The following is a 142552-nucleotide window of genomic DNA, read 5'->3' as shown; positions in this document are numbered from 1 at the left end:
AGACAGACCAACCCCGGAGCGGAAAATCTTGTTTTTGCCATAATTCGGAGAGATTACTTTTTATCAAGTTTTAACCACATAATTTCCTCTGCTTTTACTGCCCTTGGGTCATATCCTCCCTCTGGAACTCACTCCCACAACCCATCAGAGACTGCACTGACCTCACCACCTTCAAAACACTTACAAAAGCTCACCTCTTCAATCTGGCTTTTAATGTGATTGTTTTTGTATTATTTGACTTTAACTATATATATTTATTTGTTGTTCTTTTCTTTTCACTATATCTGTAAAGCATCTTTGAACACCTGTAAAAGCACTAACAAAATTAATATATTATAATTATTATTATATCAGTAGAGTTTGTATACAAAGCAATCACATTAACAGTGTTGTACCATTAAATAATATCCTTTATGTAGAAGAAGCACATGACTTCTACTGTGGGTATTTATAGAGCAACCAGATACCAGCATCCTGACTTTAAAACAAGAGCAGAGTCATAAACATGAGCACTGTCGGAACAAAACAAGAGCGTAAAGCATACAAAATCATACTGTATTTTTATTAGGTTGTGCGACTAGGTTAGGAACTATGTCTGGTTTGGTATCTTACCCTCCTGCCAACGTGGACAGACATGAGGTACAGAGGCCAGGACTGCAGCCATAGTCCCTGCTCTCTCACCACAGATCTCTGAGAAAACAGCTATAAAACAGAAAATATCCCCAACACAGATGCTGACATTCCTCACCACCACCAACAAACCCCCCTGGAAAAAAGCCTCTATTATGTTCACTGCCATACCACCGATTCATGTGCGTCTGCAAGTTTCCTTAATTCAGCAGGCCTCGGTTTTAGTAAGGAAAAAATGTGACGCTTTCTGTTTTGCCCCAGTAAGGTTTTACAACTGAAAGCAATCATCAGCTCTAAACACATCAAGCTGGGGGGACTCAGAAGATTTTGACGGCTTATATAACTGACTTTAAGGGCTTTGACTTCTCGGTACCATTGTGCTGTAATGCCTGTTTGCTTTTCAGTTTCACCTCATTCATATGAGAGAGCGGAGGGAAAACAATTCATCATTTTATTAGCGGGTGCAACACAATAGGAACAATCTGACATTTGCTCAGCTTGTAGATAAGTCATTTAGATTTGGATAACGTTAGGTGTTATATTGTAACACTCAGTTATATAAGGTTACGAGGTGGGAACTTTAAAGCAAACGCCTGTTTATTCCCAATCTTGCTTCTGTTCACTTCCTGCTCCCTGCATGACATTTCAGGTTGCTTCTAACCTTGACCTGGCCGCAGAAGCTGCTCTCCTCTATACAAAAAGAGAAACACAGGCTCTGTGATATACTGTGACATCTGCCCTCAGAGTCAGGTCCTACCCATGATTCAGCTGGAGCCCTTGTCCTGCCTTGTTTATCGCAAGTAGTGAAGGATAACGTTCAGGAAGCTGTGACCCCAGATGAAGTCACTGCTGAGGTCACCGCTGGGGACTTGTGTCCACTTGACCGTAAAATCTATCAGGATTTATCATCTGAGTCTGCCTCTGGTTGTTATAAAAGTCATCTTGCTTTAAAGCTCAAGGTGAGCTCACCTGCAGGGAATCATAAGGACACATTTGAACATCCGCTAGGCTTCTGGTTTTCCTTACAGTAAGTTATGCTAAGATCAACGTTATAAAAAGGTATAAACTGACAGAGAAGTCGATTATACAACATGTTTGAGAAATTCCTGTGTCTGTTTTTTTCCCCACTATGAAAGCTCATGTCACCCTTGGAATCCATTTTAACAGAATGAATTCAAGCTGCTGGAGAGGAAAACATTTAACAGGCACCTTTCGAGCCAACAGGGGGTGAGCGTTTGATACTCCAAAGACAGATTTCACAGCCTTATATGGTGTGCTTTTGGCACATGTTTACTGTTCCATTTTTCTCTCCCTGCTTATACAGTGTTTGTGTGATTTACTCACTAACATCTCTGAAGTAATGTCCTCTGACTGTCAGGCTGCCAAAATTAAGATGAGTGAAGAGGGGGTTGAATAATATGCTAATGAATATGCTTATCACGTCACCAAGCTGTAAAATGATAACTATGAACCAAGTGATGATTAATTGAGTGAACCTTTTGGGGCTAAAGATAATGGTTTTAGTGATGTCACACTGAATATTTATGTATTTATTATGGTATTTATGAGTCTCTGTGTGTATTATGTTATACCTGGCTGCAAGACAAATGTCCCCCTTGGCACAATTGAGTTATAGTTGAAGTTTAGTTTTCACAGCAATAAGCTTTATTAGCAACATTGTGATTTATGGACTCTTTTACCCCCAAGGAAGCCAAGACTCAGTACTAGGAAATGTGCTACCACCATCTACATGTTTTCAAATATGTCTTACTGCATTTCCTTATAATATAGGCTAGCATAGAACATCAATCAGAGGCAGCAAAGGATATAGTGCTCTCTCTAGTAAATATGTATCAGGTCTCTTTTGGGGGGAACTAAATGTGATTTTAAGAAGGGTGATTGCATCAAAAATAAAATTAATTTATATAGTTTTTTGTTGCAGTTTGTATGGTAAGCACCACAACATGTTGTTTCATAGTGTATGTAGATGATGGCACTCTCATCCTCTCATCCTCCAACCCTATTTTTGTTAATGATTTAAGACCCTCTGATGGCACCCCCTTTCACTTCTCAAACCAAATCCACATCCTTGTGTATCCTCTGCATACAAATATTCATAACAGTTCCATTTTTTAAATGTTAATTCTGGAAGCCATTGTGTTCAGTAATTGCACGCAGCCTTAAAAATCTACTTTTGGAAATATAAAACGTACTTACATTACTTAATCCATCACCCTATCTTGGTTGCCAGATAGGGAATTATTCACAAGCTATGTGGACAGAAAACCAAAAGGAGACAAACAATAAGCTGTTATGGATCTGGTGAAACTATCACGTAAATAATGTATTTCCATAACAACCGTTACAGTTCAGCAGCAAAAGGTCTAAAAACACTTAATGCTTTTACTCTGAAGATGATGCATTAGACAAAACAATAAAAAACACTTCATACTGTGCTGCTTAGATGTGCTTTAACTCTTCATTAGTGAGCTGTAAGGGCGTCTTTAACTCTTGTCTTGGTTCTGCAGCTGGCTCCCATCGCTCCTTTGGGTCAGAAGGGTTTCAGTGCTCTTTAACACTGCCGTGCCTCTCTGAACGTGACACACCACAGCCCCATACGTCAACACATCACAGATGGACACAGAGTTATCCTGGGAGAGGGATCAAAATCTGTGGCATGCACTCTTTGCACTGCATATTCCTTAGAAGTCTTCAAACAGGAGGGCGGATGGCTAATGAATGAGCTAATGTAAACTAGACTGCCCATTCTGGCTGAGATAGGCTCTCCCTCAGGGCCTCTGCATCTCTCTCTGTCTTTCTCCCCTTCCTTTGCTTTTATCCACCCTGTCTTTTCATGCCTGGCCTCCTCTTTTTGCTCACTTTGTTCCAATCCTGTACCCTTCCCCTGTCTTATCATTACTTCCTTAACCTCCCAATTTACTTCCTTTTCTTACCCACCCAAAGCCCGGTGCCCCCTCAAAGTTGGGAGATTTTAAGACTCACGTGAGCCTGTGGAATTTCTTCTTTGGTTAGCCTGACAGGCACTGCTCGCCTGCTGAGGAGCATCCCACAGACACGTGTGCTTCAATGTATAGATCGGGGAAGAGATAGAGGCTTAAACACCTGTAAGGACAGAAAAACGGTTTGAGGGGGGAAAAGGTTTGACAAATGATGACAGAAAAACTCTCATGCAGCTACAGTACACCAGGCAACAGGATTAACTTTTATTGGAACTGCTTGACTTCCACACATGACAGGCCCAGCCGAGTACTGCATACACACACCAACAAACACTGAGCCAGATACACAAACAACATAATGCTGGATCTGGGAAGCTCTAAACACTCATTCACTAAAGCAAATACATAGAATAGCTTGGGAAATGACAAAGCAGCATTTCCTCTGTTTTTAATGTGGAAAATGTATTTTGGACTTGAGTTGTTGAACAGCTGTCAGGGCAAAGAAATATGACTAAATCCACATTAGACGCACAATCAAAGCTGTTTCTGGCTAAAACAGTTTGAGCTCTCATCTGTGTTTTTAACAACGTCCATTACACATGCAGCTATGTATGAGGAAGTGCAGACATTTGTTAATTCACCACAGAGTACAAGCAACACAGATCCAAACTGGCATCTGGAACCAGGCACATTAAATTCCCGAAATCACGAATCTATGTAAAGCCCACAAACAAACATAGACAAGGACATTCAAATATTTGATAGATTTTCACTTCACCTCCTCGCAAAATTCCAATCAATTTATCTCTGCTAAGCCCTCAAATCTGTTTATTTTATCTCCTGCAAGGACATCACAGCCCAAATTAGTTTGAGAATAAACACTGTCACTGATGGTCTTAATTAAATTGATGAGCCAGCATGGTAATAAAGTGACAGTGTTAGCTTTTCTTTATCTAATCAGCAGCTATCGGAGTCCATACTGTGAGACAAATGAGACAAACTGAACAGTTTGCAAATGATCACCGCTATAAAATAAAGTTCCATTTTTCATACACAGGAAGCAGAATGAACCATGCATGAAGAAGAATCTTAGCAAAGACAGTGTTGATCCTCTCACCATGGTGATCTCTACAGTGATGTGCCTCCCCCAGAGCGTCAAATAAACAGTAATAACTGACGTTCCCCTTTAAGAAAGAAGGGTGACCCGGGTCAGATCAGCGTTTGGGCATCGCTGCCATTCCACGTGTACTCCCTCCTGAGTCAGTGCCTAAAGTGTGTGTATCCAACTGTGCATGCCAGGCATATCTGGGTGCACACATGTGAACTCTATGTGAATGTTTCTCAGAAAATATGCTGTTTAAATCCTTGCTCTGAAAATAAACCGCAGGGTCAACAAACTAGACAGACGGAACGAGGGAGTCGGTCCATGTGTGGGAGAGCAGGGGTTGTGGGGGTAAAAAAAATGTGCTTTCCCCTCTGTTTTCCTGTCTACAGCAGGAACAGAACTCTCTGACTTCTTGGTGAACTATCCACTGTGTATCATGACACAACATTTGGTTTGGTAGAAGCTCAGCTCAGGAAGGAAGTTTGTCCTCGGGGGGGGGGGGGGGGGGGGAGTCGCCCTTGGGAGTCAAGGATCTGGAGGTCACTCAAGACAAGCTTGTTAAATTCAACACCCACCAATGGAGAGCCTATGTGCAGGAATGAGCAGCATCTAAAAGCAAACAGGCTTTCTGGAAGAATGTGTAGACGTTTGTTACTTGAAGTCATTAATCATATTAAAAACAAAAATAAGGTTGTCAGTGTTAGCTGCAAAACAATAAATCACTCCCAACAACTACTGTGACAGGTGTAATCTTCCAAAAGGAGAATAACAAGAAAACGGGGCTTAGAGACTGAGGTTCTGTGAGCTAACTGCTCACGACAAGAATGCTAACATCCTCCTCACAGTGACAGTGCATGGTGAGGTCTGAATCTACATTAAATGCTCCCTATTCTTATTCAACATGCTAACATTTACTTAGCATTAAACAAAAAATAGGAGCTACAGCTGACACCTATGTGAATGTTGGTGTTTTGGAGGTATTAAGTCTCATACCAAATTATTTGACATAGTTTTGACCTGAAGTGGAAAAGTTTGGGGGTCACCATATTCAGAACACATTAGGCCTGTGCAATATCCTTGAATGTCAACTAGATGTTGAAATATTATAATGGATAAACAAACACTTAAATGCTGGTCGCACTTGATTAAAAGTCAGAGGATTCCCAACATTATAAGAATTTGAAGTATTTGAAGCAGATATCATGGAATATAAGCCAGTATTTGTCAAGATGTAGACCAAAGTGATGGACCATTCAACATTACTATCCCTAGAGAGCTACAAATGTAGCCTGGTCATGGCTTGTTTATGTGCTGCCACCTAGTGTTAGTTTACAAGAGTAACACACAAGTCAAATGTATGCCTTAACTCGACTACAGAATGGATAAATCCTTAAATGTTATCTTTAAAAGAGGAAAAGTTGCCTACTTAACATATACATGTGACTTTTGTAAGTTTAATGTATCATGCTTTGGAACGTTTTAGCAGGAATCCTGCAGCAAAAACGTTTAGTGAAAATATGCTATTCTTTGCATTATGGGAAATGTAGTTTCCCCAGGTTGCCCTTTCAGAGCTTGACAATCGACCCTTGAAACTGAAAACCCGGATATCTCATCTCTTGTAAACCCCCCAGCTTTATTAAAGAACACTAGTATTAGTCCACAGTTTTAACACTACAAAGGTTTGGTTGTCAGAAAACAAGAACAAAATCATGTAGGCAATTTTTCAAAGATATTCTTTAATGACAAAAATGCATGACTGGTGCAAAAATGAACAAAGACAATGTGTTGTGTGCTTCTGCTGGCTTACACTAGATAATGTTGTTTTTTCGTGACACAGAAAGTGTTACGAAAAAACAACATTATCTAGTGAAAACATTATCTAATGAAAAAGTGAATTCACAGGCTGCTGGGATGGATTTCGTACGGCCGGCAGCTCAGTATTGTTTTGCGGTTATCTTAAGGCCACTGATATGAATAAGGAGGTCAGAGCAGACCTGTAGACTACACACAGACACACACATGCACACAAGGACGTCCACAATTCCGATCAAATGTCTTTCGAGGACATCAAGTCCCTGAAGGGGAAGCTAGTTCACAAAACATCATATTACAAAAACACGTATCCTCATTATTTCACATTTGCAGCGTGTGGCCTCGTCCTGGATCTATAACATTTAAATGATGCCTTAACGGATATACATTACTCAAAAATAATCATCTATATTAAACAGACATTTTACAAATAAGTTGACTAAAATATCTTTGTTTTCTTTAATGTAGTTGATTTGAACTCAAACCAACTGGAAGCTTGTGATGTATTTGGTGAAAACTAAATGTACCACTGAAGTGAAACTGAAATGGAACTTAAATAAGTAACTCAAGTAATATAACTCGTGATCCCTGGATTACTTAATTACTTATTAAGGATTGAGGAGAGACCTGACTGACATGCTGGCATTGACAGATTCTGAAGTCAGGAAGTAAGCAACTGGTCCAACATGATGTTGTAAAATCCAGAACATGGCAGCTTGCAATTATTAGAGAAGTGTGACTGGATCCACTTGCATTTAATAAGCCTTGTGACAAAAGTTTGCAGATCAAGATAAAAAAAAAAGTATTAGTTTGTTCTGGTCCCATGCTGCTCAGCTGAGTCTTTGTGTCTTACAGCGAGGTTTCCTTGGACTCTGGCATTACTGGCTTGAAGGTCAAGATCTCTGTGAAGGTATGACCTAAAGAAAGAAGCACAGTGCTGATCATTAAAACATACACCTCTTATCTCATAGCTCCTTTCTCTTTCAGCCTCCATTTCTTTTGCTCCCTTGCACCATTATCAGTCCCTGCCTCCCCGCCATCCTTACGTTTCCACTGGTCCAGGGGCTGGTCTGTGTTGTCTAGCGAGTGGTCGTATGGCTGTGCTTCTGTCTCCTCCTCTGGTTCTCTGAACTCAGTAAAGTAAGGCAGCATGAGTGCCTCAGCAGCCGTTGCCCTGCTCTCCGGATCCAGCAATAACATGCGCTCCAGCACTGACACGGCTGAGGAGAGAGTGGAAACTGGAGGTCAAATCACAGTTTGACTGTCGAACTGAAGATGGATCAGATGAAAAAAGGCTGAGCCTACCTTGTGGATTATTTGTGGAAAACGCTTTCTGAGGGTCTTTCTTTTCCAGTTTTGGGAGGCTTTGGATGTAGCATTTGGCCTAAGAAAAGAAATTAATGCATTTAATGCAACATAATCCCACTGATTTAACACCATTTTGCTTTTAATTCCCTTTGCGGATTCGGGGGCATGATTGGGGGCTATAACACAATCAGGGAGTTTATCTTTAAAAAGGACAGTTCATCTCTCAATAAAAAATAAACTATACCCACCAACCATATCGCTGAGCAAAAGGAAGGGCTACTCATAGACAAGAAGCTCTCTTAAACTCGTCTAAACTGCAATGTTACAGCTCAGCCGAGGAGGACGCCATTAATGTTAACATCTCACACTGTAAGGAGCATGAACCTCTTTCTACCAAACTTCCTTTTGAGGCGCAGTTTGGTAGAAAGAAAATAGTTTCTATGAAAATTCATTCATCATTTCCAGAAAGAGACAGCGCTGTTTTTGTGTTGTATTTTTTTGGCACTTTGAGTACAACAAGCCAAGTGCCCTTTAGTTCCATCATAGTCAAGAGGAGGAAGATGTATCTGCGGGGGATATCCTTAAGTCTGAAAATGTTGCCAAAACTATTTACATTGTTAAAAAAGCACCACAGGTGAGAGGAAAAATATGTGGTCCCTTTAAGTTCCTGTGTGTTGCATAATGTGTACTCACATCCTCAGATTGTAGTTTTGATATAAATTCCTGAGTTGGTGTTCCTGTGAGCTTCATGATCTCACTCAGCTGATCCAGATCTGAGGACCAGGGGTCAAGGGGTCAAATAGGATTAGTCACACACACATTTTTTAAATAATTCAAGATTTATGTTGAGTCTGCAAAAATATAAACTGAAAAGGTTCAGTGTGGTTAAAGGATACGGTCGCTGCCTTTAAACAGAGGTTTTCCTTGCAGCATCTCTGCCATGATGCAGCCCACAGACCAAATGTCCACTGGGAAAGAAGGAGAAAAAAAAAACACATTTTAGAATTTCTGATGCCTTCTTAAGGGATTTCAAATAACAGTGCATTGTGGGCCAGGGATCAGCAGCAATGGGTGCATGCAGTACCTACAGAAAGCAGCAATAAAAGGTAATGTGTTAAGAGATCACCACCTAGTGGGTTGTATTTACTATTACCATTTGACTTTAACTAACAAAGATGTTTTTTAACACACGTACCAAAGAAAATGTAACATTTTGTAGCTTCTAGGAGGGATTTCAGAGAAAAGTCATGAAAGAGGAATGCACTGAAGGCCTCAATAGACCAGAATGCACGGCAATCATAGTCTTTAGCAAGGAATCAAAGTAACTGAGAACAAGACTCAGCCTGTTGACGGCAGGTGGTAAAGCTCATTCTGGGATATGTAGTAAATCACTTGCTAAGGCAGACCGCTTTGCCTGAGGACAAGTGCGAACACTTCAACAACTAAGTCATGTAGCATCTTCTAACAGAACATGATTCAGCGCTAATTGGCACCATGGAAGATGACACATCGTTGAAAGATGAAAGAGAGAGGGAGAGAGTTTTCTCTTTAATTAGCTCTTCATTACCCGTCTGAGTGTAGTGCATCCAGCTCAGGATGACCTCTGGGGCTCTGTACCAGCGAGTCACCACGTACCCCGTCATCTCGCTGTCCGCCTGCCGCGCCAAACCAAAGTCCAGGATCTGACAGGACACGCAGTGAAACACAGCAGCATTTACATATTGCTTATAATGAGCTAACACGTCTGGTCATAAGACTGTAGGAACTTGTCAAAACATTAAGAGTGCGCAATGACATTCTGGGCAATGCAATTAGGATTTTTATAGTTATGAATATTCCCTTGTATGTAACTCCGTCAAATGAACATCTTAAAATGAAGACACAAGTTGTTTGTTAGGGTTATCACAGTGTGTTACTGTACCTTGAGCTCACAGTCTTGGTTGATGGCGAGATTTCCTGGTTTAAGATCCTGCAAAAATGAATGTGAACAAAATGTGACTGAGTGTGAAGAGAAAAGCAAGAGGAAACTTAAATACTGTAAATGAGTAGGGCATAAGATCATACGGGAAGCAACTATTACCAATAAGATAATGTGTGAACGGGCTGTCATAGATTTTCACTACAAATGATTGTGGACAAAAATAAGTACCTGAAAATGACATTATTTTAGAGAATTTAAAGGTCCCATGTCATGGCCATTTCTACTGATCATAATTCCATTGTTGAGGTCTACTAGAATAGATTTATATTGTGCAATTTTCCAAACTCACATTGGTTTCTCAAACAGCATCTCTGTATAGTATGTGTATTCACTCTCTGTCCTAAACGGTTTGTTGGAGCTCCTGCCCCCCCCCCCTCCCTGTGAGCCCACTGTGCTCTGATTGGTCAGCTCGCCCACTCTGTTCTGATGAGTCCACCACCGTTACAGCGGAACATCAGTGATTATGTGTTACAATGGCGTTTGTTAGCAACCAGAAAATGACACCAGTAATGACAAGCAGATGAGAATGCTGCGTGGGGTCTGGGTGCCGTGTTGGCAGGACGTTGCGAGGAGCAGACAGTGTGAGCTAGCTTACTGGTGTGGTTTCCTGGTTGCTGCGTGGGCTCGGCGAGACAGCGAGACACAGCGAAACCCAGCCCGAAACCAGCCTGAGCACACACACACACACACACACCCGCAGCCTGGCGGGACGCGGCGAGGCTGTGAGTCTGTGTGTGTGCTCACACACAGACTCACAGCCTTGCCGCGTCCCGCCGTCCCACTGAGAAATCCCCGGAGCTGCAGCTGAGAAAAGATTGAGTGCGTGTGTGTGAGGAAGTCCGCGGATTGGTCCAAACGGCTCCGCGGACGTAACGTAACGGCTCCACGCAATTGGTCCATTTGGGTCGTCGTTACGTCACTTAGTACCAGGTAGAAAAAGAGAAATCTCCAACGAGGCGTTCTGGGGCAGCATAGACAGGTCTTTTCTGTGTTAGAGTTTTACTCGCTACAGGGTGTACTTTGAGGGTTTGTGACTTTGCAGACCGTTTACATGCATAAAAAGCTACATAACACACAAGGGGACGGGTAATAACCGGAAAAGCATGACATGGGACCTTTAAGGCAATAATAATAATGCTATTGGTCAAATGTATCTTTAAGTCTGTTTATTGTGCATTTAATCTCTTTTATGGAACATTTTTTATAAAAAAGTGAACAAAACGAACCATAACACAAAAGGACAGGGACATTTGATGAAACTGAATTGCATATTATTGATGTATATTGTAGCCCTATTGTAAAAGCAACCATTATCTCACACAAATATAATGGATGTATATGAAATAATAAAATACTTACCCTGTGAATTATACCAGCAGAATGAATATACTGTAATAAAAGAATAAAACAGGGATTTAAGCAACAGAAAAAATAAACTCAAGTTTTAAAGGAATAAATAGTTCCCAATGTACGATCAAAGTAGAGCTCTCCACCTTCAGCCCTTTGAGCATCTGATACACCAGATACTGAATCTTCTCTTCTGACAGCTTCTGCAGCTTCATCAGCTTCCCCAGGTCTGTCCCCATGAACGGCATCACCAGGTAACTTGAGGAAGAAGGAAACATGATCAACAGGATGCAACTTTGAAATATCTTCTACAAAAAGCTTTACACAGGCTGAAGTAAATGGAGTCCCATTTATTTACAGTAAAATACACCACAACATCTATTAACAGACTGTCATAATAATAATAATAATAATAATTCATTTATTTTATATAGGCGCCTTTCAAGGCTCTCAAGGTCGCCGTACAAATACAGTCAACACCTCCAAATCACATGCATTTTTGCTAAAGAGCTACTATTTAAAACACTTCCACATAAACAGTGTCGCACGTGTTCGAAGCGTGCCTTCACAAGCGTTAGACTGTTTATGCCATTAGTGTTTTTTTTTAAAAACACTTTATTTATTGTTTTTTCCCACACATAACACAATAACAGGAGATGATACATGCCATTAGTGTTTTAAGAGATTTAAATAAAAATGCATGTATTTGGGAAGTAGTGAGTATACAACTGGATAATATGACTTGGATTTTTCTTCAAATGTTCTTCTCAAGGGAACATAGGGTGAGTTATTGATGATAATGGATCATTTCAGGGGTCATTTTGGCGTGTGAAGTATTGATTTAATAGCTAGCTGCTGTGCTACAGTGCCAGAAGCATAAAGAAGACTTACAAATCATGAAACCTGTCCAGAGAGAGGTCAGCAGTAAACACATCCAATAGTCCGATCACCTGCAACAGACAGAAATACACAATTTATTACACCAGTCTTTAGTACAAACTGTAAAACTACAATATTAAAAAAAAGCCTGATTATGCTGACTCACATTTTCATGTTTCATGTGTTTGAGGAGCCTCAGCTCCCTGTATGCCCGCTTGGCAAAGAGCTCCGACTGGAAAGGTCTGTACAGCTTCTTGATCGCCACTTTGGTTCCTGTTCTGGAGTCCACTGCTGAGCTGAGGGTGACAATAAATCAGAGGGTGTGACACAGCACATTTAATATCTTACACAGAACTGACCGATGAGGAAATAAATAATAATCCAATTTGAATATTCTGTCACTGTGGAAACACCTTTGCTCTGATATGAATCTGAAGAAGGTACACAGTATCTTTCTTGTCTTACATGTAAACAGAGGTGGGAGAAGTACTCAGATATTGTACTTGAGTAAAAGTAGAAGTACCACAGTGTAGGAATACTCTGTTCCAAGTAAAAGTCCTGAATTCAAAATGTTACTCAAGTAGAAGTACAAGAGTATTAGCATCAAAATATACTTAAAGTACCAAAAGCAAAAGTAGGCCTACTCATTATGCAGATTGGTCCATTTCAGAATAATACATATTATATGTTTTGATTATAATTATTGATGCATTAAAGTGTTATCAAAGCTGGTAAAGTTGCAGCTATTTTTAATGACTTAGTATACTGCAGGGTAGCTTGTGAATTTACTCCAGGTGTAACTAAAGTCTGATTTAAGTGTTGATTGTATTTCACATCATTAATACAAATCTGACAAGTAACTAAATGTATTAAATTAATACAGTGTAGTAAAAGTACACAATTTACCTCTGAATTGTAGTGGTGCAAAGGAACAAAGTAGCATACATTAGAAATACTCAAGTAACGTACAAATATCTCAACATTTCCTTAGTTCCTTCCCCCTTCTGCATGTAAATAGTATACTTCCTTCATTTTACATGCACCCTTGTCACTTACACTTTTTTTTAATTTCTTAAAGTATATTGTAGGTTGACTCGCGAAAGGAGTTTTAATTGCCAACAAATACTCTGTAACTGACAATAACACCTTAGAATCTTCTGATCAGGCGCGCGCACGCACACGCACACACAAGCTTGTTTCATATACCAACAATATCTCGGAGTTGTTCATGTGTTATTAAGTTGTATTGAGTCCTCGGGGCAGTAAGACCCGCCCCCAGAGTTAATCATTGATAACAAAGGGGCCGCATGCTGCGAGACGCACAAAGGTGCAAACAAAGCTGCTTTTCATTGTTGTGTATCCCTAAACTCGGGTTGTGAGCGCACCTATTTCACCCGGAACCATGCACACATGTGCTCTTCATAATTAAAAAACCTTTCAGAGGTGGCTAAAGATGACAGGAAGTCAACGATAAAGCGAAAGGTATCATGTGCAAGTGCAAGTGTCTCCATCATATAAGGAAGTGAAGCAGCGTGTGTTCAGCGGAGCGCAGATACTTTTCTTTTGTTTGGCTGTGGCAGAGCTTCTGCCTGCATGGCACCATCTGTTCCGTCCCTTTCTTTGTTACACTGCTCCCCACTCACCCCGCAGTACGATCAGTTTAAATCGTCTCCCTGTAACGCAGAATTCACTCACCATACTGTCCCGTAAGCGCCGGTCCCCACCTGCCTCAGCTCCCGGTACCGATCCGGTACTTCCCATGACGTTTTGTTGACTTCTTGGCGGTAATAGCCGGGTCTAACTCGCTTAGACATGCTATATATAAAAAGTAAACAAAAAAAGTCTAGTAGAGGCTCTTCCTTGGTTATTTTGTCTACTGCGACGCTACACACCCAAGTCCCAGATCCCACCTATGCGCTCACCCTAGATCAGTGCGCAGCTCTGCGTGTCAGCCGCTAAGGGCGCACCCTGAGGTCACCCATAGCCACTCCCGAGTCTTGCGGGGAGGCCTGGAATTAAAGGTGAACGGGAGAATGGAATGTGTGAGTAATACGAGACTCGACTGACAACATTACCTTGAAACCGTTTTGTAAGTGCGCACAGTTTGGAGAGCAGCGTTTGGCACATGCGCTGGGTTTGAGTGGCAGCGATTACTATGTTCCACGTTGTTTGAGCATGAGTAAAATGAGAAGATTTTTGAGACTTGCTGGGACATGAGTGTTTCTGACGCCCTGGGCTGTAAACACTGATAGGTGGTTACATAAATACTAGGCTACTCTGTGACAGGCTTCCAGGAAACAGAACAAGGAAACTGTGGCGTAATGTACAAACTTGTAAATGTCACATTGTGTAAGCTTAGTCCATGTGACATTTACACACAGAAGACACGTTTCAGTATGTTTTTGTGTGCAGTAATCCAATTATAATGTTATGTAACACAGAAACGTAAAAAGTTCTTTGAATGAATAAAAAAGCTATGTGAGGTCTGTATTTGTATTAAGGCTATTGTTAAGGAAGAGATTAAACATATTTCATAATTTTGTAGGAAAAATAAAACTCTGGAACTAAACCTCATTGGGTTTCAATTTGTCAGTCCAGCTTTAATTTTGACTTATAAAATCATTTTTATTGACAAACTAACACAATGACCCTCTTTCAGATATGGCAAGCTATTATTAGTGCTGAGGCATCACGGTTAAAACAAATTCATGAATTAGGGTCACATTTATGCCACATGCTGCAATAAACTTCACCTTAGAACGTTTTATTTTCAAAACCCGATTTCTACTTTGCTCGACAGTCGTCTCTAGGTTAACTGCTCACTGAACATGTTCGGTGACACTGTGTTGTTTGTGGCTCTGTGCCTATACAGTGGTGCTGTGACAATGGAAAAGGCAAATGTTTCTACAACAGGAGAATATTGTGCGTGTTTATCAACTGCGGCTTGTTTGATCATAATCATTCACCCAAATACATTCTTAAAATCATCATATCTTTCTCTCTCACACACATGTTGTTTTTTGGTTTCTTTTGAGGTGACACCCCACAGTTTTTCAGAGTCAGACAGGTCACTGAAGGACTTGTTGCCCGAGTCGTCATTAATACCTTAACAAATCCCAAGCAGGCAGGGAACGATCTGATTGGCTTCTTAGTGTAGTCACAGTTTTTCTTCAAAAATGCGTTTTGATTCATTTTCAAACTATTATTATTTTGTGCCATTCATGTTTAATGGTCATGTTTTTGCCCCCATTAATGCGTCTTGTATTCAAGGGGATCAGCAAAAACACTCATCGACCAAATTCCTTATATTAGATCACTTTTGATGTTAAAGCCAATCATATATAAGAAGGACTTTAAATCCATTGTCCTGCAATCTTCAGTTACAGAGACAAGCTTTTCATATAACCTAGCATATATCATATTTGTATTTGCTTTTGTGCACCAAATTAGTCTCACTCCCTGTCTGCCTTGTACGAGTTGGGTAACCTGTGGGGTGTCGCGCCTCATGCTAACTTCCAAGACGCTGCCTGCCCAAGTAATAAAGAGTTGTACAGACATAAACATATTTAAAACACCTTATACCTCTCATTATTTTAGGCAGGAAACAATCAAGGAAGTTATTACGAAGATCATGTGACACAGATTTCATTGGCCCAGGTTGGGGGCTTGCTGTCGTAGGGAACAGGAGTTCTGGCTGTTGATGAAGATGAAGATGCCGCCGCCGCCTCCTGCTGCTCCTCCTCCTCTTCTTCATCCCTCTCCCCCTGGTCGGTGGTCTGGCCTCGGCCCACCCAGGCAGGACTCTCCAGACCGGGCTGTGAAGAGAAAGGCTTCTGCAGAACTTTGAGGACCCGCTGGACCTGTAGCACAGAGAGGAAGTGAGAGCAGGTGAACACCCTGAAAGTGAAACACTGAAGGGAGCGGAGGAACTGAGGGTAACTTAAAGGTCACCTATCATGCTATTTTTAGGCAATAGCATAGGTCTCAGATATATACAAATATATAAAAAACATGTCTATGAAGTGTTTTGCTCAAAATACCGGGGACACATATTTATGTATAAAAGACATCAAAAAGTGCATTTTGCATGATAGGTCCCCTTTAAAGGGATAGTCTGAATGTTTGTGAGTAGGGTCAAATTAGGTAGTCAAGTTAGATGGCGGTCAACATGCTTGGTGAACACACAAAAGCTGACCATATTGGACTGTTGCTGCTGTGGTCAGGGGAAGCAGCAAAATGTATTTGATCCACCTAAAACAATCTTTATCAGTGTTAGTGTACACTATATTTAGAATATTTATAGTGCTTTATCTTGCCTGGAGACAACTTTACAATCCATGTTTCTGAAGGGGAACTGAAGCTGTTGTATCCATCTATGCTCTTGTCAAAGCAACCCATTTTACTTTGCAGAACAAAGGGATTAGTGGCTTTCAGCATAGATGAATACAAGTGCTTTAGTTCCTCATCAGAAGTAGCAGTCTGACAGCAAGGTAAAGCAGTGAGAATACTCTAAATATAGCGTACACTTTACAGATTATTTTGGTGAGCTTTTTTTAGCTGGTGAAAATACGTTTCTGATGCTCACATCCAAAGGAGAACATGGCCTGTGCAGTGAGTCCTGTCTTAAAGCTACTCTAGGTAATATATTGAATACGTTTAAGTACCAAATACAAAATCACTTAAAAACAACCAAACTATCCCTTTAAGTGTCAAAAAGAAGAAAGCCCCAAGCCACTCTTATGGCAAAATGGTAGTAAAATGTAATTCATATGGCTATTTCATATTTATTCATGCTATGATTGAGCTGTGTTAACAACCAATATGTAGCAGCAGAAACAATCTTCTCCAGACTGTTCACAAAGCATTAATAACTTAATAGTCGTCTACGTTTTACTATATGAAAGAATAGTGTCCTGGAACTTTCTTCTTTCCCACCAAAGAGCTTTTTGTGTCCAGTGCTACGGATGTTTTTATTTTTTTGAATATCTCCTTAAATGTATTGTAATCTTTGCTTTACTACCCTGAAACTACTAGCAATTCAAAAATGGAGGTCCTGTATAAAAACGTTTTTTCCAGTAACATATTAATAGTTATTCTAAACTCTAATGCAGAAAAGTTTAAACTCAAACAAAGACAAGTTCATTTGACATTCAGGGTTTCAAGTTTTTCACCAAAAGGTCCAAAGCATCACAGCGGATCTAAGCCTGACCTCAGAGAAGTCTCCATTTTCAGCAGCCTCAATTGCATTCTGGGCGATGTAGTTCCTGAGCACCACGCGAGGGTTGGTACTGTCCATCACCCTCACCCTCTCCTCCTGCAGCGCTCTCACATCGCTCTGGCCCTCCAGCTCCCGCGCCAGACGCTTCCTGCGGGGGTGATAACACAGAACAGTCAGAGGGTGGAGCCATGTCGGACTCAACAGCCCGTTTCCTCTTCTTTCTGTCTGTCCGCCCCCCCTATCAGTCACACTTCCACCCATCACCACCCACCCACCAAGAAATCTCTTATCCTCTTCCTCCACCTTCTACCCCTTGTTTCACATGCCAGCTGTTGTTCTTACTCATCATTTCCTTCACATATCTCACCTTTTCCCCCTCTCTCTGCATAGTAATGTTCCCCCTCACCTATAGCGTGTGATCCAGCCGCTCCAGTCCTCCGCATGTTTGCTTTGCAGCTCTTCCTGGCTGGTCTCCATCAGGTCTTTCAGTTTGCTGAGCATCTCCAACTGCCTCGCAATTGTCGCCCTGTCTGAGATCATCTGGAACAGCGCTGGGTTGCTCTGAGCCATGGAGAGCAGCATGGCCAGCTCACTGTCAACAACAGGCAGAAATCACAACGGTTAGAATCTTTGTTGGCCTGTTGGAGAAAGCAGAGGAGCGGTGCAGCCAGCACAGGCAATCAAGGTTTTAACTGTGGTTAGAAACGTTATGGAACGTGACGTAATCTGAGGCAACAAGGTGAGCTGAACAAAGACACGATTATTTCACTGACTAGACCAACATGTATAAAATAAAGATTTGGTAAGGCAGGAAATCAGATTAAAAGTCTAACTAATTTCTCTAAATCTGATGTTTACAATTTTCCCTTAATGGCGGCTAATAATACCAGGCATAATTAAGAGCCTTCCACACATTAATGTGAACCACTGATGCCGGCAAAGTGGTGGGCCTCAGGACGCAACCTAGTGAGCCACACTGGTACTGCAAAATGTAAAATCAAACTTATGTTTTCCATCATCTAGCTTTTAGTCATTTATATTTTAATTAACAATGTCAAATGCATTATTTTAATGACCAGTTACCAGAAAATGATTAAAACTCATCAGGTAGAGAAATCTTTTTTTGTCACTGATAGCTTAAGTTTCCATGGATGCAGTGACACAAGATTCTATTTTTGTAACTAAAATATGATTATGAAGAAAACCATTCGCCAGTCAAAGTTTCAAAGCATGTGGTGAGAAAACATGACCCTAAATACATAAAACTTAAATTCATAATGGCAGCCTGTGGCAGGTGTGGGTAAGCAGCATATGTATTTATGTAATTAAAGCTGACAGTGGTATATGGTAACACATATGTGACCTGCTCCATCGAAATCAGTCGCATTGACCCGAAGATACATTTTGAGTTGTATACACTGTTGGAAAGAGGAGATTCCTAGCTTTCTAATGATATCAGGATTGTTTTTGTACTCCAAATATTAAGCAAAATATGTCACATTATATAATGACTGTTACCGAGTCATCATTTTGAGAAAAAGGCCTTCAAAGTTTCCTCTTCTCTGGAAGCCATCGATCTGATTGATTATTAGCGGAGCAAATTATCAAAATACTACGGAGGAAAGATATTTTCGTTTGGATTACTGGTCTGGAGGAAGCTCGCGAGAGTGTGTGCGTGTGTATACGTGTGTGTGTGTTTGTGTAATTTTGCGTTTGTGTGCACAATAACGCAAAATTACACAAACACTCCCGAGAAACACCGACTGTTGTTATGCCTGCTGTGACGTCAAGTTACTCCGTTCTCCGCTTGTAATTATGCCGTTACAAGCTTCATAGTTGTATTTATCTTCTGAATTTACCGAAACAAGTTTAATATTCTGAAAGCCAAGACTTTGTTTAATTGAAGGCAGATAAACAAACTGTAACGGACCCTGCCGTGTTATCTATGATTACTATACGCCTTACATTCATAATTTCAGCCGGAGGGAGGGGGAGCGGCGCTGCGGAAGAGCAGGGTGCGAGTGAGAGGTGCCTGTCATCTTCCCTTTACAAGCTTCAAAAATGTATTTATCGTGTGATTTTGGAAATAAAAGTTTCATATTCTGAAAGCCAAGACTTTGTTTATTTAAAATCAAACAAAACACCCGAACCCCGAAAAACTATTTCTTTACGCAAATCCACGTTTATTTTTAAATGAGCCGTTGGGACTTCCGACTGATTTCGATAGAGCGGGTCACATTTTTACAGCCCAGTTCATTTTTTTTCTCCTTTATTTGGTAGGTTGTGAACCTCTGCTGTACACAACAGCTAATGACATGTTTGTATTTATCTAACAAAAGAAACCGATCTAGAAGGTAATATTTAAAGAAGAATGAACATTGACCAGGGACAAAACTTCATATTAATGCTAAATGCTTTATGGAAAATGAATCTTAAAGCTGTGAAATGTTAGTGTTGGCAATGTTTTGATTTAAGCTGTCCTGAACTGACCAACTAAATCAATCAACCCAAACTGATGCACTGTGATGCATACATTTAGCTCATACCTGTACACAAGACCAATAGTCTAAAGCCCTATTAGTGGCACTCATAGGTTGCAATGTGCAGAACAAAAGTTTTGGATAGTCTGAAGATATTACTAATCTTTTTGTATTCTTATACTGTAACATGAAGGTGATTAAAGATAAATAAATATTACATTCTATTACTTATCACCCTTAAAATCTCAGCTGCGTTTTATTTCCATTCTGTGATGTAACGATATAGACAACACAGAGTGTGGTTGTAAAATATGTCTTGCTCACCGTGTATCCATAGTGGGTTTGTTGGCAGCCTTGAGCTCCTCTAAGGAGGCGCACTGCTGCAGCAGGAGCTCTGTGGCCATCCTCACCAGCTCCTCTTCCTCTTCACCCTCAGTGGGACAGGAAATCTGACTCAAGCTACGGAAGGTGTTGGTGAAGTCAGCTCCTGCAGCACGGGGACAGAAAAGCTTAAAACAATGATTCAATATATCATGTTGATAAAGTGATTGATGGAATATGTTTCATTGCAGCAATATGTGTATACATTACATCCTCAAACCTTTTGCCTCTAAAATAAAGAAAGCTCTCTCATCTGACTCTATTACTGTGTAATTAGCTTGTAGAAATAAAGCGGTTGTTAAGATAACAGTTATATTTGGAAATTAAATATTTGTATCATATCACTGAAAACTCATCTCTTTCGACTCCACTTTGAGCAATAAAATGAAAAAAAAGCACCAAAAAAAAGCACTTGGATACTAACAAAGCACTTATATACTAACAAAGCACTTACATACTAACAAAGGACTGGCTTATCTAAAGCCAGTTGAGTAGCACTTAAAATGGTTTGGCTCTATGAAACCTGATGTACTTATATGATTCTGTTTTCTTCAAGTTTGTATCTTCTTGGTCGAATGCACTTATTGTAAGTCGCTTTGGATAAAAGCGTCAGCTAAATGAAATGTAATGTAATATCAATAAAACATATATTATATAATGAAACTAATCTAGTGCCTCTTAAATCCACAATCAAATTACTTTTTGCTTTTGCTCCAGACTGTTTCCTCCCCCGTCTACACTAGTATTTTGAGGGTTTCTTTCTTTAGATATATGGTTATTCTTCATTCTTTTGGTCACAGTAAATGTGCAGTGAAAATGTGATATTGTGGCAGCCCTACTAGCAGATATATAGTGATTATCCACCAATATCCCACCTGTGTTGTGCATGGTCTGCAGCAGCTCTGTGATCAGGATCTCATCCTCCGGCTCGTCCTTCTTCAATAAGCCCAGCTTCTTCCTCATGGTCTCCAGGTAGAAGCCGTTGTACAGATCGAGGTACTCATCCACAACTTCCTCAGCCCGGTCCGGTGGCAGCTCTGGAGCGAGAGCCTCCGCCAGCTTCACCAGGTTCCACCTGCAGATAGCTGGCTGCGCCTGGTAGGAGTATCGGCCGGAGTTGTCAGAAGCGTTGCAAATGAAATTTGGATCAAACCTGAGAAGAAAAGGAAAGTAGAGTTTTATAATTAGTCATGGAGACTGTAAACATCCAAAAATATGTGTATTATGATGTCCTGATTCCGAACTACTTCTACAGTCCCCTCAAAAAATATTGGAACAGCGAGGCCAACTCCTTTATGTCCAAAACGGTTCCAATAGTTTTGGAGGGGACTGTATATGCTAAAATAGGTTGTCGCAGAAAAGATAAACAGGTCCTTTGACTCAAATATGAAATAACCATACAGGACCAACAGAATTTGACTAATTGGACAAAGCAACTCGCTAACCTGTCCATGAATCCATATGGACCGTAGTCCAGTGTGAGTCCCAGGATGCTCATGTTGTCCGTGTTCAGGACTCCATGGCAGAAACCCACACACTGCCACTGAGCCACGAGTCGAGCCGTGCGCAGCATCACCTGCAAACAGGGAGGGAAGAGTAATCTAACATAAGAGGGGTGAACAGAATATCCAGAACCATCTGAATACAACCCCTGGGAAGTATGCATGATGTGATTCATTACTAATTAAATAAGGAAAATGTCATCCAGAGTTTAATGCCTTGTTATTGTCCTAATCTCATATTGAGCATAGGTCACAGTGACTCAGCAGATTCTGTTATTGAACCACCCACAGCAGCTTAACAGGATAAGAGGATCCAAGCTTTCTTGGCTCCAAACTGTAACGTGAAGCTGGCAACCTGCTGATTTGATTAAACCTTTGGAAACATTTCATTCTTTATTCAAGTGCCATTTTCCTGGCTGGAATGTGTATGCTGTCAGTTGAGAGTGTGTGCCCTGACCTCTCTGAAGAAAGCCACGTTCCTCTCCACCCTATCTGGGTGATTCCGCTGGATCTCAGGGTAAAACATCTCAATGACATAATCCATCATCTGACTTCGGATCTCATGACGTCCATAGCTGGGGCCCTGACGACCCGTAGATTCATCGGCCTGCTTGAAGATCTCAAAGGATCCAAACCTGCTCAGAGAACGCACATTTTAAATAAACAACTAGTGTGTGTGCATCTAAAGAAACTATGATAGATGAAAGGGGGACAACATGGCCTCACCTGAGGAAGGTGGGGGCAATGCGGAGGACCACAGAGCATCTCTCGTTACGAGGGTTCCCGCTGTAGTACACATCTCGTACAACCCTGCTGTCAGAGGTGACTACGGAGCCTGCTCTGGTGGTGGGGACACCCAGGAAGAACATCACCTCGCTGCACAGGAACTCTCTTATACTGGAGCGCAGGACCTTACGTCCGTCAGCTTGTCTATGGAGCACAGAAAAGACATAGAAAAAAACAATGTTCCTGATTATACAGATAGTAATATAGGTCGTTTGACCATTTTCAATATACTCATTAGGATTATATTATATTTAATTTAGCTGACACTCTAATCTTAAATTAGTCACATTTAGTGCAATTAACTAGGGATACGTATCAGACCAGCAAGAATCTTAGCTTCCAATAACTTGTTTGGTGCTGTCGAAAAAGGTTATTTGTATAGAAAAAAGGGAAAGTCTCAGCATTTTTTTTTTGTAATCTGTGCGGTGTATTTCATTAAAATGGTAAAGGAAAAAATAATTCTGCCAACACAAAACAAACTGACACAGTAACACTTCCCGGTGTACCTGGAAAAAGGAGTCTTTCCAGCTCCTTTCACCTGAATCTCCCACCGGCCGCTCGGGTTTTCCCGGAGCAGGTCGGAGTCTTGGCCGGGAGGGACCTTCACCTCGCCCAGGTAGATGGCCGCCCCGTCGCCCAGCTGCCCGGCGAACTGGCCGAACTGGTGTCCGCAGTAGCAGTGAGCGGCGGTCTCGGAGCCCGGCATGACACTGGACCCGCTGAGGTACTCCGGCCCGAGCGGGTCGGTCATGACCTCCTCTCCGTTCAGCCCCAGCAGTGCGAGAGCTTCGTGAGACACCGCCACGAAGCGAGGCTTGGTCACCGGTTGCGGCTTCACCCGGGAGAAACACGCGCCATTCACCTGCCGCACCCCCGGCTCCTCGGACGAGTCCAGGGGAAGTTTCTTGAGCGCGACGTTGTCGAAGTCGAGCTTCTCCAGCGGGGACCGACTCAGCGCCAGACCCATGTCGGCCATCCCGGCCGTGCCGAGCAGCTTGCACGCGGACACACTGTGGTTAAAGATGCGAAAGTGTCCAAGCCGAGGAGCTAAATAAGCCATCCAAACAAGGCCATCTGTCTGGGTATGTTGTTCACTGGCAGTGTTACGAAGTGGTGGTCACCTGTCCGGCTTTCATAATAGCTGCAATAAACTACAGCGGATGTTTGCTAATCGGACTGTGTTACATCAATAGTTGTCCGGAAACAGGAAAGAAGGAAATATGTTTGCCGAAATGAAAACCAAATTACTATTATAACCCAGATGATGGCGCTGTTGAACTGATTACTATCATAATTGTATATGGATTATTATATTAAAAAACAGAAACCTCTACCTACGTTTCACCTTTGCGACATTTCTTTGTCTGTGTATAGTAACTCATTTTTAAATGTATTTTCACCACAAAGCTGTACAGCTAGATATGTTATTTTAATAAATCAAAATGACTGGTCCATAGGAAACGTAATCATTACTGAGTTCATTACAATTTTTGGGGCTAACATAATGAAACAGGGTTTTAAAAAAAAAATGAATATTTACTTAAATTCTTTAATAATTAATTGCAGAAGTTATGTTGTAATGTTTGGTTTAACAATGACAACACCACATTAGGACTTGGGGAAGTACGTTTTACGGAAAAGCCTGGCACTCATAGTTTTCCCTTGACAATTCTGAAACATTAAACCTTTGGAAATGATGAGACATGTTTAAGTTTGACTGTTTTATGCTGCTAAGGGACCGAGAGGCATGACATCATCTGTTCCCTATATCCTCCTCTCTAACTTGAGCAAAGTACTTGATTTATATATTGGAAGATAGGTTTTATATGAGTTAGTTTAATTTGAGGAGGTCCCAATAATGTTTGTGGCACTACTTAATTTAAGTCCAATATTAGTCCACTGGACCCTTTCACACATTAAAGACAGCCAATACATTCCTTTCATGTCTCTTATAAATACATCTAAACAATTCCAGTACTGTACATAAAATCACTTAACATTAAGATTGGAAATACCTTAAAAATCTATGTTGGTTTATTGCACTGCAACCATGTACAGTATATCGTCTTGGATTTATTGGGACATTTCTTACATAACAAAGCTCCCGGCATGTAATTTAGTTCATTTGTACACATGCAATAAGCAGGTCAATGTTGGAAATATACTGTAAAGCCTCAGCAGATGAGGCCATCTGAGGGTCAAAGGCAGCAGTGATAGCAGTGTAAGGCTTTACCTCCCAACTCTGACCAATCTGAACGGTCCGTTTCCTTCATAGTAGTCAAAACATGTCCATAACAAATCATCACAGTCAGTCCTCACCTTGAGCGAAAACAAAATACTTGTGTTTCTTCTATCATCTCAATACCCATTGCTAATTTACAATCACACAGGCAAGTCATAATGCATAATTATACCATAAAAAGTACAAACAGCTGGTGTGCTGAATGACGTTCTCGTGGAGTTTTTGAGAAAGGTCTTTCTGTAAAAGCATATTTTTGTGTCAAGTATGAACCCTTACTCACAGGTGGAGCCAGTTAGAACCAACACATGAGGATACCTCATATTGGAGGTACAATCAATTATATAAATGTTATCAAGTGCGTTGCTCATCCTGAGGCACATTTATGCCTGTCCTGCGTCAGGTCCTAATGCATGTAAAAGTCATGCGTGTCATATCTGAAGCCAAGACAACACAAGTCGATTTGGGGCAACGGTATTTATAAAATAGGCCTTATATAGAATTATATAAAGACAGAATATTAGAAAAATTGCATTGACCTGTGGTTGTTGTCTGTATAAGATGCATTTAACACATTTTTGCCAGTCCATTCAGTACACCCTTAGCCCTTAGTGCTGAACCATGAGGCACTTATCTGTGCACATGGGAAACAAGTGTGTGTTATGTGTGTTTAAAGAATGGTGGACTTTAAAATATTTAAGAAAATGATGGTCAGCCATGCAATTTAGAGATTTTCTTCATTTACCTCACACCATGAGGGTCACTTGCTGCTCCAGTCTTAGATTATATTGAGTAAAAGGAACGTTTTGACTGACTTGATATTTGACACTCTTTTCCTCTCCATATGCTTCATGTACCATAACAATCTCGTATAAAGTGCTGGCCTTGAAATTGGACTACTAACAAATATGCTGGCTGGCACCATAAAAGAGGAAGGAATAAGACAAATAAAAAGTGTGTCTGTGAGAAAATGTCTAATCCGGGCACCTGACTGATGATAAATCTGTTGATATTTTTCAAATAAAAACTCTATGTATGTAAAGTAAATATATTCAGAGGGAATTATTGGCCTTTGTAAACCTTACAAAATGCGGGGTTTGCACAAAATATGAAAGAAAACAGAGTACCGTCATGGTTTCTTTGGCAGTACGGCCCTGCTGCGTGTACAGGGACATCAATACGAGGTGGGGGGTGTTAACCCCCTGAGGTCCTTGTTAGTTCATATCGTGGGCTGATGAAACCTTTCCCCCAGCCCAAACTCCTGTTTTTAAGGCCATTGGTGAAAAATGCATACTGTTAATAGGTCAAAGGTCATGTGGGCTAAGAGGGGGTGGCCGTATAGTCTCCAGTAAAGATTCGACTGCAGGTAAAGACAGCACGGTTCGGCCCAGACTCCCTCCAGCACGGTAGCAGGCATATCCCAGCATCCCCATCACCACGCCCTTTATGACCGTACGCAGCACCCAGCCGAAACGTGAGGGCGGCGCCACACTGAGGAGGAGACATACGGACACATTCAGCAACTGTGAGTGTTTTTATTACAGTCTACATCTGATATGTAACACACTCACCTCATGATTTCAGTTATGTTGAGCTGCTTCTCCCAGTTTCGTTCGATGCCAGGGACGTGACCCATCCCTACGACTCCCACCACCACTGCAGGCACTTCTGTGAAAAAAAGAAAAAGAAGTATAAAATATTTTGTTACATAGAAAATCAACACTTCTTTAAACTTCTACAAAACCAAAGGTTATTTGACAACTGAGAAATGTTTCATCAAATCCACCAGGGATACATTTCAGTATAAATGCCCTGAATGTCTGGATACTGCCCTTTTTTGACAATGCATTAATTAATGAGGAACATTGCTAAGATTATTCACAAAGTATCAATTCCTGTGGTATTTTTAAGCTAAGTAAAGTTAACAGTTCCACCCTCTTTATAGACAATATGACTCAGCATGTTGGTCAACAGCGTCTGTAGCATTCGGTCGGCTGTTTACGCAACTATTTAGAAACACACATTTCACAAGATACACTACACAGTAGGTTGACACGTCTTGTTACGGAAAATCTATATCAAGCACAGTTACGCAATTCTGACGCACTATTTAAGAATTACAATAAAATTACATTTGTTTTTCAAGACTAATGAGCAATGTATATGTAAAACAACCAAAATGAATAGCAGTATTTTATGATGTGAATAAAACCATAATGTACACAAGGTGAAAACATAAAGAACAGGATTAGGGAGCTAAAAACTTGAAAGAAAAATAAATAATTATGTTTTTGAAAGGTGAAATGATACGCACTCTGGGCATTACTGGGGGTCTCCACACAGCGTGTAGCCTGGCGGAGTGTGTGTGTGAGGTAGATGTCTCGCTCGGCCACGATGGTCTGGTGGAGAGCAGGAAACTCTCCGATCATCTCTGACATGGTCTGCTCCAGCAGGTCCTTCTGTTTGCACTTCTCCACGTCCTCTTTACTAAACACATAACAACAGTAGAGAGTAAAGGATAAGGAACAAACAGTCAAAAAGGATTGGGTCAGATGAAGTTTGCAGGATTTTTTTCCAAATCATGTTCAATTTAATATTTTTTTAAACATTTATTAATGCCTTCTTTTAAAAAGTCTGCATACAAGATGTAAAAAAGGTGAAATAAACCTCTTGAAAGGCAAAATAATAATAATACATGATATTTATATAGCGCTTGTCAAAGTACTCAGAGGCATTAATAAGTCATTTTCAATTGCACTTTTTTGCAAAATGATGCAATCAACTGCACTTGGAGAAGCCTTTTACAGTGTGGCCAACCCGTTGTGTTTTCAGTCTAGAAATTTAAAAAAGTCGGAGGCTCAATGGGTGGACAGCTTAAATTTGTGGGGATTGAACATACGGTACTTCAAAGCATATTTTCTGGTTGGGTCTTTCTTGCCTGGCAGAGAATATAGCAAGCTCAAGAAATCTCGAAAGATGGATTCACAAACACTTTATGCAGCTAGCTTCCAGTCAGATCTCACAGACATAGGCAGTAGGAGGAAGAATTGGCAGAGTTGCATGTAAGATATGTGTGAGCGCACATTCCCTAATCCTACAGAGAAGTCAGTTAGCTGTAGCTGCATTTTATTCCAGGGCAAAGCATTGACTATTTAGTGGTCATCTCCCTCTCGATCATCTCAGGACGTCTAAATACAGCACTTCTCTATTCTCTCTTGGAAAGCAGTATCGAGTAATAGATATTGAGAAAGTCTCACAAAATGGTGTGGTACGACAAAATAAACATGAAGCTACCTGATTGGGTCAGAGAGAAAGCAAAGACCCCACGCCAGACGGGCTTTCTGCCACAGACTGAGAGCTGCGATGGCTCTCTTGAACGTCACGGGGATCGGCCTGTCGCCAAGGTGAAATTTACAGAACGGTACCTGTCCAGCCTGTGAGGGAAGAACAACTTCAAGAATAAAACATTACAAAATAAACACAAAATATATACAGCCACTGTCCACCTTTTTTTAGATCTGCATATCTTTGGTGCATGTTTTACCTCTTTGAAGGCCTCTCTGAACTCTCCTCCGGGAGCCATACCCAGTTGCTCTGTGATGTGAGCTGAAACTTTAAGCAGGAGAATCTGCATGAGGCCGGACATCAGCCCATTCTGAAAAACACAGGACAAAAATAAACATTCAGAGAAACACAGCAATGCCTTCAGAGGTCATTCTTTAAAGATGAGTTCTGAAATACACAGATTTCAGGGCACACATTACCATAGTTAAAAAAAACTAGAAGAAGAAACTAAATAAAAAGCTCCAACACTTAATCCTGTTTGTGCATCAGAGACATTTATTTTACCATTAAGAATGAGTGCCTGAATGAGTCACTTTAAACAACATCCTTACTGCCTTATCCACAGTATTCGGTACTTTCTCGATTGCCATTGGTACTGTCAGTCCATCTTTCTGAGTCTAACCTGTTTGATGGCCTGCTGAACCTTATCCAGATTTATGTCTTTGGCTTCCCTCAGCAGTGTAGCCTCGTCCATCTTTAGCATAGACACCCTGTACTGGCACAGCTCCACCACCACCACGTCTGGCTGCACAGCGCGGATCGTCTGGGAGGCAGGGAAATGCAAAATTAAGAAACAGAGACATAGTGGGCAAGAAAGAGAAATAAATGGCAAATGAGCAGTGAGGGAGGAAGTAACAACTGAAAATCAACGAGGAAGAAACAAGACTTATGCTTGGCAAGAGAAGAATGCCAACCTAATTACAGTATTAACAGTCGGGCCAACTCATCTCCCAGGCGCTACTGTACAGCACATTCTCAGAGTTACTCCATTGTTTCACTGACAACTCATAGTCTATCACATTTTAAAAGGGTGTAAGCGGGAACGCGTACTGAACGAATCCTGTTGTAAATTCTCATTGGCTCACCATTGCCACATCCTGCTTGCTGCTGTCGCTGAAGTGGGCCGTGCCCACCAGGTAGAGGAGGCTGCCGTCCGGAGCCGTTAGAACGGAAACCGTCTCTGGGAGCTCAGGGGACGCCTGGCGGCGCTGGGACCGCAGCTGCCAAAGCAGCTCCATTGCTTCACCATCCGCTGGACAAAATAAAAGAGAGTTTTAAAAGGAGCTGAAATATACAAGGGGACAAATATAGTTTTGATGGCTTACAATAACTACTATATTGTTATAGGAAGAATATATTTTCATATTTAAACACATTTGAAAAGGTTTCTCTTTTAAAGTGCATAAGCTAAAGTTATAGTAATTTACATTATACACACAGTTCTTTTCACATAAGCAGTGTCTCTGCTATTGATGGAGTAGATTAACTCCACATAATCACACTTCACAATTGGGTTACAGATAGTAAGTCAATGTTGACAAATCTGGGTATCACTTGCACACCAGAAGAAAAGTCAGTTTTTTAACAGTATGTGGATGTGGGAAAAAAGTATATTAAGAGAACACTAACAAAACCATCAGCACATGCATTTGCGTGGGGTAAAACTGCGATCTTAAAGTATGAAGTGTGATTATGTGGAGTTAATCTACCATTGCTCAAGGAATTTAAGTAGTAAGTCCCTTTCTTGTACAGAGCAAAGAATGTATAAAATGTGTATTATTGTGTCACTATTTAAATTAGAAATAAATATCGAAAAGCCTGCTGAATTCACAGCCAGGTTGATAAACTACCCAAAACATGTTTAATATGATATTGAATTGAAAACAGACACATGACGTGGCAAACAGACACTTAAAAAACAGGTATTACGAAATCTTTCTGATGAAATACAGCATACACACTGTAATTTAAAAAAGCTTACAGAGTCCTGGAGGCAGAGAGGGTAGTTCATCTTCTGAAGGGTCCTCCGATGGGCCGACAGACTCATCCTGTTAGATGTCAAAACAGCAAACAATACGCCATTTAAAACACAGGGCATGCTATATCTGTACTAGATTAAGAGATTATTTATTTCCAAGTCTAGCCAGTTTGAGAAAGACAGACTGATTGCACATATTCAAGTACCTGCTTGGGGCAAATTCATATGACAATGTTTGAGAAACAAATTAAAGATAGCACCGTTAGCACCAGAATAAATACATGTGTTTTACATCATAATAAACACCCAACACGCTGTCCAGTGTGAGCATCCGGCAGAACACCAGTCAACGTATAGTCTTTCACTCACAGACCCACACAAACACAACGATTGGAAGTGTTACAAACCTCTGAATTGTTGTCTTGATCCATTTTTGGAGCACTGAAAGCTGACAGAGAGCAGGAGGAAGACATGCGTTACCACTCAGCAGTGAGACGTTCACTGACACAGCTGGCTACAGTGCAGCGTTAGTGACTGCTGACGTTGCTTTAAAACGCAGTGTAAACGCAGTTTACAAATGTCCAGCTGTGGCGTCAAAGGTAGTTTCAGGACTGTCACTGATTTATAAACATTGGACTAACTAAAAAATGTTTCGTTATCTCCAGATAGGTTATCACTACGAAGAAAATGTTAGCAACACAAGGCACAGTGCAGCTAAAGACGAAGTCACTTGAAGGGGGCAGGTTAAGCTAGCTTTACTTCCAGGTACGGAAGCATAGATATATATGTACGGAAGCACCCAGCAAGTACGGTGGCCGTTGAAGGCGATTTGTGTGAATGGCCGTAGTGGCCAAACGATGTTACTACAGCTTCCGTGACGTAATTTTGACCCAAAATACTTTTTCCCATCGACTTACATTGGGAAGAGACGCTGTAAATCAGTAAACTACCGAGCACGAGCATTGTTATAGTCCTCATTTAAATCATTAGGGCTATTAAAAGTTGTTAAATGCGCTAAAAGCCAAAACCAGAGTTATTTTTCTCTCTTCATTTGACTGAGCGGGAGACCGGAGGCGGGGCTTAAGGAAAACTCAACTGCGCATGCTCTATAAGCAAAAGCCCCCGGATGATCCGGGTACTTTCTGAATCTACAGTCGCTCCATTTTGAGCTTCATGCGAGCAAATGTCATAGGAATTAACGGGATGGATCCCTCCTCCAACGCTGTATCCAGTTCTCTTTATATATCCATGGTTTACTGAAGTCTCATGGCTAGCTACCGGATGCTAACTTAAGCTAATTTAAGGCTAGCAAGCCCCGTAAGTATGTCGTGAAAACGTAATCGTTGGAATAGATCAATTTCACAACAAATGCTGACATTATTAAGTACAATACATTTGCTATCATACACAATAGTTGTCTCAAAACAAATATAAAAAACTTACTGGTTAAGCCAGCCCGTATGTCGGTGTGCTCCTCGCCACTACAGCTGCATTACAGCAAGTGCTCGGCTGAATCTGACAGCCGCAGTGCTTCCTGGTACATGTAGTCATTCATTCAGTCGACCCACACATTTATTTTTTTAGTGAAAATGTATTTATTTACTTTCCATTATAACATTTCACACAGTACAATCAAAGTCTGGACTCTTTTCTCTGTCACAGATTTCCCTTCTTTATTGTCTCAATGTTAAAATCTACACAGAAAAAAAAAATCATTTATAAGCAGAGCTGTGTTTTAACATATACCATGCCCTCACATACTCGTGCTACAAGTCTTAAAGTGCTTTTGGATGCATTTGGTGTGCTTGATCAGTCTAACAAAGGGACTTTTAGCCAACATGAAAACAAAGTGGATTATTTTGTATTTCCACCAAAAGATCATTGGAAAAAAATGCTGTCTATCATCACAAATGTATGCTTCCTGAATGCCCCAGACAAATGTGAGTAATGAGTATAGTATGCATATGTCTACCGATATTGTAGGTAAACCCCAGATGAAAGCACTAATGTCTTCTACAGTAGATGTCATATTTGTGTGTAAGTCAGTGCAGGCAGTTCCTTTAGTGAAGTTCCTGTATTCATGTGGCTGAAAATGTGAGAGGTAGTGGTAGGCGCCCATCCCCTTGTCCACTCACTCGTTAATTGTGAAGAGTGCTAAGACACCCCATATGCATGGTTTCTACTTCACATCACAGACAGACCATTCTAACTATTAAGTTGTTCATAGCAGATGTTGACACAATGTGAGGCAGGGCAGAACTACTGAAGACATTTAGATTGTGTCTGAGACAGCAGATGGCATTCAATAACTTATTCAATCTAGTAATGAACCCTCCAGTGAGACATTAAATCTACTCATCACTTCGTTCACATCACATCACATCACAGCACTCCCACGAGAAGCCAGCTGAACACAACAGTCACATACTTTACCACTGGGTCCAACTCCATTCATTATATTTGATCTGCTTTAAAAGAAGAAAACAACCACATCATTGTAGTTCTGTCATAGATATCCGTTACCTATGTGACAGTTTCTCTGAGCAATATTGTAGTTGCACGTCACCTCACAACGGCACTCTTTCATTCTAGAGTCTGTTCTTTTGCTATTCCTGTATATAATATAACAATTGACCTATTATAAATGACGTGCAAATATAGTGGAGTCAAGATATCATACACGTTCCTAATCAGCGGTGAAATGGCAATAATAAAGCCATGAAACGTGTGTTATATTATCTACACAAAGTCTGAGTCATATACAGTGTCAATACATGTATACAGCATTCTGTGAGATATGATGCTGTAAGCGCATACATTATTGCCACAAATATATTGTGATCTTTTGCATATTAATTGTGCAGATCTCAACTGTATTGCGTAAGCTACCTTTCTACCTGGCTATTGGGATAAAGGGACTAAGCGCTATATCATATGTGTTTAAAATACATTTTAGTTTGAAGCTGTAATGCCGTCTTCTTTTCAGGTGTGTGTCTTTTTTAATTTATTTTTTGAAAGCTCACTCACCTCTCATTGCTGCTTATCCTTTCATTAAGCCTTTTTAATATAGCTGTTTGATCCTGCACTTTAGCACCCTGTTGAATTATACCTCTGCTGGTTTCATTTGAGGATGTTTAGCTGTACACAGTCATCCTGAGACATGAATGTGACATCATTTCCTACAGCAGTACTCTGGTCAGCATTATCAATTACAAACAAACGTTTATATTATCCCCTCTGAATAATTTTCCCGTCTCGGTCATTTCTCTTTTAGGACTACCGGAGTTTCCATGTCGTGTCCTCACTGTCTAATCCTCCCATCACAGAAGAGTGTGAGTTGATTTTAAGAGTAGAGGTGACTGTCAATAGGAAGTGGTTGACATGGTGGTCATGTGCGCAGTGTAGAGTGGGCTAGAGGAATCTTGTTCAGCGTCCCTCTTCTTCTCCTCCTTCAACATTCCCCAGCAGCGATGAGCTCCCCGGGTCTCTCTGCCAGTCTATCCCTGCGTTGTTCTTCATCCTCTTCTCCCTCAAACAGAGTATGATGTATGCTCATCAGCTGGTGTGTAGGGGCTCTGGTCAGGGCTGGTGGTGGACACTCAGGGTTCTCCGCCTGGGGGAGAGGCTCCCTCGGTGGGGTAGGCGGAGGAAGAGGGAGAGGGGTTGGAGAAGACTTGGGACTGAGGGGGTCCTCACTGGAGGGAGGGTTTGGGCTCACACCATTAACGTAAGAATTGGTGGGCAAGGTCATCGTAGAAAAGGCAGTGTTGGTCGATTTTGGAGAGCAAATCTTAGTTTCTGAAAGACAAGAAGGAAATATTGGACAGGGTAGAGGGAGAGAGGAAAAAGTCAGTCTCAAATGTAAATGAAAACCCTTTTGGCAAAGCCCCCCCCCCCCCCCCCCCCCCTTTCTGGAGAAATAATTTCTCCTATTGTCTTTTTATGTCAGCACATTCTGTAATGATTATAGATTTCAGAATGAAGTATTCTTTTTGAATGACTCTTTAAGAGGAACACATTACTTGATTTTCAAGCAGGACTGAATCAAACTCATGCTTCTGGGTCATGCATGTGAGGATAACTTCTGAGAGCCCCTGCTTCAGCCTCGCTCAGTGCGACTCGTTCAGTGTGATTCTCTTTCAAGCTTTCATCAAGTGCGACTCTCGTTTTGCGTGACTATCACTCTGGGCAACTTTTAATCAAACTCTCATTCAGTGCAACTATCGTTTGGCATGATTTTCTTTGAGCGTGATTCTCGTTCAGCGTGACTCTCGTTCAGCGTGACTCTCGTTCAGCGTGACTATTTTGGTGAAACATTAATTCAAATTCTCATTTACTTGTGATTTTTGTTTAGTACGACTCTTGTTTGGCGTGACACTTGTGGGGGAACCTAAAGAACCAAAATAGTTATTTATTACCTATTTTCTGAAAGCAGGTGAGCAACAAAAAGTGGGTTACATTTAAGAAGAAAAAGAATGCAGACATGCACTTTTTTTATGAAGACATGTCAGAGCGAAGAGTCTGCCTTGTTTTTTCCGGCGCCATGGGGGCAGTTGGGGGTTTGGTGCCTTGCATAAGGACACCTCAGCAGTTACCAGGAGGTAGATTGGCACCTCTCCAGTTACCAGTCAACACTCAGTATTTTTGGTCGAGGCCAAGTCCCCACAGACTGAGCTACTGCCACCCCAAGGTGTATATGCAAGGTACAGCTAGATGAGATGGGATGCTGCATGCTAATTTCTTGAACCCAAACAGTTTGAGTAAAATATGGCAAATTCTGGCTCTGGACCAGCTAAAGCTAGAGTAAAGTAGAGTTCAAGCTTACCTGTAATTGAACCTGACACATGAACGATAGTGTGTGTGCCTTCAAGGTAAACTGTATCCAGGTTGAGCACTGGGGGCAGAGGCTCGGCTGTTGCTACATCCACCTTGGGCTTACGAATGGTCAGCATGTATGGGTGGACGTCCAGAGAGAAGTTTCGAGGGTGCTTTTTCTCCATCATACTCATATCTACGATGGAAAATTAGAAGTCGGACTTAAAGGAAGCAGAACATAACATACAAAATCAGGTCACCAATCCAAAGTTTGTTTAACCCTTGCATGGTATTCGGGTATGTGGGACCCGTTTTCATTATTTAGCTAAAGGAAAAATGATATGATAAATTATTCTTTCAAACTCACACTCAATGGCCTTGGCTCATTTTCTGTGAAGAACATATGTCAGAACACATTTTCAATGACCATCCACTGTACCCCCCCCCCCCCCCCCCCCCCCTCTACACCTTTATATTACAAACAGGGTGTTTGGGGCTAATGTGTGTGTGTGTGTGTGTGTGTGTGTGTGTGTGTGTGTGTGTGTGTGTGTGTGTGTGTGTGTGTGTGTGTGTGTGTGTGTGTGTGTGTGTGTGTGTGTGTGTGTGTGTGTGTGTGTGTGTGTGTGTGTGTGTGTGTGTGTGTGTGTGTGTGTGTGTGTGTGTGTTTGTGTTTGTGTGCCCCTGCCATTCCCGCACAAGGTTGCAACATTGTTGATAAATGTAAGCACGGACTCCTGTCTGCTCTCACATTCCCGCATTATGTTTTGCGGGAACCAATCTTTATTTTTTTCACACTCTATCCCAGCTGCAAATTTGGGGCAAGACACAATAATTAAAGCTTTGCCAGTTTGGGTCCTTATCACAACTGATCAAGATGGCCAAACGATTCTCTGCTCAGAGGGCCTTGCAAATGATTCTGGAAGAGAGAGAACCATTTGATGATGATGTAGAGGAAGAGGAAGAGGTTTCAGAATGTGAGGATCACATTTCTGAGAATTCTGAGTCTGACAGTGACTTTGAAGAAAAGGATGAGATTGAGCATCAGCTAGTTACTAAAAAAAGACGAGCCACAGGGCCAGCCGTTCAGCGGGCAAAAAACCAGTAGCACTTTAATTCATTAATGTGATCTAACAAATATAAACAATATGCTGTATTGCTTGTAATTGGGATGAAGTAAACATCTGTTGAGTATTTTAACATCAAATAGTTTGATTGTGTTGAATTGAAGGCCAAAAAGGCAGCGGGTCCACCAGACCCACGAACACTGGCTGAGTAACAAAAATATGAACACCACACAAGGGTTAAACAGCTACTGTGCTGCGTCCGGAAACAATGCTAATGAAAGCTATGAGAGTAAAGTTGTAGGCTGTAAAACCAAAACAAATAGCCCGAAAGATCCTAAAAAGTTCCGTAGAGCTAGAGGAAATTGCAGAGTGGGCCTAAAAATATAAACAGGTTTGTCAATAAAAAATATCCTTTTCACATAAAACATAATCCTTTGTGTGAAGAGTGGAGCCAGCCAAAATAAATTATAAAGATGCCATTAAATGTACTTTTACCTTTACATTCCATTATGCATTTCTGCTTCAATATACAAAGTAAGGGGGCTGTCTTTAAAGTGTGTTATTCGGTCAACTTTTTGTTATACTGTATATCTCACATGCTAGCTAGCTAGCTAGCTAGTTGTTTCAACTCTTCATGCTGAATACAGGTGCTTCTGCTTCTGCTCTCCCTGTTGCTGCCTCAGATATTTGCTCTGGCATTCTTCGGTACATGTGTGTAGATCAACCGACTGATGTTGAACTGTTCGCTGACCCAGAGCCCGGTATTCATTTTTTCCACCGATCTGAACTGGAGCTTGGTCTCTACGATTTTTCAATGTGCCATTGTTGCTGTGAGATGTCACGCGTTTCAAAGGATAAACGCTGTCCATAAAGCAGATCAGATCTCCATAAACAAACTCAAACTAGGGAATGAGACTGGCGATGGATCCGCAAAACAGTTCAGCTTCAGTCGGTTTATCTGCACTCCTGTATAGGTAAGAGAGCGCAAGAGCAAATAGGCAGTGAAACTAAATCCCTGGTTTAACTATATATTATCTTAAGCACTATTCTAAAGTGAAATGATCAATGGTTAGGAATATTTATTATCACATTTATAAATAAACGTTTAAACAGATTTGCTGTTCATAGTAATTCATACCTTTTGTGATAGGGTATTGTGTGCTTTTGGTATCCAGAAGTGGTGCAATGAAGCTGTCTGCCGCCGTCTTTCGTCTGACTGGTTTGGGTTTTTCAGGCTTGTTGCTATTTTCCAGACGTGTCAGGGTAAGGGGTTCCTTTTTAAAAGGACAGAAAACACAAAAACGGTCATTATATCACAACTTCAACAGCGTCAAGAGTTCTGTATAGTTCTTTAAGAGGACTACTTACTGTGCCCCTTAGAGAAAGAGGTTTGTGTAGCACTGATATGGCTCACATGTAAGTATCTTCAACAGATCATGTTTATGTGAACTGTACTCCAGTAAACAGGTTATTGTAGTAAGTCTTTTTTTTTCTAGAGGGCACTAGGTTTAGATCTGTTCTGGTGTCAATGATGCTAACTGAATACATGGAAATTGTTCTTAGGCCTTACCTTGAATGGCTGAGGGAGAGGATTTGAGCTTGGGATCCATTTCATCTTCTTGCGTGGCCGTTTGAGGACCAGCGGCTCCCCAGTCATGTCTCCCATCCCAAGTTCAGAGGGGTCCATGTTGCCATCGATGGTTTGTATCCCAGAGTCCCTCACGGTGGGCGTAGCGTCATGGTTGGATTGTGCAAGCGCAGCCAGCAGCTGCCTGACTACATTATCATACATGAGGTCGCTCTCATTGGTGATGAAGTCCAGCCGGTTGAGCGACTTGATGTGGTCCCTGTTCTCGTTGCAGAACATGGCCAGGATGTTGATGTCACAGAACTGAGACTTCTGCCAGCGTCGCCGAGTTTTAATGCCAACTTTATGCAGTTTATCAAATACAAAGTTGGATTTGCGCACCACAAACAAGTGCAGCAAATTAAGCAGGATGATGAGGTTCATGGTGCAGAGCAGAGAGATATCCACTGCTGCCATGATGCGCTGCAGCTGCACCGCCGGCAGCTTACAGTTGACCCTGAGCTTCAGCTCGAAGTAGCTGCTGATGTCCGGGGGCTCACCGAGGGCACAGGTGAACTCATTCTGCCTTTGGCGGGCATAGTAGGCGCTCAGGTAGGAAATGGGGATGGTACTGAGGCAGATAATAGCCAGGTGGCGCCCCAGGTAAAGTTTAGCTAGAAAGTTACTTTCGCCTCGTCTTTCTAAATATTTCTCAAACAGGTTCTGCTCGGGGCTTTTCTCCTTCTCTGCGTTCTCTATGATCTCCCGCCTCTCTCGCTCGGTAATGCCAGGTCCTTTGGATTGAATCTGCTTCTCAATCTTCGGTGCTCGGCCCTCAGCGGCTCGATGGTAGCAATTATCAATTTCTTGAAGCAGGAAATTGAGCTCTGAAGTGAGCCGCGTAGAGGCGAGGAACTCCCAGCCCAAAGCAGGAATATACATGATTCCAGCGAAGGCCAGCAGGGCATAGGGCAGGAACTTGTGTTCAAAAAGTGAAGGCCAAAGGTGAGACTCCAAACCAGGTTTAGCATCGCGCAGCTCTGTCCAGCAGTAGCCTCTTGCATACAGTGCCTGGTCCCTGGTGAAGTTGTGTGGTGTGTAACAGTAAATGGACTCCTCTGAGAAATAGGACAAAAATGAGAAAAAATCTGCCCAAACATTACAAGTTGGATAATTGTGTCATAATGTAAATGAATATATCAGCTGAAAGAACAATTCTATCACGCTTAATCATGGATTTTGTTTAAATAATTTCCCTCATCACTCAGACATTTTTTCTCAGATTCAAGATCTGGCAATGTGACAACGTGATGTCAGACAAACAGATTAGACACATTCCATAGAATAACTATTTCTCTCCAAACCACCTGTTTGAAAGTGAAAGAAGGTAAACATACCTGAGACATCTGGTGCAGTCATCCATTGTAAAACTGCATGTACACACAAGACTGAATACTGTGAACCAAAATTAAACAACTCAGTTGCTCTCTGTAGGGCATCTGATATTAAAACATATTAAAATGTATTGCTCATCTTCATTTAACTTCCAAATGACATTACCATAATTATGTTAAACCATGGATTTTGTGTTCCTTTGTATTTACCACGGGAACTTGATCTGTTCTTTTAACTTTCTGTTTGTATCTCAGAGAATCTTTGATGTGTTCGATCACAATGCTGTGTGCCTCTGATAACGCTCACACTGCCTTTGAAAAGATCATCTGCCTGGCTCAGATAGAGGAAGTGAGAGCTCTAAGTTGTTCTCTATCCGATCTATGTAGTTTAGGGTTGAAGAAAGCCCAATTTTAATCTTCTGAACTAAACGCAGTTACATCTGATAAATTCCCTCTTTTGCTATTGCAATACATACTGTTTATTTATTAAAAACCATTAAAATACCACCAAGGCATGTATTATATGTGCAATAGCATTACTTTGTTAGAGTCACAGAGGGCAGGGTGCTGAGTCATCTACAAATGTTTGGCAATGCCCTTAATATCATTATAAAACACACCATTGAGGGAGTATTGAGGGAACTTGTCTGAACTCCAAGTTGAACGCTCAGTCCCAGATGGTTGATGCTGCTATGCAGAGAGTCTGACTCAGCATACAACTAACATCTCTCCCGTCACACCCAGCCTTCTAACAAAACACTTTCCTCTCCCCTCTCTATCTCCAGTCTATCATTTCCTCCGATGCACTCGTCACTGGTCCTTTTCCTTCTTTGCCTAATCTCCTACTTACATCTCTACTTATCACATTCACAGAAGCCTTAAGGCACTGCACGGCTAACTCAGAACATACAGCTGCTGGTGTAGATAACCACTCTGGCAGTTCAGCAATGAACTCCCTCTAGTGGCAAAAGTCTCACCTGCAAAGTTCCTTGTGAAGACGAGGGTGACCAGCAGGATGGGGATGATGACCGTCCCTATGGTGACAACGCGGTCGAAGGGCAGCTCCAGTTTGAGCTGCACCAGGAGGCCGGCCAGTAACCCCCCCCCTCTCATCCTGAGAGGAGCCCGGCAGGATCAGCTCCTTCAGCTTCTCGCCGGCGAGTAGAGCCGTGGCCATGTCTAAGTTCTGATCGAGGATGTTCTGCATCCGGAAACACAAGGGCCGCTCGCCACAACCTCCCTCTGGACTGGAGGGGAGGCTCGACACTCCCTGCTGAAGCTAAACACTCCTCAAGACAGAAATGTTTGGCCAACTTCAGCCCCTGTCACCAAACGTAAGGAACCTCATGCTGTGTGGTGTGTTTCTTGAGTTTTCTACAGTTTACCACTGCTTTTCTCTTTTAGCTGACCAGGCATAACGATCAGAAGCACACTCCTCCCTTTTCCTCTTCTGTGCGCATCCCTATGTTTCCCCCCATCTCCACAGTGCCAGGCCTCGGTCCCACTCTGTGTGGCAGGTTGAGGGATGAGCTGAGTTTAGCAGGCCTCCAGGGAAAGAGCTGGCTGGCTGAAGAGTTGAAATGCGAGCTTTAGTCAGGGGAAGCTCTGACCAATCCTTTTCTGAAAGAAAGAAAACAAATGAATAGATACAAGTACTGTGAGGCCCAAGATCCTATTTCTGAAAACATGTTAAAAAAACAATTAGTGCCACCATATTTTAAATCAGTCTTTGTGTGAATTCGCATTCTCTCCCACCATCAGAGAAAGCTCTCTGTTCCCACCCATCATTCTCTATAGTGCAGTCATGTTTCCGAGGACGACTAATCCTCACTCTGTGACCAGTGGAGTGTGTGAATGTGGTCACATCTAAGGGGGGTGGGGGTTGTCTTTGATCAAGCAAGGACACTAAAGGGCAAATGTATCCTCTCTAGAGTCTAGAGTATGCCAACCCTTAAGTCACCAAAAAGAAAAGTATCTCAGTGAATCCTCTGTTCGTTTTTTAAATTACAGTTTTCTGGACTCTGCTATTCCACAATTGGCCCCCTGCCCCTAACTGGCGGTCATTATCTCTGTGGGACAGCATGTTCCCACAGAGATGTCAGGTGAACACACTTGTCAGTGTGATCTCTGGTGCGTCTCTGCGTGTGTTTGTGCATGTGTGAATGAGTGTGCATGTATACATGAGCATGCATATGCGTATGCATGGTTGAACTGGCGGCTGCTGCATGCTCATTACACTTGAAGGGTACGTGAATGTCCTCTGTGTGAGTAGTGTGAACGCATCACCCCTTCCCATCTACAGCCCTCACCCTCTCACTCTACTTCTCCTCTTTGTACTTTCTCTCCCCCCATTACCCCCTCTGCACACCACTCACTTTCCTCTCATTATGCATAAACACAGCTCATCTATGAAACCCTTAAAAGCCAAGCCCTCTAATCCAGGGCAGTGAAGTGTGCTTAATATCTGGAGGAGTGGAACCTTGAGACTTCAGTTACACAAGTGCAGAGGGGAATGAGCGTGTACTATCAGCCTCACGGTGTAAGAGATCATTAGTGGAGCATGTCTTTGAAATAATATTTCAAGAGAACTATTTAAAAAGTAAATGTTGCAATTATTGGTGTCACAACTTTAACATGTATTTCTTACATAACACTGTTAATGACTGTTTCGTATTTGATTTTGTGTTATGTGGCACTTGTAGCTTTTAATGTTTTTTGTAAAGCACTTTGAATGGCCTTGTTGTTGAAATATGCTATAAATAAGTGGGACTTGCCTTTCCTTAAAAAGAGAACAAGATGTCCTTTATGGGATAAACTACACTACAGATTTTAAACTGATCTGCCCAGTGACATCCAAAATAACTTGATCCACATCCTTGAACACTGTGTCAAGGAAGAGGGGAAATAAACTTTGCATAATTGAAATTTAAAGGGGCAGCATCAAATGTTTAGGCGCTCAGTAAGAGGCTGCAATGCTGTTTGTAAGCCACCGGCACAACTATAGTCCGACTGGTAATTCCGTCTCACTGGGTGATGTTATTAGTGTTTAGAGAGGGAATCCCACATTCTTTGGCTACTACCGTATTATGACCTGTACAAAGAGACAGAGCTTTACACAAGAGCTGCAATAGAAGAGCCATATTCGTTTTTTATAAAGATGATGTCTGAATAGAGAATAACTTTCAGTGTTGATCTGACACTTGTTTTTAGTCATCCTAAGAACACATCTGGATATGACAGATCTATGATAGATATTAGAAAGACAAACTCTCCTCACTGTTTTCCCACTTTCACCTCATCAGTTAGTCCCTATGGGAACAATGCAGGAACATATCATCAGAGGATCATTATGTTCCAGTTAGCTCGTGTTTAGCTAATGCTGTCTCCTAACATGTGTGTGAGTGCAGGACGCTGGGAGTATCTCATCCAGGAGGAGCACACACACTTCCACCGGAGATATAGCAGCTGCGTGCAGTTTCAGCACCTGAGCGGCGGAGAGCTCCGGAATAACCAGAGAACATCAAGTGATCGAGTGTGTGCTGCTCTGCTTCTGTGTGTGTTGGAGGCTGTTGGAGTCTCCTAGGAAGCTCAACACCTGCAGCATCACCTGTCCACACTGGAAACACTAGCCCCACTCAGAGTGTGCAGCTAACAAACGAGCAGTGTGCAGCTAACAAACGAGCAGTGTGCATGCAGTGGGGGGAAAACATTCAAAAATCCACTCACCATGTCTCGCTGCATCTCCCGGCACGGTAAGAGTTAATCTGCAGTGCGGGCGAGCAGCTACAGCATGTATCCGAGCACACCGGTTTGTTCCGGCTCCCCCCTTTACCAGCTGCCCCCTCCCTCCCTCCAACCCGACGCTGTCTCCCCTCCCTGCCCTGCCTCTTCCTCAGGAACAAGGGATGAGACAACGCGTTAGGATTCTCCAGTTCATAAATGGCATCTCCGGAACAATCGATCTATTCGCAAGGACACGTGATGTGTGGATGTTGGGGGGGGGGGGGGGGGGGGGACATTTCACAAATCATAATCTAAAATCATTTATTTACAGGTGTTTCATTTACATTTTGAAGAACTAGGCTAATTAAAATATGAACATTAAAGGGGAGTAACATTATTGGGATAAAACACCATAATTAGTCTTGGTTATTCAAATCACGTTTGAGAGTTATGGATTGGCTTAGAGTTGGCTATAGTTGAATAAACCGGCAACCACTATTCATTCCTGTTTAGTCTACAACCTAACTTTAAGACAGTGGCTCTTATTGATAGGCTTACCCAGCTGCCCATCATTTATGAGTGTGGGTCTGGCAAATACACATGACATGTGTTTTGTTCAAACACATAGGTGTGGCAAGGATTTTGTTTCCTGATGAAGTGGAGGCCGGGTAACCTGGATTTTCAAATAAAGAGCATTACAACTGGGAACCCTGCGTGGGCTACTGATAGATATGACTGTGTGATAGTTATAATATATTTTTAAAGAACAATATCTTGTACGGACAATAACAATGTATTAACAAAGATTTCCTTAACTTAACATTACATCACTGCTTAGCAAGGACAGTTTCCTCCAGCAGCCTCGTGCACTATGTTGAGATCCTTGGATGTGTGATGTGGACGCGCGATAGGGGCGCGCTCTCGATGTTTGTCAGCCGGACTGAGCCACAAGTCAGTTTTCCTCAAGCCGGTTTCTGCCGGTTGTGGAAGCCGCACCTCACTACGTCTGCTTCCTAATATAGTATCTCTCTCTCTCTCTCTCTCTCTCTCTCTCTCTCTCTCTCTCTCTCTCTCTCTCTCTCTCTCTCTCTCTCTCTCTCTCTCTCTCTCTCTCTCTCTCTCTCTTTGAGCATCCTTGCAGAGATCTTGAGGTTGTTCACTTTGAAGAACAAAAAAGCATAATAATAGGCCTAATATGTTTAGAAATACACTCAGCCCTCTTAATTAGGAAAACTGTGAACTTGCAATTATGCATGTAACATTGAAGTCATAGTTAAAGGTGATGTTGTTCTTGACTAAATTATATTGAACACAAATCTCGTTGTTGAACGACAGTGTGACAAACACAGAACATTATAGGCTAAACGTAGACTTTATATACAATAGTATAATAGCTAGCTAAATGTGCCTCACAACTCAGCCTAACATCTAAAAATATGATATTTCCTGGAAGGTTATTTCAGGATCCAGTCACTTAGTCTCATCTTACCCATCTTACTTATTTATATATCTGCACATTGATCAAGAGGGCAACATTAAACAACAACGAGAGCAATCATGAAACAATATTCACCCATTTGCTTGCAGTTGAGGACAAACGTTTTATTTTCCTATAGTAAAACACAATTTCAGTTGAAATGTACAAGTTATTCTGCAAAATCCAGGTAGATAAATTCTCTTGTAATAAGATGTTGCTACCACTAACACATCACTGTACACCAAGCGGCCTACTCCTTAAAACATGTATTACTAACAGTCATGTAAGTGCGGAGATAATTCAGTGTTTACTTTTTGGGAAAATTATGTACAACGAACAAAGTTAGGATCAATTTCATCTATGCACAACACTTCTATAAATGCTGTTTTAAAACATCACTAGGTCGCAACAGGTTTAGAATAAATTGAGTCAGCTGCAACCAGCTTAAAAAAGTAGCAAAGATGCATAGATTTCTCTTTGTAGTGGTGACATACAAACTGAAATCCTTTCATATCCACAAATGCTCAAATCATTTATTATAACCATTGACTCACATGCTTGTTCATTGTATCCACGAGGTCACAATGTAGAAAAACTTTAACTATACACAGGTCAAATAATGCCCTACAGTAAGCAGGCAAGCATTATTCTCAGCTTTGCATTATTTTAAACTTTTCTGTCCTGATTTCTTTCGCCAACTTCCGTTATTGATTTAGTGCCTCCTAATCTTCTTTACATCTTCATAACTGAACACATCTTCATTGCTTTTTCTTTCGTCCTTTTTGTACTCTTGCACTAACTCTTGTGCTGAGTTGGTTCTATCCCCCCTTCTCACACTCCTCATCAAACGTCTATGTGGCCATTTGGACCACCACTGCCTTCCAGGCTCTGTCTTTGTCAAAATCCTGCAGCGTTCCATTGGCTGCATGCTGCTGAGGGAGCAACACAGGAAGAGGGACAAGGGGAGAGAGATTTAAATGTGCAAGGTGACAAAAACATTTAGATCAATGATGTGTGAAGGATGAGAACACATAGAAAAACACAATGTGTATTTAAATGTGTTCTAAAGAATATCATTTTACATCATAATGTTTACATGAGCTATAGCTAGTGATGACAACTAAGATAATTAAATGGATCATTTTCCAAATTCACTAGTCTCTTGTTGGAAGTGGAGAATCAGAAAAAGGAGAGGAAAATATGTGTCCATCTCTACACAATCACTGCTTTTCCCAGTCTTACCTCGTAGTAATGGGTTGTGGTGTGCATGCTGTTGTTGCACTCTGGAGCCCCCATGCGGAGCTTACTCTTGTAGGAGGCACAGTGCACCACAGTGGCTGAAGTAAGAATTGCCTGCACCAGCAGCAGCACCATCAGAATCAGCAGCAGGATGTCGTAGGATTGCTGGACCACACACACACACACACACACACACACACACACACACACACACACACACACACACACACACACACACACACACACACACACACACACACACACACACACACACACACACACACACACACACACACACACACACACGTTAGTCATTCTCAAAATTTCTCTTAATTGTGTTCCTGTACTTCTTGTGCATAATTAGCTTGAGTCTGGAAATGGTTCCTTGAAAGCCGGCATATTGCATTACCACTGTTGAATTTCCACCTCATTAAACTCACCTTGGCTGGAGGCACATCATTCAGGAAAATGTCAATAAAGCTGATCACACTGCAAGAAAGGAAGCCGGAGGCTGAAAAGAGCAGGGGAGACGTCACGCTGCTGATGGCAATCAGCACCTCCACCTGAGAGACACCCAGAGGAGGGAAAACAGGAACTCAGAAAAGGTTGTCAAGAAAATAAAACACCATCAAATAGAAATATAGAAAGGCAAGGCTATACAGGTGTTAAATTCATTGATCTACTTTATAGAAGTGTCCAACGTCAGTTAGAGACACCAAGATTGGTGTCACATGAGACATTTTTGAGGACCTGATCAGATTTTAGCAGCAACATTTTTGGGCACTTGAGGACAGAGTTTCAGCCTCATCTCAGCTTGAGACACAATCCGTCTGAGTTTTCCTATGTTTTTCAGCTGGAAAAACAGGAAATGAATCAAACATAAGTGACTGTGCCTGGTCAAGTGACACCTCAATGTTCTGGGGTTGATGTAACAGAAGAGGAAAGAGAACCCACAATTGCCTGAAACAAACCGTAGCAAAAACTAGAGCTTTTGTTTTGGCTATAGGACATGATGTGCCATCCAAAGTTTAGACATTTTATACAGCTAATTTTGTTACATTTGGAGGCTAAAATAAGAATTAGAATTGAATATCATTGAAGTTGTAATAGGAGATACTTTAGAAGTGAAGGGGAAGCAGGAGAGGGGCAAGAACAGAACCCTGGGGCACACCATAACACAGTTTCAGATAAAGACACTGACTTAACTAACTGCAACTGATGAACACCTATCAGAGGGGTATGAGGAGAACCATTTCAAGGCTGACCAAGAGTTACACTCCCAAATATGTCAATAAGGATACTGTGTTGTCTAATGTGACAAACTCTAAACTGGGATTCATCAGTACCAAAACAGAGAACTCTCCTGCATCACCATGCATCCAAATATCAAGAGGCCATACTACACACCCACACCTCTGAGGTCAGAGTCATTAAATAGATCAGTGTTTGCATTCTAACAAAGACTAACAGCTCAAAGTATATTATGCAGATCTCATCTACCCTTTAAAATATATTAACCCTTATTCAAATGTAGTAAACAGTCTCAAGACTGGGACTCAAACAAGTAGCGTATTCTTTTGTACTCACCAGACATTTGTTGGGGTATTCTGACACGACATGACTGGCAATAGCACTTGGAAAACACTGCAAAGGATTAAAAACAAGACAAAGTGATGTGATAGGTTGATATTGACGGCATTGAAAAGGTTATGATTAAAAGTATGTTTCAGTAGGAAAAACTTACAGCAACAAGAATCCAGAAAAATGTGACAGACAAGTAGGGTCCAGGTAGCAAAGCGTCCATGTTGAGTGCAATAATCCCTCCGAATACAGCAGAAATTCCCACAATTACTTCGATCACCTGTCAGAGAAATTCTTCAGGGATTGATAAGCATTGACACCAGACAGAGCTTTATGCAACAAAACTGAAATGTACTTACAGAATATGCTTTCAGGATTCGAGTAGGGAACACTGCAGGTGGCTGAACCACAGATCTGTCATATGTCACCTGCTAAAAAGTTGGACGTAGGGATGAGTGGAGTTAGGATGGATGAGTCAAAGCCAGAGGGAGAGTAGAAGGAGAGACACGTCATCTGGGGAAATAAAAGCAACTATCACACATAAACACACACCTTCCTGTGGCAGCAGCAGTCTTCTGCAGAGCGGGCTGACAGGATGACAGTACTGGCCATCAACACCTCCAGCAATATCATCAGGATGAGGTTGAAGTTGATCTGAGAATAAACGTGGCAGGAGGGAGAGCACAATAGGAAGATTGAAAAAGGAAATACAGAAAAAAGCTTTAATTATAAAGAGAACTTAGTATGCTTGGATGTGTAGTTTCCAATAAATTACTATGTTGCATTTACATTGACAGCAGAAGGGTTTAGGACCAGTTTACATCCAAACCAAACCAGACAGGTGGTCGTTACAGCAAATGTTGACACGTAGACCACCTGGAAATCTGACACCTTGAAAAAAACAAAAACATGAGACCTTCATTAGTATCAAGCGTCAATTGCCTCAAGGAATTTTCATTAAAAATCCATTACAACATAATTATGTACTTTGCCCAAGGTTTGTTTACTCACTGCAACATGTCTGTTCTTGGCAATGGCAAAACTGGCGATCGCTGCAGGGATGCCCTGTTGGAGAACAGCAACGAAAATGAATTGTTGAATTAATGTATTTAACTAATGTGTCACTGGCATTTTGACATGACAATAATCTAAACAATGGGCATCACCCAGGAAGCATATATAACCTATTATTTTTCTTCAAATCCTCAATTTGTCCTGATATTTTGTGAGTACCTGAAGATTTCTGGGATTTATAAAAGTAATTGTTTTGCTCTTCTCTTAGGTAATAGAACATGTTACCAGTGGTTGAGAGCTATCTTACCAATATAAGATCAAAACATTTGTTTCAAAGTCCAACAATTGTTGGTCCAATACCAAAGTTTGAATTAAAATGTCACATAAGTAAATCGAATATTCATAATGGTTGGATTATTAAATGGATAGGCGTAAGATATTATATTGGTCCAGTGATACCAATTTTATAAAAACCATTGGATGATATTGCCTGCATTTATACATACCAATATGTATGAATGTATTAGGTAAGAGCAGATATGAATGTGTCTGTGATTGAGCTACGGTCACTTACAGAGCCGGCAGCACAGCGCAGGTAGTCCATGGCAACAGGAAACACATTTCCCATGTACAGAGAGAAACCAGATGTGATGAGGAGACTGCCCTGAGGACACATACGTGGGCATGCATGCACATACACATATGATCACTCATAAATACGTTCAAAAGGTAAAACTCTACCATAATACTGACATTCTCTCACACAAACAACATAGCACACATATTTAGCCATTCATAAATCTGAACTGTTTACCAGATCAAACACAAAGCACACAGACATAATGCTGACATGTTAACTATTAACATCCAGCAGCCCCATACATAACCATTTGTAAACAGTTTGTGTTTACTTCTCTGTTACCTCAGAGTCACCGCTCACAAACTTGCTAAAGTAAGTGGTTAGAAGTTGCATACTGGAGACATATTGTTCTCACCTAAATTTGGAAGCACAAAACAAGACTTCTTGTCGCCATCCCACTCAAAATTTCTAGATTGGGATACATCAGAATGAAAGATCACCCCAACCTTTAACATTTGTGTGTGATGGACTGAATAAATGCACCCTGTGATGTGCCTCCTGTGTACCTCTCCCTGACCCTCCCCCCTCTCACCCCTAAGAGGACGCTGTAGAGCCAGGCCCTGTAGCTGAAGCAGGGGTGCTTTAGAGGCTCCGGCTGGGCCAGCTGCAGGTCACTGGCCCTCACGTCCACCGTGTAGCTGTCCCGCTCGGGCCTATACCGCTCCCCCCTGTCCGGCCTTCTATCCGTTCCCCTGTCGCTCCGTCGTCCCAGAGACCCCCCACCGCCCCTCTCCAGAGTGGGCATGTGGCTGTAGGTGAACTCCTCTCTGGCTGAGAGCTCGTCGGACTGCATCACTGAAACAGCTGGTGGCTGATTTCAATTATGGGATGGGAAACACACAGCGAGGATAACAGCCTCTGAGAAAAGGGAAAGAAATGGTGAGAGCTGTGCGAGTTTAGGGCCTTGTTAAAAGTGTCTCCACCACCCTCTCTCTTTTTGGCCTGCCTGAGCAAAGAAGAAACAATTTATTTGATTCTCATCTTTTTCAAACTTTGTTTTCACATATTGCTTCCTCCATATTCACCTGTTGTTGAGTCTCCTGCAGAAAAGTTGTCCAAAATAAAGTATCCTTCAACAACTGAGCTCAAACCTCCTCATGGTAGACAGCTTGTTTTTGTCTGCAACTCCTTACTCTCCCCATCTCTCTCCCTCAAACTCTCTTTCAACCCCAACTCTCCTCCTCTTTTCTCCCTCTCTCTCTCTCCCTTTACACAACGTTTCACAGAAACAGTACTGAAAAAGTTTGTTTGAGCCCTTCAAAGCGTGGAGTCTGAACACATGGCTCTTGTGCTGCCAGCCCGCTTGGTGCCAAAGGGAGAGCGCCTGTGCATGACAACAAGGGGAGGACGAAAGGGGCTCGCTCAGGGGGGAGAGTTAGCAGGGCAAACACCCCTTTTACACTCCCACTTGCACATGCACATACACATGCACATCAACCCACTCACAAAAAGGAACAATAGACACTCAGAAATGAGTGCAGGGCAACAACACAAAGACATACAAATTCCAGCTCATGGCAAGAGAAATGAAGCAGGCACAGGGAAAAAATCACATAAACCGTGAGCAGTGTCAAACAGTTGCCTACAGAGTGTCCCCCTGTGGAGTTCCCCTCACCACTTCCCTTGTTGTTGCTTAGCACTCTGCTTGCACTGCACAAACCAGTAAATTAAGATGCCCAGCAGCGCTTAAGAAAAGAGGCAACAGAGACATTTCCACAGCTTAATGGCATGGTGTCCGGTCTGACACAGCTAATCTGATAATGGAACATTTCTGCTTAAACAAGCTTCTCCTAACTACTTATTTAGGAGTAAATTCCACTGGATGACAACATATTGTGTTTATTGTTTCAGTGTATAAGCATGTGCATGTGTGCACCTCAGGATTTCTAACAGTCTTTCACAGCGCAGCATTCTCTGCTCAGCATTGTTCCTGAGCAGCGGTAACCATGGTGACTCCTTAACAACTGCTGTCACCCTGTCCTCAGCCATTCAAATTCTTTGGCCGACGCACACACAACAGTTTTCTGGAGGATCGGAGGATGAACACTGATTAGATGAGACACAATCCAATATCTGGCAATGTAAAATAAATAAATGACAGAACCTGCCTGGACCGGATTGTTCTCTCCCAGTCATTTGATTATAAGAGTTTAGCATTTCATAAACAACTAGAACATATTAGAGTCAAACAAACCCTGAGTGTCCTTCTGCATCTGACATTTAAGTCACATGCAGAAAAATGAATTTTAATATCATGTTTGACACTTGGGTTTTTTCAAGCAACGTGAAACAAAGCCAAGGGCAACACTTATTAATTGAATCATCTCAAGCCAATATGAGTCTATTTCAAACAGATTAACTGTGTAATGTAGGAATGAGTGCAGCATTTTATGAACACCAGCAGTAGAGTTTCACTGCTCTGCTTTGACTATTTTCCGCGGGAGAGTGGGCCGGCCGAGGACAAGGCCGCGTCTGTTCTTTACGGCTTTGAATTGCTTTCTACCTGTCAGTCTGTCTCTCTCTGTCTGACCCTGACACCCCCCCCCCCCCCCCCCCTCAACTTCTGTCAACCTCTCATCTGAAATTGCTTTAAACTTTCGAAACATACAGCGTAGGCTACACTGAAATAACTGAAACCTTTACTTTAATTAAATGTATTATGTCAACACATTTCACATAACTGTATAGTTTAGCAATAATATTAAGTTGAACCTAATATATATTTTTAAACTTCGTATTATTTCACCCATCCTAATACAGTTATGTGATATCTGTTGATATAATACGTTTAAATAAAGTCAACGTTTCAGTTTCTTTAGTGTACTGGCACAAAATAACAGGCAATTCAATATTATGAGTAAAGAATATGGGCTGAATTTTTTTCTCTCCTGTGTTTTATGACTTATATATTAACCCATTTACTTACTTACAAATATCTTTTGCAAAGATTACATTTGTAAGTTCCTCCGATTTAATAATTGTCTTCGGGAAGTCCAATACTTTTACCACGGTCCTTGATGAAGATAAAAGGCATATAACTGTAAAAAAAGAATTATTATTCCTGTACGATAGAAGCATGGTGTCTTTGTAGCATAAGCAAGCTAACTTTGTTGGTTTTAACTTGCCAATTAAATTATTTACCTTATGTTTAGACATTATGTGAAGAGTTTATAAAGTTTATGTCATTTTATTATGTTAATATGTTTCAGGCTCTATAAATGAGTGAACTGGGAATAAGGATTTATTTTCAGCATATCTATCTAAGACAGTGTTGGATTGTTTCCAGTTTGGTGCAACAAAAAAAAAAGCTAAACCATGACCTTCTAGTGGTGGAGAGAAAAATAAATTCAAATTTGTCATCAAACGGAATAAGAGATGTCCCCTTGCTGTTTTGAGCCAGAGACTGCACCAGGAGAATCCATGAGCAGATTCATAGTACCCTTTATATTAATCTTTATAGAGGAAAGATATATCAAGTCACACACACAGTATACAAGCCATGTGATTTCACAATCCCTGGAAAACAATGTTCCCAGTTCAGGACTAGACAGGCCTGGAGCCTCTCACACAAACAAATGAGGACACCATGTGACCATAACATTTAGTGACCCATGCTGATGACAAAAATATCCTCACTCTACTTTCAGTCGTTTAGGCGTGGAACAGCTCTTCAAAGTAATACTCAAAACAGAAAAGAACGAAACACAGTCATCCCTCTGACATGCAACATTTAAACATAGATATTTAAAAGATGAGCTTCTTGTTTTTACAGCGATATCCAACAGTAAGACACATGAGAAAACATCCGTGGATATATATATATACATTAAGTTACATTATCAATAGCTCTATTTCTTATGAACAATATTTACACAGGGGAAGTCCTCTTTCCCACTCATGTTGCCCAAAGTCACGTGGTGAAAGTCCCTCTTTGCATCAGTCACATTACAGGTTCTTGTCAGTTGTTTGTCTTGTTTGGCTTTAAGGACTAATCAGCACAGATAATGCAAAGTGACTGACAAATATACAAATAATTACTCTGTACAAGTCCACAAGTTTAAGCAAGTATTCACAGCAGTTCTTCCTCACAGAGCCAGGAAGGTATACACTGATGGCTTATCACATTACGCTGAGGTTGTTCATCATCTCAACATTGTATTCTGATGCTGATTGTTGCTCTCCCTCTGTGTTCCCGTAGTACCACCTGACCCATTTAGTTAAACATGTAACACACAGACTGTTCTACTTAGCTGTATGAGGGACATTGTTACAGTGATGTGATGTTATTGGCAAACTGTGGCAGCTATCTTATGACAGTCATTGTATGTTACTTCAATAATAGTTGATAGATATCAACAAGGCAGACAGACAGACTATCTGTGTAATGATAACAAAAGCTTATTAGCAACTTATGAGCTTCACAGAGATAAATGTCTTATCTTTTTCTATCATGTCAATACAGTGTCATGTCTCTGCTAAATATTCTCTGGTCCTGTGTTCACAAGGAGATCAGACGATGGATCCCTTGGAGGAGGACAGGTGGATGGACTGGATGCGGATGGCCAGGGTTTTCTCCAGGTCCTGCAGGATGTCAGAGCCGGGGCTATCTGGAGGCGTGTCGTACAGCAGCTGTTTGAATGGCTCCAACTCGATCAGGATTAACATGTTCTTTAGGAAGTAGCCCTCTATATAGGACGCCAAGTCTGGAGCGCCAAGAAACTGTGAACAAAGTAACAATAGTTCCATTAGCGGACATCTATAACACCTGAAAGGGATAAACAGAAGTGGGGTTGAATGAGATATTTAATGTATGTTAAATCAGCGTATTACCAGCACTCCCCTAGCTTGAAGCAGCAGACAGTAGTCACAGCACAAAACATTTACTGCGATGGATGGGGGCAGCAGCAAATAATGTTTTTTTTATGTTCAAAAATCTATAGCAATTTAAGTTTACACTGCATTTGGAAAATGTAGATTGCTTTTCCTCACAGTTCTTTCCGAAGCTGTTATCCATGCTCTCCTCAGGGCGGCCAGACTCCATTGACAAATACAATCACTTCACCTTGTAGAAACGCGGGGTTGCTGGTCTACTGCTGTCTAGATCGGTTAGTTTGTTTGTGTTATTGTGGTTAGTTCACACTCAACAAAGTTACAGAATAACACAAACTTACCAATGATGGCAGCGGCAGACCAGCAACCCCGCGATTCTGCAAAGTAAAGTTATTGTTTTTTTGTCAATTGAGTTTGGTGGCTTTGAAGAGAGCATACTATATAAAGATATAAAGGCTTCACTTCCCTGTTGGAACGAGCTGTCTCACAGCGGGGAAAATATTCTAAATATAGCGTGCACTTAAACTGATATTGTTTTCTTTTAGCTAAAAAAGATATTGCTGCTGCCTCTTCAGGAGCAGTTAATCCGCTGTAATACACACACTATAGATACAGTAAGTACCTCATACAACCCAACGTGGAACAACCATCTCTTAAACGTGTTTTACAACACAGCTTGTGTTTTCATCCTATTCAGTTTTTGCACCTTGGTGTGGTTGTAGATCTCCACACAGGTTTCAGTGTTGATGTTCTTGGTGCAGATGATCTCACAGTGCCGCTGCAGAGCCTCCAGCTGGAAGAACTTGGCTGCAGACAGAAGCTGGAAAGAAAAAAGCACAATCAACTCATCAAGTTTAGCGTCCAGTTTAGTATTTGATCATGGATACTACTGTGCTTTTTGAACAATGCAACATCAATAGGTAAGGTAATAGGTACTTGAGATCTACATCTTATTCATTATTATTATTATTCATCTACACTCACAGTACAAAGGTTTTTAGTGTAACATTAAAGTACATTCTACAGTTTTGCAGTGAAAGCTGTGCTAACAAGCCTAACCTCCATGATGTCAGTGTTCCTGATGTGCAGAGCGTCGGCCCCCCCGCAGTAGAGATACTGCATCACCAGCTGAAAGAAGGAAACATATTGAAGCTTTCATACAAGGATGAATAGAGTAGGAATTTATGAAGGAAGCAGTGCGAATGTGAAGTTCAAGTGTGATTTAAAAGTTTACCGTAAAAATGTGATATTTCACATTGCTGATTTCAATGCACGTGTTTTCACCGCAAGGTCTGTTTGCAAGAAGAGTTTTAAACCTTGAGAAGAAAAAAACAAGACAGTCAAGTATTTGGTGTTTTATTCACACTTGGTAAATGTTTATACATCTTAATAGTAGCTTGTAGCATAAGGTGAGCAAAAATAAACCTTGAACTACTGTTCAGTAATGGGTTGGTTTCAATTTGTTTTTCTCTGGGGACATTTAGTCAACATGAGTGACAGATCTACAGTCCATTGATGACAGGACTGACTGTCATCAAAGAAACATGACATGAGTGTGAAATGGAAGTCCTGTCAGGATCCCCAGGGCAGGAAGAAAAATGAGTTTATGGATCAGCAGGAAGAAATGCACAGTACTGACAACCACAAATCAACACAGCATGTCAACTGTTAGGTCATTGCTGTATAAATACATTTATCTTTTCATATCAGAACTTACAGTTACATATTCAGAGCTTTTATAGAAACGGAAGAATACTTGGGCATTTGAAAGCTGAATCCAAAGTGACTGTACCTGCCGGAAGCTGTGAAGAGCAGGACTTTGTGGGCGTAGAAAGGCTTCCCCTCCACCAAAAAGGTCACATCTGACATCTCCTTATTGTTCAGGAATTGAGGATCTGAAACCCAAGTGGCCAGAAAAACAGAATGCTTTTCTGATTATCAAAAAAAGAAAAAGAAATGGTGTGTACAACTAAGCCTTCTTGGCAGTACTAGACACATTTAGGCCACTTTTTGATTCTAGTTTCTGAACACTAGATGGCATTACGTGCTCTTCCCATTTTCCTGCATTAACTCCAACAGGCAATTCAACACAAATACATCAAAGAAGTGCTCATGTGCTGTTTGAATGCTGTATTCTTTACATTGTTAAACAGTATAGATTTCACAATGACAGAAGTGGAATGGCAAAGGCCGGCCCTCACCCAGGCGTGACGTCTGCTTCCTCTTGATCTCTGCCAGTTTGGGGATGGGGTAAGGGCCGTAACACTGGGTGAAGATTGCAGACAGCTGCTGGCTGATCACCTCATTCTGACGAAACACAGACAGAGAAACAAAACATCAGCAGGTGAGGAGGAGAGCTGCTTGAGCGGGCGTTGCTCAGTCAATATCCAGGAGTTCATGTTATATAACAACACACAAGTACTAACTTTAGTGCTCCTCTCCTACACAAACATCCTCAACACAATTATCAGCACAGGGAGGGAGGAATAACTTCTGCAGCCTTGTATCACGCTCAGCATTCACCTTATTCAAGCAATGGTCCCAATGGGCCAAATACTCGGGGCTACCTCACACCTTTGAAAGGGGATCAGATGAATATTTCACACCCACAATTCCTCCGAGATTACTGTAAGGGGGAGCACCATCAGAGGCAGAGCTACTGTAGGAGTGTGAGAAAGAGAAAGACAGGGGAGTGAGATCTTCTTCCACTTACAGCTAACTTTCCTCTTGTATGTGGGGAGCTCAAACTAAAGGAGAAGGGGGGGCAGTGCCATTCAGCTGCATCAGCGGTGCGGGACACGACAAGCCCCACGTGTGCAGTCAGGCTGCTTGCTCTCACTGAAGCATGACGCCAACAAACAGCTATTAACAACCAACCGTTCCACCAGGGACAAAAATGCACTGAATTTTTTCAAACATTTACTCACAATACACAAAATGTATAGATCCACATCTATTATTAGAATAGATATGTAACTTTGGTGAGGGGTTTGATCTCCTGTAAATGCATAAGGCTTTAAGGCACTATTACTCAAACAAAAACAACTAAATCAATATGTGTATTGAAACTGAATCATATTTTAAGGAAAACATATTTTCTTCTGATGTCGAGCTGCTCTGTCTTGATTATCTTTGGTGTCCTGATTGACAGAAAGCATTACTTGTTGTTTATGTCACGCTAAGCGCTAACTGCTGCCGTCAGCTAAGTTAGCTGTTAGCTAAGTTAGCTGGCTGCCAGGACTGGGAGCTCGGGGCACCGGGGGAGTCTTAGTGTTTACAATGTAAGCTTGTTGGCGAAAGCTTTGGGAGATAAAAGGCTGAAAGACAGATGACATACTGGACCTCCTTGCTGTAGAAATTGTAAAAAAAATGTGCTTACTATGTCCTGTGTGGCACTTTCTTGATGTTTGTCGTATTAGCAAAGGTGTTGACTACCTAATCTTATAATAAATTACTAATCTATTCAGAAAAGAATCACGTGAACCGCAGTCCACCTTTATGACAGCAGTTTCAAAAGCAAATTGCATATTTGATATATATATATCATATAACCTGCTATATTTAACTCAATCGTTGAATGGAGGTTTCAGTGAGCCAAAACCAGCAGACAATGAAATATGAACAGACCCTACGTGTCTCAGGCCCTCATGGTGGAGCAAACAGTGACGGGGGTCCCTGAGGCCCCTCATAGAGATCAGGGTCAATGGCCCCCTCATTCATCAACCAAGACAGAGACAGGGACTGACGCTGCAACAATCCACTGAAGGCTAGGATGAGTGTATGTGCGTGTGTGTGTGTGTGTGTGTGTGTGTGTGTGTGTGTGTGTGTGTGTGTGTGTGTGTGTGTGTTTGAAAAAGAAATACTGCTGGCATGGGGTTGCACACGTAGCAAGTCTCTGCAGGTTTGCTTGTGTATTTTATTTATGTAAGTGCGTGCGTGTGTGTGTGTGTGTGTGTACTGCAGCCTTTTTTTATCATATCAGCAATGACGTCAGTAGGGCAGAACTACGCCAAGGCAAAGGATGCAAAACAAACAGAGGTGACAGCCCGGATGATGTGCTGTTTTAAATCTAATACGGCCCACTAAGGGGATCATGAGCTTAGGTAATGAGACAGGGCCCTGATCTAATGAGAAGGAACGGAGAGAGCGAGGAGGCATGTCATAAATCATTATCATTCTGGGTTATTGATATTGAGGAAGCCTCCGGAGATCTGTCATTCCCTGTGAAGCTGAAGACCTGACTGTCTTATACAAAAAGACATTAACTCAGCAAAGAGAGATAATGTTTGAAAGGTTAGATTCATAAAATAAGACATTTAAAGGATCAAAATGTAGCTTTTGAGGAAACAATGGGCTTCAATAAGGCGCTCTCTAAGAAACTCCTCTCTAATGAAGATTCTGACATCACCATTTTCTTTTTGGGATTTCTTGATAATTATCAATATTTTTGAAGAAGTCATTTCATTCTTTTACAAAACAATGGTATTTAAAAAAAATTAACAAGAATAAATGCGTAAAAGTATCACGTGGATCTTCTTTGGTGCTTATTTTATATCTATATATTTAGTAGCATTTGTTTGGCTTAATCCTCTCAACCTTTATTTGATTGTTTAGTAGTCTTATTCACTATAATGGGTATTGGCTGGGCATTTACCTGCTACTACTATCAATGGGCACCTGCTTTCAATTTAAAAGGACACTCATTTTCATCATTATTAGAAAACAGCTTCTTATCTAATATGCCATTAATCTGTTGTCGACCCTTTTAAGGACCTTTCTCTGGAAACAAGATCTGAACAGAAGGCTTGGTGGACGAAGCCAAAGTTATTAGCAGCATTGCAATCTACCTTGCTGGCTCTGAGGATCTGGAACATGAGTGGCAAGCCATGCGTGATGAGCTCCTCAGTGTACTCCTCTTCCTCGATGCAGCTGAACTCTTTGAGGAGACCTTGGATCAGAGGTCGGCGGTGCTGATGGAAACACGTTCGCAGAGACTCCATCCAAGTGTGTAAAGTCCATGGAACCCCTGGGAATTCATTAAAGGGGTCAACACATGTGAAACAAAACCAAATTCACACACAAATATGCAAAAAGAAGGTATAAATGTTGCATACAGAATGTTGCCTGTTTTAAAGAGTGTTTGCAGACACTAACCGAGGCTCCGTATATCTATGGTGATGTCTACATGCCCGTGTTCTGAACTGTGGTACATGGCTTCTTTCAGGGCTTTGAGTTTGGCCTTCCCAGTTCGGATCAGGTCAATGTGAGACGGACTTTTAGCTTCCAGCTCTGAACCCTCTGCCAGGATCTCTTCCAGGGATAAGACGTCCCCTTTCCCTTTCTCTGTATGTGACAGCAGCTTACGAAACACATTTCTAGAAGGACAAAAGCACAAAAAACAAAATACGAATTTAATGTATTTATCCTTACAGATTATAGGACTATTTTGAATTGCTTTTTATTTCACAAGTCTCCAGGCCAATACAAACACAAGTGGCAAACAGGTGCATTTGTATAATTATGCAAACTTATAATAAAAATGATGTGACAGTCACTGAGTTATGGTCATTATGGACTTGCCACAGCAATCTATAATTAACTGCCTCAGCTATGATTGTTATTGCTTCATATAGCTCAGTTTTAATTAACATATATGGCTGGATAAACAGATGCTTAGTGCAAATTAATCGACACAAAATCCATGGGGCAAAAGCCATTTTATGCAAACAGGTACATATCCATCTTAAAAGGCCCGTTCTTTGATTTGCTGACTGTCACTTCATAATATACAGCAGGGCTATTCAATTAGTTTGGAATGGGGGCCGGTTGATGAAAATGATCCAAAGCAAGGGGCCGGGAAAAAGATCGCTTGAAATATGAGCAATCATATTTAAGAGCTTCAGATACAGTAAATACTACAACAGCATAGTGGAGTGCATATATTGTGTTTAATTCAATCAAACAACATAGCCCCAAGGCCTTTATAGATCTAAATGGCAAGTTCAGAACTCAGTGGGCCTACATGTTTCATTTGATTTCATTTAGGCCCCAGCTCCACGGGAACCCATACGGCAAAACGCATCGGAGTAACGCAAATGCAACCGCAAAAAACCTTCCGTCCCCACGCAATATACACCGGATTGTGTCAAGCTCCACGAGACGGCTCCGTTTACATCCAACCGCTGGAAAAGCTGCAGTACATATGCCGAACCTGTACGTGGCGCTGTAACTTCCTCCACAAAAGCAGCAACTTCCTCCACAAAAGCAGCGAAGAAGAATGGTTGTCATGGCTGCACTTCTGTTTATTCTCCGCGGTGGGGGCGGAGGGAACCGCGCAGAGTTTTTCGCCGGTCAATGTGTGTTAAAGTTTAAATCTTCATGCTTCCTCATGCAGCAGCTGATCCAGTAAGTAAACCCGACAGTAAAAATAAACATATTTATAACTAGTTTAGGTAGTTTGAGAGGTAATTAAAATAGCTAAGGGTGATGATCTGACTTGAAGTGTGTGTTTTGCTCCCGCTGCTTCACAGCCGGAGGAGCTGCGTGTCTCCGTCCTGTCAGATTAGACTTCACTCGCGTTTATGTTCATATCGAGATAAAGATAAATAATCTGAATTCAGTGTGCAGTGTACTTTTGCGGGGGTGAGCAGCAGAGGTGGGGAGAGGCGGGGAGAGGCGGGGCTATGAAACGGGTGACCGTATAGGCGACCCCACGGCCCCGTTGGACCCCCCAGAGCGCTCCGTTCCCAGATCTATCCACCTTTGGACCCGTTGTCGTTTGCGGGGTCTGTTTCTACGTTTCTGTTACGGCGTCGTCGAGCTTAAAGGGCTATACGCATGAGAAATATGCGGATTCAACCCGTTTTCGTCCTCGTGGAGCCTAGGCCTCAGGTGAAATGATCTAATCATTCACGCAGAGATGCAATCAATGACAGGAGTTGTCACTACAGTATAGTAGGTGGGTTCGAAACCCGAGCCCGTCGAAGTTTTCAGGCATTGTCTACCCCTCTATCTCTCAATGTAACACCCTCTCTGGAATAAAGGCACTATGGCACACAAAAAAAAAAAAAAAAAAAAAAAAAAAAAAAAAAAAAAAAATTGATGACTTTTTAACATTATACTCAAAGGGCCAGTAAATATCACCCAGGGGCCGGATTTGGCCCGCGGGCCGCCAATTGAATAGCCCTGATATACAGTATAGCAGCCCAACCCTTGTAGCCTGTGAATTGCTGCCAAATAAAGTTAAATAAATACACTGGTGATGTGTAAAAGATGTTATGAAAACTTGTACAAAAACTCATGGGGAAAAATTAGGTAAGGCTCTATTTTACAGGTCAGCTGCATTTCAGAGTAAAGAAATACAGAATGTTAAAATATATATAAATACACATATTTCATTAGTCAGGAAAAAACATTAGTCGCTACACTTTCAATTAATAATAATTAATTGCTAGCATAACGCAGAGTCTGCAGTGCATTGCAGTTAAGCTGAACAAGAACAAATTAAAAACCTGCGTGAATTAAATCACTGTGCAACAAAGCATCACTTAATACTGTTAAGCAAACATGCTTATAAATATTAACATAAAGTAGAAAACGAACATGTTGGACTTGACACAGACAGAGGTCTGTGCAACATGTTGAATGTGAATATGACAAAGCAGTGGAAGTTATTTTATTTAAAAAGATGTAAATGTTTAGTCTTAGCACTGTATATTATGGCACATTGAGACCATACTGTTATTCAGCTCAAATGTTTCAGTCATTCAAGATGGTTGTTCTGTTTGTTAGTCCCGAACATGCTCTGGTGAGATTGTGTTTTTGAGCATAAATAAGATTATATGCCGAATACAGTTCGGTGTTCTTGAATATCCTCTGTTTATTCACTCGGGAGTGTGTATTCATGATGGAACATGAATGTGTGTGTGTGTGTGTTTGTGTGTGTGTGTGTTGCCCACCTGTGTCCATGGGCAGCTGCCAGACTGTAGGAGTTCAAGTCTCCCTGCGGCGCGGTGGAGATGCCATTGCGGTACATGGTTCCCACCATGGGGTCCGCCCCCCGCTCCAGCAGCAAACTCACAAGCTCAAAGTTACCTGAGCATGACAAAAGAGATTGGCAGAGCTCACACACACACAGTACAATTAAACCAGTGAAATGAAAGTGAGGCAAACATGTCACGCATGCCTGTATTTGTCTTTATTTCTCTAGCCCCCAGGATACATGTGCCTCTGAAGTGGTAACGCTGACAGGCAGGTGTTGTTATCAGACAGCTGAGTATAAGTGGCCAGCTGGTGTTGTCAGCTTGCTACAATACAGTTGGACAGGAGGCAGGGGACAGGAATCACACTGTGTCTGTACCTGCAGCAGCAGCCAGCTGCAGCGGGGTCTCTGTGTAGTTCTCCATGCCGTCCTGCAGGGACCCCTCCACACTGGCTTTGGCATCCAGCAGCAGCTGCAGAGGCCAGGTGGGGGCACGGCAGGGTTACAGAGGGGAGACACAGGTACAGGAGAGAGGAGGGGTGGGGAGCAGAGGGAAAGTCAGTTGGCTATAATGAGATTGATCTTAAGTCAGGCTTCTCTGATCTGGTGACTGTGTCATGCAAAATAATGTGTTTAGAAAACAGTTGATATTTAATTTACAGCCAACCTTCAATTTTTAACAAATACTTTAAACTGTTGTTCTTCAAATACTAAAAATGTGCATGCTTCCTCTATTGAAACGAAGAAGAATATTTGCTTTCTTGCTGAGAGTCAGACGACTGCTATCACTCTCACATCTTCACAGTAGCCTAAATTTTAAGCTAGCTGGCAGCCAGCCTTAAAAGTTGCTTTTAGATTATGTACTTTTTAAGGGATTAAACAAACAAGATATAAAATGCTAATTCCTGAGCTTTAGAGGTTCTGGTAGGCAGACTTATTTACCTTTGGACAAGCTATCCATTATCCCCCGTTTCCGGCGTCAGCTAAATGCAATGTAATGTAATGTTTCCTGTCTGTATGCTACATTTAGGCTAAGCTAACAAGCTACAACTTCATATTCACCATACAGACAACTTAATATAATATTTAATAACAATACACTTTATGGTTTACACAGAATTTAATATTATTAATGTCATTCTTTATTTTAAGCTGATGTCCTCAGATATGAAATTGTAGTGCCACAAAGCTTAAACGTTTTTTTCTATTTGAATATAATGATTCAGAATCCAGATGGATCATTTAGAGGACAAACTGAATTAGTTAAATGAGTTCGATAACAATTTAGACCGCTGTGTTTCCACTTTCCACTTGCTAAATGCAATCCATTTGCACAAAAATGGGAAATTAACGGGACGCATTTGTTCAGACCCAAACATTGACTGGATAAATGCCCTCATTCAAGATGATAAGGTCAATTTGTACATCACACAAACAGAACCAAATGGTAACAAAAGAGAGACAGGAGAAAACTCGTAGCGGAGAACCATTATCATCATCACCACCAAAAGCTTTGATGACAAAAATGACAACGATGACCAACCATGAGCTGAAGCACAACGAGAGGTCATGATGAGAGAATCACAGGTGAGGAAGGACGTCACTACCTGCACCACGGGCACATGTCCGTGTAACACAGCGAAAGTGAGGGGCGTCGCCTGCCGCGTTTCGGGAAAGACTGAGGGATGCTTGTGCACTGAGTTTGGCACCTGGGGAAGGGACACGGGTAGGTGGGTTGGGTAAGGTAGGAGTGAGAAAGGTGGGGGAGAGAGATACGAAGTCATTAAAACTTCTACATGGCCTACGGAGCATAAGACAAGCAGCTGCAGGGAGGGGGGGCGGGGGGTGGCAGGAAGCACTACGCGAGAAACTACAGTAATTAATGAGAAACCCCGGGGCTGCAGGGGACATCTTGTCTCTTTGTTCGCCTCCTAATGAACACGATCGATTGATCTGTCTGGTTACTCCTGGTAATAATAGTTTCACTCTTTTTCTAGCGCACATATCTGATAGGGAACTGACCGTACCTCTCTGAGGATCATCTCTCTGGTCAGTGTGAAATTAGTAACTATAAGCCAAATGAAAGCATGACAACTATGAAAAACATGAGTGAAGCACAAAAGGAATTTTTTTCTTAATGCTGTTTTTGCAGGAGTGACATGAAGTGAGACAATAATGAAGACAAAACATAATCATTATCTTGTATTACTTTTTCAGTAGGCTAACGTTTACTTATAGGTACTGTAAGTTGCTGTGCTTCATAAATGTACTTTAAGCCATTTGTACCACCCTCCTTCAATTTTGATATACCAAAACTATGGTGCCTTAATTCCTAAAGCATATATTTTATGTATTTTTCAATAACCCTTCCATTTCAGTTTTGAGAGATATTTCATAAGCATGAATCTAATTTGAAGAAGACAAGGCAGGTGGTACTGCACCTGTTTATATTAGCATTTAGTCATTCTGAAATTGAATAACCCAAAATTACTTTATAGGCAAATTCAGGATATCAGTGTTTTAACATAATTTCCCCTAAACTTAAGATATTCTTTTCACTACTGTGCTACTGTACAAGACATTGTATAAATTGTGATTCCTTACTGTAAACATTTTATTTGTACTCAATTCATAAAATGACACTATGAACAGCAAGTTGCTTTATGTAGGGTTACCAATGTGTTAAACTTTAAGAGAATTTAAAGAACATAAATAATTTCAAGGCTGCCTAGCTGTTGAAAGAAACATGTTTGCACTTTGCACACATCTGAGCCAAGCAACATCTGTCTGTAACTTTCAAAATGTAACCAGGTTCAAAACCAGATGCTTATAAAGATTTTGAAAGCGGGTCTTTTTATTTCAGCAGACCGTGTGCTTTGTGCTTTGGCCAGAGGTCATGAATGCAGTGGACTGCAAATCAACTCTGACACAATGCCTGATGGGACATGTTGTTGGTGACTAAGGAAAACCAGGATCATGAGGCCTGAACTGAACTCCTCTCTGAAGTCGGCACATTCAAAGGACGTCATCGAAATTCTCCGCAGACTTCAGTTGGCTTTAAGTAAGCCGATCTTTATCACTTTTTTTCCCTGACTGTGACTGTGTCATGTTTAACGCTACACACACTCAAATGCAAATGAGTTTCATAGCACAAGTAATATTAAATCTGTTTTCAACATATTCTCTAATGTGGCAGAGCAGTTATTGCCTCATGATCTACAGCTCTTGTATGTTTAGCAGCATGACACATGAGGGAGAACAAACAAGGGGAGATGAAGGACAACATGATCGCTTTCTCCAATTCAATACAACACATACAGTATTCACAAACAATCACTTAAGAACTAACACAAACATATAACTGTACATTATGAAGATTTCAAAAGTTGTAACGTCCTCAATTTAAGCATTGCTGATGTCTCCCACTAAAATGACATTTAAAAACACTGGGTTAATCAAAAACTAGAAACTTAGTGTGTACTCTTAATGATAATCCTTCCTTCATTTGACTTTGATCTACCCTATGTGGAAAACCAGAAAAGCATTACAAACGTAATCAGCACTGACCTCGCTGTTAATATCAGCCCCCGCATCCAGCAGCATCTGCACCATGGCCTCGTCTCCACGGACACAAGCGTACATCAGCGGGGTCATCCCCTACACAAGCACAGGTACAGAGAGCAAGGGAAATCACATTGTTTGAAAAGTTTTATTTTACTTTTTTTTTTAAACACCAATTGGCATAATCATATCCCAGGTAGTGGCATCAGATTAGATTAGATTCAACTTTATTGTCATTGCACCGAGTACAGCGAAATACAGTTTGCATCCAACCAGAAGGTACAAAGAGGAAAAAAGCGCATTCGTTTTCAATCAACTTACACAACAGAACAAATATAAAGTGCAGGGTTTAGACATATATAAATAAATACAGATGTAATAGGTAATAGATATAGATGTTATAAATAGTACATCAAGACATTGTTCAAGACAATTGCATGTGCCCACATTGGACTTTGTATGATTTAGATATTTCAACCTAATGTAAAGTTTAAATGAAATTAGTACCGGATCAAGAAAACAGTCTGGATCAAGCAAATGGTAAAGAATAAAGTGACATTCTTTTGCAGGGTTCTTTCAATAATGTTGTCAGACACTGATAATAACAATCTAGCTCTTTTAGTGAACTCATATTGAAGATGTGGAATGGCTAGTATTACATTGCAGCCTGTTAAGAAGCTGCAGCGTTGTCGCTTAATACTGAACCAATTAAGAAAATGGTGTCAACATTAGTCACTCAGACACAAACACAAGGGAAAATATGGTCCAGGTTGACAAATACCAAAGTCCCCTTTAAACCGATTTGACCTAAAGTATGTACAAAGCACCACTAAACTTTTGCAATGAACTTGTATCCTTGACAGTTCCACTCCAGGCACGTTGAGTCTTATGAGAGTAATATTTTTCTATTGATTGTTTTAAAGGACACTATACTGTATCAATATCTCCTCTGGGCCAGGGTTTACAGCACAGAAAGGTGCCGAACCAAACTTTATACTTTAAAGTTTCCCATGGAAAATCACAAGCATTGTGAAGATTTACAGCACTGGTGGGGCAGGTCTTGATGTAATGCAGAGCACCTTGGCCGGAAGGCTGCGGGAAAATGCTGTCAGAATGAGGTTTAATATTCATGACTGCATTTGTGCAGAAAATGCAAAGATGAAGAAGCCATGCAAACAAAATGCTCTGATCCACAGGCTGTGTGTGTGTGTGTGTGTGTGTGTGTGTGTGTGTGTGTGTGTGTGTGTGTGTGTGTGTGTGTGTGTGTGTGTGTGCATCAGTGCAAATGAGCCTGCATATGTATTATTTAATATGTTGTCTCTGACCTGCTCACTCATGCTGTTGATACCATCAGGCCCCAGCAAGTTGACAGCCTGCTTCACCAAGTCTGTGCGTCCACAGCTGAGCATACGGAAGCCCAAATCCTGCAGGAACTTCGCTTCAGTAGAGGCAGCGTCCAGTTTCCTCGAGGCACAGAAGCAGTCATCCGTTCTGAAGGGCAAAGCACACCAAGTGATTCACAGTGTTCGCTTACAGTGCACCATATTTTCCACCTGAAAGGCTTTATTTTTAAACACTACAGGGAGGATGCGCATATGACTGATGTGTGAGTTTGCAAGTCCAGATAATGTGCTTGCTTGTGTTTTTTATGTGTGGGGGAAGACAGTGGTTTTTCAGCGCCGTACCGAAGTTGGCGCGGCTCACAGTCCACTCCGGGCAGCAGGAGGCGGGCAGCCTGCCGAACATCGTCGCTGTCCACAGAGAAGCTGCGTCTGTGCTCCGTGTGAACCGCTGCCACGCGCACCCACTCCATCAGAGGCGGCAGCACCAAGAACGGCCTGTAGGGGGGGATGGAGGCACATGATCATGACCACACACTGGACTTAAGGCAAACCCAGTACTTGAAAGGAAGGAACTTGCTAGGAAAATCCATCTTAAAGAAATTTGCATATGTAATTTTAGTGATCTTGCTAGCTGTAGCTGATGTTTGAAAACAGGATGTCTAGAAGATTAAATCAAATACCCCAAACTGATATGTCATGCAGAAACACTTTGATGCAAGATCATATATTCAAATACAAATTCTGTTTTATACAGTCAGTGTCAACTACGGAGATTTGTCCAAACTATATCTCTTCACAATCTATTCCGCTCTATTCTAGAGACCTGAAGCTTGACAGTGCAATGATATAATACTGTGATCATGTTTGAAAGGCTAAATATGCTATAAAACTCTACTTATGCATTTCAGAATATGTATAATGCATTTCTATATGACTTAAAATGCTTTAGGAATTACAAGTGTCATGTGAACACTTTACAGGGGGAGTAATTGCTCCCCTCTTAATCTGTTTGGCATGACGTTGTAATGGTGAACATCATGCCGCTCTCTGTAAACAGAGCATGGTTATGCATGTGAACCTACAGTATGTATGACAGCTCAGTATCTGCTTATAGAAGTAAGGGTGTGTTTTGCAAACCCACTGCGATGCAAGGATTAAACAGTGCAGGAATTGACAATCGCAGCGTTGATCCTGACCCCAGAGCTAACAGTGAGCAGCTTGAGAAGGTGTGATGCGGAGAAAACCCAACCACAGTCTCATTGAGAGAAAATAACTCAATGGGAAACGTGCAGGGCCTACTTTTTAGAAAAAACTTCTCTTCCTGTCTACCTCTCTCCTCCACTCATCCTGCGTCAGTGTGTTTACTGCAGCTACATCAGCATGCATGAGGATACATACTGTATACATGATGTTACACTATGACCTTCAAACTGTTCTGACAGCATGCCATGGCTATAAATACACACTTTGTTCACTTCAACAATGAGCTGTCATTAATGCAAAACACGACCACTGATGTTAAGTATTATGATGGAACAGGTGTTGCTACTGACGATTTTAATTAAGGAAAGTTTTAACGCATAGTTAAAACGATTGGATTTACATATGGCGTGTCAAAACTGACAGTTTCATCGTTTTTTTTCATTTAGCAGAATGCATCGTTTTAATCATATAAATATCCTAGCTAATTTATCCTGTGGGATTTGCTGTCCAGTACATCGCTTGATGTCTTGATGTCGGGATGCCTGGACTGTCCTTGACACATGGTCGGCCCACATCTGTCACTCACTGTTAATTACTCACTGATCAATGCTGCTCCGAGGAGGATCTGTTACTGTAATAATGGTTTGATCTGCTAAGAAATCTTACTTCAAAGGATCCTGACTTACAGCTCATTTGACTTTATTGGCTGTGCAGAATTCATTAAAAGCGGCACACAACACCCAATCAAGAGGCAGGGAACGTATAATGGCAATGCATTCCCTCATAGGAAAACAGCAGATCACAAATGGTTCAAGGTCTTGCTGTTTCCCCTCTCAGGGCTTTCCTGGCTCTGGCAATGCGCCTATATAATATGACGAAAACAAACATTCATTAATGTGATTTCTGCTACAAATGGTGATTAGAGCTAAAGCAGACCTGGGACACACATTATAACTGATAACTTGCTCCACTGCAGGCGATAAAGCCTGGAGCCCCCAGAGGAGGACTGCTCAGGCTCAACTGTCAGTACTGTTTCCCACCTCTGCCGCATGCTGACAGGGGTTTCCACCAAACTGCAGGAAATACTGAGGACTACAGCAGGATGTGATGAGTAAAATAAGAAAAATAAAGGCATTTCATAAGGAGAAACTACAAGGATTGTGAGGACTGTTCTCGTTCCTGACTATGAAGTGTCAAAACACTGCATGATGAAGGATCAGGGGAATTAACACTATGGAAACATAGCCTAAGCCTTATGTTGTTCATGGATAAGCAACCAGCACAGTCCTACAGCTGCCAGCTGATTATATCCCCCTATGTCATTGACGGTAATTATAAATACTGACGCCGGCTTCAACAGCCGCTTCCTGCCGCAGCTCAGGTCACCCAGAGGGCTCGCTAAAGTAGCCAATAAGTTGACAATTCACTGAGATAAAACTGTGCTTTCCTGCCAGAGGAAAACATCTGGTGTGCCATTTCAGGGGTTAGCACAGAGAGCCAGAAATATAATAAAGTCTGAAGAGGTTTACAGTTACAGGAGCAGGAACATTACCTCTGGATAGTGTCTGTGACGCAGGAGTGTCAATTGTAGATGAAATAAGGCAGTTTTTATACTGTGGTCAGTTTTCTTTATCATGTCCTAGTAGACAATGAAGGAGCAATAATGGTACAATCCCACAGGACAAAATGAGGTGAAGGGTTCTGATGTTTTAATCAATACCAGATGATTTCATTACTTTGCCTTGCTCTGGTTCAGAAAGCGTAAATGTATCAAACACTTTTCATGGCTTAACTATGATGGCAGGTTAACATCTAGATACTAAACAACTGACACATTTATTTCTCTTCCAATTCCAGCACATATAACATATTCTATAACTGAACAGCATATTGTTTTATATTTCTTCTTCATGAGGTGTTCCTGTTACATGTTTTCTCTAGCTTGCTTCTGGTTCTATAGTGAGAATACATGTTATATAGTTCTGTCAGTTGTTAGTGCTCTTTGTTAAATAACGGCCTGGTATCAATGTAAGTTAAATATTAATAATTGTTTTAGCTATTACTCAATGAACTTCGGAGAAAAAATGATATAATTAGCTGCTAAATTCTCTACTGTGTTTGTCAGCTAGTCCCTTTAGTGCTGAACAGGTAGTGTACAGTTGGTTTTAGGAAGCTTATATATTGAAAACAGCTGACTGCTTTGTCTGATGGCAGTGAACCAAAACAAAGCTAAAAGACGCTAAATGCTCTGTAGATCTGAAGACAAATGAGGATTAAGGCAACAATTCTTTATGGGTTCATCATTTCAAACACAATTGTTCACCTGGAAATAGTCATGTGATACTTTTTCAATTTATAAAAATATTGCGTATGGCTGCATTGAAGCAACTCTGTGTAGAAATTGTGTGTGATAAGAACATTTTACGATTAATGTGATGACACTCATTTCAGTTTGTGAGCATGAGAGTATGTGTTGCTTTCAGCCATTCATTCTAAACAATATTGGTCGAATCAAGAGGTGTAATTGCTGGTGTTATTCAAATGTTATTGCTAACCACACATTAGCAGAACTAACAATGGATTACACCCTTCTATTTCCTTATCTAGTAAAAATGTTTTATAATATCAAAAAACAGCTGGCCACTAAAGGTTTTAGAAAAACATTGGCCAAACAACAGTAAGTGGTACAGTTGTTGGGGACTATTTTCTGTCATGGAATAATACATAGTTCGATGCTGAGTGATTTCCTTCTCACCTCTCTGTCTGTAAGGTGACCTTCGAAGGCTCAACGTTGGGGTTCTCCCACTCCATCTGAGGGCAGTGCATGAAGTAACACAGCGTGTAGATGGCCTCGGGCGCCCAGTGGATCAATCCGCTCTTCTGGTGGATCGGCGTCCCATTGTTGGGGTTCTTCATGTACAGCGGCTGTAGGTAGTGCATGGCCCGGGACACTATGTCACCTATACAAACACACAGATATACACACACACACACACACATCATACAGGGAAACACAAGTACTGAAGAAGGAGGCAATGTTCAGGCACAAGGGTGCAAAAAAGGAGAATATTTTGAGCAATTGGCCTTTAAAAAGACATCAGGGAACCATCTTCATTCCTTCCAGCCGCCTTAGAGCTCACTGTCAGGGGAAATCGAGAGTTCCCCCGCACCCCATCAGAAAAAGAGACAGAGTTCATCCCAGTCCTTTCTGTGCCGCTCACTGGGGGAGAGCAGGAGGATAAGCATGCTCAGGACTGCGCTGTGTGGAGAATGAATATTTATGGATAAACATTAGCTACTCCAAGCTATTTCCCCTGCATAATTTGTCAGTACTTTAAGGTCATCCAGTTGGGCTAGAAAAATCAAAGCTTGAGAGGACTCTGCTAATAAACATTTGAATATTCTCTAGGCAAGTTTTAAAAGAAAGTAAACAGTTCTTGGAAATGCATGTTCAACCCCTTTTTTATTGTCAAGGGACAAAACAGACTGCCTTTTAAGTGCAGAAAACTAATTTCACAAAAAAAAACGAGAGATGAATTTGAAGTTGCTCTCCCAGACAGACAGATAGTCGAGGAAACCAACATCTTCACTCTGAGGACAATATTATGACCGTGGCACCTTATTTATTGAGCGGTACAGTGTGACCACTGTATTATTAGAGCAAGGACTCAAATCCCATTTCACTGACTGCTGTCAGATGTATGTCGCCTCTCCTTCCTGTCTAGAACCACTGCACTATGAGAAAATGTAATGAAATTCTGAAGCAGGTTCAATCTTAGAGAAACCCACTCTGTACCATATTGTTCGGGTCAATTTGATAGCATTCAATGGGAAAAGTAATGGAGCAAGGCGGCACTTGGTTCTCCGGTCTAAATGAGCTATACTGTATGTGCGCCTACACAATACACAGACGGAGCAAACTGTCATTTACATGGACAAAAGGGTTTGTTTAGCATGAAAATGGAGCTATTTGACGCTTGCCAAGATTCCATTTAGCCTTGACAATGTGAGAGGAGAGTGTCAAAAGGATGCCTGAATGAGGGAAGAGCATTCATGGCATAAAACAGTGAATCTCACGGCCTTCCTTTGGGAAACAGGGGGGCTGTGCTGGACAACATCTACTGACGCAATAACAGTGCCCTCTTAAGCTTGGTAAGGGAAGCTGAGGTGGTCAGCAACAGCCGGTTCTCATGTCTTATTTATGCTGCCATGTGACATTTCCTACATTCTCAGAGGAGGCTGGCAGAGACTGTGAAAAGAAGATGATTCCTAACACAGAGAGAGTGCAACAGTAGCGAAGTAGCAGCAGCTTAAAGTGAGATTACGGCTGCTCTTTTAGCAGGTGTACACAGAAATATCTGCTCCAAAAGATGGATTCATTGTTTTCAGTGACGGCTTGAAGATTCTTTGTTTTGGCCAAGAGAGAGGATTGAAAGAAGAACAGCAGTTTAATAAGCTAACACGCCAATAGCCTTTTTCGCTATAAGATTCAAGCCTTTAATCAATACCTCATCCTGGGTGATTAATTGTTGATGCTAACAAGAAGAGGAGAGGTGGAGGACACACAGCATATCCGCTCCTCAGGTATCTCACTGATCACCTTTAAGCAGCGGGGCAATGCTCTCTGTGTTTTCAAAGCTTTAGAATCTCCTCAGAAAAGCAAAATAACACAAATATGCCAGTCTCCAGTGCATAATGGCACTGCTTTGATTTACAAGGCATTTTATTAGAGTTGGCACCTTTTAAGGTCAGTAACCGGCAATGCAGCACCCACATAACAACCAACCCGCTCATTACGCCAGAGACTGTGAAGGCTGTTTAATGCATAACTGCCAGAAAATAAGTATGCTCTTAGGAAATGTAGATTTTAAAGGGAAAATCTGCTTCCTTTTCAGTGGATGTTCATTCAGTGTTAAAGGTAAATGTGAATAGAAGCAATAAAGTGCCTGCAATATTGACCAAGAGATCGGAGCTCTCCTGCTTACCGCCTCAGCCTCTTTCCAGCGCGTTTCTTTGGCCAAATATTTGTTCACGAGTCAGCCAAAAGGCCTCCTAGTCCTTAAAACTCATATCTTGTCATGAATGCCCTTTTTTCTTTTTTTTTGAGACATAGCAATACATCACCATCTTCTAGAGCATTGGTACCCTCTGGCTCTGAAATATATGTCCTCCTTGCATCAATACTCGTAGCTCTCTGGTGTAACTGATGCAGTAAGTATACGCAGATGCAAACTCAGCTGTCTTGGTCAATGTACACTGAGGAATTGATTGTTTCTATTGACATTAGCACTGATTGAACACCCGCATCAAAGGCGGGGAAAGTTCTCAATTCTGATGGAGCAATTATATTCAAGCCTTTATGATGTAGGGAAATAAATATTCAGTAACCAGCTTTCCTTTGTGTATTGATGAATGGCTCTTGGCTGCACTGTGCAGCTGCTGCCATCATCACAGTTTCTGTGTTTAATTTATTTGCTGCTATGCGGCCATGATTGCATTTAATGGTCGCCTGTGGCCATCCTGACTCGACAAGATGCTAAGCCATTCTTCCCACTATTAGTTTTGTCAATTTCCAAAGCAGCCCGAGATTTTAGACCCTAATTACCTCGCATATACGATAACAAGGAGGGCACCAACACTATCTTTACGGAGATGCTCCATCAGAATTTGTTAAAAAGCCAAGACTCACAACGAAAGAGAGAAAGAAAAGGTAGAAGAAAGGGAGCAGCTTGACAAAAACGACAGAACTCGTGCTCTCTTTGAATATCAAACATTGTTAAGGGAATATATAGCTTGAGTGGAACTCTCCCTAAGAGGGTCTATCCTCATTACCCATGCTGCTTTAACTTTCAGAAGGACTTTACATTTTAACGACTGTAGAGACTAACATTACAATCTGTGATAGGAACAAGCACACAGCGTCCCCGCAGTAATCAGGACGGTTTAGTTTGCACAAGGACGGCATTCAAAGTAACATCACTGACGATCCTTTAGCTGTCAGGGGTCTCTTTATTAGAGCAAGAATGGTATGTTCTCAGAGGAGCGAGGATGGGAGATGTGGTGTACACGTGGGTGCACTTTATACTTCATTGTAGACATTGAAAAAGTATAGTTATTTGCCCTGTGTATTTCCCTTTTTGATTGAATATTGATTTTATCATGTAAAACCCTTTAGTTTAGGTGAATTGCATGTTCTTGAAAATCAGATGAGGCAAAGAGAAAAGACAAGATTTCTTTCCACCTCGAAATGTATTTCTTTGCTGTGGTAACATTTGTTCTGCTCTGCGCACAATAATAATGATATTCAGAAGTGTTTTCTTAATCAGCATTAATAACTTAGATTGTACAGTATGAGAGAGTACCCTTTGTGGAATGACTAAACATGCATTTTTAATACGGTAATGAATTTGCGAACAAGTTTAATGGCCATAATGAACGTGACAAAGTCAATTCTAAACTAAAGCAACAATTGTTCATTAATGTAATAATATTACAAGTTTCACAGACAACAACTAAATACATTTACTCTATTTCACTTTGTGTACGTTTTTGCAATGAAAATGGAAATGCAAAATTGGGGATTAGACACAATATGTGTTGCAACATCTAAACATTCCCAGTTCGTTGTTCAGGAAGCCCAATTAACATTATATGTTTTCCATGTTTTAGTCATGTTTTAGTCATATATGAATGATTCAATCTGACTTCCACATTGTTTAAAAAAAGGAAGTGTTTTTGGTCATTAGTAATTTGACATTTTAGGAAAGGCGCATTTTTTTCCTTTCTTGCCAAGAAGTAAATAAGTGAAAGAGAGTGATGCCACTCTCATGTTCAAATATGAAGCAATATATGTTGTTACCTTTGAACACAGCTGGGCTATTTATCTTACAGACATGAGATTGATATTGATAGACTCATCTCACGTTTGGCAAGAAAAGGAATATTTCCTAATGTCAACAGTAAGAAGCTTAAGAGCATTATGCTGCTGTTGGTTGTGGGGTTTAAGCCAATGGACATTTCAACTGCACAGAGAGGTCACTCCCGTTTGACCTTGTATCACTTTGTGAGCAGTATAGATTTACATATATATATATATATATGGAGAAAGCCTGTATGAATTTTGTATGATCCGCCAACCACCGCCCCTAAAAATAGATCGGGGGGGATTCAATAGGTATTGGGTTACAAAAACAATGCTGTGAGGAACATATTTGTCTCAGGATTTTGTCCTGCAGGCTGAGTGACGATGACACACCAAGTGTCCTAATAATTGCAGCATTTGCAGGACTGTCATTTCAAATATGCTAATTTGGCATTTTGGCAGAAGAGAACAAAAATAAATACAAAGAGGTAAATCAGAAGCAAACCTCTTAAATTGATTCTAAATGCCAGCGCATAGACTGTCCCTTGCATCGGATGCAAATGATACCGTTCTTGTATCACATTAAATATATTTTTGAAAATCATATCCAAATTCTGCATTTCTTTCTAACCATCCCAAATGTAATACCTTTCTTTCCCCCATCTCAAGTCTCTTTCAGATACACAATATGTCAGGGCGATAAGGCTCTTCAGCTTTTCTCAATTATTCATTTTCATCACCGGCTTGAGCTGTGTGTCTGTTTGCAAATCCTATAGTTATTTACAGAATTCCTCTCCAGAGCTGTGACATTAGCACCGGACTAAGCTCGGCTATTATCCATCGGCGGCTCTGTAGTCTCACAGTGTGTTTGCAGTGTCAACATAACAGAATGAGTGCTTGCTTGACCTCATCAATACAACATGGACAGAGGACAGGCGATTTGCCTCAGAGCGCCTCCCCCCCCCCCTTCGTCCTGCCTTGTCCCTGAGAAAACATACAGTAAGGAGAATTGTCTCTCTGTTTATTCAGAGGATAAATGTTTACACTAGATATACAGGGAATGTTTTTCCAGCCTTGTCTTGACATCCCGATGCCATGACGACAGAAACAGACTCTACGACCCGTACACCATTGTTATGCTTGTGGATTTATTTATTTTGTAAAAAAATATTGTCATGCACATCGGGGGATAATTTGTGCTTATGTGACTAAATGTGTTATTCTTTTGTCAGAGGACAGCTCTCAGATTTGTTTTCTGGAATGAGCCGCAGAGTTGCACGCAAACAAGAAACAAGACTGTTCAACACTTCCAATGAGAGTCGCGATTCTATGATTATATCGAAAGAGGGAAGATGTGTCCTCAGTGGTTTGCAGCTTGTCACTGCGGATACATCGAGGCCTTGAGAGTTTGTCAGAAAGTCTCCCCCACAACAGAAAACAATATTTAATGAGGAACGTGTGCTTAACCTTGCTTTGAACTTTTTGGGAAGGGAGGACAAGAGGGAAAAACATAATCAGTATCTCAAAACCTATTAGTATTATCATATAAAACTAATATGTAAATGACTTTGTATTCAGAAAGCATGCAGAAGCCCATTCTTCTTTGAATAATGAGTAGGACAGACATTCAATTAATTTTTGGAGGGCTTGTCAAACTCATACAGTATGTTTAATAAATAGCTCTGGGTTATTCAAACTGATTTACATTCGTTTAAATATGCACAAAACGCTAAATGCTAGTTTTACCTAAGCATGTCCCCATGCTAACAGAGGTTACTTCACACAATAATAGGCTCTCTACAGCTTAAAGTTAGATCTAAGACTTCTTATTTAAAAAACATTTAAACTTAACTAAAAATGAAATCTACGTGGAAAAAACGACACCAATTATTGTAAAGTAAAATATGACTTATAATCCAGTGGAATGGTTTGATTTTCGACCTCCAATGTTGAAAACATGTGACACTAGAATGGAACAAAGAAAAAAACCCAAAAATTGAGTTTTATTGGTTCCGCTATCCTGATCTGCGTGGTGAATTATTCTGGAACCCTGTATAAGCAAAACATGTCCTGGGTTTGCAAGTATTTTGGTTATAAATCTAAATATTTAACAAATTAAAATGTAGGTCAGATGGGGCTGAAGGAAGTGGAGTCAACAAAGTTATTATTTTCACCCACAGGGGGACATATGCGTTCTAAATGTCATTGCTACCTTTCAAATAGCCAACATGACAACTCTCTAGGATTCATCCTATGGAAACAAACAATATCTCTACGAAATATTGTCTTCATCCATTAAGTAACTGTTAAGAAATGTCAGTTAAATACCAACTTGGTTGAATGGTATGGTTCTTACCTGACATGCTCTTTTCACACATGCTAGATAAACAAAACAACATGGTCCCTATACCACCTCTGAAAATATCAATTCAACACCATGGGCAATAATAAGCTTCTATTACAGCCTCCACTCTTCTGGGAAAGGCTTCCACAGGCTTGCGGACCCTGGCTGTGGGTTTTTTGTTCCCATTCAGCCAGAAGCGAACATACAGTACAGACCTTTTCTCTGAAATACATTTTGACCCGTCACAGTATGATAAGCACAGTTCTGAATAATTAATGTTAACTGAGTTCCAGTTTGCCGTTTCAGTTTCAGAGTCCTGCTATTGTGAACGCTGACTCCCTGTCACACTGTCATGACTTACTGGGACAGTTGAATAGAACAGGGCCATTGTTAATGTTATTAGCAACACCTGTGCTTTTCTTACTGTGACAAGTGACGGCTGTGAAAAAGCCTATTAGTGAGTTTGGGTACTGGTGTTGGCTGATAAGGCCTGGCTAGCAGTCAGTGCTAAAATGCATCCCAAAGGTGTCGGACGAGGCTAGTCAAGTTCCTCCATGCCAAAAGTGGGAAATCATTTTTTTATGGACCTTTGTTTGTGTACGGGGCATACATAGTATAGTCTTAAATAGTGTTGCGTCAAAGTTGGAAGCACAGCACTTGTATATTAAAATCACCTGACCGTGACCTAACCTACATTTAGAGCGATTCATTTGCCTTTTTCAGTGACGACAATCTGACTTGTGACAGGAGGAAGACATAATGCAACGTAACATGACATACAAAAAATAAACTAATCATGGCTGATTTGCAATTAGCTGCATTTATTCAGCTTTGCCATAGATGTATGAAGAGAAATGGGTGCAGCGTTGGTGGGGCACTGCTCCATCCTATGAAAGTAGCTTTAAGTCGCATGAAGTCAATAAAGTTTGCCGCGGCACACAAAAATGAAGGAAAATTACTCTCTCCTCCGATATAGAGGAATCTTACAAGTTTCATGACCTACTGATTAAAATAAAAAATAATTTTGTTTCTTTATACTGGTTATTTGGTTTATCTCAACTTGATTTACAGAGGTCTCTTTCCCCATGTAAGTCTGTGGGAAATCCTGTGACTGAGGCCCCGGCTCCACGAGGACAAATACGGGTTGAATCCGCATATTTCTCATGCGTATAGCCCTCTAAGCTCGACGACGCCGTAAGGGAAACGTAGAAACAGACCCCGCAAACGACAACGGGTCCAAAGGTGGATAGATCTGGGAACGGAGCGCTCTGGGGGGTCCAACGGGGCCATGGAGTCGCCTATACGGTCATTCGTTTTCATAGCCCCGCCTCTCCCCGCCTCTCCCCACCAGATTCAGATTCAGATTATTTATCTTTATCTCGATATGAACATAAACGCGAGTGAAGTCTAATCTGACAGGACGGAGACACGCAGCTCCTCCGGCTGTGAAGCAGCGGGAGCAAAACACACACTTCAAATCAGATCACCACCCTTAGCTATTTTAATTACCTCTCAAACTACCTAAACTAGTTATAAATATGTTTATTTTTACTGTCGGGTTTACTTACTGGATCAGCTGCTGCATGAGGAAGCATGAAGATTTAAACTTTAACACACATTGACCGGCGAAAAACTTTGCGCGGTTCCCTCCGCCCCCACCGCGGAGAAAAAACAGAAGTGCAGCCATGACAACCATTCTTCTTCGCTGCTTTTGTGGAGGAAGTTGCTGCTTTTGTGGAGGAAGTTACAGCGCCATGAACAGGTTCGGCATATGTACTGCAGCTTTTCCAGCGTTTGGATGTAAACGGAGCCGTCTCGTGGAGCTTGACACAATCCGGTGTATATTGCGTGGGGCCGGAAGGTTTTTTGCGGTTGCATTTGCGTTACTCCGATGTGTTTTGCCGTATTTGTTCTCGTGGAGCCGGGGCCTGAGAGTTTGTAATGATATGGTTTGGTCATTATGTTAAGCCATCTACAAAGCCATCATTAGTGTGACTACTGTAGCAACACCTATTATTTTGAATCTAATTTTAAAACAAGTCTCTGTAAGGTGGGTCTCTTTTGCATTGCTCGTGGGCACATAGACTACCTTGCTTATTGAGAGATAGGTCAACGATGGTCCTTCACTTCTCCATCCAGACTTCTAGTCACACACTGACACACAAATACACACATAGACAACTCACTGAGTTCAGAGATGCTGCCCACTCTTGTAGCCAGTAAACACTGTTCGATGGAGCGCAGCTCAGAGTGACTGTAGGCGTTTCCATCTCCGCTCTTCCCCGCTCGCTGCTGCAGCTGCTGGTCCCTGTGAAGAGTCAGACCCTCAGGTAGGCTGAGCACACCTGGAGCGGAGAGAGAGTTACATCACATTAATGTCATAATAAAGCTCAAGACTGCAGTCTGAAAAGAGACGATTCTTAACTCACTTGTGAATATTCTTTACAGGAGGAGTTGCGAATACAAACACAGCTTACCCTCTTTAATGTTGATATCTCATCACACCCTTTATATATTTTTCTTATTGTTGTGTATTTGTGTGAAGAGTGAGACAAAAAAGAGGCCAAACAATATAGTAATCATGCCTCCTAGTTGCACCTGTCACAGACTTTCCCAAAGGTAATAATGTGTCAAATCCGTGTTTTCAGAAGTCTTTTTCGCTCTGAGGGTGACGAGGCAGACTGCTCTCCATTTCACTTTGTTGACAGTTTCTCATTCCTCCGCAGCTTCGTGCTGCACCCTTCTTATCGTTTGCAGGGTGTCAACTCTGCTTTGGCAGAAAGCAGCGACTCTGTACTTAGCCCTTTAATCACTGTGGAAAAAGTAGCTTTGGTTTTAATGGCTCCTTTTTCACAACATGCTCCTAATTTAATGCACATGCTGCTTGTGACAAAGGTGACATTCTTCATTCATCCTACTTCTTTTAAGGGCCATTCATTTCACTTTTTCCCAATGACAGCAGTTACAGTAAAGCATGCAAGAGAGTGTTGGAAATTAAAGTTAGATACATTTGCTTTATCAAGTGACAGTAATAGCTCTTGGTTTAAATACAACTGAGATACGTTTGACATAAATCAGAACATAAATAATACAAAAATGTTTATCTAGTTATGTAAAATAATAATAATTATATTAGCATATTAAAGAGTACTGCAAAAATGTATGCATCACTTTTCTTAATCATGCAGTTCAAATTTGATTACATTAAATTGAATGCCACTCCTCAAAACCTGTAAACAGATTGTTCCTGCATGAGTATTTATAATGCCAAAATAGAAACATCTTTGTTTAGCCCCCCCCACTCCCACCATACTCAAATCATTTTCGAACCTACCCTCCCTTACAGAAAAAGTGTGGTTAGTTAGTAACTAAATCCACATTCCTTAAAATGTACTGATTATAAAAGGAATGGCTCTGATTATACTCCACTTTTAAGATTGCCATTCCCCAGTCATACACAAGTAATAAAAACTGTGCGGCAAAAGCATCTGGACGAGGGGCTGTTTACAAACCAGCAGCAGCCATGTGGCACCATCTCATCTACATCTTTGTTCAGAGAGGAACTGACAACCTGCAGGACTCTGGAACAAAGAGCAGGAGGCGTCCCCATCTGCTGCTCCAGTGTCAGGTGTCCTAAACAGCTACCATTTTCAGCAAAAGCCCCAGACCAGCCAACAAGGTCAATTAGGAAGTAAATGACCTCTCTCTCTGTTTCTGCAGGAACGTGTCTGCAGGGATCACTCTGAAATACCTCCTTTATTGCTTTCATTTCTCAAAATGGGCCCTCTTAGACTAGCAGTTGTGCAAACTCCAGGAAATCCATCTTAAACCATTTAGAGCAGCAGGGGGGCTATTCTGGCACCTTCCTCACTCCCACTTTCCTCCCAAACAATTATATACCAAAGTAAATAGCCTGCTCAAAGTGTCACCACAGGATTCGTGACCTGCCTCTTTTGATGTGCAGCTAAAGCCCACAGGTGAGATTTGGCTGAATATTGCAGTGCCGACACTATCATTTTCAGGAGAAAAGTGTATTTTACTCGAACTCTGGCCCTGTGGTTGTTATTCATTTATCCACCTAGGGGTTAGGTTTTCTGTTAAGCTTGTTGGTTGTACAGAGGATCATGATAAAAATCCTACTCCACAGAATTTCCTGAAATTGGTAGAAGGGTGTAGCATAGGCCAAGGGAAAACTACCTAACATTTACAGTCGATCCAAATCATTGGGGGAAACACAAATTATTTTGTCATTTTCGTCAACATTGCATAAAGCAGTTGGCCTGGTCGGAGGTCTGCGCTCTTCAAGGGTTTTCCTTGATTTTCTGTTCCAGCCACAAGAGAAATCACACACGGCTGCCAGCATGTGATGTAGGGCAGCATGAGAACATTTTGGACCAAATACTTTCTCTGAAGAATCATGAATAAAAGCACCTTGCTGGTACACTTGAGCTTCAACCACCCAGCTCTTTAACCTTAGTTTCGGGGGGAATTACAGGAGCAGCTGACAGTGAAGTGCTGAATGCTCTCAGGGTGGACTGAGGCAAGGTGACTCACCGGCCCTCTCGTCGTAATGCAAGGCACTGTCTGCTCTCAGGTGCTCTTACATGCCACCGACTGTGGCCTCTCTCTCCCGGTTTGCATGATGATTGTCACTATCTCCCTTGTGATTGTCTGCAACACAAATCTCCCTGGAAATGTAATGGTCTCAGGTTTCAAACCGCAGTATACCAAGATGCTTACTTGCAATCATCATAATCATGACACAGCAGCTTATGTTTCAAAGTAGCAAGTGATTATATAAGGCACCTGCCACTCTTTAAGTGGACCAGTCACGTTTGCCATATGGCAGCTATTCAGTGTCGCGGTGGAGAAGGAGCAGAATAATGCTCCAGGCACAGCACTGTCACTGGAGAAGAAGTAATGAGTACAAGGGCTCCCATTAAGATGTCACTGAAGGCACCTTAGTCCTACTCTGTGATAGGCAGCCGCGCTGAACAGATCCACTGCACGGTCCAAAAGATCCCACAAACACTGTCAGAAAAAAGCCACATCCACAATCCAACCTCTACACTTTATTACTGTAGGGAAGACTAGAATGTTTCCCAAAATGTGGAACTATTGCTGTTATCTGATTTCTGGCAGGGACTGATCACATTTTTGACTATGTGGGAGAGAAACTCCCACTGGAGGGAACTTTAGCCTTTGCAGACCATTTACATGCACAAAAACGTATATAACACGCTAAAGGAAAGGGAAAACCCCAAAATGCAAAATAGGGCCTCTTTAACCTGGAGGTTGTGCCAGGAGTACAACACGTTCTACAACTGAAATCACACTATGAGTTTTGAAAAACATTTTTTACATGTAATTCTACAGTGAAAATGCCCATTTAAATGTTTTGTTTCCATTTAACCCAAATATCCACACTGGTCTCAGGGTTGACTAGAGCAGTTGGACAGTAACTCTGACCTCGATGTAGCTCCTACCCTGCACTTAAATCTATTTTGGAGGGAGAAGTGCACTTCCCCAAACACGTTGCAGCTCTGCAGGAACTCTGGCATTGAGTTTCGCAGACAGATAAGATACCAAGACAGCAGATTCTAGCTTTGATCTGGCAAATCCTAAATGTACTCTACAAACAAGGACAGTCAAGCACAACTTTGATGGCCGAGAGTCAATTGTTGACTTGACTTGTAGTATTGGAAAAACACAGTTCAAGAGATCACCAGATAAGACTGTTTTAGTGCACCATAATGTCTCCAAAGGGTTAACTGTGTTGTTACTGTACATGGATCACAGTAGTGCTGCCCCACTCTGGGCTCCGACTCTGTTCTGCCAGGCCAGATGGCCACCATATGTATACCGAGCAAGTGATCATAGTGAGATGGAAAGCGGGTTATGGAGTAGTGACGTGTGTTTAGATGTGTTAGAATGCCTCTCCTTCTCTAAATCACTGCACTATTCATTCTGAATAATCCCCACTGTATGTGCAGGCGTAGACATAGAGGTGTGAATATGATTTATTTGTTGAAGCAGTTGTTGTGCCTGGATTGACTGTTAACCTCCAGAGTATGGGCTCCCAGGTGACCACAGTATGGTCTGAGGTAGCCACAAGTCTTTAATAGGTTAGTCATGTGCCAGCCATATAAAGCAGGACTGCACAACCACGAGTGAGAAAATGCATACAGGAAAATGTCTGTTTAAATTAGAAATCTGGAAGAAGGAGATGGCATAAACCACAACCGCATGCGCACACACAAACTCTTATATACAGGGGAGTTGATAGCAAACTATGTCGCTGTCACACACAGATAATTATTAGTAATTAAAACGTCTTAATCCCAGGCACTTTATGTCTATTTGAAGTGGGACGTGCTCTGCCGAGAGAACAATGTGTTCAGCTAAATCCAAACTGAATATTTCCTGTTGCTGACGGGCAACCACATTTAGGATACAGCCTGCTGAAGGTCCTCTTGCTGTTCCTAATACAGAGAACTGAAAAAGCACCTGAGCTTGAATAGTGTGTCGCTCTGAAAGAAAGCCCCAAGCTTCCTGATGTGTTCCTACACACGAATGAGTAACACGCCAAAGGAAATACATTCAGACAGTAGGTGTTTTGTCAGTAAGAGCCCGCTGTAAGCACATAAAACCTCTTCTATTCTTGTTTTAAATAACTATAGCCATACCGTTGTTTACCTTTATTGACACCCTCCAACAGGCAGAGGTCAGAGGTCGGGCTCAAATTCACAACAGAGCAACTACAGCTTATGGGAAGTCACCGTCACATCCTGATCACTTGCTGACACATGATGTTTACACCATCCAGTAAATCATTTTGTCACCCTGCTGCCCTCCGCCGTGTTGCTGTTGTTCTGTGTAATGGTGCGTACCATCTTGTATAAAATTAGATTTGCTTGATTGAAGTCACGGCTCATCGTTGACATTCCTTCAAGCAGGTGTCCATTAGTCACCGAGAGATCAAGAAGCAAACAGAAAGAAATTACTCACAGCTGATTCAGTCCATTCTGTCTTTCAGAGTCGAGCGTCTGTTTTGATCAGAGCAGAGCTCTTCCAGTTCAGTTCAATTCTATAAAAGGGTATTTCCTTTTTGAAATGTATTCTTAAAGCAAATCTATATTTCTATATTAACTTCAGCCATAACTTCCCATCAACAAACAGACGCAGTATTCAACTAGCTGGTAAACACGGTGGAGCATTAGGCAGCCAGCAGAAATAGATATTTCCCTCTGGGGTTTATGGAGACCAAAGTAAACACTGTTTTTTTATTTACCAGGCAGGAAGAAATGAATCCCTAAAAAAAAACTATTGTAGCTCTGTATTTGCAAAGAGTCAACTGTTCCCTATTGCTTCATTAAATGCCCAATCTGTTATTTATTTAGACAAAATGCCAACTGTCAATGAATAAAGCACATGCAAAACAATCTAAAAGCTTTTTTGATATAAGCTTTTGGTCCAATAGAGGGTTTTCAAGTCTAGTCTCAACTCTATTGATATAAAAATGGAAAATCTGTAGAAAAAAAACAGCTATAACGACACATAAAGCTGGATAATCTTACATTTCCTAGATCAATTCTTCTAACCTCATTCACATCTCATGACATCACTAATACCTTAAATTAGCTATCGAAAAAAAAGGATATGTCACTTAACTTCAGGGTCAAGTTCTTGTGTTTGACGATTGGAGGTGCTTATGTTAAAATATTTGTCATAGTGTGGTCCTTTTAATTTGTATAACCGGGTCATAAAGTAATACAATCTTATACAAACCATATTAGGAAGATGAATCAGTTAACGCTAAAAGAATAGAGGGGTACTAAAGAGTTACAAGGTCAGATTAGTAGAGACTGTAGCTAGTGAATCATTGCAGGCAGCTCGGAAATAGAAAACACAGGAACTAAGAGCTAAAAAAAGGAGACAGACATGAATAAGAAGAGTAAAACACACACAAACAGACACACATGTGAGTACTACACAAGTCATCCTCACACAATAGGCCATCCACTCAGACACACGCACTCCAAGAGAAGACTTGTGACGGGTGGCCGACGCACAACAAGGGCACGAGTAGAATTACGCAATCTTCTCCAATCAGAGGGAACCAGCCTTCCTGCAGGCTGTGTGTTATTCCAGCCTGGAGAAGCAGCTCTTCTGCTATTATTTCTCTCTTTTCATCTCATTTCTTCTGTCAAGGGTAATAAGTCTGTGTGTAATATCCATGAGGCGAACGCTTCCCGCAGGATGCTTTCCAGACAATACTGGCAATAAGCAGCAGCAGGGAAAAATCTGAAGTCACTGAGCCGTAATCTCTCTGCTCACCCTGCTTTACCTCTCTGTGAGCTTTTGGGAAATTCTTAAAAAACAGCGCTACGGTATTTTCTAACTCTCAATTAGCTCATATGATCTAATATGGAGAGGGGGGGAAAAAAGAGCGTTTGTGTGGTTTGTCGCATTACAGTAAAATCAGGGATGGAGTCGCTCCGAATTATGGTGAAAAATATGAAAAGCCTCCGAACTTCTGACAAACAGACGCAGCAATCCTGCTAAATCCAACCATGTTCTGAAGTAATTGCTCATTTAGCACTCAGGGCATTGGAGTAATTAAAGGATATGACTAATGTCTTAAAATGAGATTTGCTGCAAGGGGATATTTCCTCTGGGTCATTTTAAAAGGGTGACATCACATCGAGCTGCTGGGAGCTTTTAAGTGAGGACGCTCTTGGACATAAAAACTCAGCGGCGTAAAATTATGAGGCAAAGTAGAAACGATGGTTAGCGCGTAGGACAGGAGGGTACAGTCATTGCCTGTGTGCATGTATACGTGTTTGTTGTGTGTGTGTCTCTTAATGTCGGAGAGATATTCCCAGGGAGTGTGTGGCGTGTATCAAAAAAGAAACAAACCACAACTCTCATGCAGTATTAATGGTGTTTATCCACATTTTTACAGTAGCTTATGTTTAATGAACTGGCTTAAACCTGTAACCACTACATGTTTTCCCTTTCGCACTGATAACTGACTAAAGTATAATATTATAATAATAATCGGAGGGATGAAAACCCTCTTTAATGGTCACACATGCAGAGCACACAGCACACACAGTGACATTTGTTCCCTGCATTTAACAGCAGTGGGCAGCTATTGTATAGCGCCTGGGGAGCAATGGGAGCGTGGGGGGGAAGGGGGTTGTCCGGTGCCTTGCTCAAGGGCACCACGGCAGGGCCCAGGAGGTGAACTGGGACCTCTCCAAGTAGCAGTCCACACTCCATATTTAGGTCTGTTCGGGGACTTGAACCGGCGACCCTACGGCTCACAGTCCAAGCCCCTAATGACTGAGCCACTGCCGAAAGTGTCATTTAAGGTAAAAAATAACCTCGGTGAAAAAGGCAACATGCAGAGAATAAGAAATGTGCAACGATAAGAAGAGGGGGTGATTCAGGTTTTCTGGGAAAAACCTGTCCGGAGCGATGATAAATGATGACACCATTATTTGTTATCAACAGCAAAGCCTGTTCAGTGGACAATGTACGCTGAAAATGTTTTGCTATTTTTCTCCAGGCTGTTTTTAACACACTGCTCGAAATGTCCTGCAAAAGTAATGTTGGTATATTATCCCTTTAATTGTGAGCCAGGATGTGCAGGGCTGCCTCTTAGGATTCAGGTGACGCAGAAAAAGAACAACTACATCTGCGTATGTCAGTATGGATGAATGGGTCCAATAAACACAGGACTTTCACCATGAAGGCTGCTTTTTAGGTCCCTCGTCAAACAAAAAGTCAATGCTGAAATGCTTTACCCTACTTTAATACGCTCCTTACATACTTCATTTGAACTCATTAGGGGAGGATTCTCAAAACATAAATCAACTTTTTTAAGATATAAAATAAATGAACCAATGTACAAGGATAGATTGATGTTCTCTTATTTTCAAGAATTCCAATGAGAAGACCCAAAAGTATTTGACGTACTAAAATCTGTGAACCACAACACTGCACAGAGCGATGATTCATATCATAATAATTACAATGGACAACGGCACATCCAACTGTACTGATGCTCAAACACAAAAATATAATAATATAATAATCTGAAAATATATGTAGTGTTTACTTCTGTACTTTGCGAAGAAATACAATGTCCAGTGTTTTTAGGAAATCCCTGACTCTTTTTGTAAAGCCAAATCTATTTATTTTGGCCCTTATTCTTAGGATTCAAGAGAATGACTAACGCCTTGTTGGTTTTGGTCTTTTCACTGGTTTTGTTGATGATAAGAATAACATAAAATAACACCAGCCATATCCTGGTCATGCTTAAGGTCCATCGCAGCCTCATTCCATTGGCATCTGTGGTGGACCGTAACCACTCACACATACCTACATTAAACACTTCCTGCTTTCCAAACACTTCTTATCTGAGTTCAACTGTTTGCCACCATATATCCTATGACCCTTGTCTGATCTCTCAATGTTAGACATTCACAGGTGGAAGCTACTTTCTGCATGATATCCATTGGGTATCGATACCTGACTGCCAGCCACCAAATGTATCTCAATTTTGTCTCCCAGGAGTCTCATGTCTGCAAACTGGCAGAAATAATCCGATAACTGCAAACAGGCCTGACCCCTGGCGTCTTGTGCGTCACTATAGAGTCACGCATGGCCTTTTCTCTTCTTCCCAGCTTTTTCAGAAGGCGGTTTGTTGTATTGACAGTGGGCAGACGAGACAGTTATCTGCATGATAACACCTTGCACAATAAAGAGCTATGCATAAAAACACAATGTGACTGTGTTTATTTGAGAATTCAGATATGTACTTTTTTTTAATACCTGTTTGACATTATTTAATAATGTGCATGTGCGTAAGCGTGCATTTTTATGGTATTAGGCCTGTGTTAAAGCCTTTGAAAAAACCTACACATGAGATAATGAAAAACAGAAAGAAGTGAGTCTTTGACAGTCAAAATCTCCCTTAATATTGTTATTATAAACATCAAAGAATAACTTGAGCAGTTAATCCGACTATCGTTTCCCCCTGTTGATTCATTACTCTTCCCTGAGATGTTTCAGGATGGGAGACCAGCAATTCATGAGGCATAGAGCTCCAAATTGCACGGTAATTGTTTAACTCACCTAGCGTAATATATCATTCTGACTTTTTAAAGTGGCTGCCTGTAGCACAGACACTCACTGGAAGTGGGCCATGCCTGGCAGAGAGTGATGAGGCCTGGGGCTGTGTGCCGCTCCCTGTTGCTCCCACCTACCCCTGCATCTCCTTCGGGGGATGACCCTCACTGTTCAGGGCGTCCGTTAGCAAATATCCCTGTCACTTTGATAATGTGAGAGCACTTGTATCGAAAAAGTAATCATTCAATTTTGAACAATGCTTCAAACCTCAGGGGAGGAGCCCCGGTCACCTTGACTGTATTGCTTCTAATGGAGAAAGTGGAAAGTCTGACAAAAAACAATGTCCCCTTTGTTAAGTCTTGAACGATTGCTCTCATGCTTAGGTGGAACATCGGCCAAGCTGTAATTGAGCAATTTGCAATATCATTCACTAAATCAGTCGTGCGAGCTCATCTTTCCAAAAACTTCCCTTCACACTTCAAAAACTCAAGAGACAGAAACAGTGCTGCTGCCTAATGCATCACAAACACAAATTAGCTAAGTATTATGCATGATGCACTCAACAATACACACATTTTCAAACGAGTTTTACAAAGCAGGATTGTTATTGCAGGTTAAAAATGTCACTGCCCCTGCCAACAGTACATCCTTTAACGGAACACACAAACTGAGCCAAAGCAAATATTTAAGGTATCGTATTTTGGGTGCCTGCCCTGACTTCAGTCAGCTGCAGGTAGGCAGGGTCTCCCTCCTACTCCTCCAGGCTCTCCCCCACATGTTTTCCCAGCCTCTCCCTCAGGCACACTGGCTCTGCTGTGAAAAGGCATGAAGGGCGGAGGAGGCTGGCTGGCAGGGATCAGCCACTTCAAATCCAAATACACAGGCATGGACAGACACACACACACACACACACACACACACACACACACACACACACACACACACACACACACACACACACACACACACACACACACACACACACACACACACACACACACACACACACACACACACACACACACACACACACACCACACACACACACACACACACACACACACACACACACACACACACACATCCCACACACACATAGTATCCCTCTTTTCCTCTGTTCCTGCTTAGAGTTGTGAGAGTCATACACACTGCACGCCAGGAATATAAATGCAAAAAGGGAGTCATTGTTGAAACGGCCAAGTTCTGTCTTTAACTATGTGCTCAGTTTGTGAGGTGGATAGTTTAAAAAAGCAAAATAGTGCGCTACTCAAACTGAGAACTTCATAGATTACTGAACTAACACTTATAGTTTGTTCTAAAAAAGACTTTGGAGAAATGTTTCTTCTGAATGACTTCCCCAGCAGGATAAATGAGGAAGCTAGCACTTCCCTCTTCGTCATGATTATACTCCTCTTCCCTCAGAGATTAATCATCTTTACTATCGAAATGCAATCTTTGCTGCTACACCCCTCTAACCAGCAGAGCCACATTCCCCCACATGTTCCATCACAGCATTGTATCCCTCCCTTTCCCATGAAAGGGATGCACAGTCCATCAACATCAGGTCAATCACACTCGACTCATTAGTGGTAATTAATGGTGGCTTGGTCCCAGAATGCCCCAGGCCCAAGGGAGTCCAAACCTGACCCGGGCGGCCCCACCCCGTCCAGTACAGGCAGGCATAAGTTGTTTTTCTGCTTGGTCGGCTGTGGCACTTCATCTGCGCAGCTTAATGCACTTGGCTGCATAGCAGGGCTGGAAATAAGCCAACCCCAGGGAGCTTAACTTTTTTTCCTTTAAAGAGTGACCTTTTCAACAGTGAAGTCAAATATTCTATATACGTTTTTCTCTAAGAAAATAGATTTAAATTGATATGATTTGAAGTGAAAAGGTATTTGACGGGGGCATACAAGGTTTTGCTTTGAAAATCACAACTGATTGAGATTCTGTAGGGGTGCTGACATGCAGTAACAACTTAATAGTGTCAGAAAACACTCACTATTATTATACGTCCCGTTTAGGGTGTGTTGGAGAAACCCTGAATTAAGGCTTTATATCAGGTACACCAACCCGTGAAACTGGGTTTAGATTAAACTTGTTTCCCAAATGTTGTAATTGCCTAGTTTCTCCATTTAAGGCCAACTTGGAGCATTAAGTAAGTCAAGTTCAGGCAGTTTTAGTGAAGAATAGCACAAAGGTGCCGGTGGCCGTCATTATTGAATGCATGACTGGTTGACTGCTATTGCACAACTGTTTCTGGGCAATTAAGGCCACGGAGCAGGCAAATGACATGAGAATTCATGGACTTATAAGCCTTGTGACAGGATTGTGAGTCCTGTGTCTTGTTCAGCGAAATGAGAGCACTAACACCCATAAGCCTGTCATGGTTTAACATAATGCTGTCAACAGTCTTGTGGTAAAAATTCTCCACAGCCGTATTAATAGGCTTGTGATTTTTGCTCGAACTGCCATCCATTCTCCATTTATTTCTTGTTGTTGCTTGGCTTGCAAGTAATAAGTTCTGTAATATATTAGAGTCTGAGCAACAACAGTTCAATCTGGCAATTTTGCACAATTTTCAATGAAACAGGAAGTTGGTATAACTCCAATGTGCATATTCCTATTGGCCCTACATCCCGAATGCATGATAAGGGTTCAGGCCTGAGGACTTTTACAGGTCATAATCATAGCGGTACCAACTGGCAACAGGAAGTCGACACATGATCCAGAACAAAATAATGCTTGTTGGGAGAAAGAGGAATTTGTGCAATTTTTGCAATATGCAACCTCCAGTGCATCACATTGCATGCAAAAAGTAATGTTCATGTTAGCCCTGTAATCAACGGTCACCGCAATGCACCAAAGCGTAAACTGGCAAACAACCTTGTAGCTTTAGTTTTCTTTCTTTTTGGTCACTGAGTGCCCTAAAGCCATTAAGAGCAGTCTCTTTTGTTTTCACAGTGAATACTCTCATATGCATTATATAATGCTGACATGGCTGCCAGTGGTTTTACAAGGACTTGATGGAGGGTTTGGGGGGCCTTGGCCTCAAACTAAAATTTGCCTTCTATAGTTTTCTAAAACACTTAGCTGCCTGTTCCAATCAGTGGAGATCAAAGTTAAACCTCTGCACGGCCATTAGACTTGTGGTCTAACTATTTTCTTTTCATTTTCTCCCACAATGCCCCCTCTTTACCCATGAGTGACCCTTGTGTGCATGTTTGGTGTTAGTCCATGTTTGACAGTAAAGCGTGCCGTGGCGATAAAGTGCCTGGGAGCATGTGAGCTGCCTCTATAAGCCCAGATGTGTTTTCTGCCTTACTACAGATCAGCCCGCGTGTCTGCACACAAGGTCGCTAATCGTCCTTTGACTCCTTTCACGTAAGATGATTTGAAAGTGTAGTAGTAGTCTATATGAATCACTTCATGCCATGTCACATTAGCTACCTTTATGTTACCCACGCAGGGTTATGCCATTTTCTCAATCCTCCAGCCATGTCAAAGTGAAAGATGAATAACAGTGACACAGCCTTTGAATATGTCAGGGGTCATCAACCGGATGTTTCCACCATATAGATTAGGGATGGGCAACTTGGATGGTGGTGGGGGCCACATCATTTATGCACTGGCCACCAGGGGGCCGCAAATTCACTTGGAACACACATACACACACAAATTAGTAGTAGTGGCCGCTCAAGTTGCTTACTTTCATTACAGCAACGGTCTGCAAACATACTAAACATTATGGTTTACCCCTGAATTCAGTGAAAATATATTCTTTCTCCCACTTTTCTTGGAAAACACGATTTTCCTCAGATACCTTTCTCTTGCTCATGCTGACATCCACAGAGGGCTGTGCTCTTATGTGACCCGCTCTATCGAAATCAGGCAACGCAACGGCTCATTTCAGAATAAAAGTGGATTTGTGTAAAAAACTAGTTTTTCGGGATTCGGGTGTTTTGTTTGATTTTAAATAAACAAAGTCTTGGCTTTCAGAATATGAAACTTTTATTGCCAACATCACACGATAAATACATGTTTGAAGCTTGTAACGGCATAATTACAAGCGGAGAACGGAGTAACTTAACGACACAGCAGGCATAACAACAGCCGGTGTTTCTTGTGAGTGTTTCCCCGGGAAACAAACACAATACACACAAACGCGTCACAGATTATTTCGCGGTATTTGGCTGCCGAACGAAATCATGTAGTATCAGTACTACAAGTAAAACAAATAAAAATATTTTTTTTCATTTATTTTTATTACGTTGTTTTCTAAATGTATCTGAGGGCCACAAAAAGAGGAGGTGAGGGCCTCATGCGGCCCCCGGTCCGCCATTTGCCCATCCCTGATATAGATGGATGACATTAAATCATATTTAAAAAGGGAGAGGTCTTTCATCCGTACTGTGAGTAACTCCTTGGTCTGGAACCAAAACAATTCTAAATTACCTGCCAGTGTGATCTGAAGGCCACTTGAAGCAGAAATAAAAGTATCTACAGTCTTCTTTAATTGTATGAAAAAAAGGAGTGAGCTAAAAAAGTCTCTGCTTAACTAAAGGGCCTTGAAGTTGAGTAACTACACTAAATCAACAATTTAACCTATGCGTTGAGTACAAATGACATTTGTTTTTGGCCTTTTCTTCATCTGTTATAGGAAATGTAAGGTTCCTGTTCAAGGCAGAAAACAAAACAGTAACTGTACCAACTATGACCATTAAGTGACTTTTACCCACTCCCATAAATTCAGCTTTTTTTTACGACTGCTCTGTTACTTTTTTACCAAAGCTTTCTTTCTTTCATTATTTTGGGGCTCATCTTGAGCCTTAGCAGGGAGCCGTCCAACCTAAAGTGATTGATGTGAAAACAAAACACTCAAGATGGGTAGAAAAATGTGTCTGTGAAAGGTATTCCTTTAAAACAAACAGCTAAATTACATTTCACACACTGAGTACCGTGGATATACAGAATGCCCATGCTGTGAATCAATCACCTTGTAAAGAACATCAAATTAACTTAACTTTCCAGGTATCTACATGTATGGAGAGAGGAGAGAGAAGAGATAGGATGGCGGGGAATCCTGGTATATGGAGGCAAATCATACTATGATGTGTTACCCTCTCGCCCTAACCATAACATCTCAGTGAAGAGATATAGTAGATGAGGTTTGCCTGTTATTGTGAGTTATATTTGGTATAATCACTCAGTGCTACTATACCTAACATACGAGTGGTAGCAACTGGAAGGTAAAAGGAAAAATAATTTGTTAGCTCACAGGATGAAATATATTACCTTTGTGATGAAAGTGGAGAAGTTAATTTTGTGGGGCAGGTATGTGCCCAGGGAAATGTGAATGTTTATTTGTGGTGGTCTTTGAGAAAATCATACTTTAAAGTCAGAATGGTTGTTGTGGTCAGACAGCACAGCGGGTTGTGTTTTCTGAGGAGTGCACAGTGTGATGGCAGGAAGCAGCAGATGAAGCGTGTGAAAGGAAAATGCTAAGGTGTACTTAGCAAAGGTGAAGCAGCAGGGCTTGGAAGCTTGAGAGCTGATTGGCAGAAGTTTGTTCCAAAGTCAACCTGAACAGCACTAGTCGATGACTTAGAAACTCCTGATTGGAGGTCAAAGCAGATATTGTGTGTGTTAGGCAGCAGCGAAACCTTTGAGCAGTTGTTTGGTGGAGGGAAAAAGCCAAAAGAAAAAGTCCCTGAGGAGATTAGAATAACAAGTGCCAGGAGCAGGATTGTTTACCAGTATACACATTGCAAGTAAAATATGGAGTGCAGTATGTTTTCAGGTAGTATTTTTAAATGTATCGTCTAACACTATTAGCATAGAATCAATCACAAATCCTTCCTAAACCTGACATACATGCTACTTACTGGACAGTTTGTGTTATATTCTTTAGGTGTTTATAGTGGCAAACCTAAAATAAGGTTAAAAATGCATTAGCTTAACTAAGCCCATTGTTAAATCATACTTAGATAGATAGAATTGGAGGGATGAAACCCTCTTTAATGGTCACACATGCAGAGCACACAACACACACAGTGAAATGTTTGCCTCTGCATTTAACCCATCCTAGTACTAGGAGCAGTGGGCAGCTATTGCACAGCGCCCGGGGAGCAATGGGAGTGAGGGGGGAAGGGGGATGTCTTGCTCAAGGGCACCACGGCAGGGCCCAGGAGGTGAACTGGGACCTCTCCAAGTAGCAGTCCACACTCATATTCAATAAAGCAGTTTAAGGACACTCGTCTCTCTGAGCTCCCGGTGCTGAGAGTCTAATATCCGTCAGAGGAGGAGTCCACTTGTTAACTACGCCTGGTAAAGGATGCTTTGTTGGATGGTTCTTAGAAAAATTATAATAATAGCTGTATGTCCTCTTGTGGAATAGTCCTTTATTCTTTTCCATGTAAAGGAAACGGCACAGGTGTAAGGATTGCTACAACCTGTCTTAAAAGCAACATTGTCTCCTAACCATTAGTATCATTGAGTGCCTGCCTGCATTTCTTTTTGTGCAATGATTAATAGCAAAGCTCTTTCAAAACTAGAAGCTCCTTGGTGCTGAAATAAAGAGCTATTGTTTGTGAAAAAAAATCATTCATTGATCCTTTATTTCCATCCTCTTCCTTACACCCACTCGCCACAAAAAAAAAGATTATGCTGCCATACAGCAATGACAAACATGCAGGCCCCATAACAAAGAGAACAAATGAAAACCTATTGATTTACTGCATAAGGAGACAACTCAGACAAGAAGCAGCAGCAGAGATAAGAGTGATTGTACCAATACATTCCCGGCGGAGATTGCCTAATTTTCCTTGATTTAGTGAAGAAGATGGACTAGTAATTTAAAGTGATGTTAATGTTAGCAGGAAATACAAAATAGAGAGAATTCAATGTTTATCAACTGAGTTACTTGACAAACCTTTTTCCTTCAAGCAAAGCTCAGACAAGTACAGAATTATCCTGAAGCATGATGTATCTTTCATATCGTATTTAAATTATTTCATAGTTGCTCATGCATTTTTAATTCTAAATTCTGATCTTAAATGGGAAAATGCATTTCTCTGCATATAAGCAGGCCATTTCTTCAATACACTTTCACAGAAAAACACTGTAATCAGTTATATAAAGTATGTAATCAAGTGATTTACATTAACCACCAACTATAAAAACAAGAAGAAATCTAAATATACTGCAAAGTTACTGAAATGTACTTTCTTTTACATACCAATTATTTACATCTCAGCATTTGTCAAAGAATTTATACTTTCTGTTGAAAGTGATACTGAGAAAGGAGAGATAAATACATGCAAAACTTGAGTTCCCAAAACTCTGAGCCACATTGCTCTAATTTATTCTCAGTTTTGGTGTAATGAGGACAGAAACTATCTACACACACACTCACACACTCACAAACAAAGTACGACAAAATACTGCATAAGAATTACACTGCTAATCATGCAGCTGTGGGACTGAGATGGCAAAACATCATCAGCGCCTGACTAATATCTCTCTGATTGCTGTCCGCTGATAAAGTTCATTTAGATAAAAATCAAACTTTAATTTGTAGCCTAAAAAATGAGAGAACAACGGGACAGCTTCTGGTCTTTACAGAACTACTTTTAATGACTTTTATAGAATGATGTACTAGAGTAATTACAGACAAGTGGTTTACTGAACCAAGAATAAGGCTGAGCTTCACGTGGCCTTCACATCACCCTGTGAATGGAAAGGAAGTCAGTGAAAAATAGCAGCTTGTGCCACACCGGTGCCCCTCGGCCCCTGCAGGGATTTATATTTGCCAATGACTGACTGGCAAGCCGTTCATATCCTCCCTGAGGGGGAGGTGGTTGGCGATCCCTTTATTTGCTCTATGTCAAAAGAGAAGAAAACCACTGATAAAGTCAACATAGCACCATGAGACTGGGGAGATGATATTTTCTTTGGCTTTATCTGTCACATGCAAGAAAACGCATTGGGTCCATGAACAGGAAATAACGCTCCGTGTTTCATGTTTGCCACTAAAGCAGGATTAGTCCTCTGATCAGACATGGCAACCTCCTGAATGACAGGTAATGTGACTCTGCAGAAGACGCCTCTGCACCAGACGGCAGCCACGCTCCATGAGGGGGTTTCATGTGAGTGTGCAACACATGCACAAACGAAGGACAGATCTGCGTGTGTCTCTCCTGTAGCCCTGGTGAGACAACAGTTGTGAATAATTCACTCTGATTGGATGAAAGTGACTCTTTGGTTCGAAGGGACATTTAAATATTGAGTTCTGTTAAATATTATATTGTGCTACTTACTGTGTTTCCGCTTGAAACATTTACATACACTATTTTGTCCAGTTTACTTTCAGCCACATCCCGTCAAAGAATTTGTGGTTGGGCGAGCATGAAACAAAGGGGTCAGCAGTTTACCTCAATTCATACAATGTGAGGGACTGTGGGGAAATTATTAAAGGGGCAGAGGGAGTCAAGGCGGAGGTTTATGTATTTCTTGCTTTTTTTCTTGCTGAATGGAAGGACTTACTCATCCCAGATACATTCAAATGCTGTGCTCTTTGGAATGGCTTTTTAGGAGAAGTAATTGATTATGTTGGGTTAGTCAGACACCTGATTTACTCAGGCTATATCAGAGTTCCCGTTAGAATATTTTTTTGCCGGTCAACATGTCCGTTAAAGTTGAAATCTTCCGGACAAAATTAGATAAGTGCCGGTTAAAGGTCTTCTTTGTTATTTATTGAGCTTTAAAACAAATTGATATGATTCGACATTAAACAAACTAATTATAGTAGATTAACTACATTATTCAAAAGTGTACAGTAATTTACAAAAACGCGGGAATAATAAACGGAGCGCTCTCTCCTTCTCCTGACAGCCCGTCAGTATCATGCAGCTCGCGGATCCAGTAATGAGTGACCCGACAGTAAAACTAAACATATCTATAACTAGTTTAGGTAGTTTGAGAGGTAATTAAAATAGCTACGTGTGATTTTCTAACCTGAAGTGTGTTTTGCTCTGCTCGCCGCTGCAGGGGATCATGCAGAGCTGCGTGTCGACTCGTCAGCAGCAGCCGATCTCTCTCTCCTGTCAGATTAGACTTTACTCGCATTTATGTCCATATCGATCAGATCTAGCTAGTTCTAGCTAATGATATGACTACCTGCTTGTTAAAAGACACCTAAACAATAAGCGTCGCTATGCAACCGGATGAGGCCACAAAGTATAGCGCAGCATTATGCATTTGTTTACATGCCCACCGGAACCCCGAGGCATTACCAACAGATCAACGCACAATCAACCCATACAGGACATCTCTTTCTCCACATTAAGTGTTAGACATTAGAATTGACAATTTTTGTCTGTCACATACTCTTTTGTCTGTCACATACTATTCTTGTCTGTCACATAAGTGGCGCAACTGATGCGGTATTGCGCTAAGGGAAAATTATTTTGACCGGACATTTTGACCGGAGAGATTTAGATTTGCCGGACTTCAGCATATTTTACCGGTCATTGTCCGGTAATTACCGGCTAACGGGAACTCTGGGCTATATCCTAATTAGAACAAATTCAAAGAGCTGCTGCCTGTGGCTTTTGATGTGATTACCATTTATTTAGCAGTCCTTTATCTAAAAAAACAAAAACAACAGGACGCTGCTGTATGGGTGCATGTAATACCCTCTGCCCAACATCCTGTAAGCGATTAAGGCCCAAGTCACTACTGCAGAAAATGAACTGTGCAAAATAAATGACTAAAAGTCTAATAATTCACGTTATGACACTTTTGTTAACAAGGTTTCCATTGCATGTCTTAATTGTTAACAATATGGTTTGAAGGTTTATCTATTTGTGCTTTAACTAGAACGAAGCCAAACTGCTCTGTGGGGTCCCGCAGGGGTCCATTCTTGGACCAGTATTATTCCTTATATACATTAATGATTTGCCAAATGTCTCAAATATTCTTTCTCTGATAATGTTTGCTGATGACAAAACCCTAGTTCTCTCTTGTTCAAATGTTGATAGACTGATAAGGGAAGCTAATGTTAAAGTAACTATCTTTAAATATAAAAAAATATGGCAAGGATTCATCTAAAATGACATTTCAGTCTGTTGAGATGCCTCAAGTATTGGCTCAGAACAGTCTCACAATACACACATGCACACAGAAGGATTCACACTTGTATTTCATCATCCGCAAAAGGATTCACACTTGTATTTCCAGATCTACACTTGTGTTTTTCAATGCACACACAAATGTGTTCCGTTTCATATACATGTAAATAAAATCCAAACACAGAAAAAAGTTTTACATGTGTATTTTTGATCCACACATATTTGTTTTCGGTTTAAAACTGCTGAACCTGCAAACACAAACCGCTTTCTGTGCATGGATCGCTGTGCATTCGTGTGTGTTTTTTTTTAGACTCCCCTGACGGTCACCCGATTCGTACTTGTAATTTTTTCTATCTATAGCCAATCAGATGTCTCCTCCATTCTAAGCCAATCACATGAGCGCGCCCCCACGAGGGTATGATTTATTGCGTTCATGACGTAGCGCTTCATATACTAATTTTGCGCTGTCCGGAGCTGACAGGTCCATGGAGCCTGCAGGCGCTAATCTCAGGACCGAAGGACCGTAGTATAGTCTTTATTTTTACGTTATTATTATTCAAAGGTAAATAAGGAAGTGTGTGTTGTATGAGATGGCAGAGAGGTTTCAGCTCCGATTATTAAATCAAAGAGGCTTAATGTTTTCGATTATATTATTTCACTATAGCTATGTGGACGGAGTCAAGGTCCAATGTTGACAAAAATGAATCAATAGCGGGTGTAACTAAAATACAAGATGTCTTTATTTATATATATATTATTATTAATAATAATAATAATAATAATATAAAATATTGTATTTGCGTGCATTTCCTGTTCGGAAAGTGGCGCTGTACTGAGAGTGGCGATTATATTTTGTAATTATATCATTATATAATACTTTTAAAAATGGTGCGTTCACACCGGACGCGATGCGAATAATCGCTCGAGTTTCACGCCGGCTGTCAGCTGTGTTTACTAGCCTCATTCATCTGAGTCAGCTTCTCGAGCCGTATCTGGCCGTGTAACACTTATAGTCACATACTGTATGCCGAAGTGTTATTTTAAACAACACATTAAAGGTGGGGTAGGTAATTCACTTCAGAAACACTTTTTGTTATATTCCATGGAATGCGCTTAACATCCCGATAGCAATGAATATATTAAATGCTTTGACAATAAATACATAAAAAAATGTCATCTGTGGAAGCCGTGGTGCTGTAAAAAGCACGACCAATCATCTGAGCTGGCCCGGCTAAAATAACTGAATGGCCTACCTGCCTGTCAGCCTTCCATCTCGTGCACAAACTTATCTCGTGCCCTCATTGGTCATGTGCGCGTTCGTGTGTGTTGGAGGAGGGGCTCTGTAAGGAAGTCTGAAGGAAGGGGCAGATTTTTTCCGGTTGTGTACTTTGAAATTCTAGCGCACTCAAGCTGGTTTCTCCATTCTTACCTACCCTACCTTCGTTTTTTTGTACCAGCTGTTCTGTATTCACCTTGCAGGTGCAGCTATGTTGCTTTATCCTGGATTAAGTGTTTAAGTCATGGATGTTTAAAGTTTAACTTCTTCATATTTGTCTATTATAGTTTACTTTTCATTCATGAAGTATGACACTGCGCTGTCAGTAGGCCTACGCTTGTCCCTGTTTGTGATTGGTCAAATGTTGCTCACCCCGTCCCTTTCACGTGAACGCACTCTCGGCCGGACAGAGAAACCCTGGGTTGATTTACCGAGTTGATAACCAGCATCGTAGGCATACTTGCCCACCCTCCCGATTTTCGCGGGAGACTCCCGATTTCATTGCCCTCTCCCGGTTTCCTCCCGGGGTCATATTTCTCCCGATTTCTGACAAAATCTGATTTACTCACGACTGTTTACACTCAGTTTTTAATACAGGTACACCATTTTTTGGTTTCCATGGTAGCGCGTCTCTTTAGTAGCGCGCGCAACTGAAAGTCTGAGAGGGTGTTCAGCAGGGTGAGGAAGATAGTCACAGAAAACAGAACAAGAATGGACAACTCTACCCTCTGCTCACTCCTTTCCTGTAAACTACAGGTCAAGCCCACACATATGCTCCATCAAGGATGGTGCTACAGGCAGCAAGGCATTGCACTTATGTACAACTGCAATAAGCATGTGTAGATGTTCTTTTCATCTGTAAAAGTCTGTTTCCCGGCTGCGAGGCTCCGGCGCTAACAGTTCTAACAGCTCGAAATGCTCCCAATTTCTGAGGTCTCAAGGTTGGCAAGTATGGTCGTAGGACCGCTTAGCGGCATAAATAAAGCAGCTGTATTCTCCATACAGGAAACACACATTTAAAACGGTTTTGCCTGCCGTTTTTGTGTACACAAGCATTCATTAATGGTTCGGAAAGTGGCGCTGTACCTTAATAATATAAAAGATTGTATTTGCATGCATTTCCTGTTCGGAAAGTGGCAATGTACTGAGAGTGGAAGTGTCCTGAGATTAGCACCTGCAGGCAGGCTCCATGGACCTGTCAGCTCCGGACAGCGCAAAATGCGTACATGAAGCGCTACGTCATGAACGCAAGAAATCATACCCTCGTGGGGGCGCGCTCATGTGATTGGCTTAGAATTGAGGAGACATTTGATTGGCTATAGATAGAAAAAATTACAAGTACAAATCGGGTGACCGTCAGGGGAGTCTCAAAAAACCCACACACGAATGCACCGCGAATTCGCGATCCATGCACAGAAAGCGGTTTGTGTTTGCAGGTTCAGCGGTTTTAAACGGAAAACAAATATGTGTGGAACAAAAATATACATGTAAAACTTTTTTCTGTATTTTGATTTTATTTACATGTTACAGCCCTCCCTTCCTCTGACTCGTTCCAACTTCTGCCTCCAAACTCTGCTGCAGAAACTCTCCTCTCTACTCTTTCATCCTCTCTGGACTCTCTCTGTCCTCTCACATCTCGGCAGGCTCGTCAGTCCCCTCCTGCTCCCTGGCTAAATGACGCACTGCGTGCTAATAGAACCATCCTTCGGGCAGCAGAGTGGAAACGGTGGAAATCCAAACACCATGACGACCTCCTAACCTATCAGGCTCTCCTCTCCTCTTTCTCTGCTTCGATCTCTCAGGCAAAAAGCACTTTCTTTCAAGATAAGATCCAATCTTCCTATTCCAATCCCAGAAAACTATTTTCCATCTTTTCCACCCTTCTCGACCCCCCCATAGCCCCTTCCCCTCCTCCCTTCTGTCAAGCGACTTTGTTAACTACTTTGAAAAAAAGGTTGATGATATTCGCTCTTCTTTTTCTGACTCACCATTAGTCACCGCTGGGTCACCAGACCCAGCTTTCACCCACACACTAACCTCCTTTTCCCCTCTCTCTCCAAGTGAGGTTCTTACCCTCATTACCTCTGCCCGTCCTACCACCTGTCCTCTGGACCCTATCCCCTCAAACCTCCTTCAGACTATCGCTCCTGATATTCTACCGTTTCTCACCCATTTCATCAACACTTCTCTAACTTCTGGTCACTTTCCAAACAGTCTCAAGGAGGCAAGAGTAAACCCTCTCCTAAAGAAACCCACTCTCAACCCGTCTGATGTTATAAACTACAGGCCTGTCTCTCTCCTCCCGTTCCTGTCTAAAACACTTGAACGCGCTGTCTTTAAACAACTCTCCTGTTATCTCCATCAGAACAACCTTCTGGATCCGCACCAGTCTGGTTTCAAGGCAGGTCACTCAACAGAAACTGCTCTCCTTGCTGTCTCTGAGGAACTGCACACTGCTAAAGCAGCCTCCCTCTCCTCTGTCATCATCCTTTTGGACCTGTCTGCTGCATTCGACACGGTGAACCATCAGATCCTCCGTTGCACTCTCCAAGAACTTGGAGTTTTAGGCACTGCACTTTCCCTCCTCACCTCATACCTCAAAGACCGTACCTACAGGGTAACTTGGAGAGGGTCCGAGACCGACCCTTGTCAATTAACTACAGGGGTCCCTCAGGGCTCTGTTCTTGGTCCCCTCCTCTTCTCCTTGTACACAAACTCGCTCGGATCGGTCATTAGCCCGCATGGTTTTTCATACCACTGCTATGCTGATGACACCCAATTAATTCTGTCCTTTCCCCGCTCAGAAACCCAGGTCGTCGCACGTATCTCTGCTTGTCTAGCTGACATCTCTCAGTGGATGTCTGCTCACCACCTCAAGCTCAACCTTGACAAAACTGAACTGCTTTTCCTTCCGGGAAAAGATTGTCCCACTCTTGACCTAACAATCAACATCGGCACCTCTGTTGTTTCCCCAACTCAGACTGCAAGGAATCTCGGTGTGACCCTAGATAACAAACTGTCCTTCACTGCAAACATCGCTGCTACAACCCGCTGCTGCAGATACACCCTTTACAACATCAGGAGGATACGTCCGCACCTGACCCAGAAAGCGACGCAGGTTCTGGCCCAGGCTCTCGTCATCTCACGCCTAGACTACTGCAACTCCCTCCTGGCTGGTCTACCTGCATGTGCCATCCGACCTCTCCAGCTCATCCAGAATGCAGCGGCTCGTCTGGTCTTCAACCTTCCAAAATGTTCCCACACCACGCCGCTCCTCCGCTCACTTCACTGGCTTCCAGTAACTGCTAGAATCCACTTCAAAACAATGGTACTTGCATACCATGCTGCGAATGGATCTGGCCCTTCCTACATCCAGGACATGGTTAAACCATACACCCCAGCACGTGCACTCCGCTCTGCATCAGCCACTGCGAGGGGGATCCAAGTTCCCATCAGCAAAAACACGTCGGTTTGCTATCCTGGCTCCAAAATGGTGAAATGAGCTCCCCATTGAAATCAGGACAGCAGATAGCTTGCACATCTTCCGGCGCAGACTGAAAACGCATCTCTTTCGACTCTACTTCGAGCGATAGAATTACTAACAAAGAACTGCTAACAGAGCACTTATATACTAATAAAGGACTGGCTTATCTAAAGCCAGTTGAGTAGCACTTGAAATGTTTTGGCTCTATGAAACCTGATGTACTTATATGATTCTGTTTTCTTCAAGTTTGTATCTTCCTGGTCGAATGCACTTATTGTAAGTCGCTTTGGATAAAAGCGTCAGCTAAATGCAATGTAATGTAATATGAAACGGAACACATTGTGTGTGCATTGAAAAACACAAGTGTGGATCCGGACATACAAGTGTGAATCCTTCTGGGACTGTTCTGAGCCCATACTCAAGTGTCAAGTAAACAATTCCTGGGAGTTATTGTTGATGAGAGTTTGAACTTTAGGGAAAACCATTAAATAAATGAATACATTATAATAGAATATTAAATTGTGTTTTTATTATTACCAAGCACATGTCTTATAATTTGAACTTTACATGTTGTCAATTTAAGAGATTTCAAAAAATACTATAGTGTTCAGGTGATCCTCAGGTATGCAAAATACTATTTGTGGCAGAAGAAAATCCACAGGGCAAATGGAGCAACAGCAGCTACTTATGAAATCAACTCCAGTTACTTCCAATCTTATCACAATTACTCATGTCTTATTGGCAGATCTGCCAGACTTTGCGGTCAGCACCTCTTCAAGTGAGATTGTAAACATTTCAGTTTTTATTTATGATTTTATCCTCTCAAATGATATAGTTATTGTCTAGTTTGTCTGACACCAAATGACCATGTTCCCCTCCTGGAAGCCTCCCCCCCTGCAGTAAAACAATACTGTCACGTTTTCAGTATTCATGACATCCCTAATGTTTGCCATGAATATATGATTATTATTAGATATTGCGAAGAATGAGATTGTCAACGACATATTCTGCTCACTCTATAGACAGTCACTCATATTTACCTTCGGAGGAATCAAGAGACACCTGGATGTCCAAAAGACAGATGTACAGTGTGAGAGAAGAGAAAGACAGTGAGGAGTGATGAGTTGGGTGTATGGGAGTAGGGAGCGGAAATGAAAGGGAAAATCAATGAAAACAGGGAGACAGTGATGGACGGTCAATAGACTTGAGAGGATCTGGAGATCTGACAGTCACTTCCCCTGTTGCCAAATGTTGCAGAGATACATCATGCCAGAATGTGACATCAGTCAGTTTCAAAAAGGCTTCTGCTGTCTTTTGTGACCTTGTGACATTGTGACGTTCTAGCAAGCCCAGATGCAAAAGAGACAAAAGTACAATGTGAAGGTTGGAGCGCTGAAGCTGATGCCCTTTGGTGGAAAATGTGATAGTATGTGTGGCTGTGGGCTGTGAGAGCAGGACAGAAAAGCCTGAAGGAGCATGTGAAACACAATCGTCCCCCGTCAGCTGCAGGTCAGCAACTTTTAATGCACAAAAATAGGCCTTTGTTGTCGACCCTGTAATCAGTGTTTTAAAAGCCCTGCCACATTACACTTCATCTAGCTTGTGTCTCCCACTTAACCTCACTAATGTTTAGCAACTAGCAGCTAGATGTGGCTAAAATAAGGACACAGGAAGTCTTGGATGGTATTGTGACATGTTGTCCTTAAGAAACAAACGACCAGGGCTAAGCTGAGCACACATCCTGAGGGTGTTGATACCAGAAAAGCCACGATGACATCAATAGCTGAAGGCTGTCCTAGCCACTGGCCTGCAGCCATCCAGCTAAGGGCTCCAAGATGAAGCGCCCCACCCACCCTAATGTTGCCTCGAGGAGTTGCACGGCCTCAACCCGAGGGCTGACAGACCGCTGGCTCACCCATCCAGAACATTGCACTGATTGACCAGAAACGTCCATAGACATAACAGTCGTACATGAAACTGTCAGAGGAGAGGGAGCAGAGTAAATTGTTGGATTGACTTAACACGAGTGGGAAGCAATAAAGCTCCCCACCACACAAACTAATGACTACAGCATGCAGGGCGCAGTCCTCTCACTGTCCCTCCCTCTCCTCTTTTTTTCCTGTCCCACTCCCTCTGCAAAGACCTTGAGAATTAAACTTGGCCAAAAAAGAGGACAAAGTCGTCATTTGTAACAGTGGAACACAGAGCTATTCAGTTTGCGATGCTTTTGAAATTGATCCAACCTTTACAGCTGCCACAATGTCAATGTCCCTAGTATGCCAAAGACAACAGAATTATGCTAATGCCGATTTAACAACTACTGTGGCTAATGAATAGGAATGACCTCTCTCTGACTATCCACTTATCATTTGTGAAATGAGTTGAGTGGTTTGTCTTTAACTTCCCTGTAGGGGGATTGATATCTGATACCTGCCATTACACCTGTCAGGCTGCATTTGTCGTGTGCAGAATAGTAAAGACGAAAAGCAATAACAAGTTGGAGCAGGAGGAATGCAGCTGACGACCAGAGGGGAGACTGGAGTAGTTCAAAGGTTTATGCACAGACTCTCTTTGTAGGTGTGTAGGGTTTCTGACCCACAGGTGTCCAAGGTCCCAAAAAGCAGCTCTTGCCCTTAATCTAACATAAAAGGGAATATGCTCAGCAGGTTTCGGCTGTGGAAGAGGGAAGAATGATGCAACAAGTGTTTGAAACAGGTGGGAGCTCTCACCTTTCGGTTAAAATCATACTTCATCATCATTAGGCCATTTGCATGGAAAGCGGAGAAGGCATTCTTAGTGATTGTAAATAGGAGACGACAGTATACATAAGGTTCCCACCATATCATGTTTCAACAGAGTTGGCTGTAATTAAAAATTAGAGGGGAAATACACAAACAACTATAAAGTTATTAGATAACATAAAAGTGTGTTACCTTAATTATAAAAAAAGCAATATAGATGTCAGTATCTTAAATAGATACAACATAAAAGATACAAATCTCAGACAAATGAGAGAAATGTGTTTTGAACTATATTAATATACAGTTCAGCGAAAGGATGTTACATTATCTGTTTACATTTTAGGAAACTAGAATATTGCTCTTCTCATATCTCCCCTGAAGAAAGTAAATAAGTATTTCCCAAATATCAAACTATTCCTGCAAGTAAGGTCATTTTTAAAAGAGATGTACTTATAAATAATAATATATAAATGTGTTGTCTGTGACTTTCTACAAATGTTCCTCCTCATCTCTCTTGACCTTTCTCTTGTCCTCATTTTATATCTGTTATGACACTTACAACAAGCAAGCAGAGTTTCCTCCACAGGGAGTCAGCCCAAAAACAAAAACAACTGTTCAATATAATGCAAAGCAATAAAATAGCCCTGCAAAAAACACTGTTTTCTGAAGGTTATTGTGGGCCATGACTAATTATGTCAGCAGTGTTGAGTCAGCCATAAGCCAGTTTATGAGTTCATGGATTGCCTAGTTGTCATATTGTATTGTATTGAACTGTGTTAATGTTATTGTGTTTTTTGAGAGGCACGTGGCCTGCGTGCTGCTGTCATTCTGGAGATTTGGAAAACAGCTGAACACAGAACGATCCTTCATTGATCTCACACGTGCTGATCAAACGCCGCTGTGTGGCAATTTGAATGGTTAGATGCTTGACTCTACTGATCATGGATTGATTTCTTTGTTATGTATGCAGAAGTATTTTGGCCGGCCTCCAGCTGTGTCAGTGGTCTAAAGAGATGACAGTTCAAAATGGCAGGAGAGGCACAGAGAGGCATTAGCCATCTGCAGCTGGCCTCAGAAAGCCTAGATGTGTCTCTGATTAATCCTCACTTTCTCTTTCTTTCTTTAACTCCTCGTGCAACAACGGATTACCAACTGTTTTTCTCTACATTTTCTTTTATTCTAAACTGCTTCCTGATGCCAAATGACTCCCTCATGGGACACAAACAAGGAGGAGACTTTCAACGCGAGTGATGATTTCTAAGTTTGAAGTAGCAGCTTACTGGACATATTTATTATACATGTGGAAAAAATGATGCAGCTACTTTGTATTCATACATCAATGCTTTTTTTAGTTCAGTCAAAAGCTGGATCAGTCCGTGGATGTGGGCAAAGGCGACACAGCAGAGAGTGTAATGAGTGCACAGAGGGTAAGGGATCAGAGACACAGTATGACATATTAATCTCCTTCCCCCTAGGGAACCTGACACCACCAGAACACAACAGGTACGAGAGGAAATTCAGTTTTCAGATCTCAGCACAGCGTTTGGAGACCAGGCTCTAATCAGCCTGAGCCTACAGACCTTTCTTATTATCCCTCTTGCTTCATTTTCATACAGAGTACAAGCTATGCAAACATTATAATCACTGACATGATTATTACAGACCCTAATGTATGTATTTTAACAGCACATATCTCTGAGCATTAGTAACATTTTCACATAGAGACTGGAAGCAGGTGCAAAAAGCTAGCCTATATATTTCCATAATTCCAAAATAAGATTAATGTTCATGATCAATACAGCGTGCAAGAGTGTATAAAGAAAACCACGTTAGAATTTTTGTTAGAATTTTACTAGAACAAAAGCTGCTTTTCATTAGCTACTTCAACCTGTTTCGAGTTTGTTTGACAAGCTACGCTAACAATGTGCGGACTCAAGCTTTGTATTTAAATAACATGTTTGACAATTTGGGATATATGTTTATTTGTTGTCCCGTTCGCACTGAAGTTGAGAAGATGGATGAGAAATCACGCTATAAGTCTATCGCTCTGCTGCTAAATATACAACCAACAGATGATTAGCTTAGCTTATCATAAAGATGGAAACAGCTGAGCTAGCGGGACTCCATCCCAAAAAGTCTTCATGCTAAGCTATGCTAATCATTTGCTGGAGTTAACTCTTCAAAAAAAAGCGAGTAGGTATTTTCCAAGATGTCAATTCTTTTTTTAATAATGTATGATCAACGGACTATGCTCACCCCCCAAAAAGAAAATAAATCGAAAAAAATGATTTCCTATTGGAAGATAGAAGCAAACCTTAAATGTTTATTTGCTGTTTTGTACATAATTGTGTTCATGCCTCAATAACTCACAAAAATGAAATAAATGAAGTCCAACAATGTGTGATTCGTCTTTCAGTTCTTGTCTGAAACTACATTTTCCTGCCATCAGCAAACTGAATGTTGTCATCGCATAGTGAGCTCGGGGCTTTTTGCATGTGGATCTGGGAATGTTGTTCTCATAATAGGCTTTTCCTTATGTGGCTCTCTGCCATCTTTCCTTCATTACACCATGGGCCCAAAAACCCAAAACCAACGTGACCACAACCCAAGCATGTGGGTCCCCTCTGTGCAGTACGCTGCCTCATCCCAATACGTCCAACGAGGCGCAAAGTGTGCTGTGATGTCATGGGGCAATTTTATATTACCAAAGTTCCCCGTGAATATGTGAAATCAAGGCAAGTTCAGACAGAGATGAACAATTAATGATTATGAATGATCACTTCCCCTGCAGCCAACCACACTGATACTGTGAAGGAGCAGCTGAGTGTGTATGGTGCTGCATTTGCAAGGACAGAAATGACTAATTAATAGGACTTCATTTCATAAGGACTGATCAGATAATCTGATGTGACACAATTGTGTTAAAATGAGGGAGACGTAAAACTCCTTTCCACTTGAACTGCATTAACATTGATATCACTACGGTTGTTTGGGCCCCCAGAGATGAGCTGTTATGGACTGTTAAAGACCCATCATTATGGGCTAAAGAGCCTTCCACTACGAAATCAAAAGCATATTCAATGAGTTTGTGAATCTACGTACAACTCTCATAGCACAGCTAACATTTCCAGTAGATGGAAAAAAGCACATCATCACAGAGCCAGAGTTTAAAGATGGCTTTTGTGTCCTTGTTTGTTTTGATTTCAAACATATTAAATGTGGAGGTAATAATGGTCTAGAGTAAGTGTAAGAGCAAAATCGAACAAGATACTATATATAACATTTCTGTCAGAACATCTCCAGCTCATCCCATTATCCGGTGTTACACGAGGAAGCTTAAAAAAAGCTATGCCTTAGATTCAGCCACATTTTTTGTTTCCATGTGTAGAGAACAAACAAGTGAGCTTTTCAAAGGAAAACATATTTTACTGGTTCCTTAATGACGATTCAAATCCAGTGGACGCAGAGCGAATCCAAGAGGAAAAAAAAGAGATTTAGATGAGTTTTGTGCTTGTGATGTATGAACATCCCATGATTCAAGAGAAAAACTGCACCAATATCATTAAAATGTGCATAGGCTATGTACCCCTGAATTGCGAACTGATTCAGCTTCTGAGTAAATACAAGGAACTAGAGACACAAATATGTATCCTTTGATGCACACGGTGCATAGGAGAATGAAATTACATATAAGGAAAGAAGTGGAGCCTGACGAATGTCTGTGTCTTGTTTCATTAATCAATTCTGTGCTGTCAGTTTGCAGAAGTTCACTACTGTCTTTGAGAAACTGAGGATTGAAGGCCAAATAAACTCAAGGTGACGTTCTTCACATTCATCTTAAAATATATCAAAACAGATAAGATTCCTCTCCTGAGACAACATAAGGTGAACAGAGCTGCCTCATACTCATTAGTAAACCACTCATAATGTATTAAATACCAAGGCTGAAATATGCAAATAAGGGTTTCCTCGACAGACACTGATAAGTCATTGACTTTTGATCCATACAGAAGATATTTTTAAACAAACACATCACACTCAATTTTCTCTACCGTCTGCCTTACTTTCAGGATGGAAGAAAAAGTTCCACTAAGAAGGATTTTTTTCGTTTGATAATGTGCCTTAGTGAATCATAGCTCTTCTGGTATAAAATGAATTTGCCAATGCTCCTGTTAAAAATGTGAACAAACTTTTAAATGGATCTGCAGCCCCTACCGGCCAGCTAAAAGGCGCAAGGAGTCAGCAGTCAATGAAAGTATAACTGTTAGGATTATGTTTTAAACAGGACCCAGGCGCAGGCAATGACTGGAGATGTTTAAAAGGTTTATTGTTCTGAGACTCAGGCGGGTTTGGAGACTATGGAGGTCCGGAGTGGAGGTAGGCAGTTCAGGCTGGACTGAGAACAGGGCAGGCAGGTATGGTGAAGGAAGAAGCAGGCAGGTTGGCTGGAAGCTCTGGTGGCCGATGGCTGAGGGATCGTACACTGGTGTAGAAAACAATCTGGCGGTGAGTTGCTGGGAGACTGGAGTAGATATGCTGTGTCTTGATTGGATTGATGAGGGACAGCTGAGCCGGTCGGCCAGGTGAGTGCAATCAGGCTGCTGCCTGCAAGGGAAACCACACCCCCTCCACACACACACAGGGGAACAAACAGGGACACACAGGGACACAGTTTGGGCCGTGACAGTACCCCCCCCTCAACGGGAGCCTCCAGGCGAACCACCAGGCTTGTCTGGGTGGTCTCTGTGAAAGTCCCGAATGAGAGAGGGACCTAGAATGAGCTTGCGGGACACCCAGCTCCTCTCCTCAGGACCATAACCCTCCCAATCGACCAGATACTGGTACCCACGGCCCCGGCGGCGAATGTCCAACAGCCGCCGGACCGTGTAGGCCGGGTGGTCATCAATAACAAGGGTGGGTGGAGGGGAGATGGCTGGAGGGCACAAAGGGCTGGAAAACACTGGTTTCAACTGGGACACATGAAAGGTAGGGTGAATTCTCATGGAGGGAGGCAGCTTGAGTCTAACAGCAGATGGATTGATTATGCGCTCGATCACATAGGGACCAATGAAGCGTGGTTTCAACTTCTTAGACTCAGCTTGTAAAGAAATATTTTTAGATGAAAGCCAAACTTTCTGACCTGGTTGGAACTGGGGAGCTGCGGTCCGGTAGCGGTTTGCAATATGCCGATTGCGTTCAGCGGAGCGGAGAAGGGCAGAGCGGGCATCCTTCCAGATCCTCCGACAACGACGGAGATGGGCTTGGACAGAGGGAACTGCGATCTCGTCCTCTTGGGCTGGGAACAAAGGGGGTTGATATCCAAGAGAACATTCAAATGGGGACATACCGGTGGCAGCACTAGACAGTGAGTTATGAGCGTATTCAATCCAGGGCAGATGTAAACTCCAGGAGGTGGGATTCCGGGAGGTGACACAGCGAAGTGCAGCTCCAAGGTCCTGATTGGCTCTTTCGGCCTGCCCGTTAGTCTGCGGATGATAGCCTGAGGAGAGACTGACAGATGCTCCAAGTGCTCGACAGAATGCTTTCCATACCTGAGATATGAACTGTGGCCCTCGGTCAGAAACAATGTCTGTTGGAATGCCATGAAGCCGGACCACATGATTGACTAGGAGGTCAGCAGTTCCAGAGGCTGTGGGGAGTTTAGGAAGAGGCACAAAATGAACCGCTTTGGAAAAGCGATCGACAATAGTGAGAATGGTTGAGTTACCCTGTGAAACCGGGAGGCCGGTAACAAAGTCTAGGCCGATGTGACTCCAGGGACGACTAGGGACTGGGAGAGGCTGGAGTAGACCGATAGGAGCCTGGTGTGAAGACTTGCTACGGGCGCAGACAGTGCAGGCCAGCACAAAGGCTCGAGAGTCCGCTTCCATGGAAGGCCACCAGAAGTGTCGTCTCAGGAGGGACAGGGTCCGATTCACACCCGGGTGGCAGGCAAAGCGGGAAGCATGGGTCCATAGGAGAACCTGTGAGCAGACAGAGTCAGGTACAAACAAACGGTTATCTGGACCATTTCCTGGATCTGGCTGGTCTCTCTGTGCATTCCTCACTGAGTTCTCAATCTCCCATGTCACAGCGCCCACCACTCTGGTAGCAGGGATTATGGTGTCAGGAACTATGGGGTCCTGATCCACTGCAAACTGCCGGGACAATGCGTCAGGTTTAAGGTTTTTAGAACCAGGTCGGTAGGTAAGGGTGAAGTTGAACCTGCCAAAAAACAATGCCCAGCGTGCCTGACGGGAGTTTAGTCGTTTGGCAGTTTGTATGTAGACCAGGTTCCTGTGGTCTGTCCACACAATGAATGGATGTTCACAGCCTTCCAGCCAGTGCCTCCATTCTTCCAGCGCAAGCTTTACAGCAAGCAGCTCCCTGTTGCCAACATCATAGTTGCGCTCAGAGGTTGTCAGTCGTCGGGAAAAAAAAGCACAAGGGTGAAGCTTTTGATCGGAGACTGAGCGTTGTGATAGAACAGCCCCCACACCGGTGTTGGATGCATCAACCTCAACAATAAACTGAAGAGATGGGTCAGGATTCATAAGAATAGGAGCCGAGGTGAAACGTCTCTTCAGCTCAGAGAAGGCAGCCTCAGCCTGAGTAGTCCATGAGAAGGGGATTGCTGGGGAGGTGAGTTGGTTGAGAGGACCGGCAACACGACTGTAGTCTCTGATGAACCGGCGATAGAAATTTGCAAAGCCCAAAAAACGTTGGAGCTGCTTCCTGGTGGAAGGTTTGGGCCATTGTGCCACTGCTTGTACCTTCTCTGGGTCTGTTCTCACCTGACCTTGCTCAATGATGTAGCCCAGGAAGTCCACTGAATCCACGTGAAATTTGCATTTCTCTACTTTGACAAACAGTTTGTTCTCGAGGAGCCTTTGTAGAACCTGCTGCACATGTTGGGTGTGTTCCTCCATGGTCTGTGAGAATATCAGAATATCATCCAGATACACAAATACTGAACGGTTCAGGAAGTCACGGAGGACATCGTTCACAAGAGCCTGGAAGACAGCTGGGGCATTAGTGAGTCCAAAGGGCATCACTAGATACTCGAAATGGCCTAGTGGGGTGTTGAATGCGGTCTTCCACTCGTCTCCTTGACGTATGCGGACCAGGTGGTAAGCATTCCTGAGGTCGAGTTTCGAGAAAATGGTGGCCTTCTGTAGGGGTTCGAAGGCTGAATTGATGAGGGGCAGTGGATACTTGTTCTTGATGGTGATGTTGTTAAGGCCCCGGTAGTCAATGCAGGGGCGCAGGGAGCGGTCTTTCTTGGATACAAAGAAGAAGCCTGCTCCGACGGGGGAAGAAGAGGGTCTTATGATGCCAGCAGCGAGTGAGTCTTTGATGTATGTCTCCATGGCCTCACGCTCAGTTCGGGACAAGTTAAACAGGCGACTGGATGGGAGAGATGCCCCAGGAAGAAGATCTATTGTGCAGTCGTAAGGGCGATGAGGGGGCAGAAAAAGGGCTCGCTGCTTGCTGAAAACCTCTCCCAGGCTATGATAAACCGGAGGGACAGCGGACAAGTTGAGTGGCTCCTGCTGAACTGGGGGAATACCGACCTCTGCTGGGGGAATTGCAGACCGCAGGCATGAAGAGTGACAAAAGGTACTCCAACTCCTTACTTGATTCTCCGACCAGTCTATGTGGGGGTTATGCAGTCTTAACCATGGCTGGCCCAGAACTAGGGGTGTGTGAGGGGAGGACATGACGTGGAACTGAATCATTTCATGGTGATTACCGGACAGGACGAGATGTAGGGGTTCGGTGACATGGGTAACGTGTGCCAGGAGCTTCCCATTCAGACCTCGAGCATTGAGAGGAGCTGTCAGAGGTTGAGTTGAGATGCCGGCTGAGGCAACCAGTTGGGCATCCAAAAAGCTCTCATCAGCCCCAGAGTCCAGTAGGACAGGCAGAGAGAGAGACTGTTGGTTTAACAACAGTGTGGCTTCAAGTGGCTTGCGGGTCTGGGGGGTTGAGGAAGAAACAGCCTTGCTCACCAGTATCCCCACCTTTACTGGCGAGCACCCTCTTTTGGGCGCTGGGGGCATGTGTCCACGAAATGACCGGAGTGACCCAGGAGATCGGCTGGCTCTTTCCCTACGGCGCTCCCTAAGGCGATTATCCAGTCTTATGGCTAGAGAGACCAACTCATCCAAGTTAGCTGATTCGTCCCTCACTGCTAACTCATCCTTAACCGAATCAGTTAGCCCTGTTTGAAAAACCCCTTGAAGCGCTGTGTCATTCCAACCCGCCTCTGCAGCTAAGGTCCTAAATTCCACTGAGTATTCGGCTACACTACGGGAGCCCTGTCGCAGTGAGAGGAGGCGTTTAGTAGCGTCCCTACCGCTGACGGGGTGGTGGAATACTTTCTTCATTTCCTCTACAAACTCTGGATAAGAATTACAAAGGTTGGACTGACTCTCCCATACAGCTGATGCCCAGGCTAGGGCGCTACCTGTAAGTAAACCTATCATATAACAAATCTTAGCTCTGTCGTTAGCATAAGTAGACGGCTGCTGCTCAAACACAAGAGAACACTGCATTATGAAAGACTTACATGTCCCTAAGGCACCTGCGTACCGCTCTGGAGTGGGAATATTAGGCTCACGTGAAGGGAGAGCGGGCTGGGCTGGAACCGGTGCTAACTCTTGTGGGGGAGCTGGATCTTCAGGAGCAGGCGGAGCAAGATGAGTTGAAACCAGGTTGAGGTGATGTCCCATCTGTGCTACGTTGGCAGCTAGTGATGCAAGGTTATCCATAACCTCTCTGAGCATCTGGTCATGCCGGCCCACGAGGACGCCTTGGTTGGAGAGAGCCTCACGAATTGGGTCCGAGCCTGCTGGGTCCATGGTGGCCAGATTGTTCTGTTAGGATTATGTTTTAAACAGGACCCAGGCGCAGGCAATGACTGGAGATGTTTAAAAGGTTTATTGTTCTGAGACTCAGGCGGGTTTGGAGACTATGGAGGTCCGGAGTGGAGGTAGGCAGTTCAGGCTGGACTGAGAACAGGGCAGGCAGGTATGGTGAAGGAAGAAGCAGGCAGGTTGGCTGGAAGCTCTGGTGGCCGATGGCTGAGGGATCGTACACTGGTGTAGAAAACAATCTGGCGGTGAGTTGCTGGGAGACTGGAGTAGATATGCTGTGTCTTGATTGGATTGATGAGGGACAGCTGAGCCGGTCGGCCAGGTGAGTGCAATCAGGCTGCTGCCTGCAAGGGAAACCACACCCCCTCCACACACACACAGGGGAACAAACAGGGACACACAGGGACACAGTTTGGGCCGTGACAATAACACAGTCAATAAAAGATTTTCCAGAAATAATGAATCAAAGACAACGAGACCTCTTTGAGCATACAGTCACAAATGAGCACAAAGGTCCAGTAGTTTGCAAGATTAGCCATGGACAGGCTGATACATGTGGGCACACACACACACACACACACACACACACACACACACACACACACACACACACACACACACACACACACACACACACACACACACACACACACACACACACACACACACACACACACACACACACACACACACACACACACACACACACACACACACACATCCAAATAAGAAGATCCCCCTACAGGCTTACGCGCGGCAGAGATAAGGACGCTGCACTTCAGGATTTTCAACCTTCAGCTAGTCTATGAGGACTTATCATGGAGCTTATCACAACCCACTTACTTGAGCTACTTTTCAAATCAAAAATCTTGAAAATGTGACTTTGTCAGCTAGAGGTAACTGAATGATTTATCTGTCCCGGATCCCTGAGCAGATCAAAATCATCCTTGCTATGTTCTCATTTTTCCCCATGCTGACAATCAGGCCTTGAGAGGCATGCCACGTGTGATAAGTCGGACATGATTTATTTGCTTGCGTCTGCATTGCAAAGAGAGGGCATTTCAAATCTCAACACACACATTTCACAGCTCCCCAACTTTGATTATGCACAATGTGACCCTCACTGTCAAGCATCAATCTCAACACATTCACTCTAAACCTTCACAAGGTATTTCCCTACAAAAAAATCTGGTAACAAGCAATTCTGTTATCCCCAAAATCAGAAATCCAATATGCTGTTTGATGGAAGAGATTGAACAGGGCAGGCCAGCTATCATCCTGCAAGAATGGTTATGCAAATGACTTAGACGGTTTTGAATTTCAAGTAGTAATCCTTGTCAAGAGAAGAAAATCAAATCCCACAGTATCTTCAAACACCATACCACCTTGGCTGGTCTGTGTATATACTATGACATCAAAGCAGCAGGGATAATGCGTTTCTAGAGGACAACGTGTTGTGCTATCCCCCATAATAGTCATTGTGAGGCAGGGATTAGCCAGCACCAGTGTAGCAAACATGGCAAACAGGACCTGTAACAGAAGAACGCTGATATGTATTTAACTGGTTTAAATATAAAGTGTCTACATAGGTAAAAGTAGAGTGTTGGCATCTTTCCAGAGGTGACACGAGAAATGCTGTCAGCTTCTTATCAGGCTGAATCTGACCTCCTCATTTCATCCATTAATGCTGAAATCAGTAAGAAAATCAATTATTTAGCCTCATATCGTCTGCTCTGCACAATAGTTACAGAGAGGAAGAGCCCAGTGCACTGCCTCTGATGCTCGGGATGAAATGTAAAATCTTAGTCTGAATCTTCGTCATTTCCTGAGGCTCATTCTTTTACTCCACACCCCCCTCTGCTCCCCTCAGCTGCAGTGCCTGAAACTGTGATTCTACGTGATAATGTTTTTGGGTAACACATGGGTCAACATCACTCATCTGCCCCGAGTAGCCCTTTCTCTGCCTCTGTTATTGTTATTAAACAGCCAGAAGTGGCGGGAGAGGGCAAAGGGCAGGGAGCTCCAGCCCTTTTTTTACAGAGGAATCCGTCTTAAACCGTCCTGCGGCAGAGAGCTGCAGTCAAAAGGCATCATCAGTTAGGGTAATACTGGCACGACAACACTGGGGCTAAAGGAAAAGAAGGAGGTTCTGGAATAAAACATAAAAGTTTACTCCATTTTTGTGAAGTGAGGATCTAAGGCACATGTGTCAAACTCAAGGCCCGGGGGCCAAATCAGGCCCTTGGTGGATTTAATTTCGGCCCGCAGGATAATTTTGAATTACTATAAGATCTGGCCCGCCGGTATATTGCACGCACACCTTCACTCAATCCTGAGGATTTCCTCAGCTCAGAGCCTGACCCCAAACATTGATGAACTTGCACCCAAGATGAGATGCCAAGTATCTGGCTTGAACTAGCACCACAGAGCAGCACACTGAGTTTCATTAGCCGCGTTCACACCGCAGTACTTTTCCCACTTTAGTTCCGATATAGTTCCGAAATGTCGCGTTCACACCAAAAAGAGCCGGGACTAAAATGTGTTCATCAGAACCTTTTTTACCCCCTTTTCCGTCCCTGCTAGAGAGCAGGTACTTTCGTGGGAGAAAAAGGTTCCTATGTCTGATTGGCTGGGCGGAATGCAAACCACGCCCCGTAAAACTCCCAAAAAGTTTTGTGAAGCCGCCATTTTATTATCCTTGCATTAGCATTATTAGCATTAGCATTATCCCAGCGCACAAACGCAGAGAGACTAACTTATGGCAACACAAAAGAAAACATGGGAGCGGTGGAGATGAGGAGGTGTCGGCGTTCTGGCGATTTATTCGGAAGGCTTCAGTAGAAGCTGCTGGGAGTCCCAGCAGCTTCTACTGAAGCCAATCCCCAACTCCGGGGACTTCCGGCCGGGGACTTCGGGTGGCAGTATACGCCGTGAAGTTGTTTGCGGCCTGCCAGTAAACCCAAAGCAGAAGAAGAAGAAGTGACGTCAGCGGCTTCATTTGCCTAATCCTTCGCCAGGAACTTATTCCGGTGTGAATGCGATCTGTACATGAGAACTAAAGAGTTCTCATGAACTAAATTCTCATGAACCTTTGTGGGAAAAGTACTGCGGTGTGAATGCGCCTATTGGATGTTTCCTTCTGCACTTTTTTTCTTGCGACAACAGGGCATGTTTGTTTTTTTCTTTGAGGGAAATTGTTTTTTTGAAGCTGTTGTTGGCCTGTGGAAAAATGTAATCCTAAGAAATGACTCCAGAAAAGCTGCAGATAGAGCCATAAGAAATGAATGTAACTGATTATTTAATAATAATAATAATAACAATAATTTAAGCTTTGTTAGTTCCAGGTTTAATATGTGCAATAAGTTCATTTCAATAAGTTTTGCAATAAACATTGAACCAGTCCGGCCCTCGACTAGTACCGATTTTTTTATTTTGGCCCACTGTGTATTTGAGTTTGACACCCCTGATCTAAGGCCTTCGATATATGATCAGCAGGAGCTGTTCTCACTTTATAGTTCACAGTTCACAGATGAATTCGGAGTAGGCTGATGAGCAAACTATGCTCGGGTATATCAAGGTGGTGTTGAGGTTTTCATCCATCACAGGTTGCCCAGGGAAACACTGCCAGCTGCTATCATTGAACATGTCGAACAAGTCCCATTTTAAACTGTTGAACTGTTGAAGATTGAGCAGAAATAAACCGCACGTGATTGCTGCATTATTCTTGGTGGAAAACTGCTCTCCTTTATACATTATTAAACAGAAAACACAAGTCATATTCAGCTTGTTCCTGCTACCTGGAGCTCCTCTGTGATGTAAACGCTTCACTTTTCCTCTTCACTGTGTGACAAAACGTGCAGTGAACCAGGTTCATACTGCTGTTCAGGTGGAAGTGGAAGTACTCTGACCCTTTACGGAAGTAAAATAGCAATATCACCATTTAAATAATCCACTGCAAAAGTAATGCAAAGAAATTGTACTAAAATCAAGACTGGTGAGCAGTGAAATTTGCTTAAACATTCAAAAATAAAAGCAATTAATATGAAGAATAACTTTAATATGTTTTTATTGTTTCATGTTTTTCTTTGTTTTCTTATTATAAATACTTAAAGGGGACCTATCATGCAAAATGCACTTTTGTACGTCTTTTATACATGAATATGTGTCCCCGGTGTTCCAGGGAACTCACCAAGTGTCAGAAAACACAACCCTCTCTATTTTCCTCCATACCCAAATCTCTAAAAAAGGGGCTGCAACGGATCTGATACAGACTGATCCAGATTTGAACACTTCTATGACATCACAGAAGTGGCGCTACGGCTATTGGGCCAACTCTCCACCTATCAGGGAAATGTGGGGTTGGGCCACGGCCGGCCATTGCCGCTCGAAAGCGCTGGAGACGCTGTAGTACATATGCCAGGCCTGTAAGTGGCGCTGTAGTCTGCCACAAAAGCAGCGAAGAAGACTTCCCGCCCATAGTTACCATGGTTACCCTTCTGTTTATTCTCCGCTGTGGCTTTTTTTCTCCCTCCCCGAGGCAAGCGTTTGCTCCCGCTGCTTTAATTCAATGCAATCCCTCCCCGTCGAGGCAAGCACTGTAATTCTCTCCGGTTAGTCCACCAGCAGATGACAAACACCCACCTCTCCGCCTCTTCCAAGGAACGAGGGGACCGTGCGGCAGAGTTTCAGTTTCAGTTTCTTTCGCCGGTCAAGATGTCCGTTAAAGTTTAAATCTTCCGGACAAAATTAGAAAAGTGCCGGTCAAAGGTCTTCTTTGTTATTTATTGAGCTTTAAAACAAATGAATAATGACTCTATAGGCCTATAATAATATATTAAAACACGGAGGACGGAGATCTTTTTTTCTCCCCCTCTTGACTTGATCAGAGCACGTCTCCCCTCTCCTGCAGGGGGGCGTGGTCTCACAGAATCAGCCCTGTAGACAGCAAACAGCACATCGAGCGAAATGAGGCATGGCTAAAATGCATGATCTGTTTGGTATTTTGAAAACAGAAACGTATAAATATACCTTATATAGGTATGGCCCTACAATATATCATTTAAATATAGCATGATAGGTCCACTTTAAATAATAATCCTCAATCATTTTTTATATTATTGGATAATTGAATTAGAATGTAGTATTTTAAAGTTGACGATGGAAGATATTTTAAATACTTCATATAGTGTTCAGTATTTTCATCTGTAACAGTGCTTTATATTTTATAGGGTGATGGTATACGTTATATGAAAATGTTTCACTATTGAGTTATAGTGGCCAAATTAATGTAGGGGAAATTGCTCCGATGAAGGCTCCATATCTTCCTCTGAAATATATTGTGTAGCAGAAGTCTAAAGCGGCATTAAATGGAAATATTCCAATAAGGTAGAAGTACCTCAAGGTTGAACTTAACTACAGTATATGAGTGAATGTACTCAGAGTCCTAACAATAAGCACTATGTGATTACAAAGCTCAAAAGTTCATCTTTGTATCAGTGAGAAGCTAAAAAACACTTTTTGAAGGCTGGTATTTCCAGCAATCTTTTGTTTTCTTTCTCTTCCGTTTGCCAACCCGTTGCACACGCACACACACACACACACACACACACACACACACACACACACACACACACACACACACACACACACACACACACACACACACACACACACACACACACACACACACACACACACACACACACACACAAACAAACACTTCACCCATCAGTGCTCCAGTGTACTGCTGCAGGATATATCCTGCCTCCGAGCTGCTGTCATCCATCTTTTCAAGTGCCGGACTACAAGTCACCATGCCAGAGATGCTTCTCGGAGCCGCTTAGCCTACTTGGTTGGAGGCACTTACAGACAACCAAATACACCAAATTGGAGGGATTCAGCTTCCCTCACCAGCGGAGGCAACCCTAATAGTTCACTTCAGATCTCAGCTATCTCATCTGTCACACACACTTACACAGCAACACAATGTGTAGCCTCTTGTTTTCAAGCTCTCAGCCACTATGTTATCCCCATCCTGCCCCCCATCTGCTTCTCTTCCCTCTATCTGTGTGATTGCACACCGAACATCCTCGACACAAAATGCTGCCGATCTCTGTGGGGGAGCAGCTGAGGTCGGACTTATTATTTCATCCTTAGTGTAAATTTTGCAGGTGTGCAAAAGGTTATGTTTGTAGAAATCAGTTTTGCAATCAGTTATCTACGCGCGGAGACGATCGATAATTTATATCCAGTTTGTGGAATGAGAGTGTATTTGGCATTTTCAGAGGTGGGATTTTCTTTTCATTTTGCAACTGTCTCGGGGTATTCAGTGGAGAAGGTTAATGATTATGTTGGGACACTGGGACAAGAAGATATAACCAGTGTTGCAACTGGTGTGTGAATCTCCTTCCACCCTTGAGATAGAGGTCTGATCTTTTAATCAGATTCAGGTATTAACCACACAGCTTTTGGCCTCGTAGATCAAACATTTCCTCCTCCAGCAGGGGGTGAAATAATTGAGTAGACCCAGGATCTCACCTAGGAGGAAACAGGTACCAATTCGAAGGACAAGAAAGGTGTTAATCCTGTTTTTTCTCGGGAGAAACTAAACAGCGTGCCACAAAATTTGAATCGAATAAACAATATTCATCCAGCTCATAGAATTCATGAGAATTCCTTACTTCATGTATTTTTCAGTGGATTGGAGATTATCTGAAAGTGAGCAGCCCTTCCTCTCAGCATCCCGTAACTCGTCCTCTCCACTGCTCCTTCTGTCCTTTACAAAACAGACTTCAAGCCGTGAGTGAGTCTTTGTGGATCAGAGCGGTGTGGCAGAGCTGATGCAACATCATGCCAGGTATAAGAGTGACAGAGACACCTGCCTCACCAGCAGTGTGTCATCCACTCAACTCCTCTCCATCCGGTGAGTCAGAGAGCTCCAAACTTCTGTGAGTCCAAAGAGAGTCAGGGACTGAACTCAAAGAATAGGCAGAGCATAATGACAAGGCTGAGTCATTTATAGTGGCCTTTGATCCAAATTGTACTATGGCAGTTGTGTGGGTGTTTCCCAGAAATTAGCTTTGGTTATTAAAAAATACCAAATGATAAACAGTACTGTTTAACAAACATTGCTTTTAACTTTAAAGGTTTCTGAGCTACATCATGACCTACAGTATTGCTCAGTGGGCTCATTCCACCACACTGGTCCAGTATGAGATATCTCAAAAAACAATAGGTGGATTGCCATGTGATTTGCAGCAGATATTCAGAGCCCCTTCTAAATTATCCTAGCCTTACTTTGTATTGGTGCTTTGGCAAATGCAATCATGTAAATGCCATGGTTAATCTGGTATAAACATTATACCTGCTAAATATCGGCATGCTAGTATTGTCACTGTATTGTAATGTTAGCCTCATTATGTTAGCATTTCCAAAAAGCACCTGTTTCTAACCAACTTCCAGTATACATTCTTTTTAAAAGCCTTATAGGTCAATATGGGTGGTTCCTGCTGTCGCCATCTTGGAGGTGACATCACACCTAGCGCCAGTTTAAGTAATAATGGGCAAAAAGGTGCAACTGTGGTGGAGCAACCAAAGGGTCTTGCACAACCCAAACTCTAAAGAAAACAAAACATTCCTAAATATAAGATTACCAATGTCTAAAGCAGGGGAGATAGGAAGACACATTTGTGGAATTATTATAGGAATTAGGAGGCCTACAGACAATCAAGAACTGCAACTATGGTGCAACTTGGTATACCAAATTCCACAGGGTAAGTTTCAAAAAGGGATATTTAAAGATGTTCTACTCTTTTAACGTATAATATTTTAGAAAGATCTACTTCATCTGCAACCATTACATTAGCATGTAGTTAAGACTTTAAAAAGTAGCAGAGCAGATATGCCAAGTACATATATACTCTGGATGGGATAGTGAAAGGAGTGATTAATACAATGCCCCTTACTCTAAATGACATTACAAGGACATATTTATTTTGAAGGTATCATTCCCTGCGATGGCTGCCATATGAAAATATACAGTGAAATGTCTGAATGTTTTTCAGGGCAGAAGTTACAGTCGCTGCCTAGATCTGTCTTTTCACAGTGTGGTTGTTATTCTGCCAGTCTCTGCTCCACTTTAGAAAGAAATGGGAGTAAAGCAGGAACCAGCATATGTTAGTAATAAAAGATGTCATGAACAAAATGGACATATACCTTCTCTCGTGGTAATCTGTACCATATGCCGCTAGTTCAGCCCGGGGTTGAGCAAACTCACTCAGTCCGAGTGAAGGATTGAAAAGACGTCCAATGTTCAGCTGTTAAACAAAAGCTGTTGCGCACTAGGATTGTGGCTCTAATGTAAAAATGTTGATTGACAGTCAGGCAAAGCCTTGTTGTCTGGCACATTTCTCATTGACTTTCTCTCACATCACCCACACACTCCGCTGTACAAACTACCGTAACAGATTACAGTTTGGTCTGGAGGAGATCTGTCATGGCTCCGTCACATGTGTCTGTCTCCGGCTCGGCCGAGGCTCCACAGCGGGGGCCTTCCATATCTGGATTGACAGGACTATTAGAGCGCTGCCAGACGTGTAGGACGGGACAAGGTTACCTCAAGTCGGCACTTACTCTCCATCAAGGCGATGGCAGAATGTGGACCAATTCTATCTACATTGAATAGAAAAGCTGGCCTGAAACAGAGGAGAAAATAAAGAAGGAAGACAGAGAGAAGAAGCAAAGAGCAGCAGAAATGATTCAGAAGGGCAAAGAAGGAGAAGGAGTGAGACGAAATGAATAGAAAACATCCCTTTATACCCATCTTAAGTAGTCTTATTAAAACCGTCTGGCTTAGTTCTACAGATCACAAGTTATGATTGAGGCAATTGCCCACTGGAAAATAGAAAAAAAAGGCATGGCGCATTCACTTTTCTCAAAGATGCATAAAGTGTAGTATAGGCATAACACACATTGTCGGAAGGTCAGTGCTCTGAGCTCTCACGGGAGGTAATGGGATACCGGTCCGTTGCATCTGAATCAGTGGTGCATCAGCAGGTTCAACGCCTCTGAGAAATGCTACTAAGTCACAGTGCGTGCACCTTGCTTCATGTCGTCTCATGGTTTACAAGCAAGCAAACAATCACAAATCCAAATTAAAACACAGTTTATCATTCTGTGACTGAAAATATTTTAATTTGGCATTTGTTTGCTTAAAAATGTGTAATCCATTGTAAGTCATTGAGAGTGAGGTCATCAGTATTTCTTGGTTCAGGGGGTTTATTTAAAGGGGACCTACTATCATGCAAAATGCACTTTTGTACGTCTTTTATACATGAATATGTGTCCCCGGTGTTCCAGGGAACTCACCAAGTGTCAGAAAACACAACCCTCTCTATTTTCTGGCTATAATGTATACTAATTTCAGTAAGACTTTCTATATTATTGCATTACAACTTGCTGATGGCATTGTAGAATTTATCACGTTTTCTAGACCTCGCCGTCCAAGGTTACACTTATTTATCTACCAACAGACACCTTAATGTACTCTTAACATTCCAGAATTCATTGCAGCCAAAAGAGCAGGGTGCAAATCTTCAGTCTTTCGCAGCTAGAAAAACTTGCTCTCTTGGTGTTATTGTCATTTTCACCTTCACTACTGATTCCTTCATCTGGAAACCAATTAAACAAGTTCAGGCACATCCAAGGTATTGCTAAAAGGCATTCTGGGAAGTGTGGGAACACAGTTAGTGATTGACATGTATTTGTCAGACCGAATGCTAGTAAGTGAGTATGTTCAGGTTGATGTATAATGTCTAGCCGTTAAAAGAACATGTTGCAGACTTCAAACCATAAGCAGGTTATAAAGTTTCACTAATGATTCACAGTCAGCAGCAGAGTTCAGCGCAACCCCGTGTATTATATCCATATATCCATAGATAATTACTGCATGTCATCCAGGGAGTATACGTTTTATTTCACGGAAAAGACAGCATGTCACAGGCTGAGTGCGTTTATTTCTGTCACTTGAACTATCTTCTCTACAGCTAATGGCTCTGCATTCATCATGTACGGAGATCACATGGATAAAGGGGTTTGTGAGACTGAAAGACTGAAAAGATTAGTAGCTCATCTCACCTCAACATGTTTCCAACCCGATGGCTTACTGTTTTAAAGGGGACCTATTATGCAAAATCCACTTTCTCATGTATTTTATACACAGACATGTGTCCCACTTTTTGTCCTGATCCATTTATATAAAAACCTGTCTGAAAATAAGCTGATCAGATTTTGGCCACTTTATGATGTCATAACGATTTTTTGGCTTGTGTAACCATTAGCCAATAACCAACCAAGGTAACACCCGCCCACCTTATCACCTGAATCTCCTCCTAGAGCACCATTGTGTTCTTTTTAACCAAATATCTCGCAGAGGGGCGTGGGGAGTGGCTCCTTATTTTCATCTAAAGTAACAGACAGAGAATCAGCATTTTTTAAACAGGGCTGAAACAGAGGGGTTTATGGGATGCTACAATGCATGATCTGTTTGGTATTTTTCGAGCCAAACACTTCAGAGACATGTTTTGTATATGTCTGAGACCTATAATATAATAATGAAAAACAGTATAATAGGGGACCTTTAAAGCTTGATTACAGGAGAGATGAACATTGGCAGCTCAGATTTTCTTCACCTTGACAATTTTTTTGTTATATTTTTTTGATAAACCAAGGATTAAGAAACCATAGAAAGAGGGGTGTTCTTTCAAATAAAAGTTTGACATCTTGAAAATGCACATTTTCTCTTTTCGTTTCACAGAAAAAATATAAGGCGTCAACTTTAGCTTATCGAAGTGTCAAGACTAGAAACGGATAAAACAACTAGCCTGGCTCCAATCAGAAGTAGAACAATCCACCTCCAACATCTCTAAAACTTAGTGATTGTCATATGGTATGTCAGGTTGTTTCCAGAAGTCTCCTCTGGTTTGAAATTGTTCAGAAAGGCACTGCTTCAAGCCAAGAAATACACATAACTTCCCTGTAACAAAACTACTGACATTTTAACTTTTGTTTTGTTTGATGGATCAAACAAATGAGATGAGACCATGTTTAATGAGTAAGCTCTACAGGTGCTGCTTGGAGTATTTTTTACCTTTGGGCAAAGCCAGTCTGACTGTTTTCCCCCTGTCTTAATGCTAAGCTAAGCAACCCGTAGCTTTTTGGTCCCGTATTGTAAAGAGATGAGAGGTGAGATTTTTTAATTTCTTATATAGAAAGCATGTCAGGTGCCATATAAATACTGTCAAAGTATAAAAGTGCTCAATCCATGAAAAAATACAAAGCACCTGCATTCAGAAACTGTGCCTTTAAACCAGCTGCTAGGACTTCGGCAAGAGTTGTCCCAACTATACACATATATATATATATATATATATATATATATATATATATATATATATATATATATATATATATATGTATATAGAAAGTACTACAGTATGTTACAGTCATTCCGCAGTTGCAATGGCAGTGCAGAGGCACAGACAGCGCAGATAAAGAAAATCTGGAAACACCTGACCTATCAGGAGAGACTTCGGCAGGGGGGCTGAATAAAAATAAGTTGTTATTTGAACATTAAAGCATGTTAAGATGTTAAAAATACAAGTATGAACCTGAAATGTACATAAGTTATCTTTAACATACATACATAAGACTCAATCCTCCTATCTGACTGTCTGCAAAAAAGTTCATATCCCAAATTGTAGGTGAGATACTGTAGCAGAAGCAAGTTTAAACATAACAAGTGAGAGCTATTCAATGAGTGTCTCCATCCATCTCAAACAATTCTGAAGAGCTGTTCAAATACGTCTCAATTGGTGCTCTGGGCAGATAAGAGCACTGATTTACTGACTGACTGGAACTGTGTGGGGCTGGACTGCTGCTCGATCTTAGAAAATTATTATTTATATGATTGTATTACCAACTGCGGATAACTATATTGGCTAACAGTCACTGCAAAATTAATGAACTTAACATATTGCCAATGGCAGTTTCTCTGACGGTCATCATTGAGAGACTGAACAACAAACGGGAGGCTAAAATGGATTAGCAGAGTGCTACTGTGCATTTGCTGAAAACCTGTTATTTGCATTTATCCAATGGAAGTGGATAGAAGTAACGTGCCGTATGTGTGTATTTGTGTGTGTTATGTAAATATCTTGGAACACAGTTTGCAGTTCACCAACTGTCATCCCAGAAGTTGTTGACAGGTCTCGGCATGCAACTTTCTCTATCAGAAGTATCAGTTGTTTTTATGGTAACAAGTCAATGTCTTTGAATTTAGCTCAGCTCACATCAAAGAGGGAAGACAAGTTAAAAGCTTGTTTACCCGTATTATTTCCAGCCAGCCTGGCTGTTATTTGAATGGGAACATTTCGCTGTACATAACAATAGGAATTTAGAGCCACAAAAGCACAGCGCAGTAGACACTAATGCTTCACCTAACTAATCCACTTGCTGGTACTTGTTTGCCAAGACTCTTCTTACTGCTATATGAGGAAGGCAGTGCTTGTCCTGGTCTCATCTGTCACCCACAGCTTCTCTTATGGATTTTCCTGTTTTGATCCTTGCCATCTGTGCCTCTCCCTCTGCTTCTGCTTCTTCTTCTTCCAAAGTGTATTGTGATTCAGGTCTAGCATAGATATGTTTTAATGGTCATCATCATTCTAAGAGCCATTTCTACTTTTGCATTCGAACATTTACTAAAAACTGACAGTCATCCGAGAAAATGTAGTCCAGAGGGAAACAAGTACTGTATCCCCCAGTAACAGAAAATAAAACAGCTGAGGCTCCCTCAACAATGTCACCCAATCTTCTACAATAACAAGAAGGAATCGAAATAATGATTTTAAAGGGCACATTCAGAGTTGACACTGTCAGGGCTATAATGGAGTTAATCTCACTTTCATGTCAAGCAGAACATTTGAAAAACCTCCATAAGGAGACCTTGCTGCAGCAGCTCCAGCAGTCATTTACTCAAATGCCATCACAGAACTGCCCTGTGGTTTTTAACCTTGAAGAGATATCCAAATGTTGATTAAATTGTCACAGCTATTCTCTTAAAAACATGGCACAATTTCACCCAGTCTGCTTGGAAATAATCACTGAAAGGACCCTTAACAATTGTATACTCTTTTTGTTGTTTTGTTTGTGGTGTTCAATGGCTGCAGTCACATTTATATCGTAGATGATTTATACTGAGCAAGTCCAGCAGCTGATGTATCACATGAGTGAAATTGTGCAACTTCAACTTTAAATTCATTATCGGAGTTGCATGAGAAACAATGGAAGTTAACAGACGAAAACAAAAGTTTTACAGGCACTGCCAGCTGGGTACTGCATCAACTGTATTCTATCGCCTGTCTCCTCTTAATCAACTGAAGTAAGCTTGGCTGGAGCTCTCCCTCGCTGTACCAGACTCCATGTCACATCAGCATCCCTCATTCCCCTCTAGCAACCTGCAATTAATACCAGATCTGCTTCTGGGCCATGTGTGGCTGTGAGTCTGCCGTTTGTGTGGGTTGATGCCTTAAAGTGTACGCTGCTGTGTAAGGGGTTTCTTTGCACAAATATGTTATATTCTCCTCCCAGACCTAATGGGGACTGGTCTCCACCGGTACAGAGTGGTACCGCTGCAAACCGCAATCATTCCTGTCTGCCTGCCTTCCCCACAGCATGTGTGCACCAGGCACCAACCTCACAATGTAACGCCGACGATTTGATACTGGAACAAAAGACCTGTGAATGGAACCTGCACTTGCTCACCCGTGCAACACTCTAAACTAAAACAGCACAATATCTACCCGGTGTAAAAACAGTAAAGTGTCACTATTCTAATAGCATACACATCATACCCTCAACAAGTGCTTCAGTTGTTCTCACACATGATGTTTGTGTCAGGGAAAAGTGAAGTCTCACTTTTGAATGTCTAGTGCTAAGTGTAGGGTACACATAAGGCTTTAAAGGAAAATCCCACCTCGGTTACACTTCACACTGTAACGGTCCGATGGTGTCCGATGGGATGGGCTACAGTACTGTAATTTACTATTTTTGTATACAGCCACTTTCCCCAAATGTGCATGTTGAGTTGTTGATTTTCCACAATTCCCCAATTGCCTCAGAGGTGTGTTTTTTGTGCTGTAGGAATTGTGCGATTTCCACTCAAGAAAAGTATGAGTGGGAAGATTACAATGCCCCAGAGCAACATGTATGGTTGTTCAAATTACATCAAATTACCCCGCAACAGTGTTATATTTCAGATGCTACTGGCAACAGTTCCACACAGATGCAAGTTGTGTCTACATTCTCTGTTGTGCCTCTGTATCTCTGACAGCTCAATGATGGATGGCCCTCTGAATGGAAGTCAATGAAAAATGATAAGTCTAAATAAAAGCACATGTCTTTTAACAATATGTTAATATAAGGAACAAGTGCAAGCATTTTGACAAAAAATATCACATTCATTCTTTGCACAACATCAATTATAGGTTTTGTAATATAATTTGTATCCAGTCAAACTGTAATTAAAGTTTAATTAGATAAACATTAATTATTTTGTATTTATTAAGAATCAAGTTGTTTATGTATTTACAATGAGACTGAACCAAAACAGTAAAGTCTTGGGGAAGTAAAACACAAACAAGGAGCTAAAAAGCTAAATGCTTCACTACCAAAGAAGCTACTATAGTTGCTAATTCTGTGTCTGCCTGATATTTGGTGGGAATGATGCATACAGTGGGTTTATCATGCAGTGCTGTATTGAAAAAAAAAGAAGCTGCCTTCTGCAGTTGGAAGTGATGCTGATGAGAACCATGACTGCCAACCAAAACAGTCTATTTGTGGACTAGAAAAATAAAAACAATGAGCTAAAACATGCTCCACAGAACTGAGGGGAACTGCAAACTGGTGATAACTCAATGTGGGTTACCCCTTTCATATTAAACATCAATAAATCAATATAAAATGATTGATTAAAGCAGGTTAATTCTTCTATGTTCACCTACCACTTTAAGGCTACCTGGCATGAGTTCCAGAAACAATGCAATGGTTTTAACGATGAGTTTGTTGAGAAATTTGGTTTTAACGAAGTCAACTATAGCTGCACTGGAAATATTTCAACACAAAGTCATGCATGTTTGGCCACCTGTAAAAAAACACATGAAAACACCATTAAACAAAATGCGCTCGCAGTTGCCAGGTTCCTTGCCTACATCAGTTTTATATGACATAAGGGTGAAAGGTTCCTTTAAATCTTTCAACCAAATCAGCTTTGCCCCAACTTGAAAGTCATCTCACACCTAAAGCGTGATTAGAAATGTGTCCTCAGGGTGCTGAGCACTGGATATCATGTTGCTGTAGACTTTTGTGACATACACACATCGTTAGGTAAATCAAAGAATCGCTGTGTTCCTCGGTCTAGGGGGAGCCATAAGAAATATCCCACCATATTGAGCATTTTCCTGTTCTGACAGGATACCATTGCTGAAGAAGGGAAACCCAACACCCACCTGCAAATAACACTGACTCAGACATGGTGAGAGGAGCCCCCCTTGACATCTTGCTGCATGTGTGCGAGTGAGTATGTGTGTGGGAGGCCTGCCATATGCTAAAGTGCCAATGCAGAGCTGTGAGGGGCAGTGGGTGTATAACAGACATTATAGCATATGGTAATTATGGATACTGTTTAGTGTTAGTAGATGTAAAAATACATACAAAAATAATAAAAAGCTATATCCCCTTATTTTTATAAATTGATGAATTCTGAAGAAATAGATCCTTGCCTATACAACATATCTTGTAGACAGTAATTGTACCAAAGTTCACAGAGCCCAATGAACAGATTCTCTATTGTTGATCACCTATGAGAGTTTAAATTTGGCATTTTGGGAAATTAGATAAGAAGATTGATACCATGTGGTTACTCTAATTGGCTACTGCGAGCATCCCTTTAGTTTAGCATAGCATTAGCGGGCTATGTCTTCGCTAGATGCTTGCTTGACGTCACTATGCTGTTGCCTGGCAGCAGGTGCGGAGGAAAGATAAAAAAACAAAAAGGTGAAAAGATTGGGCTGGAATTTCAGTTTAAAACTTTATGCTGGAGAATGGGGGATTAGCATGGGAAAGACAACATTGTCTATTATGTTCCTGAACAGGACTCGATTACAGCCCTGCATCCAACAAGGTTAGTAAATTATTGACAAAAATGCCTCCTGACAAAGCTGGGTCACCAGCGTTAGCATAATATGGAAAAATCATCTCAATTGCTCCTTCTTGGCAGAGAGGGACTGAGGGAATGGATGAAGCGATATGGAAGTTCAATTTGGCAGGCAGTGGCTCGGTTAAGGTCAACCCACCCTCAGAGTGACTGAATGTTTGGTTTTACTGGGAAGACAAAGAATGATGCGGCTGTGCCTCGGCCTTATCTGTCACTGCAGATAGAGGATATCTTGAATCTTAGAGGTCCTGCAGTGCCACAATAAGAAATGTGATGGAAATCTTCCACTATATGGAACTTCCTATATTAAGTCAACCAGACATTCCTCTGATGCCCCAACAGAGGCACACCTCCACTGGCCTAAATAACTGACTTTCTCGCAGCAGAAACAAGTTCTGAACACAATACTGACAGGCTGTATTATCAACCTTTAACTTTATATGGAAAATGTACAAGGGAGAATGTTGCTGGGGGAAAAATATGGCACTTACCCATGTGTATAAACTAATAAGTAGATTTTAAACTGAGCTTATTTGACAGGTATCTGCAAAAAATGTTATCTGTTGAACATTCTGTGGATTTTTTGCCACTTGTGGACAGCAAAAACAAGCTGTAAACACATCTCTGATAACTCCTTAAGTTGATATGGCTAACCTATTAGCATAACGTTTCTATTTACAAATCCAGGATATCTGGCTAACTATTAATATTAACATTATCACCCTTCTGCTTTTGTTTCCACCAACTCTTCATATAACTAGCTGGTAAAATAGCAGGTTGCTAAGGATTTGATAATTGGCAGTGGTGTAAAGTCAAAAAACAGTGAGAGTTAACCAGAATTGTGTGCCAGAACACCAAGACAATGAGTAAAAGGCACTATAAAGCTCTCTTTACATTACACATACACAACACCATAGGTTTAAGGCACTCAAACACTTCCAAGTCTTAGGCCTCACATCAATATTCTCACAAGCTCCGGATATTTTTCTTGCATCTCATCCTATTCACCGGTCCAATGCACCACTGAACATGCACCACACCTCTTTCTACAGCTGGAGGCTTGCTGCATGCCAAGTGGAGTGTCCAGACTGGCTGAATATTGACATTCAATAATGTACAGTAAACGCTCATACTGTCAACTCTGACGTTTACTGCAGTCTCCATGAACTGCATGTGATGACTGGTCTTTGGATGTATGCACTGTTTAGTAGATATACATAATGCCAGAATGAACAACATGATTCGAACTGTGCAGCTAAAGCCTTAAAATCATAGACTGTTGTAAACAGATATAAAAAGGGTAAATATGTTAAGATGTGTTTTCCTCAAAAACGAATGACTGTACCTTTAAAACAGCGAGGTACAGTGAAATTAAAGTGCTCTTCTCATAATGCCAGGCTGATGTTGGTGATTCATCAATACAGTCACAGAGTCTCTCTACGTTTCTCTGTGTGCCTGTCTGTCTCTCTTTCTCCCCCTCACTCTATAACTCAGTTTAATTCACATCAGTCTGCATAATGCATGACAGCACATAGGTCCCCCCAAGGCCTTTCATTACGTAAACCTGTTGCAAGAGGAGCCACTGCAGCACTTTTACAACGTCCATCAAAACAGGGGCCAGCATGTGTTTGAGTGGTTTGTGATGTATTGCTGTTTAAGCAGCATTGAAGTCTGAATATAATTACAGTTGCTTTGACCACACCAGTGAGTATTTCCAAACACTTGCAGAGTGAATGCGAAAAACTGGAGGCAAGGTTTTGTATGTGTACCAGAATCAGCAAGTGCAAACAGGGATGAAGTGCTCCCTCCTCTCTGAGTGAAAATAATAAAACACACCTCTGCAGGGCATTATTGTAGGAAAACCAGTGGGGAGAGCCCTTGAAAGCTCTCAAAGTGAGGCACTAAGCTTGGGGAAATCAGACCCTGCTTTTGTGCATTAACAAAACAGTCTCATACAGTATAAGGAGAATATCCGAGAATAACGTCTGCAATGTAACACTGCACAGAAGACGGAGGAGGCAATCTGGCCTTAAGAGGAAAACTCTCTCCCATCCAGCCAGTCATCACCTGCCTGCAGCCTCTGCAGCTCGCTTTTTACTGCAGAAATGCTCTTTCACTGATGTCTTTGAGGTAAAGTTCAGTTCCACAGCAAAAGAGAGAGACTGACTGATGGTGGCATATAACCTTTTCTTATGAGAGATCTGACACCAAGAATCTGAGGGATGTATTTATATACATCCTGGATCAGAGTCTCCTATTTTAATATGTTTGGAGTAAATCCAGTAAAGAACCTTTACCTTATTATACTGGTGTAAATATCTACTGTAAGATGGGGGAAGTCTACAGGTGGCAAATTACGCATAGGAATGTACCTCTTTGTGTGGTATGAATTTGAAGTGGACCAGGACCTTGTTGCATGTAACTGACAGTGTTTACAACTCACCACTTGCATTCTTCCCACAGATCAGGTGTTGCCAGGGCTGCAGAGACCCCCATATCTCTGCGTCAGTGTTGACGGCCTGGTCCAGGGTTTCCACAGTAAACTTGGGGATCCCGTTATCCCGCTCCAGCAGCGCGCTGCGCAGCACCCGCGCGTACACCTCGCGAAAGAGGCTCTCCATGCACGCAGCCAGGTAGATTGCCGCGTGCTCGTGGATCCTGACCGCGATCCTGCCGTCCACCATCCACCTGAAGAACTTTCCCACGTTGAAGATGAGTCCACAGCGCACCGACTTACCGCGGCTGAACTTGTCATCCTCCGTGCTCATGTTGTACAGGGACAAGGCACTGAGGGCCGCGCTGATGCAGCTCATCGACACGCTCCACGACAGGACGATCTTTATGGCACTTTGGATCTCGTATTTGGTGCATTTGGCGTAGCGCAAACTCAGGCGCTGCGACTCCTTTGCGACCCTGACCAGGGCCCGGCTGACCAGCTCCGACAGCCTGAGCAGGACGTCCTGCGGGGGGGGCGGCAGGGTCATCTCCTTGTCCCTGCACAGTGCGCTCGCCAGTTCCCCGAGGCTCCACGGCACATCCTCAAGCTCGGGTAGTTTAGCGCACTGCTCGGTGCTCTCCAGGATCTCGGCGTCTTCGACCAAGACCGTGTTAACAGTGTCCAGACTGTTGTGTCGACTGTGCATCGAGTCGGTTAAATGCCAGTGATTCCCCCCATGTGCCTCTGATAAGCACAGCGACGCACTGGAAGACCTGAAGGAGTCGGCGGCTCCACCATAACCCGAGTCAAGCGTCAAATCCTCCAGGGTCCTCGCTACTGACTTGCTACTCCTTGCCATAACTGCACTTCATACTGCAAAAGAAGGCTTGGGAAAGTGGAGGGAAATATCCAGAACGGTGGAGTTTGGATACGCACGCGTCTTGAACGAGTCCTGCTGTTAAATATTGTTCTGTTTTTCGTAAAAGTCCATCCAAGTTGTCAGTATAAAGTTAGAGTAGTATCTCACGCCAGTGCATCAACAGTCACAGTGCTGTTGCAGCGCAGTGCCTGACAGATGGGGGCGGGGCCGTGGAAACCCGAGAACAGTTGTCAGCCAATGGACTCTCGGGATGAAGCAGCAAAGAGTTTTAATTGGATCGCTTTAGAGGATCAATAAAAAGTCACTGATGTGGTCCATGATGAGGCTTCTTGGTATAAAAAGTAATGAACAAAATGTAATGTAAACAGTGAGCACATCTGTTCTGTACGCATACTTTTGTGAAGTTCCTCAAAACTTTAGAATATAATACATGCAGAAATCCTGCCATGTAAAAGTACAATGAAGGAAATTGCTGTAAATAATAAATCACATAATGTACAGTGTAAGTATAGCTGCTTTTATATAATCATGTTTAGGGGACATGTCCTCTAGGGGATCAGGCTTTTCATATATTTTCTCAGGGCCCACGTCTGATCGTAACATGACTCAAGACCATTAATAATAGATTGCATGCATAATGTATCCTTCTCTGTTCCTCAGGAGGAGAACTCATTGAAAAAGATCTGAATTACTTTCAAGGGCATTTGCTGGGATCACTCACAGGCTTTAACCAAGCCGTTTTGTTTTTCCCCCCTAAAACCATTTAAGCTCTGGCTTCCCCCCTCAGTACTCCTTAAACAAAAGTCATCATGGATGCATGAGCGAGTACAATTTAAAATATCAAAACAATATTCCTTATTCCTCAACAACAACAGTGAGGTATTTCGTTAAGGTTACATTTTCTGAAAATAACTGCAGTCATACTGTAATACTTACACAACCTGTTCAGTGCAAATAGCTGTAAAATGTCTATGGGCTGGAAGTAACTTAACAAGCACCATGAACTGGAGATTGCCCACTGATCTGAGGGACTGTGGCTGTTTTTCATCTGAGATGCTGTGAGACTGTTGCTCCTGCAATTGACATCAGGTTGGATATCTTTCTGGCGCAACAGTGAACCCTGGTGTTGAGCAGTCAAACTTCAGTTTATTTGTCAGCGAAAAGGGCTCAAATGAAAGTTAAATAGAAAACTGAAATAGTTTATTCTTCAATGGGGATAGACATATCTGTCACAGAATAGTATTTAACTAATTGATTCAGCTGTGGTCCATGGTTCTGGTGTTGTATAAGTCAGAAATAAATCAATATTATTTCAATGAAAAGACTCCGGGAAAAAACAATAAGGAAAATGGTAGAGACTGAGCTTTATAACAGTTACGGTAATGCTGCTCTATTTCTAAGGTTCAGATTCATTGATGTGTTTAAAGGTCCAATGTCATGCTTTTCCGGTTATTACCTGTCCCCTTGTGTGTTATGAAGGTTGTTATCCATGTAAACGGTCTGCAGAGTCAAAAACCCTTAAAGTACACCCTGTAGCGAGTAAAACTCTAACACAGAAAAGACCTGTCTATGCTGCCCCAAAACGCCTCGTTGGAGATTTCTCATTTTCCATTGTTTGCTTCCTGGGTTCTGTGACGTGTGAACACTCAAATCAACAACAAATGACCGGATTGGCCCAAATGGACCAATCCGCGGAGCACCTCACACACCAGGATCCCTTGGCTAACTAACAGGGAGTCCCCATTGACATAGAGCTCCCTAAACGCTGGTAATAGACGAGTTGGGATCGCGGAGAAATGCTCTCTGCAGACCCATTCTCACAGCGTTATAAACCTTTTTCTTACTCAATATCAAGCCACACTTATTGTTTTTACTTCGTCTGTGAGTGTTTGTGTGTGCTCAGGATGAGTTTCGCTTGTTCTCGCTGTATCGCCGACCCGGAAACCTGTCCGCTCCTCGCAGCAGCTCGCAGCAGCAGCTCGCAGCAGCGGCGAGCAGCAACGAGCCTCGCAACGAGCCTCGCAACGAGGCTCGTTGCCAATCAGAGCACACTGGGCTCACAGGGAGGGGGGGCAGGAGCTCCAACAAGCCGTTTAGGACAGAGAGTGAATACCTGGTGAATACACATACTATACAGAGATGCTGTATGAGAAACCAATGTGATTTTGGAAAATTGCACAATTTAAATATATTCTAGTAGACCTCAACAATGGAAATATGATCAGTAGAAATGGCCATGACATGGGACCTTTAAATCATGTAATTTATCTCTGTAACCTCAGCTGCTCTATACTCTGATGGGGAAAAAAGGATATGATGTTGGGCAACAAGAATGCTGGAAAATCAATTTCCATTGTACATTGAAAAAAGCTTGATTAGGTTATAAAGCGGATGTTGAAGGTTAATAATAAGCCTAGAGGATAATTTGTGTGGGTTGGGTGCAAATTAGCCTTTTCACCGAGAAACGGTTTTAATTTGGAAGGTGAAGCATGTCAGAAGGGGGGATCATTTGAAATGGAAAATTAAGAAAGGGTGATTTTGAGCCAAAATCCTTTTTTTTTGTCACCAGCCGAAGACACATCACCGTGTCCTGTTTTTGAGCCACGCTATCAGCAGGGCATTCGGGATGATATTGGCTTAATGTGGTCTTTTGGTCTTGTTAGCCCACCAATTTCGTCCAGACTGAAATAGCTCAGCAGCTGTTAGATGGATTGCCCAAAAATGGTACAGAATTAGATGAGTGTGTGTAATATTTTGGTATATGACTAAATAACAGTAAAACAAATTAAAATCAGTGTAAGCAGATTTTGATTATTAATGTGTATTATGTCAGCATGCTACCATCCCACACATAGATGGTAAACATGGCAGACATTACGGGCTACCTGCTTAATTTGACAGAGCATGTCATTATTAGCATGTTAGCAATTATATTTATCTCAAAAGGCCCCTATACATTCGCAAGTGAAACATGGCTCTAGAATTAGTTTTGTTTCATATTACATCGTATTCTGCTAAATTATAATTATTTCATACTTAAGTATACACAATCATACACAGTGTAGTGCTTATTATCATATAAGAGGCAATGAGCAAACACATTCTTGACAGTAAAGCCTAAACCTTCTGTTTATGGAGTCAACGCTGTGACTGCTCTATCTGGAGAAAAATATAGAATCTAACTACTATATTTAAAAATCCAAATCTAAAAGTAGGGATAAATAAACCCTATTGCTTTTGAAAGTAAGAGAAGCACAAATCAATAAAGATAGGGTAACTGTTTTAAAACGTGATGAATGGGATTACTGGCATTTCAAGACAATCCTGGTTAAGACTGCCATCTAGTGTCCATTTTCAAAACTACATGCAATTGCAAGTAACCCAGCACAGCATACTTTAATAACCTGTTCATAGTGAAACTTGTTGTGACCAAGTCCTTGGCATAAGCAATACAAATACAAATGTATTCAGCAATGAGGAGGGTAAAACTATGGCCCTGTCAGCACAAACCCAGAGGCTGATCCACTGCAGTGGTGCTCCATCACCCCTCGATCCTTCATCATTAAGAAGATGGCCTGAGCTAACCTTTTTGACTATGTGATATTGATATGTGATATAAGAAAAAAGCGTGTTGTGGGTTACAAGCACATCTAGTTCAAACCACACTAAAAGTGTCTAGGAATACGAGGCCACTATAAGGCCGTTTCTGGTGTATCTGAAAACGACATTGTGTTTGAGTTTGAAAGCTGCAGTAGAGATTTTACTGACCTTTTTGGTTCCTGAGTCACAGCTGTTTCAAGCAAAGCTGATCTGTTTCTCTATTGGGCTTTTCTTTATGACTACAACAGAAATGCTCAGAGCAAGTTAATAAGCCTGTAAAGGTAGAAACTTACTTTAAATGTAGATACTGTAAAGCTCCACAGGCCTGGATCATATACGCTTCAGCAGGTAGAGTGATGTTCCTCTCAATTCATAACAGCACGTTCCTCTTTCCTCTTACAGCATTTATGTGTAATAAAAAACAGAAGGAACAGTATCAATATCATGTTTGTGGTATTTTAATTATTATTGTATGGTTATTGCTGCTTCCGCCTGCATAATATGTAGCCTATAGGCTACTCGCTACTGGTCAATATCCAACACAGTCTCACGGCATTTCGTGTTATAGTCACGAAATTAATCTATTGATTCGTGTTCACCAACACGATTTCGCCATTTTTTTCGTGTCACACAGAACGATTTTAAAAGCAATGTAAATAATAACAAATTAGAAGGAAAAAGACATTTAAAAAAATACAGATTTAAGTATTCTGACACAGAACGATTTTAGAAGCAATGTATTTATATTGGTAGTATGTCGTGCCTGCACCAAATAATAACAAATTAGAAGGAAAAAAAGATGACATAAAATACAGATTTCAGTATACTGAGGCTCTGAGCCCCATTTCTTTTCCTCACTGACGGCAAAAAAACTCAGACATTATACAATTTCAAATAAAAGGGATAGGGTTAGGCTTAGGGTAAGATATTGAGTAAGAACATGTTTTTATGAACCACACAGCTTCTGGTCTTCCAAGACCCGACCGGACAAAAAGACGTGTTGCAGGCACGAAACATACTACCAATAGAAATACATTGCATTTAAAATCGTTCTGTGTGACACGAAAAAAATGTGAACACGAATCAATAGATTAAATTAATTTCGTGACTAATAACTAGGGCTGTCAAGTTAACGCGTTAATAACGCGTTAACGCAAAAAAAAATTAACGCCACTAATTATTTTAACGCGATTAACGCATGTGTATTTTTTGTCCTCGGCCGCCGTAGTTTCAGAGCGCATCGAGTTTAAAATACCATCTACAAGCTGATGCTGACAGCCCCGCTCCTGCTGCCCGCTTGTGGCAGACCACACTTCCACGCTCACCGGCAGGCCCGGACTGGCCGTCGGGAGGACCGGGAGGGTGTGTGTATGTGTGGCGCGAGCGAAGCACACCTTACGTGTTGTTGTTAGCATCTGGTGCTAGCTAGCTGAGCTAACGGATATAAGGAGCTGTTTCAATGAAAACAGAGGAGCGACATTTCGCCGACAACTGCGCCGAGCACTTGACTTTATGCAGGTAGCCAGACAGCACACTCAGCACGGATAGTGCCGCAACACAGCTCATACACACAGGCATATATGCCTTGAGCTGCACATAGCTCCAACGATCCTCCACATTCACACACACACACACACACACACACACACACACAGAACAGATAAAAAATGTGCGATTAATTTGTGATTAATCGCGATTAACTATGGACAATCATGCGATTAATCGCGATTAAATATTTTAATCGACTGACAGCCCTACTAATAACACGAAATGCCGTGAGACTGGGTTGTTCTAGTTGCGTATTTTTCATAGTCTTATATTTCAACAGTTTTACGACAAACTGTGACTTTTTTGACATGGAAATGATTTTTTAAGATTGACAAACATCATAGGCCTATGTGTAATTCATGGCACAATTCAAACGGGATCGAAAGATAAGTTTTCTCTCTCCATTGACTTCAATACATTATTTTTCCGAAATAAGGTCCCATGGACCGGAAGTAGATGGGCGTGACTTCACCACTCTATACTCTAATTTCCCCTCCTCGACTCCTATCCTCGACTCCTATCCTCGAGATTTAGGCCCAATCCCAAACCGCCCCCTACACCCTACCCCTACACACTACCCCTCCGTTTGCGCGGAGGGTCCGCCACATTAAGTGCTGTTCCAAACCAACGAGTGTGGAGCGGTGTGGAGGGGGAGTGGGCTATCAAGCCCTCAAACAGCGAGTCTGCAGCGGTGCTGACTGGAGACCGGTCTCAACGCTGTGTGTGTCCGTCAGGAAACACGCTGTTTACAAACAGTTCCAGCAAACATCCACTGATAAATTGCGATGTTAACAACCTCATGATAACTTCATATTTTTTTAACTTAGGATCATACCTGTGTTTAGTCTAGAAAAAGGTAAATTTGTGCATTTTATTATAAAGTTGGGTATATTTACAGACTGTTGCAAAAACTAAGAAGCTTATAAACATCAGGTTTAAAACTAAAAGAGCTTTACAAAAAAGTAACACAATGAAAGATGTTTGGAGTTTTATTTGAGTTATTAATTTACATTTTTTTGTCTAAGAGATGCTGATTTGAAACCGTTGTTACATACAGTTACGGCATTTCCTGTTTCTGCCGGAGAGAGGGGAGTTTGTCCCAAAGCTTGCCGCTTTATTTACTCCCTCCATCGGACAGGAGGAAGCTGAAGTTACCTACTGTAACTCCAGCTTCTATGAGTATTGGCGTAGCCCTCTAAGGCTATCGCTATTGGGTAATCCCCCTGCGCACCCGCACAGCACTGAAACACTTGTAGTCCACGCCCGCCCGCAAGGTGGGCCCCACCCTCGGGCTCCCTTCAGGTATAAATAGGAAGGAGGCCCGATAATCTGCTCCCACACAAAACAACTTTTCTTCAGCTATTCGTGGAGCCAGTGGGGCCCAGAACTTAGAGGGCTACGCCAATACTCATAGAAGCTGGAGTTACAGTAGGTAACTTCAGTTCTATTTCGTATATGGCTTCGCCCTCTAAGGCTATCGCTATTGGGTTAAGGGCGAAGCAAGATGTAGTCTGCGCCCCACTGGGTCCCCCCGGTACAAGAAGCACAGACACACCTGCTCAGATAATAACCCATGCCTATTGCGCCATGCGAATGGCGCATCACAGTCCCTGGAATATAGCATAACATGAATATTTACCATGAGGGGACGAAGGCTGGGAATAATACATACCTGCCGCTGTGAGAAAGTAGAGACGAAGGTCACACTTTGCCCAGTGACAGAAAGGGGGGGGAATAGCAGCTCTCTGCGTGCAGACAGGCAGGAGAGCGCACAGCTGGGTCCCCAACATCACTCACTCTGACAAGACATTCTGTACGAAATGTGTCAGGGGAAAAAGGGGGACGTCCCTCTCATAAAAGGGAAATACAGGCCACTCTCCGTGTGCCGAGGCAGGAGAGAGGCGCACAGCTGGATCCCTGACGTCACTCACTCTGACAGGACACTCAGCACAGGGTGTGTCAGAGAGGAATGGGAGACATCCCTCAAATAAAATTGAATAAATGAACAGGGAGAAGACCAAGATTCAGCAGTGCAAATGTCTTCCACTGACATTTCTCCGTGCAAAGCCGTGGAGGAGGAAATTCCTCTGGTGGAGTGCGCATTGATGTTCTCCGGGGGATTCACCCCAGAGGAGACATATGCCTGTGACACAGCCTCACACAGCCAGTGTGACAGCCGCTGTGCAGACAGAGGCTGCCCGATCGAGCGCTCTCTGTAATGCACAAACAGGCGCTGAGAACGGCGCAAGGCAGCCGTGCGCGCCACATAGCAGGACAGCGCGCGCACAGGACAGAGGAGATGAGACTTGGCTTCTTCCTCCGACCTGTGAGGAGGGGGAAAGAAGCCATCCAGGGTGATCACTCTTGACCTAAAAGAGCTTGTGATGACCTTTGGCATAAAAGCCGGGTTAGGGCGTAAAACAGCTGAACTGCCATCTCCTTGGATCCGGAGGCATGACGGAGCCACAGAGAGAACAGACAAATCACTCACCCTTTTTGCTGATCTTAGAGCCAAAAGTAGTACTACTCTGGCTGATAACAGCTTAAGGGGAACCTGATCTAAAGGTTCAAATGGGGCTTTGCTTAGTGCGCGTAACACCAAAGCCAAATTCCACTGAGGCGCCAGTGCGCGTGACACAGGTCTGAGTCTCCGTACTCCTCGCAGAAAACGTTTCGTCAGGGGGTGACTAAACACCGTCCCGACCCCGAAACCCACATGACAAGATGATATGGCAGCAGCATACACCTTGATTGTGTTGAAAGCCAAATTCCTGTCCAACAACAGCTGGAGGAATGACAGCACGTGAGGCAGGGGGCACGTAATGGGGTCCAGGCTTTTTTCTACACACCAACGCTGGAAAGCTGTCCACTTGGCTGTGTAGGACGCTCTGGTAGATGCGGCCCTGGCTCCCTGAATGGTCCGTACAACATCTTGAGAGAGGCCCAGCCCCTCTAAGTGTTCCCGTTCAGGGGCCATGCCCATAAGTGCTGGCCTATCACAGGGTGACTGTTGATCGCTCCCTCCACCTGCGAGAGAGCGTCCCCGCGCCACGGAATTTCCCACGGTCTGCCTGACAGCGTACGCTGTAGGCATGGAAACCAGGAAGCGCCCGTGCGCTCCGGGGCAATTAGGATCACTGACAGTCGCTCCTCCTGCACTCGGTCCAGGAACCGAGGGATCAGCGGGACTGGTGGGAAAGCGTACAACAGTCCCCTGGGCCATGGTCGATGTGCGAACGCGTCCACCCCCAGGGGGGGGTGGTCCTGCGCTTTCAGGGAGAACCAGAGGGCGCATTGCGCGTTCCCGCGTGCGGCGAACAGATCCACCTCTGCTCTCCCGAACCGGCTCCATACCTGGGAGACCAGCTCGGGATGGAGGCTCCAGTCCCCCTGGCGAGGACCTCCTCTGGACATGAGGTCTGCCCCTTTGTTCAGTTCGCCGGGAACATACATTGCTCTGATGGAGAGCAAGTGTGCGCGCGCCCAGATCAACAGCGGCCTGGCTGTGTTCAGAAGCTGCGCTGAGCGTACTCCGCCCTGGCGATTGATGTAGGCTGCCGTGGCTTTGTTGTCTGTGCAAATCAA

The 142552-nt window shown here is 42.1% G+C and overlaps 6 protein-coding genes across 11 annotated transcripts; all 6 read right to left on the bottom strand.

The window, feature by feature from the left end:
* Positions 1-6409: 6409 nt before the first annotated feature.
* On the bottom strand, positions 6410-14262 carry mapk12a (mitogen-activated protein kinase 12a). Its single transcript, XM_034141633.1, has 12 exons — positions 13718-14262; positions 12189-12318; positions 12035-12093; positions 11290-11401; positions 11156-11185; positions 9737-9784; positions 9383-9497; positions 8712-8783; positions 8509-8588; positions 7813-7891; positions 7554-7727; positions 6410-7424 (listed from the first exon to the last, which is right to left on the bottom strand). Exons 1-12 carry the CDS (start codon positions 13834-13836, stop codon positions 7357-7359), a joined length of 1086 nt encoding a protein of 361 aa, XP_033997524.1. The 5' UTR covers positions 13837-14262; the 3' UTR covers positions 6410-7356.
* A 334-nt stretch (positions 14263-14596) lies between these two features.
* selenoo1 (selenoprotein O1) lies at positions 14597-23699 on the bottom strand. Its single transcript, XM_034141630.1, has 9 exons — positions 22896-23699; positions 22330-22533; positions 22061-22238; positions 21547-21677; positions 20977-21254; positions 20045-20207; positions 17647-17832; positions 17232-17388; positions 14597-15882 (listed from the first exon to the last, which is right to left on the bottom strand). The coding sequence occupies exons 1-9, from the start codon at positions 23447-23449 to the stop codon at positions 15643-15645; spliced, it is 2091 nt and encodes a 696-aa protein (XP_033997521.1). The 5' UTR covers positions 23450-23699; the 3' UTR covers positions 14597-15642.
* A 219-nt stretch (positions 23700-23918) lies between these two features.
* trabd (TraB domain containing) lies at positions 23919-31465 on the bottom strand. Of its 2 annotated transcripts, XM_034141632.1 has the most exons (10): positions 31395-31465; positions 30359-30399; positions 29955-30021; positions 29059-29225; positions 28596-28736; positions 28173-28283; positions 27923-28062; positions 26943-27115; positions 26200-26296; positions 23919-26119 (listed from the first exon to the last, which is right to left on the bottom strand). In XM_034141632.1, the coding sequence occupies exons 2-10, from the start codon at positions 30380-30382 to the stop codon at positions 25933-25935; spliced, it is 1107 nt and encodes a 368-aa protein (XP_033997523.1). In that variant the 5' UTR covers positions 30383-30399; positions 31395-31465; the 3' UTR covers positions 23919-25932. The 2 variants fall into 2 exon arrangements, with proteins under 2 accessions (XP_033997523.1, XP_033997522.1); XM_034141631.1 differs by lacking the exon at positions 31395-31465 and having other exon boundaries at positions 30359-30802.
* Positions 31466-31560: 95 nt separating this feature from the next.
* panx2 (pannexin 2) lies at positions 31561-39998 on the bottom strand. The gene is given in 6 exon segments (XM_034141216.1): positions 31561-33749; positions 34777-34962; positions 36969-37104; positions 37401-38515; positions 39769-39886; positions 39888-39998. Coding segments are annotated over 6 exon segments (2013 nt in total). The 3' UTR covers positions 31561-33402.
* A 4106-nt stretch (positions 39999-44104) lies between these two features.
* On the bottom strand, positions 44105-49748 carry mlc1 (modulator of VRAC current 1). 4 transcript variants are annotated; one of them, XM_034141163.1, is made up of 12 exons: positions 49491-49748; positions 48998-49323; positions 48400-48489; positions 47823-47876; positions 47601-47702; positions 47364-47465; positions 47171-47242; positions 46975-47091; positions 46818-46874; positions 45671-45793; positions 45234-45395; positions 44105-44920 (listed from the first exon to the last, which is right to left on the bottom strand). In XM_034141163.1, exons 2-12 carry the CDS (start codon positions 49256-49258, stop codon positions 44843-44845), a joined length of 1218 nt encoding a protein of 405 aa, XP_033997054.1. In that variant the 5' UTR covers positions 49259-49323; positions 49491-49748; the 3' UTR covers positions 44105-44842. The 4 variants fall into 4 exon arrangements, with proteins under 4 accessions (XP_033997054.1, XP_033997055.1, XP_033997053.1 ...); XM_034141164.1 differs by having other exon boundaries at positions 44105-44923; positions 47171-47239; XM_034141161.1 differs by having other exon boundaries at positions 44843-44923.
* A 2142-nt stretch (positions 49749-51890) lies between these two features.
* Positions 51891-133984, bottom strand: btbd11b (BTB (POZ) domain containing 11b). Of its 2 annotated transcripts, XM_034141705.1 has the most exons (18): positions 132946-133984; positions 78776-78934; positions 70139-70343; positions 66523-66675; positions 66163-66328; positions 64844-64933; positions 62884-62985; positions 61655-61748; positions 61254-61389; positions 58450-58670; positions 58143-58321; positions 55497-55602; positions 55088-55190; positions 54530-54611; positions 54355-54423; positions 54002-54115; positions 53637-53672; positions 51891-53184 (listed from the first exon to the last, which is right to left on the bottom strand). In XM_034141705.1, exons 1-18 carry the CDS (start codon positions 133796-133798, stop codon positions 52975-52977), a joined length of 3078 nt encoding a protein of 1025 aa, XP_033997596.1. In that variant the 5' UTR covers positions 133799-133984; the 3' UTR covers positions 51891-52974. The 2 variants fall into 2 exon arrangements, with proteins under 2 accessions (XP_033997596.1, XP_033997597.1); XM_034141706.1 differs by lacking the exon at positions 53637-53672.
* Positions 133985-142552: the final 8568 nt, after the last annotated feature.

The sequence above is a fragment of the Trematomus bernacchii genome, unplaced genomic scaffold (genome assembly GCF_902827165.1).
Source record: "Trematomus bernacchii unplaced genomic scaffold, fTreBer1.1, whole genome shotgun sequence".
Taxonomy (NCBI): domain Eukaryota; kingdom Metazoa; phylum Chordata; class Actinopteri; order Perciformes; family Nototheniidae; genus Trematomus; species Trematomus bernacchii.
The sequence above is the reverse complement of the archived record's forward strand: the minus strand, read 5'-3'. Positions and strand labels throughout refer to the sequence as shown.

Coding starts and splice junctions, on each gene's coding strand:
- mapk12a (XM_034141633.1), bottom strand. CDS start 13,836: ATGTCTAAGCGAGTTAGACCCGGCTATTACCGCCAAGAAGTCAACAAA. Junction 11,186..11,289: donor AGATGCTCAAAGGGCTGAAG/GTGGAGAGCTCT, acceptor CTTTTATTACAG/TATATTCATTCTGCTGGTAT. Junction 8,589..8,711: donor TCTGTTTAAAGGCAGCGACC/GTATCCTTTAAC, acceptor CCTGGTCCTCAG/ATCTGGATCAGCTGAGTGAG.
- mlc1 (XM_034141161.1), bottom strand. CDS start 49,258: ATGCAGTCCGACGAGCTCTCAGCCAGAGAGGAGTTCACCTACAGCCAC. Junction 48,490..48,997: donor TCTACAGCGTCCTCTTAGGG/GTGAGAGGGGGG, acceptor ATGTGTCCTCAG/GGCAGTCTCCTCATCACATC. Junction 44,924..45,233: donor CCACAACCCATTACTACGAG/GTAAGACTGGGA, acceptor TTGCTCCCTCAG/CAGCATGCAGCCAATGGAAC.
- btbd11b (XM_034141705.1), bottom strand. CDS start 133,798: ATGGCAAGGAGTAGCAAGTCAGTAGCGAGGACCCTGGAGGATTTGACG. Junction 58,322..58,449: donor CATAGATATACGGAGCCTCG/GTTAGTGTCTGC, acceptor ATGAATTCCCAG/GGGTTCCATGGACTTTACAC. Junction 55,603..58,142: donor AGATCCTCAGAGCCAGCAAG/GTAGATTGCAAT, acceptor GTGTTTCGTCAG/AATGAGGTGATCAGCCAGCA.
- trabd (XM_034141631.1), bottom strand. CDS start 30,424: ATGTCTTCCTCCTGCTCTCTGTCAGCTTTCAGTGCTCCAAAAATGGAT. Junction 30,022..30,358: donor ATCAAGACAACAATTCAGAG/GTTTGTAACACT, acceptor GACATCTAACAG/GATGAGTCTGTCGGCCCATC. Junction 29,226..29,954: donor CTCTCTGCCTCCAGGACTCT/GTAAGCTTTTTT, acceptor TATTTTGTCCAG/CGGATGGTGAAGCAATGGAG.